Below are 144,179 nucleotides of genomic sequence, written 5' to 3'. Positions count from 1 at the left end.
AGGGTTGAGGAATAAAAAGGTACCTCCCTACCATGAGTCTTTGTCTGCACTATTTTCCTGTAACCATTTGTCTCTCATGGCTGTCACCTTTTCTATTCCAGCTTTTACCTGTAGGTTACCTTGGGGATCTATATAATGGCAACAAGCAGGTCCTACAACCTGACACATACCTCCTTCCTTTGCTGTCAGGTAGTTTAAAACCAAGGTCTGTTGATTGGTGCCAATGATTATCTGGTTCTGGACAATGTTAGAGGTGTTCATGAGTCTTAACACCTCCCATAGCCGATCATCCAAATAGTCAGTTGCCACCACTAGCTTGTCCAACATCTGCATTACCATGAGCCAGGGGGGCTCCCCCATCCTGCCTCTAGTTTTAGACTTAACCTGCTTCATGCCTGAGAAAAAGATAGTAGAGTTAGCCAGTTCAGTCAATTCAGAAAAATTGAGGGGCACAGCGAAATAGGGCATACTGACTGAACTCACAGGACTGTGAATATAGATCCAACAGTCCCTCAATTTTTCAGTGTCATTCAGTCCTTTAGACAGCACCTGATGGTGCCATATTAAAGCATTGTCCCATTCATCATTCAGTGGACGAAACACTGCTGACACGCCCAGGGTCAGAGCCACTGTCAGCAGGAGGATCTTCATCCTGTGGTTCCAAGACTTTCTTGCAGTGAGAAGCATGTATCCAGTTGGATTTTCCTTCAACCTTTACAGCGGTGTGGGTGGTCAACAGTACTTGAAAGGGACCATCGAATCTTGGATCTACTCCTTTTCTCACACACCTCTTTATCACCACCTAGTCTCCAGGCTGCAAGCTGGGAGTTCCTTCTACTGAGTCAGGATCAGGAAGTGAAGCAAACACTTGTTTATGAGTATGTTCAAGCTGTTTTGTGATGGCCTGGACATACCCAGTGAGATTGTCAGTGTTCATCTGTAACTGCTGGGGGGAGTACAACGCAAACCTGGGAGCGCATCCAAACAAAATCTCAAAAGAAGACAGTCCTGATTTTCGGTTGGGAGGGATCCTAACTAGTGTTGAGCGCGAATATTCGAATTGCGAATTTTTTTCTCGAATATCGCAATTTCGAGATTTCGCGAATATTTAGAATATCGCTCTATATATTCGCGAATTCGAATATTAGTTTTTTTTATTTTTATTATTATATTTTTTTCTTTCCCACTTCTCTAAAGTTGTTCTTACCTGTCCTTTGGATTCCTGGCTTCCTGGCTGCTCCAGTCAGTGGCGTTTTCAACTTACTGCTATATTCCATATTAGCTAAATTACAATCTAATCTATATGTGTATTTTACGAAATTTCGCAAATTGCGATGCGAATAACATAACACGAAATAATCGCATGAAGATTTCAATTTAGCACTGCTATATTCCATATTCTAGCCTAATATGGACTATAGCAGGGCTAAGTTAGCACTGCTATATTCCATACTAGGCTAGAATATGGAATATAGCAGTGCTAAGTTGAAATCTTCATGCGATTATTTCGTGTTATATTACTCGCATCGCAATTTCGACTTTTGCAAATGTTCTTAATATTGCTCTAACTTCGTCTTTTAGAATATTACGAATATTCTAAAAGACGAAGTTAGAGCAATATTACGAAATTTCGTAAAATACACATATAGATTGTAATTTAGCTAATATAGTGCTATAATCCCTTTTTTTGCCTCCAAATTTTTTTTGCCTCTTCTGAACTTAAGTTTTGTAAAATATGTACACTGTTAAAAAATATTACTATAGCAGTATATTAGCTTAAATACAATCTATGTGTATTTTACGAAATTTCGTAATATTGCTCTAACTTCGTCTTTTAGAAATTTCGTAATATTGCTCTAACTTTGTCTTTTAGAATATTCGTAATATTCTAAAAGACGAAGTTAGAGCAATATTAAGAACATTTGCAAAAGCCGAAATTGCGATGCGAGTAATATAATACAAAATAATCGCATGAAGATTTCAACTTAGCACTGCTATATTCCATATTCTAGCCTAGTATGGAATATAGCAGTGCTAACTTAGCACAGCTATATTCCATACTAGGCTAGAATATGGAATATAGCAGTGCTAAGTTGAAATCTTCATGCGATTATTTCGTATTATATAACTCGCATCGCAATTTCGGCTTTTGCAAATGTTCTTAATATTGCTCTAACTTCGTCTTTTAGGATATTACGAATATTCTAAAAGACGAAGTTAGAGCAATATTACGAAATTTCGTAAAATACACATAGATTGTATTTAAGCTAATATACTGCTATAGTAATATTTTTTAATAGTGTACATATTTTACAAAACTTAAGTTCAGAAGAGGCAAAAAAAAATTAGAGGCAAAAAAAGGGATTATAGCAGTATATTAGCTAAATTACAATCTATATGTGTATTTTACGAAATTTCGTAATATTGCTCTAACTTCGTCTTTTAGAATATTCGTAAAATTCTAAGAGACGAAGTTAGAGCAAATCACGAAATTTCGTAAAATACACATATTAGCCTAGCCATAGTCAATTAGCATAGGAACGTTGCCTTATACTATCAAGATAAATAATCGCAATACGCGAAAAAAAAAAAAAAATATTCGTATATTATTCGCGATAATTTGAATAATTACGAATATTCGATTTCGACGAATATAACACGAATATTCATTCGAATATTCGCGAAATATCGCGAAATCGAATATGGCACCTCCCGCTCATCACTAATCCTAACAGAATATAGGGCGAGGGACAGGCATTCTGGCTAAAATCTTTGGGTTTCCTGCATGGTTTTCTGGATCTTTAACTTCAATGTGCCGTTGAGGGGTTCAACTCGGCAGCTGCTTTGGGGATGGTCATGTAAAAAGGCTTGAGTGAACCTTAATGCCTGCATGACCCCTCTCATTACTTCTTCTGTAAAATGGGACCCCCTATCTGACTCATTGACTTCAGGAACACCGTACCTGCATATCAGTTCACTGACCAATTTCTTGGCGGTATTCTTGGCATTTGCCTTTGCTACTGGGAAGGCTTCCGGCCATCCTGAAAAGAGATCAACACACAAAAGAATAATCAAATATAAAACAATATATACAAAATATATATAAAGAAAAGTCAATCCTGAGTCCCAACAAGGACAGGTACTTGCGCTGCTGGTCCCGATAAGGTGTGGTAGGTAGTTCACACTGAATGATCAAGGAATAATGGTTTTGGAACCGCGCTGCTCGAGGCTATGTAGTCCGTTTTGCCAGTGGATATAGCAGGGCACCCGCTTCTCTCCTCTTCACCTAAAGGGGATCCAATCCTTCACAGACCGCCTCCTCTACAGGGTCAAGAAGATTTCGCAAGATAGTGAAGTACCCTCTATTACGTTGGTTTAAAAGGTTTTATTGTACTCACAAGAGTTTGCAGAAAACAGGCATAAAACACAAAAGAACCGTCACGTTCCTGCCCGACCCGGGTTTCGCTCGCTGGCTTCCTCAGGGGCGACCATTATTCCTTAACACAAAAGAATAAACTCATACACACCTACCTTAGGTAGCTGTATATAGTCTATCTGCAATCTCTGAAACAGGTAAAATGGCCTTGGGGTGTGCTTGTTTGGAGTCTTCACCACTTGACCTGGATTATTCAATGCACAAATTTTGCACCCTTTTACAAACCGAGCTGCTACTGTGGAAAACCCTGGTGCAATCCAACCAGCATTTACAACACTCACCATAGCACCTTTATACAGATGGGTAGGCCCATGGGTCTCCTGTGCCATAGCAGGATACATTGGACGATGTAAACAAGTCCTTTCTTCTCCAGATTCCTTGTTCATCAACCTTGGCCCCGTGCTTTGCCCAGAGTTCTTTTTCCTCAGGAAGGGCTTGATCAGTCATTTTCTGGAGCATACTTACAGACACGTCTTCAGGCTTCAGGATTTTTACTGGGGTGGGGACAGTCTTTACGGGCTGTAGTGCTGCTTGTTTGGCCACTTTGTCAGTTTGATCGTTACCTTTTGCCTCCACCATGGTGTGCCTGGTGTGTGCCTTGACCTCAGTGATGGCAACTTCCTCTGGTAACAACAGAGAGTTCATAAGTTCTAGTATAAAGTCTTTATTCTTTATAGGCTGGCCTGCAGATGTTAGGAAGTACCTTGCCCGCCAAAAAGGTCCATAGTCATGTGCAATATCAAAAGCATACCTTGAGTCTGTATAGATGTTCACCTTCTTCCCCTTTGCCATTTTACGCGCCACAGTGAGTGGCCTCAACTCCGCCACTTGTGCTGATATATGAGGTGATAGTGGTTAAGCTGTGTCTACCTCGTGCTGTGTGACCACTGCATATCCAGTAAGGGACCGGCCATCTTCTCCCATGAACCTGCTTCCATCTAAAAAATACTCAAAGTCTGGATTAGAAAGAGGCTTATCATGAACGTGTTCAAAACCAGATGTTTCCTGCTGCATTAATTGTACACAATCATGAGGGCCAGGGGCGTACATAGAGCATTTAGCACCCGGGGCGAACCCTTTGTTTGGCACCCCCCCCCCCCCAAAAAAGTTAAGAAAACATGCACAAACTTTTTTCAATGTTTTCAATAATATTTATTACAAATTAAACCCCCTCCCTCCCCACCTTAATTACACCCCCTCCCTTAATAACACCACCCCCTTATATACACCCCCTCCCTCCCTCCCCACCTTAAAACACCCCCCCTTAATTACACACACCCTTAATTACACCCCCTCTCTTCTCCCCTTAATTACACCTCCTCCCTTAACCCCTTAAGGACACAGGGCGTACAGGTACGCCCTTGTGCCCTGGTACTTAAGGACACAGGGCGTACATGTACGCCCTGTGCATTTTCACGCACCGGCCGATCGACCCGTGCCTCAAATCATTGAGCAGGCACTTGGGGCAAATGCGTCGGGGGGTCCGGTGACCCCCCCATGTATGCGATCGCAGAAAACCGCAGGTCAATTCAGACCTGCGGTTTTCTGCGTTTCCGGGTTATTCGGGTCTCTGAAGACCCGATAACCCGGAACAGGATGGTGATGGTGGTGTGATTTCACTCCACCAATCACCATCCAGCGATCCTGAGTGGTGATGGTGACATCACCACTCAGGATCGCTTTCTGATTGGTCAGGGGGCGGTCCGGCGGCAGATTCAAAAGAGGCAGGCGCCCCTCTCCTCCTCCTTTTGTGTTCCAGCGCCGGAGGAGAGAGGAGCTGCCTGCACGTGTCTGCCACCGCTGCCTGCACCCCGATCTGTGCCCCCCAGGACCCGATCTCTGCCCCCAGCACCCCATCAGGTACATAGGGACAGCTAGGGAAAGTTTGGGATAGGCAGGGAAAAAAAAGGGAAAGGTAGTTTTTTTGACTTTTTATTGCATCACCCCAGTTAGGGTGTCTGGGGTCCACAGCACAGCTGTGTGACCCTAGACCCCCCAGGGGTGCTGCCACTTGCCCCCCTCCCCCTGCCACTTGCCCCCCCCCCCCCCCCCACCTTTTTTGGGGTGCTTTTTTTTTTTTTTTTTTTTTTGAGTTCGCTGACTGTGACCGGCACTTAGCGTCCGGCCACTGTTAGCGCATCGCACACCCCACCGCTGATCAACTTCGGACGGTTGATCAGCAGTTTTGAATTTTTTTTCCTCACTTTTTTGCCCTTTTTTTTAGTTAGTTTTATTTATTTTTTTCTGTTAGTTTTAGGGTGAGTTCGTGAACACCCGTGCCCCCTCACACACGCACACCAAATAAAGAGTTACACACACGCACATATACACGCAGACACACACTCCCCTATGGCCCGCCGGACGTTCTCGGCCGAGGAGGCATACGCCCAGCTTGCCTCCGAGTCCGAGAGTCCCAGTGAGGATGAGGATGACCCCACATTCCTGTTGTCATCCGCATCCTCCTCATCATCTAGCGATGATGATGAGCCCCCAAGGCGGCGGAGACGCCGCCAGGCGGAGCAAGGGGACCGCCATGTTAGGGACCCTGTGGCCCACACTAGTACGAGCAGCTCTGGGGCTCGTACTGGTTTCCCGGCCCACCAGTTAAATCCACCGGAGCACCCTGCCGGTGAACTTGTCTGGTGTAGCCCAGAGCGATACGAGCCCGTGATTCCTGATTTTGTAGGCCAATCAGGAATCCAGATTTCCACAGTGGGCTACACTGAATATGACTTTTTTTGTCATTTTTTCAGTGACCCACTGGTAAATCTGATGGTGGAGCAGACGAATCTGTACGCCCAACAGTTCGTCGCTCAACACCCGGGCTCCTTTTTGGCCAGGCCCGGTGGCTGGACGCCGGTCAGTGCAGCCGAAATGAGGACATTTTGGGGCCTCGTGCTGCATATGGGCCTGGTCAAGAAACCCAGTGCCAGGCTGTACTGGAGTGGGGACGTCCTATATCAGACCCCACTTTACAGTACGGTTATGACACGCTCCCGGTTTGAGGCCATCAGGAAATGTCTGCATTATTCCGATAATGCAGCATGTCCACCCCGAGGTGATCCTGCCCATGACCGTCTGTACAAGATACGGCCGGTCATCGATCACTTTGGGGCCAAATTCATGGAGGCCTATGTACCTGGAAGGGAGGTCGTGGTTGATGAGTCTCTCATTGCGTTCAAGGGGAGACTCATTTTCCGCCAGTATGTGCCTTCCAAGCGGGCGAGGTATGGCGTGAAGCTATACAAAATTTGTGAGAGTACCTCAGGGTACACTTACAAATTTCGTGTATACGAGGGGCGAGATTCCCGGATTCAACCCCCAGAATGTCCCCCCACTCTGGGTGTTACCGGGAAACTTGTGTGGGACCTTATGCACCCACTGCTGGATAAGGGTTACCACTTGTATGTGGATAACTTTTATACCAGTATCCCCTTGTTCCAGTCCCTTGCCGCCAGATCCACGTCCGCTTGTGGGACCGTGCGGAAAAATCAACGCGGCCTCCCTGCCCACCCCCTCCAGGTACCTATCCCCAGGGGTGAGACCCGTGCCCTTACCACTGGAAACCTGTTGCTGGTCAGGTATAAGGACAAGAGGGATGTCCTTATGCTGTCCACAATTCATGGTAACGGCATCACCCCTGTCCCTGTGCGAGGTACCGCGGCAACGGTCCTCAAGCCCGATTGTATCGTCGCCTACAATCGGTATATGGGAGGAGTTGATCTCTCGGATCAAGTCCTCAAGCCATATAACGCCATGCGCAAAACCCGGGCATGGTACAAAAAAGTTGCGGTCTACTTGGTACAGGTTGCCATGTACAACTCTTTTGTACTATCCCGAAGCGCTGGCAGCACAGGGACATTCCTCCAGTTCTATGAGGCAGTCCTCAAGGCCCTGATCTTTTCGGACCGGGAAAGAGCAGGCCGGAGTACCTCGGGAACTGTAGGCGCCCGGATCGTCCCTGGCCAACACTTTCCAGGTGTGGTCCCCCATACTGGAAAGAAGGGACGAACCCAAAAAAAGTGCAGAGTGTGTCGCAGGAGGGGGATACGGAAGGACACGACTACTCAGTGCGACACATGCCCCGATCATCCGGGCCTCTGCATTGACGGTTGCTTCAGGGAGTATCACACTTCCATGGAGTACTAAATTTATATCCCAATTTAGCACTGACATCAGATAAAAAAAAATGGTTCTCAGACTTGAGACACCCAAAAAAACTAAAATAATTTATTAAAAGTAGACATAGGTATTGCCGCGTCTGTAATAATCTCCTCTATAAAAATGCCCCATGACCTAACCCCCCAGATTAACACGGTCCAGAAAAAAAAAAAAGGTGCAAAAAAAGGTTTTTTTTGTCACCTTACATAATAAAAAGTTTAATAGCAAGCAATCAAAAAGTCATATAGCCCCCAAATTAGTGCCAATAAAACCGTCATCTCATCCCGCAAAAAATGAGCCCCCACATAAGATAATCAGATAAAAAAAAAAATAGAAAATGACTCTTAGACTTTAGAGATACAAAAATTTTTTTAGGGTATCAAAAAGGATAATATAGTCTAAAACCTAAATAATTGTAAAAAAAAAGTTGACTTATTAGGTATCGCCACGTCCGTAAGAATCTCCTCTATAAAAATACCCCATGACCCAACCCCCCAGATTAACACAGTAAAAAAAAAAAAAAAAATAGGTGCAAAAATTTTTTTTTTTTGTCACCTTACATAACATAAAGTTTAATAGCAAGCGATCAAAAAGTCATATAGCCCCCAAAATAGTGCCAATAAAACCGTCCGCTCATCCCGCAAAAAATGAGCCCCCACATAAGATAATTGGCTAAAAGAAAATAAAAAAAATGACACTTAGACTTTAGAGATACCCAAAAAAAAAAGTTGTATCAAAAAAGATAATATAGTCAAAAACCTAAATAATTGTAAAAAAAAGTAGACTTATTAGATATTGCCGCGTCCGTAAGAATCTCCTCTATAACAATATCCCATGACCTAACTACCCAGATTAACACGGTTAAAAAAAAAACAAAAAAACGGTGCCAAAACCGCTATTTCTGGCACTTTTCCATTTCAGTCCGTTTTTTCCGGTAACAAAACAAGGGTTAACAACCAAACAAAAGTTAAAATTTATTACCCTGATACTGCAGTTTACAGAAATGCCACATTTGTGGTCGTAAACTGCTGTATCCGTAAAAGGGAGGCTGCAAAAGGAAAGGACCGACATGGTTTCTGGAAGGCCGATTTTGATGGCCTTTTTTATTGACACCATATCCCTTTTGAAGCCCCCCTGATGCCCCCCTAGAGTAAAAACTCCCTAAAATTGACCCCATCTAAGAAACTACACCCCTCAAGGTATTCAAAAATGATTATACAAACTTTATTAACCCTTTAGGTGTTCCTCAACAGTTAATGGCAAATGGAGATGAAATATCAGAATTTCAATTTTTGGTAACCTTACCTCACAAAAATGTAATATAGAGCAACCAAAAATTATATTTACCCTAAAAATACTCCCCCAAAAAATGCCACCTTATCCCGTAGTTTCCAAAATGGGGTCACTTTTAGGGAGTTTCGACTCCAGGGGTGCATCAGGGGGGTTGAAACAGGACACGGTGTAAATAAACCGGTCCATAAAAATCAGCCCTCCAAAAACCAAACGGCGCACCTTTCACTCTACGCCCCGCTGTGTGGCCGTACAGTAGTGTACGGCCACATATTGGGTATTTCTGTAAACGGCAGAGTCAGGGTAATAAAGATACAGTCTTGTTTGGCTGTTAACCCTTGCTTTGTTAGTAGAAAACATGGGTTAAAATGGAAAATAAGGCAAAAAAATGAAATTTTCCAATTTCATCCCCATTTGCCAATAACTCTTGTGCAACACCTAAAGGGTTAACGACGAATGTAAAATCAGTTTTGAATACCTTGAGGGGTGTAGTTTCTTAGATGGGGTCACTTTTAGGGAGTTTCTACTCTAGGGGTGCATCAGGGGTCTTCAAATGGGACATGGTGTAAATAAACCAGTCCATAAAAATCAGCCCGCCAAAAACCAAACGGCGCACCTTTCCCTCTACGCCCCGCTGTGTGGCCGTACAGTAGTTTACGGCCACATATTGGGTGTTTCTGTAAACGGCAGAGTCAGGGCAATAAAGATACAGTCTTGTTTGGCTGTTAACCCTTGTTTTGTTAGTGGAAAAAATGGGTTAAAATGGAAAATTAGACAAAAAAATGAAATTTGCAAATTTCATCCCCATTTGCCAATAACTCTTGCGCAACACCTAAAGGGTTAACGACTGAATGTAAAATCAGTTTTGAATACCTTGAGGGGTGTAGTTTCTTAGATGGGGTCACTTTTAGGGAGTTTCTACTCTAGGGGTGCATCAGGGGTCTTCAAATGGGACATGGTGTAAATAAACCAGTCCATAAAAATCAGCCCGCCAAAAACCAAACGGCGCACCTTTCCCTCTACGCCCCGCTGTGTGGCCGTACAGTAGTTTACGGCCACATATTGGGTGTTTCTGTAAACGGCAGAGTCAGGGCAATAAAGATACAGTCTTGTTTGGCTGTTAACCCTTGTTTTGTTAGTGGAAAAAATGGGTTAAAATGGAAAATTAGACAAAAAAATGAAATTTGCAAATTTCATCCCCATTTGCCAATAACTCTTGCGCAACACCTAAAGGGTTAACGACGAATGTAAAATCAGTTTTGAATACCTTGAGGGGTGTAGTTTCTTAGATGGGGTCACTTTTAGGGAGTTTCTACTCTAGGGGTGCATCAGGGGTCTTCAAATGGGACATGGTGTAAATAAACCAGTCCATAAAAATCAGCCCGCCAAAAACCAAACGGCGCACCTTTCCCTCTACGCCCCGCTGTGTGGCCGTACAGTAGTTTACGGCCACATATTGGGTGTTTCTGTAAACGGCAGAGTCAGGGCAATAAAGATACAGTCTTGTTTGGCTGTTAACCCTTGATTTGTTAGTGGAAAAAATGGGTTAAAATGGAAAATTAGACAAAAAAATGAAATTTGCAAATTTCATCCCCATTTGCCAATAACTCTTGCGCAACACCTAAAGGGTTAACGACGAATGTAAAATCAGTTTTGAATACCTTGAGGGGTGTAGTTTCTTAGATGGGGTCACTTTTAGGGAGTTTCTACTCTAGGGGTGCATCAGGGGTCTTCAAATGGGACATGGTGTAAATAAACCAGTCCATAAAAATCAGCCCGCCAAAAACCAAACGGCGCACCTTTCCCTCTACGCCCCGCTGTGTGGCCGTACAGTAGTTTACGGCCACATATTGGGTGTTTCTGTAAACGGCAGAGTCAGGGCAATAAAGATACAGTCTTGTTTGGCTGTTAACCCTTGATTTGTTAGTGGAAAAAATGGGTTAAAATGGAAAATTAGACAAAAAAATGAAATTTGCAAATTTCATCCCCATTTGCCAATAACTCTTGCGCAACACCTAAAGGGTTAACGACGAATGTAAAATCAGTTTTGAATACCTTGAGGGGTGTAGTTTCTTAGATGGGGTCACTTTTAGGGAGTTTCTACTCTAGGGGTGCATCAGGGGTCTTCAAATGGGACATGGTGTAAATAAACCAGTCCATAAAAATCAGCCCTCCAAAAACCAAACGGCGCACCTTTCACTCTATGCCCCACTGTGTGGCCGTACAGTAGTTTACGGCCACATATTGGGTGTTTCTGTAAACGGCAGAGTCAGGGTAATAAAGATACAGTCTTGTTTGGCTGTTAACCCTTGCTTTGTTAGTGGAAAAAATGGGTTAAAATAAAAAATTTGACAAAAAAAAGAAATTCTCAAATTTCATCCCCATTTGCCAATAACTCTTGTGCAACACCTAAAGGGTTAACAACGTATGTAAAATCAGTTTTGAATACCTTGAGGGGTGTAGTTTCTTAGATGGGGTCATTTTTGGGTGGTTTCTATTATGTAAGCCTCGCAAAGTGACTTCAGACCTGAACTGGTCCCTAAAAATGTCGTTTTTGTAAATTGCTGAAAAATTTCAAGATTTGCTTCTAAACTTCTAAGCCTTATAACATCCCCAAAAAATAAAATATCATTCCCAAAACAATTCAAACATAAAGTAGACATATGGGGAATGTAAAGTCATCACAATTTTTGGGGGTATTACTATGTATTACAGAAGTAGAGAAACTGAAACTTTGAAATTTGCTAATTTTTCCAAAAATTTGTTAAATTAGGTATTTTTTGGTGCAAAAAAAAATATTTTTTTGACTTCATTTCACCAGTGTCATGAAGTACAATATGTGACGAAAAAACAATCTCAGAATGGCCTGGATAAGTCAAAGCGTTTTAAAGTTATGAGCACTTAAAGTGACACTGGTCAGATTTGCAAAAAATGGCCTGGTCCTAAGGTGTAAAAAGGCTGTGTCCCTAAGGGGTTAATTACACCCCCCCTTAATTACACCCCCTCCCTCCCCACCTTAATTACACCCCCTCCCTTAATTACACCCCCCCCTTAATTACACACTCCCCCCCTTAATTACACCCCCTCCCTCCCCACCTTACCCCTCCCTTAATTACACACACACCCCTTAATTACACCCCCCCCCCTTAATTACAAACCCCCACTTAATTACGCACACACACACCCCTTAATTACACAATTATTTACTCACATTTTGATGATGCCTCAGGCTCCGTCCGACCGCTGGTAATGGATCCTTCCGCTTCTTTAAAAGATCCGTGAAGGCGGCGCGGCGTCAGCGTCGTGACGTCATGTTGCGCGCCGCCGCAATAATCCTTCCACAGAAGCCGGCGCCTGGCGGAGTCGCGTCGCGGTGCAGCAGTGGATGGAGGGGTGACTCCGTCATGGCACCCCCCTTGTGAGTGGCACCCGGGGCGGGCCGCCCCCCCCTTGGTACGCCACTGATGAGGGCCATGTTCAACAAGTTAAAAGTTCTGATACACCTACCTCCCCCATTTCTGAATCTGTAATCGGTAAAAGAGTAGCAGGATTCAGAGTAGTACAACATTTGAATGATATGTTTGCAGGCATGAGGAGTGCACACTGTAGTTTCAGTTCTCTGGCATGGAGATATGTTTTGGTTGCACTTGAGTGAGAATGATTTGAATGTCATAAAGAGTTTGAACAGTTACAGGGTAGTCCAGAACAATTTCTGAAGCTTTTTCAATCATGGCTTGCACTGCTGCTACTGCCCTGACACAAGAGGGGGTGCCTCTGGCAACAGGATCGAGGCGAGCAGAAAAGTAGGCAATGAGGCGTTGCCGATCTCCGTGTTTCTGAGTCAGTACAGCATACAGCAGTGCTATACCGCTGCATTTCAGAACAAAACAAACAGAAAGGTTTGTCATATTTTGGAATGTCCAGAGCGCGGACAGACAGTATGCACAGTTTCAAAGTATCAAAGTTATTAACAGCTTCTTCTGTAAGATGAAAGGGATCAGAAGACAGTCATAGAGGGGCTGCATTAACATAGATGACAAGACCCACTTGTCAAGTTCTGTGCTCCTTTGGGCACCTGTATCTTTTCCACTGTCTCTTTTCGTTTGGGGGTGAGGTGCCGGGCACTGTGTGACAGGCAGTGTCCAAGAAATATCACCTTGTCTTTATAAAACTGCAGTTTATGCCTAGAAGCTTTACACCCATTTTCTTGGAAAAAACTAGGAGTGACAGAGTGGCGGCTTGACAGCTGGTCTCTGTTTCAGCATACAAAAGTAAGTCATCAACATATTGCAATAAGACCACAGTTCCAGGAGTGAACCAGTTGGCTAGGACAGACTGTAGGGACTGACTGTACATCGTGGGCGAGTTCTGGGCCCCCTGGGGTAAAACAGTCTATGTATACTGATTCCCCTTGAAAGTGAAAGCAAAAAGATACTGACAATCTAGATGCAGACATACACTGAAAAATGCATTTGCCAGGACAATCATAGTGATACCTGTGGATGGAACTTGGGACAGCAGAGTGTGCGGATTGGGCACTATTGGGGTTTGTAGAACTCTGACTTTGTTGACCTCTCAAATATCATGGACCATTTCATATGTGAATGGCTGACCCTTAACAGCCTTCTTCTTTACTGGAAATAGGGGAGTGTTTGTCGGGGACACAGTCTACTCTTGATGAGAACACCTGCTCGGAGAAAATCATCTATTTGGCTGGACACTGCTATTTCCTCAGCGTGACTCAATGAATACTGTTTAACTTGCGGGGGCTGACACCCGGGCTTTAGAGACACCATCATAGGGGACACAGGTAATTTGCCTATGTCTGTCTTTGAGGTGACCCAAAGGCTAACGGGGACCTGACTGAGCAGACTCTTTTCAGATTCTGTCCAATCAGAAAGATTTAATTCAGCCACCGTTATAGAAGCCATCATTGGGCAGAGAACTTCTTCTGGGACTCCAGTCTACGTGACTAGTCCCATCCTTTACCCAAATTTTTGTGATAACAGTACTGTCTTTTTTTTATAACAGTACTGTTTCTCCAGTGAAACCCATGTCTGGGACTTGGTATGGACTGAGTTGATAGGGTTTTAAAAAGTCTCTGTAGTAGTTCAGTTTTTCCTCCCTCTCAGTGGGTGTAAAAAAGACCCCCATTTTGGACCAGTAGCGGGGGTCCAACAAGGTGGAGAGCCAGAAGTCATCCCTCTGCAGGATGGTGACAATTAGACTGTCACTACACAAGCAAGTGAGCATGCATCGGGCCATTTGTGCAAGTGACTCGGAGGGACTCTCTGACTCCATCTCCACTGCATACTGCCACGGTGTGTCTGGGACCTCTGTCTCGTCTTCCTCGTCACCCTGTAGCTCCTCTGGCTGTTCCTGCTCCTCCTCTCCTGTCAGCTGAGTTGAAAAACCACCCATTTCACTACACATTGCCTGTGCTCCAATGCCCCCCCCCCCCTCCTCCACCTCTTCCAGTTCAGACCCACAGGGCTTATGTGGCAGTGAGATCTAGGGGCCACATCTCCTCTCCCCTCACCAGCCATTGTTACCACCATCTGTTCCAGCAGGTGCCACACATCAGCTGCCACTGACTGACATCGAAGTAACACAGGGGTGTACTCCTATCCGCTTGGATCATCAAGAAATCATTGATGGCCTTTCTCTGTTCGTATAGTCGGTCCAACATATGGAGGATGGAATTCCAACAGGTGGAAACATTGCATATCAACCTATGTTGGGGGATGCTGTTCTGCCTCTGCAGCTCAAGGAGGGTGTGTATTGCGTTGTACAAGTAGCTGAAGTGCATGCAAAGTTTCCTGGCCATTTTTGGCATGTCTTGTAGATGGGTGGAAGACTTCAGGAACTGCTTGACAACCAGATTGAACACGTGTGCTATGCAGGGCACATGGCTCAGCCCTCCTTAATGCAGCGCCAACACAATGTTCTTCCCGTTGTCGGTCACCATGGTTCTGATTTTGAGTTGTCAGGGAAAAAGCCAGGATTTTATTTCTTGCCGAAGGACACGGAACAGTTCCTCCGAATCCTCCCCTGTATGACTCCGTTCACCCAGGGAAACTAAGTGCAGAACAGCATGACACCGCCGTTCCCTACACATGTGATATGCTGGAGGGGCACTGTGACTTGTCCCTGCAGTGGAGTCTGAGGACATGGTGGAGGCGGAGGAGGCAGAATCAGACAATGTTGCATGACCAATGGCGTGACAATGTGGAGGCGGAAGCAGTGTGACCTGGCCAAGTTGCTGGTGTGGCCACTAAATAGGCCACTAAAGGCTTTCACCACAAATAAATGCAACAGTGAAGTGCGTATATATTTTTCTTTCTGTACTGAAATAGGCCACTAAATGCTTTCACCACAAATAACTGCAACAGTGAAATACGTATATATTTTTCTTTTTGTACTCAAATAGGCCACTAAACACTTTCACCACATATAGCTGCAGAAGTGAACTAAGAATATATTTTTCTTTTTGTACTGAAATAGGCCACTAAATGCTTTTTCCGCAAATAACTGCAGCAGTGAACTGCATATATAGTTTTCTTTTTGTACTGAAATGCGCCTCTTCAAATACATGTGCAGTGACCAGAATGCGGGTACGCTGAGGCCACTTTAATTCAGTGGCTGGGTCAGGTGGATAATAGTCTGTATTTTGTTTGTGATGCCAATTGCAACGTGCACAGGGTACTATCACAGGGTCCTCCCAAGGTGTTATAACGCATGTCCCAGGTTAGGAATGCCAGAGTGGTGTAATGGCCTATAATGTCTTTATAGGTGGTGGAAATTGTGGCAACGGTGTCTCCTACCTTGGTATGGCTGGACTCCTGGCTCACTTGCAATAAATTGAGTGTAGTGATAGTAGGAGTTATAGAGGAATTTTGCAGCAGAAATTATGTCCAGACCTTTAGATGACGTTCAAACTTTTCTTTACTGAAGATAACTTGTATCCATTCAGTATGCAGCTTTGGTCTTTGGTCCCAGCAGGTTTTGGAAGCTGTAGTTTCTGCAGTTAAGTCCTTTACAGGTACAGCCACAATGAACTTAGTATAGTGGTCTATGATTGTCATAGCATAGACGTACCCAGATCTGCTGGGTTCCAGTTTCATGTGGTTGATTGCCATGATTTCAAGAGGACTTTTACTCACTATTGGATGAAGCGGGGCTCGCTGATCATGTCTTTCCCCTTTAGCCACAGCACAGGTGGGACACTGCCAACACCAAGTTTCAATGTCACTTCTCATGCCAATCCAGTAGAAACGTCGTCTGATGGTGGCTTCTGTTTTTTGGGTTCCAAAGTGACCAGACCATGACCAGTCCATGACCATCTTGGCATCTCTTCGGGGCACCACTATCAGACGGAGGCGGTCACAGGTAACTAAATCAAGCGTTCTCCTGAGGAGTAAGTCTCTTTGTAGAAAGAGTAGTTTCCGTTGGTGAGTCCGCTCTCCATTGTCGGATTCTCTCTGGTATGTGTCCACTGTAAAAATAATCCAACAGTTCTCCAATGGCTCTGCCCTCTGATTGTAGTTTAATCCAGAGCTCTTTCTCAACTGGAGGCGAGCGCTCACAGGTCTGTGGAAAACAAGCGACTTTAGAGGTCGGATGCATAGTGTGTAGGGATGAGCGAACTCGAACTGTATAGTTCGGGTTCGTACCGAATTTTGGGGTGTCCGTGACACGGACCCGAACCCGGACATTTTCGTAAAAGTCCGGGTTCGGGTTCGGTGTTCGTCGCTTTCTTGGCGCTTTTGTGACGCTTTCTTGGCGCTTTTTGAAAGGCTGCAAAGCAGCCAATCAACAAGCGTCATACTACTTGCCCCAAGAGGCCGTCACAGCCATGCCTACTATTGGCATGGCTGTGATTGGCCAGAGCACCATGTGACCCAGCCTCTATTTAAGCTGGAGTCACATAGCGCCGCCCGTCACTCTGCTCTGATTAGCGTAGGGAGAGGTTGCGGATGCGACAGTAGGGCGAGATTAGGCAGATTAACTCCTCCAAAGGACTTCACTTGATTAATCGATCGATCTGCAGCTGTGCATCATTGAGCTGCTGAAATTCAAATGCTCACTCACTGTTTTTAGGCTGCCCAGACCGTTTGTCAGTCACTTTTTTCTGGGGTGATCGGCGGCCATTTTGTGTCTTGTGCGGTGCTGCGACCAAGTGCATCCAAGCTGCGACCAAGTGCATTTAACCCTCAATGGTGTGGTTGTTTTTTGGCTAAAGCCTACATCAGGGTGAAGCTGTCACACCAAGTGCATTTAACCAGCAATAGTCTGTTCATTTTTTTGGCCATATACTAAATCAGGGGCAAGCTGCGCCTGTCACCAAGTGCATTTAACCCTCAATGGTGTGGTTGTTTTTTGGCTAAAGCCTACATCAGGGTGAAGCTGTCACACCAAGTGCATTTAACCAGCAATAGTCTGTTCATTTTTTGGCCATATACTACATCAGGGGCAAGCTGCGCCCGTCACCAAGTGCATTTAACCCTCAGTAGTGTGGTGCGTCAAGCTGTGACACCAAGTGCATTTAACCAGCAATAGTCTGTTCATTTTTTGGCCATATACTAAATCAGGGGCAAGCTGCGCCCGTCACCAAGTGCATTTAACCAGCAATAGTGTGGTTATTTTTTGGCCATATCCCAGTCTAATTCTGTCACTAAATCCATACCGGTCACCCAGCGCCTAAATACTAGGCCTCAAATTTATATCCCGCTAAATCTCTCGTTACCGCTGTCCTGTTGTGGCTGGGAAAGTTATTTAGTGTCCGTCAAAGCACATTTTTTGTTCTGGGTTGAAGTACAATTCCCAATTTAGCAATTTCATAATTTAGTGGTTCCTGCTATATCAGAGCTATTTGAAATCTATCCCTAAAAGGGTATATAATATTCAAGGTGCACATTGGGTCATTCAGAATAACTTCACACACACCCGCTACTGTGTATTTCCAAGTCTAATTCTGTCACTAAACCCATACCTGTCACCCAGCGCCTAAATACTAGGCCTCAAATTTATATCCTGCTAAATCTCTCGTTACCGCTGTCCTGTTGTGGCTGGGAAAGTTATTTAGTGTCCGTCAAAGCACATTTTTTGTTCTGGGTTTAAATACAATTCCCAATTTAGCAATTTCATAATTTAGTGGTTTATGCTATATCAGAGCTATTTGAAATCTATCCCTAAAAGGGTATATAATATTCAAGGTGCACATTGGGTCATTCAGAATAACTTCACACACACCCGCTACTGTGTATTTCTAAGTCTAATTCTGTCACTAAACCCATACCTGTCACCCAGCGCCTAAATACTAGGCCTCAAATTTATATCCTGCTAAATCTCTCGTTAACGCTGTCCTGTTGTGGCTGGGAAAGTTATTTAGTGTCCGTCAAAGCACATTTTTTGTTCTGGGTTTAAATACAATTCCCAATTTAACAATTTCATAATTTAGTGGTTTCTGCTATATCAGAGCTATTTGAAATCTATCCCTAAAAGGGTATATAATATTCAAGGTGCACATTGGGTCATTCAGAATAACTTCACACACACCCGCTACTGTGTATTTCCAAGTCTAATTCTGTCACTAAACCCATACCTGTCACCCAGCGCCTAAATACTAGGCCTCAAATTTATATCCTGCTAAATCTCTCGTTAACGCTGTCCTGTTGTGGCTGGGAAAGTTATTTAGTGTCCGTCAAAGCACATTTTTTGTTCTGGGTTTAAATACAATTCCCAATTTAACAATTTCATAATTTAGTGGTTTCTGCTATATCAGAGCTATTTGAAATCTATCCCTAAAAGGGTATATAATATTCAAGGTGCACATTGGGTCATTCAGAATAACTTCACACACACCCGCTACTGTGTATTTCTAAGTCTAATTCTGTCACTAAACCCATACCTGTCACCCAGCGCCTAAATACTAGGCCTCAAATTTATATCCTGCTAAATCTCTCGTTAACGCTGTCCTGTTGTGGCTAGGAAAGTTATTTAGTGTCCGTCAAAGCACATTTTTTGTTCTGGGTTTAAATACAATTCCCAATTTAACAATTTCATAATTTAGTGGTTTCTGCTATATCAGAGCTATTTGAAATCTATCCCTAAAAGGGTATATAATATTCAAGGTGCACATTGGGTCATTCAGAATAACTTCACACACACCCGCTACTGTGTATTTCCAAGTCTAATTCTGTCACTAAACCCATACCTGTCACCCAGCGCCTAAATACTAGGCCTCAAATTTATATCCTGCTAAATCTCTCGTTAACGCTGTCCTGTTGTGGCTGGGAAAGTTATTTAGTGTCCGTCAAAGCACATTTTTTGTTCTGGGTTTAAATACAATTCCCAATTTAACAATTTCATAATTTAGTGGTTTCTGCTATATCAGAGCTATTTGAAATCTATCCCTAAAAGGGTATATAATATTCAAGGTGCACATTGGGTCATTCAGAATAACTTCACACACACCCGCTACTGTGTATTTCCAAGTCTAATTCTGTCACTAAACCCATACCTGTCACCCAGCGCCTAAATACTAGGCCTCAAATTTATATCCTGCTAAATCTCTCGTTAACGCTGTCCTGTTGTGGCTGGGAAAGTTATTTAGTGTCCGTCAAAGCACATTTTTTGTTCTGGGTTTAAATACAATTCCCAATTTAACAATTTCATAATTTAGTGGTTTCTGCTATATCAGAGCTATTTGAAATCTATCCCTAAAAGGGTATATAATATTCAAGGTGCACATTGGGTCATTCAGAATAACTTCACACACACACGCTTCTGTGCATTTCCAAGTCTAATTCTGTCACTAAATCCATACCGGTCACCCAGCGCCTAAATACTAGGCCTCAAATTTATATCCCGCTGAATTTGAATACAATACATTGGGCCAAATAATATATTTGTTGTTGTGGTGAACCATAACAATGAGAAAAACATCTAGTAAGGGACGCGGACGTGGACATGGTCGTGGTGGTGTTAGTGGACCCTCTGGTGCTGGGAGAGGACGTGGCCGTTCTGCCACATCCACACGTCCTAGTGTACCAACTACCTCAGGTCCCAGTAGCCGCCAGAATTTACAGCGATATATGGTGGGGCCCAATGCCGTTCTAAGGATGGTAAGGCCTGAGCAGGTACAGGCATTAGTCAATTGGGTGGCCGACAGTGGATCCGCACGTTCACATTATCTCCCACCCAGTCTTCTGCAGAAAGCGCACAGATGGCGCCTGAAAACCAACCCCATCAGTCTGTCACATCACCCCCATGCATACCAGGGAAACTGTCTCAGCCTCAAGTTATGCAGCAGTCTCTTATGCTGTTTGAAGACTCCGCTGGCAGGGTTTCCCAAGGGCATCCACCTAGCCCTTCCCCAGCGGTGAAAGACATAGAATGCACTGACGCACAACCACTTATGTTTCCTGATGATGAGGACATGGGAATACCACCTCAGCATGTCTCTGATGATGACGAAACACAGGTGCCAACTGCTGCGTCTTTCTGCAGTGTGCAGACTGAACAGGAGGTCAGGGATCAAGACTGGGTGGAAGACGATGCAGGGGACGATGAGGTCCTAGACCCCACATGGAATGAAGGTCGTGCCACTGACTTTCACAGTTCGGAGGAAGAGGCAGTGGTGAGACCGAGCCAACAGCGTAGCAAAAGAGGGAGCAGTGGGCAAAAGCAGAACACCCGCCGCCAAGAGACTCCGCCTGCTACTGACCGCCGCCATCTGGGACCGAGCACCCCAAAGGCAGCTTCAAGGAGTTCCCTGGCATGGCACTTCTTCAAACAATGTGCTGACGACAAGACCCGAGTGGTTTGCACGCTGTGCCATCAGAGCCTGAAGCGAGGCATTAACGTTCTGAACCTGAGCACAACCTGCATGACCAGGCACCTGCATGCAAAGCATGAACTGCAGTGGAGTAAACACCTTAAAACCAAGGAAGTCACTCAGGCTCCCCCTGCTACCTCTTCTGCTGCTGCCGCCTCGGCCTATTCTGCTGCTGCCGCCTCGGCCTCTTCCTCCGCCTCTGGAGGAACGTTGGCACCTGCCGCCCAGCAAACAGGGGATGTACCACCAACACCACCACCACCACCTCCGTCACCAAGCGTCTCAACCATGTCACACGCCAGCGTTCAGCTCTCCATCTCACAAACATTTGATAGAAAGCGTAAATTCCCACCTAGCCACCCTCGATCCCTGGCCCTGAATGCCAGCATTTCTAAACTACTGGCCTATGAAATGCTGTCATTTAGGCTGGTGGACACAGACAGCTTCAAACAGCTCATGTCGCTTGCTGTCCCACAGTATGTTGTTCCCAGCCGGCACTACTTCTCCAAGAGAGCCGTGCCTTCCCTGCACAACCAAGTATCCGATAAAATCAAGTGTGCACTGCGCAACGCCATCTGTAGCAAGGTCCACCTAACCACAGATACGTGGACCAGTAAGCACGGCCAGGGACGCTATATCTCCCTAACTGCACACTGGGTAAATGTAGTGGCAGCTGGGCCCCAGGCGGAGAGCTGTTTGGCGCACGTCCTTCCGCCGCCAAGGATCGCAGGGCAACATTCTTTGCCTCCTGTTGCCACCTCCTCCTTCTCGGCTTCCTCCTCCTCTTCTTCCACCTGCTCATCCAGTCAGCCACACACCTTCACCACCAACTTCAGCACAGCCCGGGGTAAACGTCAGCAGGCCATTCTGAAACTCATATGTTTGGGGGACAGGCCCCACACCGCACAGGAGTTGTGGCGGGGTATTGAACAACAGACCGACGAGTGGTTGCTGCCGGTGAGCCTCAAGCCCGGCCTGGTGGTGTGTGATAATGGGCGAAATCTCGTTGCAGCTCTGGGACTAGCCAATTTGACGCACATCCCTTGCTTGGCGCATGTGCTGAATTTGGTGGTGCAGAAGTTCATTCACAACTACCCCGACATGTCAGAGCTGCTGCATAAAGTGCGGGCCGTCTGTTCGCGCTTCCGGCGTTCACATCCTGCTGCTGCTCGCCTGTCTGCGCTACAGCGTAACTTCGGCCTTCCCGCTCACCGCCTCATATGCGACGTGCCCACCAGGTGGAACTCCACCTTGCACATGCTGGACAGACTGTGCGAGCAGCAGCAGGCCATAGTGGAGTTTCAGCTGCAGCACGCACGGGTCAGTCGCACTACAGAACAGCACCACTTCACCACCAATGACTGGGCCTCCATGCGAGACCTGTGTGCCCTGTTGCGCTGTTTCGAGTACTCCACCAACATGGCCAGTGGCGATGACACCGTTATCAGCGTTACAATACCACTTCTATGTCTCCTTGAGAAAACACTTAGGGCGATGATGGAAGAGGAGGTGGCCCAGGAGGAGGAGGAGGAGGAGGAGGAAGAGGGGTCATTTTTAGCACTTTCAGGCCAGTCTCTTCGAAGTGACTCAGAGGGAGGTTTTTGGCAACAGCAGAGGCCAGGTACAAATGTGGCCAGCCAGGGCCCACTACTGGAGGACGAGGAGGACGAGGATGAGGAGGAGGTGGAGGAGGATGAGGATGAAGCATGGTCACAGCGGGGTGGCACCCAACGCAGCTCGGGTCCATCACTGGTGCGTGGCTGGGGGGAAAGGCAGGACGATGACGATACGCCTCCCACAGAGGACAGCTTGTCCTTACCCCTGGGCAGCCTGGCACACATGAGCGACTACATGCTGCAGTGCCTGCGCAACGACAGCAGAGTTGCCCACATTTTAACCTGTGCGGACTACTGGGTTGCCACCCTGCTGGATCCACGCTACAAAGACAATGTGCCCACCTTACTTCCTGCACTGGAGCGTGATAGGAAGATGCGCGAGTACAAGCGCACGTTGGTAGACGCGCTACTGAGAGCATTCCCAAATGTCACAGGGGAACAAGTGGAAGCCCAAGGCCAAGGCAGAGGAGGAGCAAGAGGTCGCCAAGGCAGCTGTGTCACGGCCAGCTCCTCTGAGGGCAGGGTTAGCATGGCAGAGATGTGGAAAACTTTTGTCAACACGCCACAGCTAACTGCACCACCACCTGATACGCAACGTGTTAGCAGGAGGCAACATTTCACTAACATGGTGGAACAGTACGTGTGCACACCCCTCCACGTACTGACTGATGGTTCGGCCCCATTCAACTTCTGGGTCTCTAAATTGTCCACGTGGCCAGAGCTAGCCTTTTATGCCTTGGAGGTGCTGGCCTGCCCGGCAGCCAGCGTTTTGTCTGAACGTGTATTCAGCACGGCAGGGGGCGTCATTACAGACAAACGCAGCCGCCTGTCTACAGCCAATGTGGACAAGCTGACGTTCATAAAAATGAACCAGGCATGGATCCCACAGGACCTGTCCGTCCCTTGTCCAGATTAGACATTAACTACCTCCCCATAACCATATATTATTGGACTCCAGGGCACTTCCTCATTCAATCCTATTTTTATTTTCATTTTACCATTATATTGCGAGGCTACCCAAAGTTGAATGAACCTCTCCTCTGCCTGTGTGCTAGGCCTAAATATATGCCAATGGACTGTTGCAGTGGTGGCTGACATGAAGCCTGATTCTCTGCTATGACATGCAGACTAATTCTCTGCTGACATGAAGCCAGATTGTCTGTTACGGGACCTCTCTCCTCTGCCTGGGTGCTGGGCCTAAATTTATGACAATGGACTGTTGCAGTGGTGGCTGACGTGAAGCCTGATTCTCTGCTATGACATGCAGACTGATTCTCTGCTGACATGAAGCCAGATTGTCTGTTACGGGACCTCTCTGCTCTGCCTGTGTGCTAGGCCTAAATATATGCCAATGGACTGTTGCAGTGGTGGGTGACGTGAAGCCTCATTCTCTGCTATGACATGCAGACTGATTCTCTGCTGACATGAAGCCAGATCGTCTGTTACGGGACCTCTCTGCTCTGCCTGTGTGCTAGGCCTAAATATATGCCAATGGACTGTTGCAGTGGTGGGTGACGTGAAGCCTCATTCTCTGCTATGACATGCAGACTGATTCTCTGCTGACATGAAGCCAGATTGTCTGTTACGGGACCTCTCTGCTCTGCCTGTGTGCTAGGCCTAAATATATGCCAATGGACTGTTGCAGTGGTGGGTGACGTGAAGCCTCATTCTCTGCTATGACATGCAGACTGATTCTCTGCTGACATGAAGCCAGATCGTCTGTTACGGGACCTCTCTGCTCTGCCTGTGTGCTAGGCCTAAATATATGCCAATGGACTGTTGCAGTGGTGGGTGACGTGAAGCCTCATTCTCTGCTATGACATGCAGACTGATTCTCTGCTGACATGAAGCCAGATTGTCTGTTACGGGACCTCTCTCCTCTGCCTGTGTGCTAGGCCTAAATATATGCCAATGGACTGTTGCAGTGGTGGCTGACGTGAAGCCTCATTCTCTGCTATGACATGCAGACTAATTCTCTGCTGACATGAAGCCAGATTGTCTGTTACGGGACCTCTCTCCTCTGCCTGGGTGCTGGGCCTAAATTTATGACAATGGACTGTTGCAGTGGTGGCTGACGTGAAGCCTGATTCTCTGCTATGACATGCAGACTGATTCTCTGCTGACATGAAGCCAGATCCTCTGTTACGGGACCTCTCTCCTCTGCCTGGGTGCTGGGCCTAAATTTATGACAATGGACTGTTGCAGTGGTGGCTGACGTGAAGCCTGATTCTCTGCTATGACATGCAGACTGATTCTCTGCTGACATGAAGCCAGATCCTCTGTTACGGGACCTCTCTCCTCTGCCTGGGTGCTGGGCCTAAATTTATGAAAATGGACTCTTACAGTGGTGGGTGACGTGAAGCCTGATTCTCTGCTATGACATGAAGACTGATTCTCTGCTGACATGAAGCCAGATTGTCTGTTACGGGACCTCTCTCCTCTGCCTGGGTGCCGGGGCCTAAATATCTGAGAATGGACTGTTCCAGTGGTGGGTGACGGGAAGCCAGATTCTCTGCTATGGAACCTCTCTCCAATTGATTTTGGTTAATTTTTATTTATTTAATTTTTATTTTAATTAATTTCCCTATCCACATTTGTTTGCAGGGGATTTACCTACATGTTGCTGCCTTTTGCAGCCCTCTAGCCCTTTCCTGGGCTGTTTTACAGCCGTTTTAGTGCCGAAAAGTTCGGGTCCCCATTGACTTCAATGGGGTTCGGGTTCGGGACGAAGTTCGGATCGGGTTCGGATCCCGAACCCGAACATTTCCGGGATGTTCGGCCGAACTTCTCGAACCCGAACATCCAGGTGTTCGCTCAACTCTAATAGTGTGTATGGATGAGCGAACCCGAACTGTATAGTTCGGGTTCGTACCGAATTTTGGGGTATTTGTGACACGGACCCGAACCCGAACATTTACGCAAAAATTTTGGTTCGTTGTTCGGCGATTTCTATGGCGCATTTTTAAAGCCTGCAAAGCAGCCAATCAACAAGCGTCATACTACTTGCCCCAAGAGGCCACCTACTATTGGCATGGCTGTGATTGGCCAGAGCAGCATGTGACCCAGCCTCTATTTAAGCTGGAGTCACATAGCTCCGCACGTCACTCTGCTCTGATTAGTGTGGGGAGAGGATGCAGCTGCTGTTAGGGCGAAATTAGGCAGGTATTAACTCAGCAAAAACACTTAATGAAGTGATCGATCTACAGCTGTGAATCATTCAACTTCTGCTAGTTAATTGCTCACTGTTTTTAGGCTGCCCAGAGCGTTTTTCTGTCACTTTTTTCTGGGGTGATCGGTGGCCATTTTGTGTCTTGTGGTGCACCAGCACAAGCTGCCACCAAGTCCATTTAACCATCAATAGTAGTTTTTATGTTTGCTATATCCTACATCAGGGGCTTGGCTGTGCTTATTGTCACCCCTAGAAACTCAGGATAGAATTTTCTATTTTATCGAGGGGTGAAATTCACTTGCAAAAATAGCAATCCCCTAAATCTGGTGTTCCAGCTGTGGCTAGCCAAGTGTAATACTGTCTGCTGTCTGGCAAAGGATATATTTTTTTCTGGGGTGAAATTCAATTGCCAAAATAGCAATACCCTAAATCTTCCAGCTGTGTCAGGACAAGTTTTATAGTGTCCGTCAAAGCATAGTTTTTGTTCTGGGTTGAAATTCAATTGCCAAAATAGCAATACTCTAAATCAGTGGTTCTGCTGTTGCAGGCCAAGTGTAAATCTGTTCGTAAAAGGGTATATTACACTCAGCGTACATCTCCAAGTGTAAATCTGTCCGTAAAAGGGCATATTACACAAAGTGTTAAATTACAATTGCTGAAAGCATAATCCTTTAAATTTGCACGCACTATTGTGCATCTCATAGTGTATTTCTGTCCGTAAAAGGGTATATTACACTCAAGTGCTGATAGGGTCATCCTCAATAACTTCACACGCTACCGTGCATCTCCAAGTGTATTTCTTTCCGTTAAAGGGTATATTACACTAAGTGTTAAAATACAAGTGCTCAAAGCATAATCCTATATATTTTTTTACACGCTTTATACTAGGCCTACAATTGATATTCCCCTAAATCTGTGGTTACTGCTGTGTCTGTATTAGTGTAATACGGTACATAAATAGATAGCCAGATAGTGTTAGGTGCATGTAAAAAAAGGCCTGAATTTGAATTCAATACATTGGGCCAAATCATTTTTTTCTTATTGTGGTTAACGGTAACAATGAGGAAAACATCTAGTAAGGGACGCGGACATGGTCGTGGTGGTGTTAGTGGACCCTCTGGTGCTGGGAGAGGACGTGGCCGTTCTACCACAGCCACATGTCCTAGTGAACCAACTACCTCAGGTCCCAGTACCCGCCAGAATTTACAGCAATATTTGTTGGGGCCCAATGCCGTTCTAAGGATGGTAAGGCCTGAGCAGGTACAGGCATTAGTCAATTGGGTGTCCGACAGTGGATCCAGCACGTTCACATTATCTCCCACCCAGTCTTCTGCAGAAAGTGCACAGATGGTGCCTGAAAACCAAGCCCATGAGTCTGTCACATCACCCCCATGCATATCAGGGAAACTGTCTGAGCCTCAAGTTATGCAGCAGTCTCTTATGCTGTTTGAAGACTCTGCTGGCAGGGTTTCCCAAGGGCATCCACCTAGCCCTTCACCAGCGGTGGAAGACATAGAATGCACTGACGCACAATCATTTATGTTTCCTGATGATGAGGACATGGGAATACCACCTCAGCACGTCTATGATGATGACGAAACACAGGTGCCAACTGCTGCGTCTTTCTGCAGTGTGCAGACTGAACAGGAAGTCAGGGAGGAAGACTGGGTGGAAGACTATGCAGGGGACGATGAGGTCATAGACCCCACAAGGAATGAAGGTCGTGTCACTGACATTCAGAGTTCAGAGGAAGAGGCAGTGGTGATACCGAGCCAACAGCGTAGCAAAAGAGGGAGCAGGGGCAAAAGCAGAACACCCGCCACCAAGAGAGTTCGCCTGCTACTGGCCACCGCCACCTGGGGCCGAGCACCCCAAAGGCAGCTTCAAGGAGTTCCCTAGCGTGGCAGTTCTTCAAACAATGTGCTGATGACAAGACCCGAGTGGTTTGCACGCTGTGCCATCAGAGCCTGAAGCGAGGCATTAACGTTCTGAACTTTAGTACAACCTGCATGACCAGGCATCTGCATGCAAAGCATGAACTGCAGTGGAGTAAACACCTTAAAAACAAGGAACTCACTCAGGCTCCCCCTGTTACCTCTTCTGCTGCTGCCTCGGGAGGAATGTTGGCACCTGCCGCCCAGCAAACAGAGGATGCACCACCAACATCACCACCTGCGTCACCAAGCATCTCAACCATGTCACACGGCAGCGTTCAACTCTCCATCTCACAAACATTTGAGAGAAAGCGTAAATTCCCACCTAGCCACCCTCGATCCCTGGCCCTGAATGCCAGCATTTCTAAACTACTGGCCTATGAAATGCTGTCATTCAGGCTGTTGGACACAGACAGCTTCAAACAGCTCATGTCGCTTGCTGTCCCACAGTATGTTGTTCCCAGCTGCCACTACTTCTCCAGGAGAGACGTGCCTTCCCTGCACAACCAAGTATCTGATAAAATCAAGTGTGCAATGTGCAACGCCATCTGTGGCAAGGTCCACCTAACCACGGATACGTGCACAAGTAAGCACGGCCAGGGACGCTATACCTCCCTAACTGCACACTGGGTAAATGTAGTGGCGGCTGGGCCCCAGGTGGAGAGTTCTTTGGCGCACGTCCTTCCGCCGCCAAGGATCGCAGGGCAACATTCTTTGCCTCCTGTTGCCTTCTCCTCCTACTCTGCTTCCTCCTCCTCTTCTTCCACCTGCTCAACCAGTTAGCCACACACCTTCACCACCAACTTCAGCACAGCCCGGGGTATACGTCAGCAGGCCATTCTGAAACTCATATGTTTGGGGGACAGGCCCCACACCACGCAGGAGTTGTGGCAGGGTATTAAACAACAGACCGACGAGTGGTTGCTGCCGGTGAGCCTCATGTCCGGCCTGGTGGTGTGCGATAATGGGCGAAATCTCGTCGCAGCTCTGGGACTAGCCAGTTTGACGCACATCCCTTGCCTGGCGCATGTGCTGAATTTGGTGGTGCAGAGGTTCATTCAAAACTACCCCGACATGTCAGAGCTGCTGCATAAAGTGCGGGCCGTCTGTGCGCGCTTCCGGTGTTAACATCCTGCCGCTGCTCGCCTGTCTGCACTACAGCGTAACTTCAGCCTTCCCTCTCACCGCCTCATATGCGACGTGCTCACCAGGTGGAACTCCACCTTGCACATGCTGGACAGACTGTGCGAGCAGCAGCAGGCCATAGTGGAGTTTCAGCTGCAGCACGCACGGGTCAGTCGCACTGTGGAACAGCACCACTTCACCACCAATGACTGGGCCTCCATGCGAGACCTGTGTGCCCTGTTGCGCTGTTTCAAGTACTCCACCAACATGGCCAGTGATGATGACGGCGTTATCAGCGTTACAATACCACTTCTATGTCTCCTTGAGAAAACACTTAGGGCGATGATGGAAGAGGAGGTGGCCCAGGAGGAGGAAGAGGGGTCATTTTTAGCACTTTCAGGCCAGTCTCTTAGAAGTGACTTAGAGGGAGTTTTTTTGCAACAGCAGAGGCCAGGTACAAATGTGGCCAGCCAGGGCCCACTACTGGAGGACGAGGAGGACGAGAATGAGGAGGAGGTGGAGGAGGATGAGGATGAAGCATGTTCACAGCTGGGTGGCACTCAACGCAGCTCAGGCCCATCACTGGTGCGTAGCTGGGGGGAAACGGAGGACGATGGCGATTCGCCTCCCACAGATGACAGCTTGTCCTTACCTCTGGGCAGCCTGGCACACATAAGCGACTACATGCTGCAGTGCCTGCGCAACGACAGCAGAGTTGCCCACATTTTAACATGTGTGGACTACTGGGTTGCCATCCTGCTGGATCCCCGGTACAAAGACAATGTGCCCACCTTACTTCCTGCAGTGGAGCGTGATAGGAAGATGTGTGAGTACAAGCGCACGTTGGTAGATGCGCTACTGAGAGTATTCCCAAATGTCACAGGGGAACAAGTGGAAGCCCAAGGCGAAGGCAGAGAAGGAGCAAGAGGTCGCCAACGCAGCTGTGTCATGGCCAGCTCCTCTGAGGGAAGGGTTAGCATGGCAGAGATGTGGAACAGTTTTGTCACCACGCCACAGCTAACTGCACCACCACCTGATACGGAACGTGTTAGCAGGAGGCAACATTTCACTAACATGGTGGAACAGTACATGTGCACACCCCTCCACGTACTGACAGATGGTTTGGCCCCATTCAACTTCTGGGTGTCCAAATTGTCCACGTGGCCAATGTGGACAAGCTGGCGTTCATAAAAATGAACCAGGCATAGATCCCACAGGACCAGTCCATCCCTTGTGCAGATTAGACATTTATAACTACCTCCCCTTAACCATATAATCTTGTACTCCAGGGCACTTCTTTATTCAATCCTCTTTTTTTTTATTTTACCATTATATTGCGGGGCAACCCAAAGTTGAATGAACCTCTCCTCCGTCTGGGTGCCAGGGGCCTAAATATCGAAAACTGGCCGGTTCCAATGGTGGGTGACATGAAGCTTGATTCTCTGCTATGGGACCTATCTCCTCTGTCTGGGTGTCAGGGGCCTAAATAAGTAAAAGTGGCCTTCTCCATCGATGTGTGACATAAAGCCTGATTCTCTGCTATGCAACCTCTCTCCTCTGTCTGGGTGCTGGAGCCTACATATCTGAAAGTGGCCTGTTCCAGTGGTGGGTGACATGAAGCCTTAATCTCTGCTATGGGACCTCTCTCCTCTGTCTGGGTGCCGGGGCCTAAATATCTGACAGTGGCCTGTTTCAGTGGCGGGTGACATGAAGCCTGATTCTCTGCTATGGGACCTCTCTCCTCTGTCTGGGTGCCGGGGCCTAAATATCTGACAGTGGCCTGTTCCAGTGGTGGGTGACATGAAGCCTGATTCTCTGCTATGGGACCTATCTCCTGTGTCTGGGTGTCAGGGGCCTAAATACGTAAAAGTGGCCATCTCCATCGATGTGTGACATAAAGCCTGATTCTCTGCTATGCAACCTCTCTCCTCTGTCTGGGTGCTGGAGCCTACATATCTGAAAGTGGCCTGTTCCAGTGGTGGGTGACATGAAGCCTTAATCTCTGCTATGGGACCTCTCTCCTCTGTCTGGGTGCCGGGGCCTACATATCTGAAAGTGGCCTATTCCAGTGGTGGGTGACATGAAACCTGATTCTCTGCTATGGGACCTCTGTCTGGGTGCCAGGGCCTATATATCTGACAGTGGCCTGTTCCAGTGGTGGGTGACATGAAGCCTGATTCTCTGCTATGGGACCTATCTCCTCTGTCTGGGTGCCAGGGGCCTAAATAAGTAAAAGTGGCCTTCTCCATCGGTGTGTGACATGAAGCCTGATTCTCTGCTATGCAACCTCTGTCTGGGTGCCGGGGACTACATATCTGAAAGTGGCCTGTTCCAGTGGTGGGTGACATGAAGCCTGATTCTCTGCTATGGGACCTCTCTCCTCTGTCTGGGTGTCAGGGGTCTAAATAAGTAAAAGTGGCCTTCTCCATAGGTGTGTGACATGAAGCCTGATTCTCTGCTATGCGACCTCTCTCCTCTGTCTGGGTGCCAGGGCCTACATATCTGAAAGTGGTCTGTTCCAGTGGTTGGTGACATGAAGCCTTAATCTCTGCTATGGGACCTCTCTCCTCTGTCTGGGTGCCGGGGCCTAAATATCTGACAGTGGCCTGTTCCAATGGTGGGTGACATGAAGCCTGATTATCTGCTATGGGACCTCTCTCCTCTGTCTGGGTGTCGGGGCCTAAATATCTGACAGTAGCCTGTTCCAGTGGTGGGTGACTTGAAGCCTGATTCTCTGCTATGGGAGCTATATCCTCTGTCTGGGTGTCAGGGGCCTAAATAAGTAAAAGTGGCCTTCTCCATCGGTGTGTGACATGAAGCCTGATTCTCTGCTATGCGACCTCTCTCCTCTGTCTGGGTGCCAGGGCCTACGTATCTGAAAGTGGCCTGTTCCAGTGGTGGGTGACATGAAGGCTGATTCTCTGCTATGGGACCTCTCTCCTCTGTCTGGGTGCCAGGGCCTAAATATATGACAGTGGCCTGTTCCAGTGGTGGGTGACATGAAGCCTGATTCTCTGCTATGGGACCTCTCTCCTCTGTCTGGGTGTCAGGGGAGTAAATAAGTAAAAGTGGCCTTCTCCATAGGTGTGTGACATGAAGCCTGATTCTCTGCTATGTGACCTCTAATCTCTGTCTGGGTGCCAGGGCCTACATATCTGAAAGTGGCCTGTTCCAGTGGTGGGTGACATGAAACCTGATTCTCTGCTATGGGACCTCTGTCCTCTCTCTGGGTGCCAGGGCCTAAATATCTGACAGTGGCCTGTTCCAGTGGTGGGTGACATGAAGCCATATTCTCTGCTATGGGACCTCTCTCCTCTGTCTGGGTGCCGGGGCCTAAATATCTGACAGTAGCCTGTTCCAGTGGTGGGTGACTTGAAGCCTGATTCTCTGCTATGGGAGCTATATCCTCTGTCTGGGTGTCAGGGGCCTAAGTAAGTAAAAGTGGCCTTCTCCATCGGTGTGTGACATGAAGCCTGATTCTCTGCTATGCGACCTCTCTCCTCTGTCTGGGTGCCGGGGCCTACATATCTGAAAGTGGCCTATTCCAGTGGTGGGTGACATGAAACCTGATTCTCTGCTATGGGACCTCTGTCTGGGTGCCAGGGCCTATATATCTGACAGTGGCCTGTTCCAGTGGTGGGTGACATGAAGCCTGATTCTCTGCTATGGGACCTCTCTCCTCTGTCTGGGTGTCAGGGGTCTAAATAAGTAAAAGTGGCCTTCTCCATCGGTGTGTGACATGAAGCCTGATTCTCTGCTATGCGACCTCTCTCCTCTGTCTGGGTGCCGGGGACTACATATCTGAAAGTGGCCTGTTCCAGTGGTGGGTGACATGAAGCCTGATTCTCTGCTATGGGACCTCTCTCCTCTGTCTGGGTGTCAGGGGAGTAAATAAGTAAAAGTGGCCTTCTCCATAGGTGTGTGACATGAAGCCTGATTCTCTGCTATGCAACCTCTCTCCTCTGTCTGGGTGCCAGGGCCTACATATCTGAAAGTGGCCTGTTCCAGTGGTTGGTAACATGAAGCCTTAATCTCTGCTATGGGACCTCTCTCCTCTGTCTGGGTGCCAGGGCCTAAATATCTGAAAGTGGCCTGTTCCAGTGGTGGGTGACATGAAGCCTGATTCTCTGCTATGGGACCTCTCTCCTCTGTCTGGGTGCCGGGGCCTAAATATCTGACAGTGGCCTGTTCCACTGGTGGGTGACATGAAGCCTGATTCTCTGCTATGGGACCTCTCTCCTCTGTCTGGGTGTCAAGGGAGTAAATAAGTAAAAGTGGCCTTCTCCATAGGTGTGTGACATGAAGCCTGATTCTCTGCTATGCGTCCTCTCTCCTCTGTCTGGGTGCCAGGGCCTACATATCTGAAAGTGGCCTATTCCAGTGGTGGGTGACATGAAACCTGATTCTCTGCTATGGGACCTCTGTCCTCTCTCTGGGTGCCAGGGCCTAAATATCTGACAGTAGCCTGTTCCAGTGGTGGGTGACATGAAGCCTGATTCTCTGCTATGGGACCTCTCTCCTCTGTCTGGGTGCCGAGGCCTAAATATCTGAAAGTGGCCTGTTTCAGTGGTGGGTGACATGAAGCCTGATTCTATGCTGTGGGACCTCTCTCCTCTGTCTGGGTGCCGGGGCCTAAATATCTGACAGTGTCCTGTTCCAGTGGTGGGTGACATGAAGCCTGATTATCTGCTATGGGACCTCTCTCCTCTGTCTGGGTGCCAGGGCCTAAATATCTGACAGTAGCCTGTTCCAGTGGTGGGTGACTTGAAGCCTGATTCTCTGCTATGGGAGCTATATCCTCTGTCTGGGTGTCAGGGGCCTAAATAAGTAAAAGTGGCCTTCTCCATCGGTGTGTGACATGAAGCCTGATTCTCTGCTATGCGACCTCTCTCCTCTGTCTGGGTGCCGGGGCCACATATCTGAAAGTGGCCTGTTGCAGTGGTGGGTGACATGAAACCTGATTCTCTGCTATGGGACCTCTGTCCTCTCTCTGGGTGCCAGGGCCTAAATATCTGACAGTGGCCTGTTCCAGTGGTGAGTGACATGAAGCCTGATTCTCTGCTATGGGACCTCTCTCCTCTGTCTGGGTGCCTAGGCCTAAATATATGAAAGTGGCCTGTTTCAGTGGTGGGTGACATGAAGCCTGATTCTACACTATGGGACCGCTCTCCTCTATCTGGGTGCTGGGGCCTAAATATCTGACAGTAGCCTGTTCCAATGGTGGGTGACATGAAGCCTTATTCTCTGCTATGGGACCTCTCTCCTCTGTCTGGGTGTCAGGGGCCTAAATAAGTAAAAGTGGCCTTCTCCATCGATGTGTGACATAAAGCCTGATTCTCTGCTATGCAACCTCTCTCCTCTGTCTGGGTGCCGAGGCCTACATATCTGAAAGTGGCCTGTTCCAGTGGTGGGTGACATGAAGCCTGATTCTCTGCTATGGGACCTCTCTCCAATTGATATTGGTTAATTTTAATTTATTTAATTTAATTTTAATTTATTTCCCTATCCACATTTGTTTGCAGGGGATTTACCTACATTTTGCTGCCTTTTGCAGCCTTCTAGCCCTTTCCTGGGCTATTTTACAGCCTTTTGATTGCCAAAAAGTTTGGGTCCCCATTGACTTCAATGGGGTTCGGATCCCGAATCCGAACATTTTCGGGAAGTTCGGCCGAACTTATCGAACCCGAACATCCAGGTGTTCGCTGAACTCTATTAGTGTGTAAGGCCTCCTGCCGGGCAAATCGGGAGTAGAATATTGGCATTTCCACATCTTCCCAGTGCTCGGTAGAAATTGGTTCTTTCTGGGCAGGTAGTCTAGACAAAGCATCGGCATTGATATTAGATTTTCCAGTCTGGTACTTAATGGTGAAGTTGAGGTTTGCCGGTCTAGAGGCCAATCTTTGTTCTAGAGCTCCCAGACGTGCAGTGTTCAAGTGAGCTAGCGGATTATTGTTGGTGTAGACCACGAAAGGTGTGGCAGCTAGGTAGTCCTTGAATTTCTCAGTTACAGCCCAGAAAAGGCTAGAAACTCCAGTTTGAACAAGCATAGGCGATAACTATTTTAATTCCAGCTTGTGTCTGAGATAGTACAGCTCCCAAACCTTTCTTACTTGCGTCAATATAGAGGCAAAATGGTAGGCTGTAGTCAGGGTAACCCAGGACTGGAGGTTCTGTAAGTTTTCCTTTCAATAGTTGGAAAGCAGCTTCTCTCTCTTCATTCCACTCCACTGATATTTTGGAATTCTGTCAGCCTTTAGAGTGACCTTTCACAAGTTCCTGGATAGGTTCCGCAATCTGAGCGAATTGCGGGATAAATCTCTGATAGTAACTTGCAAATCCGAGTAAGCTCTTGACCTCTTTGACTGTTTTGGGGGCTGGCCAGCTATGTACTGCAGCTATCTTGTTGGGGTCTACGCCCTCCGCACTCACAACATTTCCCACATGTGTCACTTACTGAAGTCACAAGTGAAATTTGGAAGGTTTCACTTTCAGTCCATGTTGGGTCAAAGTCTGGAACACTTCCACTAAGTGCTGCAAATGCTCTTAGTAGGTCTTAGAGTAGACGATCACATCATCCAGGTACAGCAACACGGTCTCAAAGTTTTTGTGTCCAAGACACCTTTCCATGAGTCTCTGAAATGTCCCAGGGGCGTTGTATAACCCAAATGGCATGTAGTTGAACTCGAACAGACCCATTGGCGTGGCAAAAGCTTTTTCTTGATCATCGGGTGCCATGGGGACTTGCCAATAGCCACTGGTTAGATCCAGGGTCTTCAATTCGTGGCAGGGGGTACGCATCCTTGTGCGTAATGTTGTTGATCTTACGGTAAGCCACACATAAAAACGGATGGTTCCACCCTTCTTCTTTACCAGGACTAAGGGGGCAGCCCAGGGGCTGTGACTATCCTGGATGACATTAGCTGTCTTCATATCCATATCCATCTTCTTCACCAGCTGGTACATGGCAGGATGGACTGGTCGGTATCTCTCCTTGTTTGGAGGATGAGTGCCGGTTGGAACGGTGTGCTGTATTAGGTGAGTCTGACCATAGTCCAGAGAATGTTTGCTGAAGACTTGATGGTGTTTGACTAAGTCCAGCACACCGCTGATCTGTTCAGCAGAGGTTGTGGTATCACCAATGTGTAGTTCGGCCCACCAGGGCTGTTCTGGCTGGTCTTTGGCTTTCTCCACTGTTTGGAGTGATTGTCGAGCCGCAGCAGTAGGGTAATCCAGGATATCCTGCTAATGGATGTGATATAGGCAGACCACTGGGTAGTGTTTTTTTTCTATTTCACAGCTTTATCACCCATATTGATTAAGCGTATGGGTACCTTTCCTTGGGATGTAAGCCGTGTACCGGGGAGGGCTCCCCAGAATATATATCGAAGTCACAGACAGTAATACCTCAGGCCCTAGTCACCGTCCCTGTCCGAGGGATAGGCCTAACCCGTTGGCGCACACAGCAGAGCCTACAAGTCTTACTATGCCGCTATAGAGGACACACCTAACCGGTGGCAGACACAGCAGAGCCTGCAAGTCAATTACTGCGCTGCAGTTCAGTACAGTAAGGCCTAACACAGCTATAACCCTATCTAACTAGCTAATACAAGGCCTAAGCTAGTCTCTGTTACTTTAGGCGCCAAACAGTAAAGTACAATTTGTAATCAGGTGTACTGACGTGCGTCCGGGATGGCCACCAAGCTCTTAGCAACCGTGCGGCCTTGCATGATGATAAGGCTTTCTGTCCATACATTGGAACTGGTCTTCATCGGACAACCTCTCTTTCAAAGAGAAAGTGTCCATTCACTGCTGGACATCCTCAAGCCAGGATGGAATCAGATTCAGTTCCTCACAGCACAATCCTTCCACCATGTCAGATAAGCTCACACTTCCTGGTTTTCAGAAACAGCTTGCATGAGTCATCATCTGCTTTGCATATGCAGATCCCAGAGTGTGCTGACTGTGCTACAAAACAGTGGCCTCTAGTGCCCGGAATGCCAAATGACAGCTCCAATACAATTTAAACATAAACATTATACAGGCAGAGTTTATCCACAATCTCACAGGGACATGGTGACCACGCTCCTAGCGGCTAGGACAAAGGGCGGATCCTGAGGATGTATTGGTTCCACAAGGGCCTGATAATCCTGACTTTGGATATTGATGCAAGCCTTGCACCATATCAGAGTCTCTGCTCCAGGCTGGAGTTTGATAGGGTGAGCATCCTTGAAGCGGACACGGCAGATTTTGCCCCGTTGATTGCTGAATTTTTGTTGGGTGGCTAGCACTTGAATGGTTTGGTTTATAACCTATTAAGTTGCACGGGGGTGTAGTCAGTAGGGTTCTCTTTAAGGCTTTCAGCACTTCAGGGTAACAGTTGCCGAGTACATTTATCCCCAGGACAACAGGGCAATTGTCATCATCTGGGACATGAATCACGACTATCCCTTGGCATGAGAGCTCAGTATCTTTAATCTGTAAGGTAGGTTCCCAATAACCTAGTATAGGCACTGGTTTGCTATTGGTAGCTATGATGTGGAGCCAAGATTCAGGAGGTTGCATCAGCTGGGCTCCGTTTTGACATGTGTCAAATGCTGTGTGGCGGATGGTAGCTACTTGAGATCCGATATCAATTAAAGCAGGAAACTTCACTCCGTTGATGTCAACTTCAACCACGGCGCGGGCGCCTACATACCTAGGCATAAAGACTGGATCTTTGGGACCTAGTATTCCTCCTCCCGAGGAGCGGTCCTCGACCTCAGGGGATACCCGTTTAACTGACGGCAGACTTTTTTAGTGTGTCCATACCGCTAACAATGCAGGCATTGCTGTTTCCTAATGTCTGACAACCTACTGACTGGCTGGCGCCGATATTCTTGTGGACAGGGTGTAGGGCGGTCTCTGTTCGCAGAAGTCCCTTTCCCCCACCGTGGATTGCTGTTCTACTCGCTCTAGCTGTTTCCATATCCTCTCCATATTCTCAGCTAAGAGGGAGACTTGAGCTGTCAGAGCTGCTACAGCATCTGGAATGGATGCCTGAGCCCCATGCTCAGCTATTTGGCTGTGAGTAGCAGGCCATAGTGTGGGCCCTGCCGTCTTGTTTTCAGGAGGTTCAGCTTGGTGACTTTTCCCTAGGATGCCAATAGCAAGTTCCTTAAAGTCCAAGAAAGGGGTATCTGGGTGCTGAGCTGACAGCATCTTCAGCTGACGTTTAAAGGATTCATCAAGCACACCTTCAATAAACTGTTCCCTAAGGGTTTGATCTTGTCCCTCAGCTTCACAGGAATCAATCTGGATAACAGCCCGCAGGGCTTCCTGCAGACACAGGGCAAAGTCTCTCAAGGTCTCCTTTGACTGCTGTCTCTTTCCAAAGAAGCGCATTTTAAGTTCAGAGGCGGTCCTAGTCTCAAAGGTGGTACTGAGTCGGTCTATGATCTGCTCAGCGGTTTTACGCTCTGGCCGAGGCCAGGACTTGACCTCCCGGAGCACAGCTCCCTGTAACTAACTGGCCAATCAGGATTTCCACTTTCTGATCCTGTGATACTGGATATAGCTTAAACGTGGCAAGCATTTTATCACAGAATTCCCTGAGTGAATGGGGTTCTCCTAAGTAACTTGGGTGCCAGGGTGCCCCAAAATAGTATGGCATGGTAAGAAGCATAATGCAGGTGGCTGGTGCTGCTGCTGGAGGATCACTGCGGTCCAAGTGGGTGCTATGTTCGTTAAATGGCCCTTGATACCCAGTACCAGATTAGAGGAATTAGTACTGGCTACAATGCAATTTAGATGCATGTTGCTATGGGTGACTGCAGCCGAATTGGTGCGTGGCTCCTTTAAGAGTCACTGCAACTGCTCAATTTCAGGGAGTATGGTGCTCTGGCAGACAGATTATAACTCTTCAGTCTTTAGCAAGGTTATTTGCACAGTAGTACTCACTCAGATCCAAGGGCTGGTGCTTCTCCAACATCCAATGCAGAAAAGACTATTTTCCCTTTTTCAAGATGGCTGCCGCTTTACTTCCTGTATGGGCAGCGACTTTCTCTCTCCTCCTGGGAACTTGTATTCTGCACTTTTGTTCCTGCTGCTGTAGGAATGCTTTCTCTGTGGAGGCAGGCTGTCTGGTTCCCTCCCCTGTGCTGGGTGGAGATATCTGGGATGGCCGATTAACCCATGCTCTGCCACTGTCCTGCAGCTGATGCAAACCCACACTCTTCAGCAATAAATACATGCAATAAAAGTCTCTTTTTCTGGAGGTTTGGTGATTACTATAGCCAGAATTATAGGCACAAAGGTAAATTCTGTTAGTGACGCCACTTTAGGCAGTGACCAGGATGCGCGTACGCTGATGCCACTTTAATGCAGTGGCTGGGTCAGGTGGATAATAGTCTGTATTTTGTTTGTGATGCCAATTGCAACGTGCGCAGGGTACCATCACAGGGTCCTCCCAAGGTGTTATAACGCACATCCCAGGTTAGAAATGCCAGAGTGGTGTAATGGCCTATAATGTCTCTATTGGTGGTGGTAATTGTGTCAACGGTGTCTCCTACCTGGGTACGGCTGGACTCCTGGCTCACTTACAATAAATTGAGTGTAGTTATAGTAGGAGTAATAGAGGAATTTTGCAGCAGTCCAGACCTTTAGATGAAGTTCAAACTTTTCTTTACTGAAGATAACTTGTATCCAAACTGTATGCAGCTTTGGTCTTTCGTCCCAGCAGGTTTTGGCAATCATTGGCAGAAATAAATGCTTCTGCTTGAACTGAACCTTTTACTTTGTGGGGACAGACTAGCTGAGGAGGAATGGCTTCTCCTAGGTCTCTGGACTTGACTAACAGTTATATTCTCAGAAGATGCTTTCTCACTGGAAATGGAGGATGTCTGCTTTCTGCTTCTTTTCATCCAGTTGAGCTGCAGGGCTCAGACTGGGAAATTGATCAAGTCTCAGAATGAGACTTGGTCCTTGCTGTCTTCACATTGCAGGGGAAACTAAAAACTGGATCTAACAGTTTTTTTCTCCCTTGCTGCAGGAAGATGGAATCCTCCACTTCTCCTCAGCAGGGGGGCAGAGTAGAACAGGATTGTTCCACTCTGAACAGTCATAACATTAAAACTATCTCTACAAATGATGCTGCCACCTGCTGGTGGACCTGTAAAATTAGAAAGGAAAAAAATTACATTTAACATGGTTTCGATGCACAATTATATCTGATGACAATGTAAAAGCTCTTAAAGAGCAGAAGCGGGGTAGAGGCGTGCAGTAACACAACTCTGGGGTGTTACACATGCGATACCAGCCTACAAAAGCAGACTCTTTAAGACTCTTGTTTCAGAGGTACGGGAGACGTGTGAAGCTGAAAATTCCACAGTGAGACAAGACCTTAACCGCCTCCGGACCGCCTAACGCAGGATCGCGGTCCAGAGGCGGCAGCGCTGCGCAGAGTCACGCATATACGCGTCATCTCGCATATGACGCGGTTAGCTGGCCCGCGCATCGCGGGCCGGCAAAAGTTCGAGGGGGGTCACGTCACCAGCCTGCCAGCCAATGACCATGGCTGGCAGGCTGGCGATTTAAAAAAAAAACGAATCAGAAGCCAGATAACACATCATATTAGTAAATATGATGTGTTAAATGGCTTCCCTGCTCCTCTGCTGGTCCTTTTCGTCGGTTGGTTCAAGCAGAGGAGCAGGCTTCACAGTGAGTAGCACCAAACACTACACATAGCCCCAGATCACCCCCCTGCACCCCAATTAACCCCTTGATCACCCCTTCTTGCCCCTGTCAATCACTAGTGAAAGTGAAAAAAGTGATCTGTGTAAACTGTCACTTTTTTTTCCCACTGGTATTGACCGTTAGGTTTTAGGGATAGTTTAGGCCCCTTGGTTAGGTAGTTTAGCGATCGGTTAGCGCCCAGCCCACCGCACCGCAGTAACTTATTCGCTGATTAGCGTATCGCTAATCAGCTTTTGTACTTTTATAGTATCTGTAAGTAATCAAAACTGATCACAGTCAGATCTATAATTGTATTAGTGTCACCTTAGCTCGCCCTCCACCCAAAACGCAGTGTTTGCCCGATCAGGCCTGATCGTTCACCCACGCCCGCCCCACCGCAGTGACAAAAAATATATATTTTTTGATCACTGCACAATCACTTTACACGCGCTGCAGCGATAAAAAAATCAGTTTTGATATTTTTTATCAACCGCAGCGGCCTCCGGAACTTCGCTAGCCTCCCATTTGTAAGATAGGCTTGCTTTTTTTCTTGGGTAGTCTCAGGGAATACCCTTAAATTTAGTTGCCCAAATGTCAAACAGGGGGTATTCTTCTGAAGAGGCCTACAGGCTTCTGACCCAGTCGGATGAGGAATGGGAACCCTCATCTGACGAATCCAGCGGGTCAGAATATGAACCTGTAGAAAGCAGTGGCACTCTGACCCAAAGTTCGGACGAGGAGGTTGAGGTCCCTGATACCACCAGGCGTACCCGGCCCCGTGTCGCTAGACCACAGGTTGCGCAGGATCCGCTTCAAGGGCAGCAGAGTGGGGCTGGCGCTGTCGGATTACGTGGTGAGGCATACACCAACATCGCAGCCCTCCCTGGACCTAGTACCAGCACTGCCATACAACATGGTGAAGTGGCGAGCACCAGAAGGGCAGTTGAAGCTGGTACGGTGGCACGTGCATAAGTTACCCCGTCGCAACCATCGCATAGACGGGCCCGTAGACCCCCTAGAATCCCTGAGGTGCTGGCAAATCCTGATTGGCAGTCCCCAACTTCAGCTGCACCAGTAGTTCCCCCTTTCACCGCCCAGTCTGGAGTTCGGGTTGAGACAGCTCAGATCGGTTCGGCCTGGGATTTTTTGAGCTGTTCTTGACTGCGGAGCTCTTGGACTTAGTTGTGGCAGAAACAAACCAGTATGCCACACAATTTATATCAGCCAACCCGGGAAGCTGATATGCCCAGCCTTTCCGGTGGAAACCAGTCCAAGTTTCCGAAATTAAAATTTTTCTGGGCCTTCTCCTCAACATGGGTCTAACCAAAAAGCATGAATTACGGTCATATTGGTCCACAAACCCAATTCATCACATGCCCATGTTCTCTGCTGCCAGGTCCAGGGCATGATTTGAGGCCATCCTGCGTTTCCTGCACTTTAGCGACAACACCACCTCCCGTCCCAGAGGCCACCCAGCTTTTGACCGGCTCCACAAAATTCGGCCCCTCATAGACCACTTCAACCAGAAATTTGCAGATTTGTATACCCCAGAGCAAAACATCTGCGTAGACGAGTCCCTAATACATTTTACCGGGCGCCTTGGCTTCAAACAATACATCCCAAGCAAGCGCGCCCGGTATGGGGTCAAATTGTATAAGCTCTGTGAAAGGGCCACAGGCTATACCCACAAATTTCGGATCTATGAGGGAAAAGATCAGACCCTGGAGCCCCTCTGTGTCCACGACTATAACCTTCACATGGGAGGGGTGGACTTCAATGACCAGATGTTATCTCCGTATTTAGTTTCCCGCAGAACCAGACGCTGGTATAAGAAGGTGTCTGTATATTTAATTCAATTGGCTCTGTATAATAGTTTTGTTCTCTACAGTAAGGCTGGGAGAACAGGATCCTTCCTCAAATTTCAGGAAGAGATCATTGAGAACCTCCTGTACCCAGGAGGTTCCGTGGCCCCATCCACCAGTGTAGTTAGCCGTCTACACGAGCGACATTTCCCCAGTGTCGTTCCTGGTACCTCAACCCAACCGTCACCCCGAAAAAGATGTTGTGTCTGTAGCAGGAGTGGAATAAGGCGTGACACCCGCTATTTCTGTCCTGACTGCCCTGACCACCCTGCCCTATGCTTTGAAGAGTGTTTCCGGAAGTACCACACACAGGTACACCTAGCATAGGGATTGCATCTCACCAGGACAGGCACACAGGGCTATTAGGGCCCATTCACACACAGCTGCTGCAAACCTCTCCTTTCACCTGGGACAAAGTGCATAACGCACTTCGCCACATCTTTGGGCGATTTGCGCTTTGCACATTGTCCCATGGGGAAGGAGAGGTGTGTCCTATAAAGGTAAAAAAAAAAAAAAAAACACCAGTAAGCAAAAAAGTTAACGTTCAGTTTCAAAAGTTAAATAAAGTTTATATGTTCTGTTATAAAGTTATTATAAAGTTAATAAAATTTATTGCGTTGCGGCCTGGTTTTTTCTTTTTTCTTTTCTCCGCTGCTGTAAAAGATACGTTTGCCGAGGCATATGAGCTGAGGAGGTGGCGGTGTTCATATGCTTTGGCAAACACTTTGTATATAAAAAAAAATTAAAATCCCGGCAATGATTCATTCATCCACATCAATTGATGTGAATGGAGAAATCGGGTTTGCCAGGGCATACGAGCTAAGTGGGTATGGATGTTGGGAGGAGCTCCTATGTCCTAGCAGACGCCTTTCCCCTCCTTTTTTTTGGGCAGAGATTTTTTCATGCGATGCGAATGAAGAAATCTGTGCCGTTAATTTTTTTCTTTCAGCCCAGAGGCTAAACGGAAAAAAAAAATCTCATTACCTGTATGCTCAATATAAGGAGAATAGCAGAAACTCCTAATGCTGGCCATACATGTAATGATTGCGGAGACCCTCAAATGCCAGGGCAGTACAAACACCCCACAAATGACCGCATTTTGGAAAGAAAACACCCCAAGGTATTCGCTGAGGGGCATATTGAATCCATGAAAGATTTGTGAGAAAAAAAAAAAAAAAACTTATGCCAAAAAAAAATACATTCTATGAACTCGCCAGGCCCCTCATTGAATACCTTGGGGTGTCTTCTTTCCAAAATGGTGTCGCATGTGGGGTATTTATACTGCCCTGTCTTTTTAGGGGGCCTAAAGCGTGAGAAGAAGTCTGGGATCCAAATGTCTAAAAATGCCCTCCTAAAAGGAATTTTGGCACCTTTGCGCATCTAGGCTGCAAAAAAGTGTCACACATGTGGTATCGCCGTACTCAGGAGAAGTTGGGGAATGTGTTTTGGGGTGTTATTTTACATATACCCATGCTGGGTGAGAGAAATATCTTGGCAAAAGACAACATTTCCCATTTTTTTATACAAAGTTGGCATTTGACCAAGATATTTCTCTCACCCAGCATGGGTATATGTAAAATAACACCCCAAAACACATTCCCCAACTTCTCCTGAGTACGGCGATGCCAGATGTGTGACACTTTTTTTCAGCCTAGGTGGGCAAAGGGGCACACATTCTAAAGAGCACCTTTCGGATTTCACCGGTCATTTTTTACAGATTTTGATTTCAAACTACTTCTCACGCATATGGGCCCCTAAAATGCCAGGGCAGTATAACTACCCCACAAGTGACCCCATTTTGGAAAGAAGACACCCCAAGGTATTCAGTAAGGGGCATAACGAGTTCCTAGAATTTTTTATTTTTTGTCACAAGTTAGCGGAAAATTATGATTTTTAAGTTTTTTTTTTTCTTACAAAGTCTCATATTCGACTAACTTGCAACAAAAAATAAAAAATTCTAGGAACTCGCCATGCCCCTCACGGAATACCTTGGGGTGTCTTCTTTCCAAAATGGGGTCACTTGTGGGGTAGTTATACTGCCCTGGCATTTTAGGGGCCCATATGCGTGAGAAGTAATTTGCAATCAAAATGTGTAAAAAATGGCCTGTGAAATCCGAAAGGTGCTCTTTGGAATGTGTGCCCCTTTGCCCACCTTGGCTGCAAAAAAGTGTCACACATTTGGTATCGCCGTACTCAGGAAAAGTTGGGGAATGTGTTTTGGGGTGTCATTTTACATATACCTATGCTGGTGTCACGGCTGAGGATGGGGAAAACCCTCATCCGTGCGATTCCCGATGATGTTGTGGCTGCTCGGCCAGGACAACAGGATTAGGGAGCAGGTCACCTCCTCAAGCATCCCTAACCTGACCCTAACTCCTACCTGCATGGGCCGACCTTGATGGTAGGAGGACCCATGCGCAGGAACCTCGGAGCCCTGACTTACCCTCCGCAGATCCCTGAGCTATGAGCTGGGTAAGACGACCTACTCCTCCAAGGCACGGAGAAGCAGGAGTCTCAATGGCCAAGCTGCTGGGAAAAAGGGGAACCGAAACAGACTAATGGAAATGGCAGGTGAACTAAGGAGTTCCACCAACCTGCCACAGCCTTGCTGACTGGATCCCTGAGCACACACAGAATCCAGAACCATTAGCTGCACAAACCAAACGAACAAAGGTCCCAACAGTACATCACATGGACATCACATACAACATGACATAAAACATAAAGTGACATTCTCTTTATGACCACAGGGGTGGCTCTCACTGGCAGGTAGAATAGACAGGAGGCTGCTCCAGCCAAGCATGACTGAAGCAACCCTCAGACCTGAACCAACAGTGAGGCTTTATAGGCCAAGAAGCCACACCCCACAGTTGGACACACCCAGTGACACACACACACACTGGGAAGGTAGTTAACCCTTCCAGCACCAGAGAAGGGAAACACACATTAAAGGAAAAGTGTCCAACTCACTAACACACACTGTGGCTGTTGCCGCAGGCAACGACATGGGTGGCACTCATGTCCTGGGAGTCAGCCCGAAGGCCGGGACACTACCACCACATGTAACTTTACCAAACGTTGCCACGGGCAGCCACAGTGAAAGGAAGATGTCCGTGCGCAGCAAACATAAAACACAGTGCACACCAGACATACAAAAGTGCATAACACACACGCACACAACTCCAAGGGAACCGCACACATCACTGTTGTCCGCGGCAACCGCACTTGAGGCAAACAACATCATGCCTCAAGCTGCGGTTGAAACAACAACCCAAACCAACTGTATGCGGCTCCCAAGGAGTCACGGCCATAACTGTGGCCGTGACACTCCCACTCCTGAAAAAAGCCCGCCCACCAAAAAATAAAAAACAAGTGAGGGACTCACACAAGGGGATGGAAGAAGGGGACGTCCACTCTCAGACATGTTTCCCAAAAAGTCGCTGTCAGCTGCATCCTCTCCCAGCACAACTAGCCAGTCCGACGAGGCCTGCAGCCCGCACCAGCGACACAGGGGAAAGAACCACTGAGAGATGGACGAGGGTACTCTCCACTCATGTCCCCACTCCAGTCGCTGCCAGCAGACACTCCTAACCGGCACGCAGCCGGACCACTTACGGAGTGCTGCCAGCAAACGACCAGAGATGGGAACATGGAGAGGGACGAGGGATCACCAACACGGACACGGAAGGTACAGTGGCGGGGAATAAGCCACCAACCGTGCCGTTAACGGTGATCCCCCCGGGACGCTCTCCCTCCGGAGAACGCGCATGCAGACCACAAGGGGATGGCACTGCATGCTGCACCCTCTTCCGAAGGTGTGCACCCCACACCAAAAAACACCAGGGTGAGGGGATAAAAATAACAGGGGATGCCAAACGAACACGGTGAGGAAGTGGCGGGGAAAAGCCACTCACCGCGCCTCCAGCGGCAAAACCCCCATAACGCTCTCCCTCCGAAGAGCGCGCATGTACCCCTTCCGCAGACGGCGGTACATGCTTTACCCTCTTTCGAGGGAGTGCCACGTGAGAAGCCTCTGTGGTCATACTGTCACGGCTGGGAATGGGGAAAATCCTCAGCTGTGCGATGCCAGACGATGTTAGGCTACTCGGTCAGGAAAACAGGAGTAGGGAGCAGGTCACCTCCTAACGTGTCCCTAACCTGACCCTAACTCCTAGCTGCATGGGCCGACCTTTAAGGTAGGAGGACCCATGCTCAGGAACCTCGGATCCCTAACTCACCCTCTGTCCGGTCCCTGGGCTAGGAGTCAGGGTAAGACGACCTACTCCTCCTAGGCATGGAGGAGCGGGAGTCTCAATGGCCAAGCTGCTGGGAAAAAGGGGAAAACATACAGCCTTACGGGTATGGCAGGCGAACTAGTAGTTCCACCAACCACAGCCTTGCTGACTGGATCCCTGTGCAAACAGGAATCCAGAACCGTAAGCTGCACAAAATCATAAGGAAGGTCCCAACAGAACATCACATACAACATCACACACAAGAAGACTTAAACATAAAGTGACATTCTCTTTATGACCACAGGGGTGGCTCTCACTGGCAGGTAGAATAGACAGGAGGCTGCTCCAGCCAAGCATGACTGAAGCAACCCTCAGACCTGAACCAACAGTGAGGCTTTATAGGCCAAGAAGCCACACCCCACATTCGGACACACCCAGTGACACACACACTGGGAAGGGAGTTAACCCTTCCAGCACCAAAGAAGGGAAACACACATTAAAGGAAAAGTGTCCAACTCACTAACACACACTGTGGCTGTTGCTGCAGGCAACGACATGGGTGGCACTCGTCCTGGGAGTCAGCCCGAAGGCCGGGACACTACCACCACATGTATACATACCAAACGTTGCCACGGGCAGCCACAGTGAAAGGAAGATGTCCGTGCGCAGCAAACATAAAACACAGTGCACACCAGACATACAAAAGTGCATAACACACACGCACACAACTCCAAGGGAACCGCACACATCACTGTTGTCCGCGGCAACCGCACTTGAGGCAAACAACATCATGCCTCAAGCTGCGGTTGAAACAACAACCCAAACCGCGGGCAACTGTATGCGGCTCCCAAGGAGTCACGGCCATAACCGTGGCCGTGACAGCTGGGTGAGAGAAATATCTTGGTCAAATGCCAACTTTGTATTAAAAAATGGGAAATGTTGTCTTTTGCCAAGATATTTCTCTCACCCAGCATGGGTATATGTAAAATGACACCCCAAAACACATTCCCCAACTTCTCCTGAGTACGGCGATACCACATGTGTGACACTTTTTTGCAGCCAAGGTGGGCAAAGGGGCACACATTCCAAAGAGCACCTTTCGGATTTCACCGGTCATTTTTTACAGATTTTGATTTCAAACTTCTTCTCACGCATCTGGGCCCCTAAAATGCCAGGGCAGTATAACTACGCCACAAGTGACCCCATTTTGGAAAGAAGACCCCCTAAGGTATTTTGTGATGGGCATAGTGAGTTCATGGAAGTTTTTATTTTTTTGTCACAAGTTAGTGGAATATGAGACTTTGTAAGAAAAAAAAAAAAATAATAATAATTTTCCGCTAACTTGTGACAAAAAATAAAAAGTTCTATGAACTCACTATGCCCATTAGCAAATACCATAGGGTGTCTCTACTTTCCGAAATGGGGTCATTTGTGGGTTTTTTCTACTGTCTGGGCATTGTAGAACCTCAGGAAACATGACAGGTGCTCAGAAAGTCAGAGCTGCTTCAAAAAGCGGAAATTCACATTTTTGTACCATAGTTTGTAAACGCTATAACTTTTACCCAAACCATTTTTTTTTTTTTTTGCCCAAACATTTTTTTTTTTATCAAAGACATGTAGAACAATAAATTTAGCGAAAAATTTATATATGGATGTCGTTTTTTTGCAAAATTTTACAACTGAAAGTGAAAAATGTCCTTTTTTTGCAAAAAAATCGTTAAATTTCGATTAATAAAAAAAGTAAAAATGTCAGCAGCAATGAAATACCACCAAATGAAAGCTCTATTAGTGAGAAGAAAAGGAGGTAAAATTCATTTGGGTGGTAAGTTGCATGACCGAGCAATAAACGGTGAAAGTAGTGTAGTGCAGAAGTGTAAAAAGTGGCCTGGTCATTAAGGGTGTTTCAGCTAGGGGGGTTGAAGTGGTTAAAGGGAACCTGTCACCGGGATTTTGTCACCCCATAGCTCTGTGTGCTTTTATTATGTAAAAAAACGATTTGATACATATGCAAATTAACCTGAGATGAGTCCTGTATGTGAGAGGAGTCAGGGACAGGACTCAGCTCAGGTTAATTTGCTATGGGGACTGGGTATTGCGGATGTGCTAGCGGCCATCTAGCAACCCATGTCCTCAGCTCTATACACAAAATACCGGTGACAGGTTCCCTTTAAGTCTATTGCTGACAGAGTGGACTCTCCAGGAAACTGTGACTTTACATGTTACTGCTTCAAAAGAGGCTAACCGCCATATGGAAGATAATAGAGGATGGACAAACAATATTAGGGTGAGAGGGTTGCCGGAAGCAGAGGACAAGGAGGACTTGGAAACTGTTTGGGAGTCCATTTTTAACACTACTCTTGGTGAACCCACTCCACCAGTCATCTCTCTGCATAAGGAGGCGATCCCTGTCATGGGCTCATTCTGTGAGATCGGGAAAAGGATGCCCTAGATTGATCGAACACATAGTGAACATGCATGGGGGCGATGTTGAATGCCTGCAGTTTGTGGCCTTGGAACACGTACCTACTCCACCAGCTGGTGGGGACAGGGATTGCCTCCTTATGCAGAGAGAGGCAGACTGGATCATCCGTACCAACGCAATGGGATTGCTAGGGTTAAATGACCGCAATGAGTTAAGTGTATATTTATAGGAGACAAGTATCTAGATTAGCCTATGTATGGGTTGCTCTTTGTTTCTTGTTTGTCAGGGATGATATTATGTCCGGTATCTGTGTACTTTGTTTCAGCCGCTGATTTAGAGTCTGATTACTGATTAACTCCAGCTTCGGAGACTTATCTGGATAGCTGGAAACTGGTTATAAGGGAGCATACAGGTGACGTGATGAGGTCATAGGCCAGAGGAAGCGCGAGGTGCGCGAAACGGCCGTCGACAGCTGACCACTCAGCACACACACGCCTGCCCCAGCCTGCTGTTACTTTGTATATGTCTTTCAAGGATTAAAGAAACTGTTTGCTACATTTGGGTGAGTGCCGCTATCATTTTCTTCTCCGCATACTCCAGTGTTATTATATGACTGGTAATTACAAATTTACAGTCCTTGTCGGCTGATGTTGCCTTTATCCAAGAGACCCACTTGGATCCTACAGATACCTTTAATTTTGCCCTCAAATACTTCCTTCTGGTCTATTCCACCTTATTAGGTATAAAGAGGGTGGTAGTGGTGATTTTGCTTGACAGACTCTGTTCCCTTACAGGTTGTGTCCTCCATTGTGGACCCTGGAGGTCGATATGTCATTTTGCAGTGTTAGTACCGTGGATACCCTCTTAAAGGGGTTCCCCCATGACTAATGTAAAAAATGAAAATCAGACATCATATAGTACAATTATTAAACTATTTCAGGTCACCTAATATCTCACTCTGAATTATTAGGAATACTCAAATTATCTATCCAAAAAAGTAATACTATGCTCCTTTAAAATCATCACTTTCATTGACCATGATTAAAATAATAATCAAACAGTAATTAGTAGGGATAACAATAGATAGGTACATAGGCGTATATAGGGAAATTGCCAAGGGATTGCTGAAACTGAAAATGGGGGAAGTTTGTTAATGGAGGAACCTGTCACTGTAATAACTAGGGGGGAAATTAGGTACTAACTAGTCTGTGCTGTGGGCCGCCGGATTGCTGAAAGGGGTTAATAAATTATGGGGGACTGCTGAGGGGTTAATAACTATTGTGAAAGGCTCTTCACAGTAGTTATTAACCCCTTTCAGCAGTCTTCCATTCACAGTATTTATTAACCCTTCAGGGGACTGCTGAAAGGGGTTAATAAATACTGTGAAGGGGGGACTGGCTGGCTCCAGTACACCCCCTGGCCTCTCCACAAGTTCTTTTCTTTCCTCCCCCCGTTACCCCCCCCCCCCCCCACACACACACACACCCAATAACAGTGTCATCCACAGATGCCCATAACAGTGTCATCCACAGATGCCTATAACAGTGTGTCATCCACAGGTCCCCCATAACAGTGTGTCATCTACAGATCCCCCATAACAGTGTGTCATCCACAGATACCCATAACAGTGTCATCCACAGATGCCCCATAACAGTGTCATCCACAGATGCCTATAACAGTGTGTCATCCACAGATCCCCCATAACAGTGTGTCATCCACAGATACTCCATTACAGTGTCATCCACTGATGCCCATAACAGTGTCATCCACAGATCCCCCATAACAGTATGTCATCCACAGATCCCCCATAACAGTGTGTCATCCACAGATCTCCCATAACAGTGTGTCATCCACAGGTCCCCCATAACAGTGTGTCATCCACAGGTCCCCCATAACAGTATGTCATCCATAACAGTGTCATCCACTGAGCTCATAACATTGTGACATCCACAGGTCCACCATAACAGTGTGTCATCCACAGATACTCTATAACAGTGTCATCCACAGATACTCTATAACAGTGTCATCCACAGATGCCCATAACAGTGTCATCCACAGATCCCCCATAACAGTGTGTGATCCACAGGTCCCCCATAACAGTGTGTCATCCACAGATACCTCATAACAGTGTCATCCATTGATGCCCATAACATTGTAACATCCACAGATGCCCATAACTGACATCCACAGATGCCCCCATAACAGTGTGTCATCCACAGATCCCCCATAACAGTGCGCCTGAGCACTGAGGAGAGACAAAGGAGGGGAAATAATCCACGGAAGCAAGCAGAGGACGGCACAGCAGACGACTGAATTCTTTTGTAAGCAAATTGTTTTATTATAAATGTAGTTTAATGTCTGTTTTTGTCTTTTATTATTTTCTGGCTTTTGCTTAAAGGGACAGTAAAAAATGTTTGCTTGTTTTTTTAGTTATGTATGATGCTTTTTGATAATAAATGTAAATGTAGTGGTGCTATAATGTGAACCCCAGGCCTCTGTGATGTCTTGCAGGCTGAGCCTGCGCTGTGGCTGCATATGGTTATTAGTGCCCCCCCCCCCATTTTGGACTGTGGTATCTTATGTGTCCTCCCCTATATATTGTTTCTAGAGTCACCACTGTATAGGTGGAATGCTTATAAATAAAATTACAGTACCATAATGTAGAAAAAATGTGGCGGAGAGAGGCTCACAATAGTGAAGAAAAAGGGACTAGATGCATAATAGTATAGTAGATAATATTAATCTACTGTAATGCTGCCTGCCCTTTGTGATAAAAAGCTGTGAGACAACCACTGATATCTGTAATGAATTGTGCCCCCAAACCAACAAATCTACCAATTTATATATATATACATACCAAGTGGTGGAAGTAAAGAATGGCACCTGCCCCTCAACGCATGTTTAGCGTTTTTGCTTGTTCAGGAGGAGAGGCTGAGGGAAATGATGAGGTGTATTTTATGACAGTATAGTTTTTTATTGGGTTTTAAAAATATTCAAATAGAAAAACAATGTATCCATTTATCATCATTACATCAGAACATCACATGGTGACAGACACTCCAGATTCAGTTAGCAATTATGTATAAGAATATAGAAGCGCTCACAAGTTCACTAGTATACTTTAGGTGCCGGAAGTAGGGAATGAAGCGATGCCAGCGCTTGTAATACTTTCCCTCCCGGTCTTCATTCCTGGGGCCGCCACTGCACTGTCCTGACCGCGTACAGTGTCAGGACTTAGTGCACGCACTATGAGCTGATGCTGCATGCAGTCAGGTAACAGAGCAGCACAGGCCAGGAAGACAGCAGAGCGCGACTTCTGCCGGAGGTGGGGAGGAGCTGTGGCGCAGGACAGGTAAGAGATGATTTTTATTTTAATCTGATCTGAGGTTTGATGGGGGTCTCACTATGTGGGCTGATATAAGTTCTGATGGGGTCTCACTATGTGAAATGATATAAGGTCTGATAGGGGTTTGACAATGTGGGCTGATCTGAGGTCTGTTGGCGGTCTCACTATGTGGGTTGATATAAGGTCTGATGGGGTTCTGACGTGAAGGGCTGATGTGATGTCCTGATCAGTGGGTCAGATGGGATGTCCTAATATGGGGGCCTGATCTGATGTCCTGATATTTATAGGGGTCTGATCTGAGGATCTGATATGAGGTCTGAGGAAAAATATTTTTTTCTTATTTTCCACAGGATATTGTGTCATATATTATTGGCCCCTAGCAGTCCTGGACGTGGTCAAATATTTTTGGGCTACCCACCTTTGGAGGATTCCAGCATGGTCATCTCTGTTGGCATATTCTAAATGTATGGAAATTTTAAAATTGTGGATTGCATCTATACATCCTTATTCTTTACTGTGGGGATCTGGAAGCCCTCTGCAGAGATGTCTACTGCTGGGATCTATAGATTTTTCTTGTAATATGTGGCATACTTGCTCATAAATATTTCCCCTTGCATCATCAGAGTCTTCTATGACTTATTTTCTCTTCTATGACTTATTTAGTTTGACATATGACTTTTCTAGACCATGGTTTGACAAGGGATTATTCTGTTTTGCGGATATAGTAGATTATAAAACCTTGGGTATTTTATCTTTTCATACTCAATGTAACACTTTTAACATCCCAGCCAGAGCGCATTATTCTTATCTTCAAATCAAACATTTTCTTGTCACATTATCTAGAACAGGACAGGTCAGTCTTCCCACCCATTTTGAAAGACTTTGTAAAACAATATAATCTATTAGCAATATACAGTACATGATACTTCTCCATCCTCCTTTGGGTGATTTGGTACTTTTTCATATAATGGGTTGTAACTTCTACCCAGACATCTGGAGTCTAATATGGCATTGAGCAGCTGAGATATCGCTATATGTCACATATTGTTAATACCAATATAAAATACAAATTCTTTGGTATCACGCACCTAATTTTTTTTGCATTGCCTAAATCCAGCTCCAGGTATTCCAGATGTTTGTTGGTATTGTGGTGAGTCTGGGGGAATCCTGCTGCATATTTTTTGGCTTTGTCCTCTCATTTGTTCATTTTGGAGGGAGGTGCAGAGACTTATCCATAACATATTGGATATATACTTCCCTCTTAGTAATTTATTTAATGTTTTTCCCACAAAGGTGGGCAAGTCTCCTCTTTGGCTAATTTTACATATTCTTACAGCAGCTAGGTGTCTAATAGCTGATTTTGGAACATATTTGCAGTATGGAATATCTCACTTCCCTCCTTCTTAATAAAGTGGACAAATTTCAGGTTGTTTGGTCACCATGGGACACCTACTCGATCCTACACTCCTTCTGAATATGGCTTTTTGACTCTTAGGGCTCATTCAGACGGCCGTATGCTGTCCTCAAAAATGCGGATCTGTTTTTTGTTTTTTTTATTAGATGCTGTCCCATTCACTTCTATGGGGCCCTTTTCTTCCATTGCATGGCTCAGCAAAAAAATGAAATATGTCCTATACTTGTCAGTGAAAATCAGGACATGGCCCTATTGAATTCTGGTCAGCATTGATCAGCAAAATAACAGAATGCAATCCATTTTTTTTGGGACATGCTGAACTGTCTGCAAAAAAACGGATCCGCATTTTTGCGGACAGCATACGGAAGTCTGAATGAGCCCTTAAGGTGATGATTTGCTGTCTTACCCCTGGCATATCCCTGTTTCTGTTAAGTCATTCTGCGTCTGTCTTTGAGTGTCTCCCTCTCCCATTGTCATGTTTTATTATATTTATGGAAGCTGAGATTGTAGGCTTTGGGGATTTCTCGATTGTAATTTAGCTTCTTAGGCTATGTTCACATCTCCATTGGAGACTCCGTCACAGAAACTCAAAAATTTACTTTTTTCTCCACAATTTTTTTTTTCAAGAATGTAAACCGAAACAGATCCCATTTTAGTCTAAGGAGTCTGTTAGTTTCAGTTCGTGTTAGTTACGTGCTGAATCTAGCACTTCAGTTTTTTTTATTTATTTTACTCCTTATAGGAAAATGGAAAATAATAGCAGTGATGTGAACAAGCCCTTATGGAGATCTTTCATTTGCAACCTGCTCTGGTCTTCATCCAGATTGTCTGTCCTTATTGCCAATTTTCATTATCTCTGTAAAAATTTAAAATTTAAAATCTGTGGTCACATTTGGCATGCCAAAGCCCAATGCTTTACATTCAGATATTGCTGCTAATTTTGGGGGCTGGTCCACCACAAAAAAAAAACTTCCACTACATGTAATACCATGTTTTGTGGTTGTTAGTGAAGGGGTTAAGGGAATGAGTCAAGTACCTTGTGCCCAGTGGTTACTCACCTGCTCAGGCTCCAGTGCAATCTACATAGTAATTCAAGGACAGGGTGTTTTATGTCAAACACTACTCTACTCTGCCCATACCATATATACAGAATAATAGAAGATAATGAAAATTACATCCAGTATACAAGACTAGAGAAGTGGTACTGTGCAGAGTCCATAAATACAGAATAAGTGCAGATACTGAGAATTACACCTAGTATACAGGACAAGAGAAGTGGTACTGTGCAGTGTCCATATATACAGAATAAGAGCAGATACTGAGAATTATACCCAGGATACATGACAGGAGAAGTGGTGCTGTGCAGTGTCCATATATATATATATATATATATATATATACAGTGTGGGGATTTGCTCTGGTAGTTAGGACTAGTGGATGCAGTATAGAGGCAAAGTACACAGTTCTTAAATCAAACAGTGGTGTTTATTCACACATTAGTGTAGAACAAAATGGAGATAAGTTGTATCACAAAACATAGATGGCTTGGTGTTTGTTCACACACAAGGAAAGTCCATAAACAATAAAATTCACCTTTTCTCCTGGGTGTTAATTCACACCCTGTTAGCAGTTCAGCCTCATCAAGTCCATAGGCGGCCTGTTCACCTTTAGAGGGACCTGAGTCCTCCAGCCCAGCTCAAACCTCAAATCCCAGCACAGCCCTCAGTTCACAGCACACAGACTCTTGAGCTCCACTGTCAGAGGGAGGTAAATCCATACACCTGGCAGTGCTGGCTGGTTTTTATGCCTGGCAAAACCCGGCCTGGAACATGGGGAGTAGTCACCCACCCAGCACTTTGACTACTCCCAGTAAGAGCCATCCCGGATCAGCTATGACAGCCATGCTAACTCTCAAGGTGTCAATTAGCAATAGATGCTGCACATAAAATACCGGCTCTTACTTCACCATGGCCAGGAACCTCGGTGACACATACCTTCCATTAACAATGATTCCAGGTACCTTCTTACAACAGAATAAGAGCAGATACAGAGAATTACACCCAGTATGCAGGAAAGGAGAAGTGGTACCGTGCAGTCTCCATATATACAGAATAAGAGCAGATACTGAGAATTACGCCCAGTATACAGGACAGGAGAAGAGGTACTGTGCAGTGTCCATATATACAGAATAAGAGTAAATACTGAGAATTACACCCAGTATACAGGACAGGAGAAGTGGTACTGTGTAGTGTCTGTATATACAGAATAAGAGCAGATACTGAGAATTACACCCAGTATACAGGACAGGAGAAGTGGTACTGTGCAGTCTCCGTATATACAGAATAAGAGTAAATACTGAGAATTACACCCAGTATACAGGGCAAGAGAACTGGTACTGTGCAGTGTCCATATATACAGAAAAGGAGTAAATACTGAGAATTACACCCAGTATACAGGGCAAGAGAAGTGGTACTGTGCAGTGCCCATATATACAGAATAAGAGAAAATACTGAGAATTACACCCAGTATACAGACAGGAGAACTGGTACTGTGCAGTCTCCATATACACAGAATAAGACCTGAACATATGATAATCTCCAGAGATCCTTATTTCCTTTCTGCATATGTGTATGTTTAGGAATTGTTGTACATTATAGAATTTTGGCAGTTTTTCAGCAAAAATGCCACCCCCCGCAGTCCAGTAGAATATCACCTAAGGCAAGGGGCTCCATTCGCCTCATGAATGGTATGCCCCTGAGGACCTTATAGTGTGTGGCTTGTGTAACCCACTGACACTGTGTTCTCCCTGCTAATCTGGACTGTAAGCATGAGCCCCTCAGCATGACTGAGGAGAGTTGTTTCCTGCACCTTGTACTGAACTGTGGCCAGTCTGTGTGGTAAATCCCCAGTGAGTGACAGTAGAAGATGACCACACAAGGCTCCTTTTACGGATTTAATTTCTGTTCCTTTAACAATTTGCGAAGCATCGTTTATGACAATCTGTAGCTACCAGATTGCTGTCTCTAAAATATAGACGGTTATGACAGATCGAAGAAAAGTGTAGAAGCAAACACTTTAAATCTCAGTCCCGGAATGCATATTATCTGCCTATTCACCGGGAAACATCAGCACTTTTCCCACAAAAACTGCAGTAATTCAGCGACTGTCATGAAAAGTCAGGTGTTGGGGAAATGTGTGGTGAGTCTGAGGAGAAGAGCACAGCCTATTCAGTAGTATGAGAGCAGATGGGGGCTTCTTTGTATGTTGCTGATCCCATAACCACCAATGCTGCCCTTCCCCCATGCTTTATTACTGGGTTTGACGTCTATACCATTTTTTGCAATCAAAAGAGTTAGTGATAGTTATTGCCCGGCATCCAAATGTGAACCTATAGCAGCTCGAGCACAAGCCTCCGGTAATTACTAATTACTGTGCAGTATAAAAATACACAGTGCAATTACAGGCGACGCTCTCTCTGAATCTAATGCTAACGAAATTATCTTGCCTCTTCATTAGCGATGCCAATAAAGCAATTTGCCTAATTCTTGTTTTCTTACATATAAGTTTTATTTTACATTTGGCTTCAGTGCATGACAATGAAATTTAGCAGAATGAAGCGTCCCCTCTGCAGGACGCAACAGCTTTATCTTCATAGCTAAATACACAGCCAATATGTTAACCCTTATTGTTCCCACATCCCAAAGACATCATATGCGCTGCTCACAAAAAGTTAGGGATATTTGTCTTTCGGGTGAAATTTATGGAAGGGCATTTAAGTAGAAGCAGCAATGGTGATTTCCTCATCTCAAACAATTTATTGAAACAAAAGCAAACACCAGTGGTGGGTATACCCCCCAAAGATGTCAATGTCTCAAAAACTTGTCATGCAGCCTTGAGCATCAATCTCCTTGTCATCTCCAACATCGTTGACAGCTATCATTTCTGCTCAGCGTGAATCGACTTTAGGCTTATTGCACTCAAAAGTGTGCGCTCCGTGGCTAACCGCATTTGCAGATCCGCAATACACGGGCAACGTTCCGTGTGCATTCCGCAATGGTTCCGCAAATCTGGAGATGCAGAATGGTGCGGAACGGAAGCACGGGACAGAACACTACGGAAGAACTACAGAGTGCTTCCGTGGGGTTTCGTCCCGTACTTCCGTTCCTCAAAAAGATCGAACATGTCCTATCTTTTTGCGGAAAGGCCGGATAGCGGATCCATTAAAGTGAATGGGTCCGCGATCCGCTGTGGCTGCCCCACGGTGGGTGTTCGTGCATTGCGGCCAGCATTTTGCTGGCCGCAGCAGGGCTACGGGGTGCACACGTTCATGTGCAAGAGGCCTCATCCAACGTAGTGAGGATGCCTGTGCCTGGTGGTGTGGACAGGTACCCTTGCAGGTCATCTAGCACGCAGACCGTGATAAATGGTTTCAAATGGTCTGGCGTGACACTTGGGTGCCTCTCACCTCCCTTAAATGTGCCTGGAGTTGTATGGCATTCATCATCCAGTTCTGCAGGGCATTATTCACAATGAAGCAGTCATCAGTGTGGGATGTGGCTAAAGGACGTCCACTTCCATGCCTTTCTGTGACTCTTCCAGTCTCTCTGTATCTCTGTTGCAACCTGCTGATGACACTCTGTGACACGCTAAGCTCAGTGGCCACTTCAATCTGAGAACATCCGGCTTGAAGCCTCACAATGGCGAGGTACAATTGATATTAGGTGTCGTCTTAGTCTCATGATGTCAGACAGAATGTGAACAACATTGTTAGAGAACAGCAAGTTGTGCAAAAAGTCCTGAAACATTGAACAGCTGGACATGTACAACTGGACCTGTAAAGGTTAGAGTGCATTAAAGGAAATTTTACCCACAAGCCAAATATCCCTAACTTGTTGTGATAAGTGTATGTTTACTTTATATATCTGTTACTCTGGGGTCACATAAAATTTCTATCATCCACTTAATGAAAAATACTGTGCATGTACGGCGATGGAAGCTGTGCCAGAATGCATTTCACCGTGCATGCAGCAGGCTGATCGGGAGGATGCAGGAGATGCGCCGGCCCGATCACTGCATGGGTCAGGCAGTCACTGGAAGGAGCCTATACATTTTTTATTTTAGGCCACGGGAATACAGGCCTTAAAAATTAGGCATTCACCTGACATAAAATAAATTTTGATAATGTGGCTCGAGGTGCATTATGCGGTTAATGGATAAATATTTTACTGTAGGCCACTGGCTTACAGGCCGCAAACATTAGGCATTCACAGACCTTACAGGCCTCAAACATTAGGTCAATGGATATAAATTTTACTGCAGGCCAGTACAAATACAGGTCAAATACATATGTTTAAAATAACTAAAAATATAAAATTGGATTAAAAACATGGCAACGAAATCCCCTCTCTTGAAGAAAACCCTAATGATAATAGTTGAAATTCGATAACATGTGGTCGTTACTGGTGTTGAATTCCTCTGAGGCCACAATAATTATTCATTCACCGTACATAAAAGAACAAGTAAGTATGTGGCTGGAGCTAGATTACATGGTCATTGGATATCAATTTTCCAGCAGGCCAGTGTACTACAGGCCCCAAAAATTATGCATTCAGCGTACATAAAAGAACAAGTAAGTATGTGGCTGGAGGTCTATTAGATGATCAATGGATATAAATTTTACTGAAGGCCAGTACAAATACAGGTCAAATACATATGTTTAAAAGAACTAAAGATATAAAATTGGATTAAAAACATGGCTAACGAAATCCACCCTCTTGAAAAAACCCTAATAGTTGAAACACGTGTTGAATTCCTCCGAGGCCCAAAACATTAGGCATTCAACGGACAAAAAAGGCATTTTATGCCGCTGTATTTACCTAAGACAGGGACCAATATTTGTCCCGGGTGGTGGTAGATATTTGTGGGCTGGCATGAGGAAATTCTATTAAACGTGGCCATCACAGGTGTTGAATTCATCCTATATCCATGCCTAATTAATTTTTTAGAAAGGTGAAGTGCACACTGTTATGAGCTAGACGAGTGCGCTTATCGGTCCCTTTCCCCCCTGCTGAGCTGAACGTCCATGACAACAGTTCCATGCCAAATTGTGCCAGCTCTGACACCTAGTAGTCCAGGGGTTCCTCGCTTCTCGGCCGTTAAACAGATGTAGTCAGACACCTGTTGGTCTAGGCGTTCCGTGAGGCTGGATCTGGAGGGCGGCTGTTGATAGGTTGGCTACAAGAATGATCTCATATCTGAAGTGACCAATACATCTTCAAACCGCCCTCTTCTTGCATGCGCTGTTGGATTTGTACCCGCAACAGTTTCTCTGTGAGTGGAAATTTCTCTGCCAGCCCCTGCAAAAGCAGAATGCAGCATTTCGCAAAGCAAGGCCTGGAAGTGCTGCATTCTGACAGCCCTCTGTGATGCTGGTAACATGTCCACCATTTTGTGTTTGTACAGGCGTCTAAGTACGTTGCCACCCAGCACTGGTCCTTGCCCTTTATGCTTTTTATATGGGGGTCCCTCTTCAAACACTGGAGCATGAAGGCCCCCATTTGCACTAAACTGGAAGGGGTGGAGTAGCCTGGCTCCTGCTCCTCCTCCTTCTCCCAGCCACCATCCTCCTCCTCTTCAGACTAATGTTGACTTGTCTCAGATGGAGTAGCCCCCCCCCCTGGGAATTCATCCAGCATTGTGACTTCCTCATCTTCCTGCTCCTGCTCCTCGCCCTGGCTGCGACTGATCAGTTTGGTGATCTTATCAAATGGCTGCAGAAGTCTGCATGCGTCGCGCATGAGCAGCTACTAGCAGTAAAAAAAAAAAAAACTCCCCAGAACCTGTCCTACCGCAGAGTTCGTACAGGTAGTAGTTAACTGCACGTTTCTGCTTGTGCAGTTCCATTGCGTCGGGCAGTCACAAATCAGACGTCTGACGGGAAGGTGGTGTCGCCACTGAGCGTCAGCAAGGCGAGCCGTGGCTGTGTAAGATCTTCTAAAATGGCCAGAGATTTTCCTGGCCTGCTGCAAGATGTCCTGGACCCTGGGATATTTAGCAACGAATCGCTACACAACTAAGTTCAGGACATGTGCCATGCACGGCACGTGTGTCATTTTGCCCTGTTTCAACATGCTCAGCAGATTAGCACCATTGTCGCACACCACTTTACCAACTGTCAAATTGAGCTGGGTTAGCTGCTGATGGGTCTGTGACCGCAAAGCTGAAAGAAGTGCTGGATCAGTGTGGCTCTTGGCCTCCAGGCACAACAACCGCAGCACAGCATGGCAATGTCTCACCTGGCACGTCGAATAGGTTCTGGGGAGCTCGGGGGGTGCAGCGGAAGAGGCGGTAGCAGTGGAAAAGGAGGAGTCCACCGAGGTGGAGATAGATAATGAAGTAGGAGGAGGAGAAGAAGAGGAAGGCCTGCATGCAATCCGTGGTGGTAACACCAAATCCACACAGGTGCCACAGGTTGCATGCTTGACGGCGATAAGAAGGTTCACCCAGTGGGCAGTAAAAGTTATGTACCTTCCCTGCCTGTGTTTGCTAGACCACGTGTCTATGGTCAGATGTATCTTGGCACCGACACTGTGTGCCAGAGATATAGTCACTTGCCGCTGAACGTGGCCATTTAGCTCCGGGATGCCCTTCTAGGAGAAATATTTCCTTCTGGGTACCTAACTTTGGTGTGTGCAATGGCCACACATTTTCTAAAGGCCTCCGAGTCTACCAGTTTATATGGCAGTAGTTGGCAGGCTAGCAGTTCCGAGCCAGCGGTCAGCCATTAGGCAAGAGGGTTATCTGGCGTCATCAGCTTTTTTTGCTTGAACTGTTGGGCCACGGAAGCCTGCCTTTTGCCAGATAAACGCAATGACGGCACTGTGGAAGATGGAGTGGAGGACACTGTGAACTCCCCTCCTCTTCCTTTCTTGTGGTCATCGGTATCTTGTGGGCATCGGCATCGGTGGCTGTGCATCGGTAAGGTCTTGTAATGGATGGGAAAATAATTCCTCTGACTCGAGAGGAGGGGATATAGTGGTGGTGGTGGTGTCTTTGGGGGTGCACACAGCAGCGAGTGAAGAGGGTGCAGATTGAGAGGATGAGGAGGGTGCAGAAGCGGAAGGCTGAGTGAGCACCTTCTGCAACTTCCTACTTAGGCTCCAGACTGGTGCACCTGCCCGACCCCTACCACCCCTGCCGAATGGCCTGCCTCTTTCCCTGCCTGTCATTTTCAAAATGACCCTGTAACAAAAGGCCCTATAGAAGAGCATTATTTGTGGAAGAAGGTATATCACACCCCTGCTTCAATCAGTTTTTTGGGGGGGGCAACTGATATATCACACCAGTAGAAATTATTTTTTCCAATGTCATTTGTCACTATCTGTAGCTGAGGTAAAGCAGCAAAACCGCAAATCAATGCTGCACTACCCAAATGCACTATATAGAAAGTAAATAATTTGTATATAACACCCCTGCTTCAATCACTTTTTTGGGGGAGCAACTGGGATATCAAACCAGTTGAAATTATTTGTTCCAATAGCATTTGTCGCTATGTGTAGCTGAGCTAACGTAGCAAAACCACAAACAAATGCTGCACTACCTAAATGCACTATATAGAAAGTATATTATTGGTATATAACACCCCTGCTTCAATCAGTTTTTTGGGTGGGCAACTGGTATATCACAGCAGTAGAAATTATTTGTTCCAATAGCATTTGTCAGTATGGGCTGCACAATACAAATGCACCATAATATACTTTCCATGTTAGAAAGTATATTATAAGTATATTAAACCCCTCAGTAAGTCACACCTATCGATAGCACACCTATACCAGTCTTTAAAAGGAATTTTGTGGCCCTATTAGCTAGTGTTTGTTGTCCCTAACAGCCTGTCCCTGCTCCACACAGCAGCCTCTCCCTACACTGGCAAAAGACTGAATGTAAATTGGTGGCCAGATCAGGTTTATTTAGAAGGCAGGGGCTATGTCCATGTGCTGAAACGTCTCAATTAACTGTCCCGTACCACCTGATGGATGGGTCATGGGTCAAAGTTCTTCACAATGTAAAAGTATATGGTGCCGGCAGACATTGCCATATGTTCGCCCATTCTGTGAACCTCGAACGAGCAAAGTTCGCCGTGAAACGACCGCCGGGTGAACCGCAAGGCCATCTCTAATTGGTACAACATCAGCAATCCAACAGATCCAAACACACAGCTGTGAGATGGAAAACACAGTCACCATTGTCTGAATACTGTATATGTGCATATTGATTCATTAGCACTGTCATTCTGCTTTTTAACCACAAGATACCGCTGTTTTTTACCACAGCTAACATATTGCAAGTGTTTGAATATTTATAGGAGGTGGGGTTTGGACAGTCTGGAGAAGAACCAGGAAGCTGCAGCTGCCTCCATCTTGACGGCGTCAGGGTGCCCTGGAGTGGCTGGAGTCACAGCAGAGAGCAACTGATCGCTATCCCATACCCAGATCCTGTTCAGAGTATATGCAGATTGGCGCCTAAGAGACTGCGACTAGGCCCCTTAGTAAGTTAGATAGGGACTCTGTGTTATATCAGGCCAAAAGTGTTTGCCACGTTTACTACAAGGACTCCATAACTAAAAGGGACATTGCGCAATTGAGAGCTGACAACTGGCCACAACTTCAATTCAGCTCAGCGCATTGCTCAGGAACAATACTCTGATACAGGTTCCTGGACTAGTTATGGGAATGGAGGTGTTCTAGAGTAGATAAGATTGTAGCTGCTTTGCTGAACCACAGATAACTCGGTACTAAGCACTAGAGTTGAGCGAACACCTGGATGTTCGGGTTCGAGAAGTTCGGCCGAACATCCCGGAAATGTTCGGGTTCGGGATCCGAACCCGATCCGAACTTCGTCCCGAACCCGAACCCCATTGAAGTCAATGGGGACCCGAACTTTTCGGCACTAAAAAGGCTGTAAAACAGCCCAGGAAAGAGCTAGAGGGCTGCAAAAGGCAGCAACATGTAGGTAAATCCCCTGCAAACAAATGTGGATAGGGAAATGAATTAAAATAAAAATTAAATAAATAAAAATTAACCAAAATCAATTGGAGAGAGGTTCCATAGCAGAGAATCTGGCTTCCCGTCACCCACCACTGGAACAGTCCATTCTCAGATATTTAGGCCCCGGCACCCAGGCAGAGGAGAGAGGTCCCGTAACAGAGAATCTGTCTTCATGTCAGCAGAGAATTAGTCTGCATGTCATAGCAGAGAATGAGGCTTCACGTCAGCCACCACTGCAACAGTCCATTGGCATATATTTAGGCCCAGCACACACACAGGCAGAGGAGAGAGGTCCCGTAACAGAGAATCTGGCTTCATGTCAGCAGAGAATCAGTCTGCATGTCATAGCAGAGAATCAGGCTTCACGTCAGCCACCACTGCAACAGTCCATTGTCATAAATTTAGGCCCAGCACCCAGGCAGAGGAGAGAGGTCCCGTAACAGAGAATCTGGCTTCATGTCAGCAGAGAATCAGTCTTCATATCATAGCAGAGAATCAGGCTTCACGTCACCCACCACTGTAAGAGTCAATTTTCATAAATTTAGGCCCAGAACCCAGGCAGAGGAGAAAGGTCCCGTAACAGACAATCTGGCTTCATGTCAGCAGAGAATCAGTCTTCATATCATAGCAGAGAATCAGGCTTCACGTCACCCACCACTGTAAGAGTCAATTTTCATAAATTTAGGCCCAGAACCCAGGCAGAGGAGAAAGGTCCCGTAACAGACAATCTGGCTTCATGTCAGCAGAGAATCAGTCTTCATATCATAGCAGAGAATCAGGCTTCACGTCACCCACCACTGTAAGAGTCAATTTTCATAAATTTAGGCCCAGAACCCAGGCAGAGGAGAAAGGTCCCGTAACAGACAATCTGGCTTCATGTCAGCAGAGAATCAGTCTTCATATCATAGCAGAGAATCAGGCTTCACGTCACCCACCACTGTAAGAGTCAATTTTCATAAATTTAGGCCCAGAACCCAGGCAGAGGAGAAAGGTCCCGTAACAGACAATCTGGCTTCATGTCAGCAGAGAATCAGTCTTCATATCATAGCAGAGAATCAGGCTTCACGTCACCCACCACTGTAAGAGTCAATTTTCATAAATTTAGGCCCAGAACCCAGGCAGAGGAGAAAGGTCCCGTAACAGACAATCTGGCTTCATGTCAGCAGAGAATCAGTCTTCATATCATAGCAGAGAATCAGGCTTCACGTCACCCACCACTGTAAGAGTCAATTTTCATAAATTTAGGCCCAGAACCCAGGCAGAGGAGAAAGGTCCCGTAACAGACAATCTGGCTTCATGTCAGCAGAGAATCAGTCTTCATATCATAGCAGAGAATCAGGCTTCACGTCACCCACCACTGTAAGAGTCAATTTTCATAAATTTAGGCCCAGAACCCAGGTAGAGGAGAAAGGTCCCGTAACAGACAATCTGGCTTCATGACAGCAGAGAATCAGTCTGCATGTCATAGCAGAGAATCAGGCTTCACGTCAGCCACCACTGCAACAGTCCATTGTCATAAATTTAGGCCCAGCACCCAGGCAGAGGAGAGAGGTCCCGTAACAGAGGATCTGGCTTCATGTCAGCAGAGAATCAGTCTGCATGTCATAGCAGAGAATGAGGCTTCACGTCAGCCACCACTGCAACAGTCCATTGGCATATATTTAGGCCCAGCACACACACAGGCAGAGGAGAGAGGTCCCGTAACAGACAATCTGGCTTCATGTCAGCAGAGAATTAGTCTGCATGTCATAGCAGAGAATGAGGCTTCACGTCACCCACCACTGCAACAGTCCATTGGCATATATTCAGGCCCAGCACCCAGGCAGAGGAGAGAGGTCCCGTAACAGAGGATCTGGCTTCATGTCAGCAGAGAATCAGTCTGCATGTCATAGCAGAGAATGAGGCTTCACGTCAGCCACCACTGCAACAGTCCATTGTCATAAATTTAGGCCCAGCACCCAGGCAGAGGAGAGAGGTCCCGTAAAAGAGGATCTGGCTTCATGTCAGCAGAGAATCAGTCTGCATGTCATAGCAGAGAATCAGGCTTCACGTCAGCCACCACTGCAACAGTCCATTGTCATAAATTTAGGCCCAGCACCCAGGCAGAGGAGAGAGGTCCCGTAAAAGAGGATCTGGCTTCATGTCAGCAGAGAATCAGTCTGCATGTCATAGCAGAGAATCAGGCTTCACGTCAGCCACCACTGCAACAGTCCATTGTCATAAATTTAGGCCCAGCACCCAGGCAGAGGAGAGAGGTCCCGTAACAGAGGATCTGGCTTCATGTCAGCAGAGAATCAGTCTGCATGTCATAGCAGAGAATCAGGCTTCATGTCAGCCACCACTGCAACAGTCCATTGGCATATATTTAGGCCTAGCACACAGGCAGAGGAGAGGTTCATTCAACTTTGGGTAGCATCGCAATATAATGGTAAAATGAAAATAAAAATAGGATTGAATGAGGAAGTGCCCTGGAGTCCAATAATATATGGTTATGGGGAGGTAGTTAATGTCTAATCTGGACAAGGGACGGACAGGTCCTGTGGGATCCATGCCTGGTTCATTTTTATGAACGTCAGCTTGTCCACATTGGCTGTAGACAGGCGGCTGCGTTTGTCTGTAATGACGCCCCCTGCCGTGCTGAATACACGTTCAGACAAAACGCTGGCTGCCGGGCAGGCCAGCACCTCCAAGGCATAAAAGGCTAGCTCTGGCCACGTGGACAATTTAGAGACCCAGAAGTTGAATGGGGCCGAACCATCAGTCAGTACGTGGAGGGGTGTGCACACGTACTGTTCCACCATGTTAGTGAAATGTTGCCTCCTGCTAACACGTTGCGTATCAGGTGGTGGTGCAGTTAGCTGTGGCGTGTTGACAAAAGTTTTCCACATCTCTGCCATGCTAACCCTGCCCTCAGAGGAGCTGGCCGTGACACAGCTGCCTTGGCGACCTCTTGCTCCTCCTCAGCCTTGGCCTTGGGCTTCCACTTGTTCCCCTGTGACATTTGGGAATGCTCTCAGTAGCGCGTCTACCAACGTGCGCTTGTACTCGCGCATCTTCCTATCACGCTCCAGTGCAGGAAGTAAGGTGGGCACATTGTCTTTGTAGCGTGGATCCAGCAGGGTGGCAACCCAGTAGTCCGCACAGGTTAAAATGTGGGCAACTCTGCTGTCGTTGCGCAGGCACTGCAGCATGTAGTCGCTCATGTGTGCCAGGCTGCCCAGGGGTAAGGACAAGCTGTCCTCTGTGGGAGGCGTATCGTCATCGTCCTGCCTTTCCCCCCAGCCACGCACCAGTGATGGACCCGAGCTGCGTTGGGTGCCACCCCGCTGTGACCATGCTTCATCCTCATCCTCCTCCACCTCCTCCTCATCCTCGTCCTCCTCGTCCTCCAGTAGTGGGCCCTGGCTGGCCACATTTGTACCTGGCCTCTGCTGTTGCAAAAAACCTCCCTCTGAGTCACTTCGAAGAGACTGGCCTGAAAGTGCTAAAAATGACCCCTCTTCCTCATCCTCCTCCTCCTCCTCCTGGGCCACCTCCTGTTCCATCATCGCCCTAAGTGTTTTCTCAAGGAGACATAGAAGTGGTATTGTAACGCTGATAACGGTGTCATCGCCACTGGCCATGTTGGTGGAGTACTCGAAACAGCGCAACAGGGCACACAGGTCTCGCATGGAGGCCCAGTCATTGGTGGTGAAGTGGTGCTGTTCTGTAGTGCGACTGACCCGTGCGTGCTGCAGCTGAAACTCCACTATGGCCTGCTGCTGCTCGCACAGTCTGTCCAGCATGTGCAAGGTGGAGTTCCACCTGGTGGGCACGTCGCATATGAGGCGGTGAGCGGGAAGGCCGAAGTTACGCTGTAGCGCAGACAGGCGAGCAGCGGCAGGATGTGAACGCCGGAAGCGCGAACAGACGGCCCGCACTTTATGCAGCAGCTCTGACATGTCGGGGTAGTTGTGAATGAACTTCTGCACCACCAAATTCAGCACATGCGCCAAGCAAGGGATGTGCGTCAAATTGGCTAGTCCCAGAGCTGCAACGAGATTTCGCCCATTATCACACACCACCAGGCCGGGCTTGAGGCTCACCGGCAGCAACCACTCGTCGGTCTGTTGTTCAATACCCCGCCACAACTCCTGTGCGGTGTGGGGCCTGTCCCCCAAACATATGAGTTTCAGAATGGCCTGCTGACGTTTACCCCGGGCTGTGCTGAAGTTGGTGGTGAAGGTGTGTGGCTGACTGGATGAGCAGGTGGAAGAAGAGGAGGAGGAAGCCGAGAAGGAGGAGGTGGCAACAGGAGGCAAAGAATGTTGCCCTGCGATCCTTGGCGGCGGCAGGACGTGCGCCAAACAGCTCTCCGCCTGGGGCCCAGCTGCCACTACATTTACCCAGTGTGCAGTTAGGGAGATATAGCGTCCCTGGCCGTGCTTACTGGTCCACGTATCTGTGGTTAGGTGGACCTTGCTACAGATGGCGTTGCGCAGTGCACACTTGATTTTATCGGATACTTGGTTGTGCAGGGAAGGCACGGCTCTCTTGGAGAAGTAGTGCCGGCTGGGAACAACATACTGTGGGACAGCAAGCGACATGAGCTGTTTGAAGCTGTCTGTGTCCACCAGCCTAAATGACAGCATTTCATAGGCCAGTAGTTTAGAAATGCTGGCATTCAGGGCCAGGGATCGAGGGTGGCTAGGTGGGAATTTACGCTTTCTATCAAATGTTTGTGAGATGGAGAGCTGAACGCTGGCGTGTGACATGGTTGAGACGCTTGGTGACGGAGGTGGTGGTGGTGGTGTTGGTGGTACATCCCCTGTTTGCTGGGCGGCAGGTGCCAACGTTCCTCCAGAGGCGGAGGAAGAGGCCGAGGCGGCAGCAGCAGAATAGGCCGAGGCGGCAGCAGCAGAAGAGGTAGCAGGGGGAGCCTGAGTGACTTCCTTGGTTTTAAGGTGTTTACTCCACTGCAGTTCATGCTTTGCATGCAGGTGCCTGGTCATGCAGGTTGTGCTCAGGTTCAGAACGTTAATGCCTCGCTTCAGGCTCTGATGGCACAGCGTGCAAACCACTCGGGTCTTGTCGTCAGCACATTGTTTGAAGAAGTGCCATGCCAGGGAACTCCTTGAAGCTGCCTTTGGGGTGCTCGGTCCCAGATGGCGGCGGTCAGTAGCAGGCGGAGTCTCTTGGCGGCGGGTGTTCTGCTTTTGCCCACTGCTCCCTCTTTTGCTACGCTGTTGGCTCGGTCTCACCACTGCCTCTTCCTCCGAACTGTGAAAGTCAGTGGCACGACCTTCATTCCATGTGGGGTCTAGGACCTCATCGTCCCCTGCATCGTCTTCCACCCAGTCTTGATCCCTGGCCTCCTGTTCAGTCTGCACACTGCAGAAAGACGCAGCAGTTGGCACCTGTGTTTCGTCATCATCAGAGACATGCTGAGGTGGTATTCCCATGTCCTCATCATCAGGAAACATAAGTGGTTGTGCGTCAGTGCATTCTATGTCTTTCACCGCTGGGGAAGGGCTAGGTGGATGCCCTTGGGAAACCCTGCCAGCGGAGTCTTCAAACAGCATAAGAGACTGCTGCATAACTTGAGGCTGAGACAGTTTCCCTGGTATGCATGGGGGTGATGTGACAGACTGATGGGGTTGGTTTTCAGGCGCCATCTGTGCGCTTTCTGCAGAAGACTGGGTGGGAGATAATGTGAACGTGCTGGATCCACTGTCGGCCACCCAATTGACTAATGCCTGTACCTGCTCAGGCCTTACCATCCTTAGAACGGCATTGGGCCCCACCATATATCGCTGTAAATTCTGGCGGCTACTGGGACCTGAGGTAGTTGGTACACTAGGACGTGTGGATGTGGCAGAACGGCCACGTCCTCTCCCAGCACCAGAGGGTCCACTAACACCACCACGACCATGTCCACGTCCGCGTCCCTTACTAGATGTTTTTCTCATTGTTATGGTTCACCACAACAACAAATATATTATTTGGCCCAATGTATTGTATTCAAATTCAGCGGGATATAAATTTGAGGCCTAGTATTTAGGCGCTGGGTCACCGGTATGGATTTAGTGACAGAATTAGACTTGGAAATGCACAGAAGCGTGTGTGTGAAGTTATTCTGAATGACCCAATGTGCACCTTCAATATTATATACCCTTTTTGGGATAGATTTCAAATAGCTCTGATATAGCAGGAACCACTAAATTATGAAATTGCTAAATTGGGAATTGTACTTCAACCCAGAACAAAAAATGTGCTTTGACGGACACTAAATATCTTGCCCAGCAACAACAGTACAGCGGTAACGAGAGATTTAGCGGGATATAAATTTGAGGCCTAGTATTTAGGCGCTGGGTCACCGGTATGGATTTAGTGACAGAATTAGACTTGGAAATGCACAGAAGCGTGTGTGTGAAGTTATTCTGAATGACCCTATGTGCACCTTCAATATTATATACCCTTTTAGGGATAGATTTCAAATAGCTCTGATATAGCAGAAACCACTAAATTATGAAATTGCTAAATTGGGAATTGTACTTCAACCCAGAACAAAAAATGTGCTTTGACGGACACTAAATATCTTGCCCAGCAACAACAGTACAGCGGTAACGAGAGATTTAGAGGGATTTAAATTTGAGGCCTAGTATTTAGGCGCTGGGTGACAGGTATGGGTTTAGTGACAGAATTAGACTTGGAAATACACAGTAGCGGGTGTGTGTGAAGTTATTCTGAATGACCCTATGTGCACCTTCAATATTATATACCCTTTTAGGGATAGATTTCAAATAGCTCTGATATAGCAGAAACCACTAAATTATGAAATTGCTAAATTGGGAATTGTACTTCAACCCAGAACAAAAAATGTGCTTTGACGGACACTAAATATCTTGCCCAGCAACAACAGTACAGCGGTGGGTAACGAGAGATTTAGAGGGATTTAAATTTGAGGCCTAGTATTTAGGCGCTGGGTCACCGGTATGGATTTAGTGACAGAATTAGACTTGGAAATGCACAGAAGCGTGTGTGTGAAGTTATTCTGAATGACCCAATGTGCACCTTCAATATTATATACCCTTTTAGGGATAGATTTCAAATAGCTCTGATATAGCAGAAACCACTAAATTATGAAATTGCTAAATTGGGAATTGTACTTCAACCCAGAACAAAAAATGTGCTTTGACGGACACTAAATATCTTGCCCAGCAACAACAGTACAGCGGTAACGAGAGATTTAGAGGGATTTAAATTTGAGGCCTAGTATTTAGGCGCTGGGTGACAGGTATGGGTTTAGTGACAGAATTAGACTTGGAAATACACAGTAGCGGGTGTGTGTGAAGTTATTCTGAATGACCCTATGTGCACCTTCAATATTATATACCCTTTTAGGGATAGATTTCAAATAGCTCTGATATAGCAGAAACCACTAAATTATGAAATTGCTAAATTGGGAATTGTACTTCAACCCAGAACAAAAAATGTGCTTTGACGGACACTAAATATCTTGCCCAGCAACAACAGTACAGCGGTGGGTAACGAGAGATTTAGAGGGATTTAAATTTGAGGCCTAGTATTTAGGCGCTGGGTCACCGGTATGGATTTAGTGACAGAATTAGACTTGGAAATGCACAGAAGCGTGTGTGTGAAGTTATTCTGAATGACCCAATGTGCACCTTCAATATTATATACCCTTTTAGGGATAGATTTCAAATAGCTCTGATATAGCAGAAACCACTAAATTATGAAATTGCTAAATTGGGAATTGTACTTCAACCCAGAACAAAAAATGTGCTTTGACGGACACTAAATATCTTGCCCAGCAACAACAGTACAGCGGTAACGAGAGATTTAGAGGGATTTAAATTTGAGGCCTAGTATTTAGGCGCTGGGTGACAGGTATGGGTTTAGTGACAGAATTAGACTTGGAAATACACAGTAGCGGGTGTGTGTGAAGTTATTCTGAATGACCCTATGTGCACCTTCAATATTATATACCCTTTTAGGGATAGATTTCAAATAGCTCTGATATAGCAGAAACCACTAAATTATGAAATTGCTAAATTGGGAATTGTACTTCAACCCAGAACAAAAAATGTGCTTTGACGGACACTAAATATCTTGCCCAGCAACAACAGTACAGCGGTGGGTAACGAGAGATTTAGAGGGATTTAAATTTGAGGCCTAGTATTTAGGCGCTGGGTCACCGGTATGGATTTAGTGACAGAATTAGACTTGGAAATGCACAGAAGCGTGTGTGTGAAGTTATTCTGAATGACCCAATGTGCACCTTCAATATTATATACCCTTTTAGGGATAGATTTCAAATAGCTCTGATATAGCAGAAACCACTAAATTATGAAATTGCTAAATTGGGAATTGTACTTCAACCCAGAACAAAAAATGTGCTTTGACGGACACTAAATATCTTGCCCAGCAACAACAGTACAGCGGTAACGAGAGATTTAGAGGGATTTAAATTTGAGGCCTAGTATTTAGGCGCTGGGTGACAGGTATGGGTTTAGTGACAGAATTAGACTTGGAAATACACAGTAGCGGGTGTGTGTGAAGTTATTCTGAATGACCCAATGTGCACCTTCAATATTATATACCCTTTTTGGGATAGATTTCAAATAGCTCTGATATAGCAGGAACCACTAAATTATGAAATTGCTAAATTGGGAATTGTACTTCAACCCAGAACAAAAAATGTGCTTTGACGGACACTAAATATCTTGCCCAGCAACAACAGTACAGCGGTAACGAGAGATTTAGCGGGATATAAATTTGAGGCCTAGTATTTAGGCGCTGGGTCACCGGTATGGATTTAGTGACAGAATTAGACTTGGAAATGCACAGAAGCGTGTGTGTGAAGTTATTCTGAATGACCCTATGTGCACCTTCAATATTATATACCCTTTTAGGGATAGATTTCAAATAGCTCTGATATAGCAGAAACCACTAAATTATGAAATTGCTAAATTGGGAATTGTACTTCAACCCAGAACAAAAAATGTGCTTTGACGGACACTAAATATCTTGCCCAGCAACAACAGTACAGCGGTAACGAGAGATTTAGAGGGATTTAAATTTGAGGCCTAGTATTTAGGCGCTGGGTGACAGGTATGGGTTTAGTGACAGAATTAGACTTGGAAATACACAGTAGCGGGTGTGTGTGAAGTTATTCTGAATGACCCTATGTGCACCTTCAATATTATATACCCTTTTAGGGATAGATTTCAAATAGCTCTGATATAGCAGAAACCACTAAATTATGAAATTGCTAAATTGGGAATTGTACTTCAACCCAGAACAAAAAATGTGCTTTGACGGACACTAAATATCTTGCCCAGCAACAACAGTACAGCGGTGGGTAACGAGAGATTTAGAGGGATTTAAATTTGAGGCCTAGTATTTAGGCGCTGGGTCACCGGTATGGATTTAGTGACAGAATTAGACTTGGAAATGCACAGAAGCGTGTGTGTGAAGTTATTCTGAATGACCCAATGTGCACCTTCAATATTATATACCCTTTTAGGGATAGATTTCAAATAGCTCTGATATAGCAGAAACCACTAAATTATGAAATTGCTAAATTGGGAATTGTACTTCAACCCAGAACAAAAAATGTGCTTTGACGGACACTAAATATCTTGCCCAGCAACAACAGTACAGCGGTAACGAGAGATTTAGAGGGATTTAAATTTGAGGCCTAGTATTTAGGCGCTGGGTGACAGGTATGGGTTTAGTGACAGAATTAGACTTGGAAATACACAGTAGCGGGTGTGTGTGAAGTTATTCTGAATGACCCAATGTGCACCTTCAATATTATATACCCTTTTTGGGATAGATTTCAAATAGCTCTGATATAGCAGGAACCACTAAATTATGAAATTGCTAAATTGGGAATTGTACTTCAACCCAGAACAAAAAATGTGCTTTGACGGACACTAAATATCTTGCCCAGCAACAACAGTACAGCGGTAACGAGAGATTTAGCGGGATATAAATTTGAGGCCTAGTATTTAGGCGCTGGGTCACCGGTATGGATTTAGTGACAGAATTAGACTTGGAAATGCACAGAAGCGTGTGTGTGAAGTTATTCTGAATGACCCTATGTGCACCTTCAATATTATATACCCTTTTAGGGATAGATTTCAAATAGCTCTGATATAGCAGAAACCACTAAATTATGAAATTGCTAAATTGGGAATTGTACTTCAACCCAGAACAAAAAATGTGCTTTGACGGACACTAAATATCTTGCCCAGCAACAACAGTACAGCGGTAACGAGAGATTTAGAGGGATTTAAATTTGAGGCCTAGTATTTAGGCGCTGGGTGACAGGTATGGGTTTAGTGACAGAATTAGACTTGGAAATACACAGTAGCGGGTGTGTGTGAAGTTATTCTGAATGACCCAATGTGCACCTTCAATATTATATACCCTTTTAGGGATAGATTCCAAATAGCTCTGATATAGCAGGAACCACTAAATTATGAAATTGCTAAATTGGGAATTGTACTTCAACCCAGAACAAAAAATGTGCTTTGACGGACACTAAATATCTTGCCCAGCAACAACAGTACAGCGGTAACGAGAGATTTAGAGGGATTTAAATTTGAGGCCTAGTATTTAGGCGCTGGGTGACAGGTATGGGTTTAGTGACAGAATTAGACTTGGAAATACACAGTAGCGGGTGTGTGTGAAGTTATTCTGAATGACCCAATGTGCACCTTCAATATTATATACCCTTTTAGGGATAGATTCCAAATAGCTCTGATATAGCAGGAACCACTAAATTATGAAATTGCTAAATTGGGAATTGTACTTCAACCCAGAACAAAAAATGTGCTTTGACGGACACTAAATATCTTGCCCAGCAACAACAGTACAGCGGTGGGTAACGAGAGATTTAGAGGGATTTAAATTTGAGGCCTAGTATTTAGGCGCTGGGTGACAGGTATGGGTTTAGTGACAGAATTAGACTGGGATATGGCCAAAAAATAAACAGACTATTGCTGGTTAAATGCACTTGGTGTGACAGCTTCACCCTGATGTAGGCTTTAGCCAAAAAACAACCACACCATTGAGGGTTAAATGCACTTGGTGACAGGCGCAGCTTGCCCCTGATTTTGTATATGGCCAAAAAATGAACAGACTATTGCTGGTTAAATGCACTTGGTGTGACAGCTTCACCCTGATGTAGGCTTTAGCCAAAAAACAACCACACCATTGAGGGTTAAATGCACTTGGTGACAGGCGCAGCTTGCCCCTGATTTTGTATATGGCCAAAAAATGAACAGACTATTGCTGGTTAAATGCACTTGGTGTCACAGCTTCACCCTGATGTAGGCTTTAGCCAAAAAACAACCACACCATTGAGGGTTAAATGCACTTGGTGACAGGCGCAGCTTGCCCCTGATTTTGTATATGGCCAAAAAATGAACAGACTATTGCTGGTTAAATGCACTTGGTGTGACAGCTTCACCCTGATGTAGGCTTTAGCCAAAAAACAACCACACCATTGAGGGTTAAATGCACTTGGTCGCAGCTTGTGCTGGCGCACCACAAGACACAAAATGGCCGCCGATCACCCCAGAAAAATGAGACTGACAAACGGTCTGTGCAGCCTAAAAACAGTGAGCAATTGAGGATCAGCAGCTCAATGATCCACAGCTGCAGATCGATCAGTTAATCAAGTCCTTTGGAGGAGTTAATCTGCCTAATCTCGCCCTACTGTCGCAGCCGCAACCTCTCCCTACGCTAATCAGAGCAGAGTGACGGGCGGCGCTATGTGACTCCAGCTTAAATAGAGGCTGGGTCACATGGTGCTCTGGCCAATCACAGCCATGCCAATAGTAGGCATGGCTGTGATGGCCTCTTGGGGCAAGTAGTATGACGCTTGTTGATTGGCTGCTTTGCAGCCTTTCAAAAAGCGCCAAGAAAGCGTCACAAAAGCGCCAAGAAAGCGACGAACACCGAACCCGAACCCGGACTTTTACGAAAATGTCCGGGTTCGGGTCCGTGTCACGGACACCCCAAAATTCGGTACGAACCCGAACTATACAGTTCGAGTTCGCTCATCCCTACTAAGCACTAACTCAATTGTTCGTGTTGTCAACAGGGTAATAACAGGCATGGTGCGGTAGTTTTAGTGTGCCCACCAGTAGGTAAATTATGGCAAACTTACTCTGCATTCACTAGGGGGCATCTCGCTCTGCAGCACAGGGGTTCTCAGCTGTGGCTGAGTATATGTAACTTCATTTTCTTTGCCTCCATATTTGGGATTGTGTTCATTGCTATATCTTTCAGTAAAGAAAGTTCTGTTTTGCACAAGCTGGTGTCGGTGTTGCTTTCCTCGTTCCTGATTTCACTGTATCCTGGAGAGCCCACCCGGGTACACGGCTTACATAGCTCTGCCTCTAGATGCGCCATTCGGTGATCACATTCAGCACGGATTTCTATATCTCTGATTAGGGTAAAAAGTAAAGAAAGACTGAGTCACAGAAATTCAATTATTATTACTTTGCAGACAGTGTGGCGAATGTACCCTGGGAATGTCCGGCTCAGGAGGCTCACACTCAGATACTGATGGGGTTCCATGGTAATTTTCACTTTTGTTTGGGTCTCACGCGGGATTCAGAGACATCAGAGAAGATTTCATCTTCTGGAGTCTGTGGGCTTCTAAATATAAAGGGAAGATGTTAGGTGGAGGGATTTGCCATTCAGGAGTCTGGGAAAGCTAACTGACATTCTGTAATTTTGTTTACACTAGACTTTTAACATGATTCTGTATCTTTCACTCTAGAAATGTATAAATTTAAATTTGCAATGATTATTGCAGATCCTGGGGTATCTACATAGAATTAGCAGATAACTTTGCTCCAACAGTCAAGTAGTGGTGGATTCTTGTTCTGCAATTATAATGCGCCTCCCCCCAGGGCCCTGTCGTGTACCAGTTTTTACTGGAATGCGGAGTGGTGCAGTGCGGCCTATATGTCTCTTTATGTGTCACTGTGCTCCTACCAGGATACAGCGGGACCCCAGGCTTTGGCTCCCTAGCATTAAAAAGGGGAATAATTGAGGGATGAGGGGAAAATAACTTGAGTCTAGACCTTGTTGTGAAGTTCAACGGCAGCTTTACTTGAATAAACTTTCATCCAAACGATTTGCAGGCTTTGTCTTGGTTCCAACAGGCTTTAGCATAAACTAGCAGGCAAATTCAATATTTCTGCTTTCCCTCTTTCTCTCTGCTGTACTGACAGGCTTGCTTAAATGCTTTGCTTTCTTGTTCTGTGCTGCACTAAACTTTGCTTAAGTCTGGTGGTTTCTGTACTTTAGGTCTGTTCTGGTATCCTTGGGTGGGGTGTCTTTGGCTGTTATTCCCCTCCTGACACTCAGCAAATAACTTATTTTCAGTCGAAGAACCATTTCTTTTGACTGCTACTTCATTCAGGTCTTCTCGGCTCCAAACTGGAATAAACTAGAACTCCCACCCCTCCTTCTGGTAGGAAACAGGACTGGCCCACTTCTGCCCAAAGGGGGGATAATATGATGTTGAGCTCTGCCATTTACGCTGCCACCTGAACCAGACACATTACATGAACATAATTGCATAATAATCATAGCATTGCACAATGTAGAGGACCTCGACAGAAATACACAGATGACATTCAGGTTAGCCCATTAGAGACAGTAGTAGGGTGTAGGAATGGTAACACCACTCCGGGGTGTTACACAATCTGCACCTTCATTAAACTATTTGAACATTTTGATTAGATAAGTGAAGTTTTGAAAAATTCAATTTGGCAGCTTTGCCAAAGTTTGACAAGAAATTTGGTTAGTCACCATTTAATTTGTCGCAAATCGCTATGTTAAAACCCCATTCAGCCTATCAATGGGACCATTTTTAACGGCCGCTAGGACAGAAGTGCACCAGCCTAACAACCTTTAAAAGCAGTAATATGCTAGGGCCTTTTGGGTTTAGAAAAAAAAAAAAACACTCACCTCATTCACTTGCACGCACAAAGACAGTCTGCTCCTCTCTTGATTGAAAAAGACCTGTTAAAGAGCGTGATGATGTCACCACGCACTTCTAGCCAGGAGAGTGTGCGGTGACATCATCAAGTTCCTGCGTAAAGGAAGCTTTAGACCAGACAGCCTAAAGATCTCTAAGTTTACAGTGTCTAAACCTTAGAGAGTGTTAGTAAATCTGCCCCAGTGGGTTTAGGGGTTATCTAATATATATTAGGCTGCTGCAGAGCCCCACATAGTTATACAGCACCGCTTAGTACTCCTGAGAATGAGTCACAGAGTGGGACAAAAAAAGAAGGAAAATAAACCTCAGTTAGTCACTGCTGGACCGGAGCAATCAGTCATTAACCATTTTTTCAATTATAGCTGATTTCATGTATCCACATTCAGCTTGGCCAACGTGTATGGTATTCAATGGAGAGAGAGAGCAAAGAAAGCCACTGCCAGACACCTGGTGGTGGCTTATCTCCCAGGAGAATAAAATAATTGGGCAAAAATATTCACTTTGCCCAACACTTCTCTTCCCCTCCGGGGTGGGGGGGCTGGCTTAAGACCATGGGGCACATATACTGTTATTGTAAGGTATCCCCTGCTGTTTATGTCCCCCACCTGTTACTCAAAATGCATCAGATATTTATAATGTGAAATTAACCTCAACAAAGGCTGCAGTGGACACAGCTATGATCCGATAGTCTAAGTTATTATTCACATGTCAGTGATTCCCAGACATGTGTTGTCTGTGTTCTCCATGACATCACACATACCCATTTATTTTAATGTGTGTATTCACACAGACTTTTTTTTAGAACGTTCCGTGGGTCCGTAGTTTTAGCACAGCATCCTGCCCCGTGTTTATGAATCCATCCCTTTCATTACAGTCTATGGATCAATAAAAACAAAGACCCAACACAGACGCCTTCTGTGTTTAATCCATGTTTCACTGATTATTTATAGGAGATACACTGACGAGCAAAAGGGTAACAATTTTTTAAACTTTTGACTTTCAGGCTCCATATCTCACCATTCACTACAGCTTTGAATGTGAGACTATCATCATTTTATAGACAATCATCTTGGCTATCTCATACATGAATTGGACTTGCTACTATTTAGCATATGATTAGTTATGCAGATTCTTCTCATGTAACATGGCATTGTTACTGTTTTGCTCCTAAAATTCTAAATTTTTATTTTTATTATTTTGTAAACATACCTTTGGCTTTTAACACTGCCTGAATCCTTCTGGGCATGCTCTTGATCAGATTCAAGCATGTCTCAACTAAAATCTGTTCCCAGGTCTCTGCTACATGTTCCCAATGTTGGTGCATACTGGTCGACTCACTTGGATGCGAATACAGCTTTTTCTTCAACTCTACCCACAAGTGTTCAATAGGGTTGAGCTCTTCGGACTGTGGGGGCCAATCCAGCACCTCTGCTTCCTTGAACCATTTTTGAAATCTTAACATATGCTTCAGGTGGTTGTCCTGCTGGAACACTATGTCATCCTTTTCATACCCATAGTACTGGAGTGTACAAAGTACTGTAACTTGTCTTGTAGGATACTCACATATGGCTCAGCATTGAGACCACTATTGATCCTGGTTAAGTATCTAACGCCTTTGATTATGAAACCCCATATCATCAGGCTTTCTTCACCGAACTTAACAGTTCCTTCAACTTCTCGATCCGTTAGCCCACTTTTCCCTTCCAGATTCATTTGCATCCATCAGAGCCCAGTCTATTGACTTTCGTCTCATCGCTCCAAATCAACCATTTCTAATCTTCTACTGTCCACTGTTTGTATGTTTTTCAAACTCAAGCCGATTCTTCTTATGAAAATATTGAAGTCGAGGCTTCTTCACCTTTTTTGGGCCACCATTCTAGACTCTCACTATTACGAAGCATACGAGCCACCTCCACTGTAATGTTTGTCGCGCCAGAACTGATAGACCTTGTGATGAACCGACTTGTTGACTTCAGATATTTTGCCTGGACATCCACCTGTTGGCTTTGGAATGGAAGGCGGACTTCATTTTGTATTCTTCCAACTGTCATGGCACTCACATGATGCAGTTTGGCAATTTCCTTGGCCGAGATACTTCTATCGATGAGCTGGATGATGCTGTTTCTTTTTTCTTGGGAAATCTTCATGGCTGCTCCTGGATTCGAACCAGTGACCTTTTGCTTGGGAATCAACCTAATAAAACATTGAGCTATTAGGGAATGTGAGAACAGATAGTAATTTGTAGTATACATAAAGATAAAGATTGTTCCACCACCAGGAGCAAAACAGTAACAATGCAGTTACATGACAAGATTCTGCCTAACTAATCAGATGCTAACTAGTTGCAAGTCCAATATAGACTCACCTAAAGAATTATTAGGAACACCTGTTCTATTTCTCATTAATGCGATTATCTAGTCAACCAATCACATGGCAGTTGCTTCAATGCATGTAGGGTTGTGGTCCTGGTCAAGACAATCTCCTGAACTCCAAACTGAATGTCAGAATGGGAAAGAAAGGTGGGCTACAACAGCAGAAGACCCCACCAGGTACTACTCATCTCCACTACAAATAGGAAAAAGAGGCTACAATTTGCACAAGCTCACCAAGATTGGACTGTTGAAGACTGGAAAAATGTTGCCTGGTCTGAGTCTCGATTTCTGTTGAGACATTCAAATGGTAGAGTCCGAATTTGGCGTAAACAGAATGAGAACATGTATCCATCATGCCTTGTTACCACTGTGCAGGCTGGTGGTGGTGGTGTAATGGTGTGGGGGATGTTTTCTGGGCACACTTTAGGCCCCTTAGTGCCAATTGGCCATCGTTTAAATGCCACGGGCTACCTGAGCATTGTTTCTGAACATGTCCATCCCTTCATGACCACCATGTACCCATCCTCTGATGGCTACTTCCAGCAGGATAATGCACCATGTCACAAAGCTCGAATCATTTCAAACTGGTTTCTTGAACATGAGTCTGACAATGAGTTCACTGTACTAAAATGGCCCCCACAGTCACTAGATCTCAACCCAATAGAGCATCTTTGGGATGTGGTGGAACTGGAGCTTCGTGCCCTGGATGTGCATCCCTCAAATCTCCATCAAATGCAAGATGCTATTCTATCAATATGGGCCAACATTTCTAAAGAATGCTATCAGCACCTTGTTGAATCAATGCCACGTAGAATTAAGGCAGTTCTGAAGGCAAAAGGGGGTCCAACACCGTATTAGTATGGTGTTCCTAATAATTCTTTAGGTGAGTGTATGTATGAGATAGCCAAAATGATTGTCTATAAAATGATGGTAGTCTCATGTTCGAAGCTGTAGTGGATGGTGAGATATGGAGCCTGAAGGTCAAAAGCTCAAAACATTGTTACCCTTTTGCTTGTCAGTGTACTATGAAAATTTATTTTCATCTGTACAGTGTCAGTGAAACACAGATAACACACGGAGAGCAAAAAATTGACACACGGACCAAACACAAATTCTTCACGGAAATCTCACTGATGAATCACTGCCCATCTTATCATCTTATACTGCGTTGTGTAGTCCATTCACTTGAAATGTGTTCAGTTAACCCTAAAATGTCTCAGATTTTTACAGTTTGGACACATTTATATAGTTTATCTGACTTGCAAGTTTTGATCTATGACACAGCTATTGATCTACAATACTCATTGTGACGAGTCCTAGTGTTGATCACGAATATTCGAATTGCGAATTTCTATCGCGAATATCGGCACTTCGAGAATTTGTGAATATTTAGAATATAGTGATATATATTCGTAATTTCAAATATTTGAGATTTTTTTTTAAATCAGTACACATGATCGCTCCCTGCTTCTAGCTTGTGGGCCAATAAGAAGGCTGCAATATCTTTGACTTTAGGAGCAGTGTTGAATACGAATTTTCGTAATGTGAATTTTTAGCGTGAATTTTTAAATTGCCGATTTCCACAATCAAGAAAATAATGACTGGAGACTGGAGATAATGAATTTGTGAATATATGGCAAATATTCACCCAAATATTTGCAAAATATTACAAATTCGAATATTGCCCCTGTCACTCATCACTAGTGACGACCAGAGATTGCAGGTTTTGCTGGGACTTGCAGTACCCACTGTTTGGAAAGCCACTGGCTGTAGATTATTCACAGGGCAGAGCAGCTGCTGTGCTGACTGTGCCCTCGTCAATTAGTGTGTCAGAAAAAATCTCTCCTCTGCTAAACAATCTGTCTGGATTCAGAAGGAAAAAACAAATCAATACAGCCGAGTTTACAGCACTCCATCGATTCCACTGGGTTTTTATGATGATTTTTTTCTCCTCTCACTTTCTTCTTTTAGTCGTATCTGCCAAAAATGATAAATTGAATCCAATATTAACCTGTGCCCTGCTGCAAGAATCTGCACTCTGCCATTCTGCTGCTAGACCAAGAGTTGAAGGCATACAGTCATCTTATCATTCTGAAAAATTGTATATTGGACAATTAATATACACATACGATTCCTATAGATATGAATATCTTTACAACTCCAGTAACCTCTGATCAACATGTTATATATAGAATAAACCTACATAACCAGCAGAGTCACTGTGTACATACATTACATTACCTCTCCTGTACTAATCCTGAGTTACATCCTGTATTACACTCCAGAGCTGCACTCACAATTGTGCTGGTGATAATAACCAGAAGGCTGTTCCAGCAGAAAACAGTGTGCTGGAGTTCACTGGATCTGGCATTGCCGGATTCCCATTGTCTAAAATCGGAACCAGTAGTGATCCGGTTGCTTTCTGGTATAAATGCCGACTTTCAGCTGGGCAAATACTGCTGTACTGCAGCCAACATTTATGCCGTAAAAGCCCACCGGATTAGATATGCTGGAGATGTAACAGTAGCTTTAGATTTATGTTCTGATTCGTCAGAAGAACAGAAAAATAAACATAATTGGATTCGTAATTTTGAGCATCAGTTATGATCTGTTTGCATCAATTTGTGTCACTTTCGTCAGAGATCAGTTATTTTTGACAGGAGAAAAAGTCTTGCAAAAAGTAATTTTTCTTCCGTCAAAAGTAACTGATCTCTGACAAAAGTGACATAAACTGATGCAAACTGGGATGCTTAAAATAACGGATCCTTTTTTTCTGTACTTTTAAAGCATCAAATAGACGAAAAGCTAAACAGTGTTGTGAATTTAGCCTAAGCTTCATCCTCTTTTATACTCCAGAACTGCATTCAATGTACTGCTGGTGGAGTCACTGTGTAAATACATTACATTGCTTATCCTTACTTAACACACGGAGAGCAAAAAATTGACACACGGACCAAACACAAATTCTTCACGGAAATCTTCACTGATGAATCACTGCCCATCTTATCATCTTATACTGCGTTGTGTAGTCCATTCGCTTGACATGTGTTCAGTTAAGCCTAAAATGTCTCAGATTTTTACAGTTTAGACACATTTATATGGTTTATCTGACTACGTTTCATGTAGAAAACAACAAAGTTTCCACTTGCAAGTTTTGATCTATGACACAGAGGGTTTATCTTTACAGCTATTGATCTACAATACTCATTGTGATGAGTCGTAGTGTTGATCACGAATATTCGAATTGCTAATTTTTATCGCGAATATCGGCACTTTGAGAATTCGCTATTATTTAGAATATAGTGATATATATTTGTAATTTCGAATATTTGAGATTTTTTTTAATCAGCACACATGATCCCTCCCTGCTTCTAGCTTGTAGGCCAATGAGAAGGCTGCAATATCTTTGACTTTAGGAGTATTGTTGAATAAGAATTTTCGTAATGCTAATTTTTAGCGCTAATTTTTAAATTGCTGATTTCCACCATCAAAAAAATAATGACTGGAGACTAGATATAACGAATTTGTGAATATATGGCGTATGTGTTTCTATTAACAATAATTTTGTATTGTATCGTATTTGAAGTGAACATTAGAAATTTATGGTCGACCCATATATCCAGTCGTGTTCTAGACTCCTGGTGTATATAATTTCCTGAGCAAAGAAACTTGACAGCAGTGGCCTAATTTAAAGCTCTTAAAAGGTAACTGAGTTTTAGAGCTTCTCACAAATTAACTTTGGATTTTGCTGGGGACAGTGTGAGGATACCTTCCAGCCTACCTCGGTGCTCTGGACTGCTTATATTGACTTCTAGCTTCCCCAGTGAGGTGCTCCTGCATAAAGCAGTTCTGCTATAGCCTGGGGACATGTCCTAATACAGGCAGTATGCTAGTACTATACTGCTGTAGACTTCCTTTCCCATACTTCTAGGCACTTACTATGTACTGGAAGGAAGATTTGGCTACCATACACAGAGCATTAGTCTGAGATGCTGAACACTATGCACTCTGCACTGTTCAAGCCCTGAGCACTGGAGGAGAAGGGGCCTCTGCACTGAGCTCAGAAGCACACTGAACTCTGGAGCCAGCCAGTGAAGAAAGACACACCTACTTCCTTCAGTCTGTCTGTGCCGAGCTGGGGGGGGATTCACATAGTAACAGTGAGTAGAATGCAAAATTGCAGAGATTTCAAAAGTGTTTTTATGGTGGACAACATGAACATTTTTAAAGAGGACCTTTCATGGCTTCAGATAAGTAGCACGTTATGTAGGGCATAAAGCAGGGATCTAATAGCGCTTACTATTTTTCCTGGGTGCCCCTTTGTTTGCCCGCTATTGCCACTGTTAAATTCTCCCGCCTGGTATGCTAATTAATAGCATCGGAACAGGAAGGAGGAGACGCCAGGGTTTCTCAATGGGTGTCTCCTTCTCCCTGTAGCGCGGTCCAATCACAAAGGAGAGCATCACAGCCAGGGAGAAGTTGATTTTTATTTTCTCCCTGGCTGTGACGCTCTCCTTTGTGATTAGACTGCGCTATAGCCAGGGAGAAGGAGACGCCTATTGAGAAACGCTGGCATCTCCTCCTCCCTGTACCATTGCAATTAATTAGCATTTCAGGCGGGAGAATTTAACAGTGGCACAGCGCACGAACGGGGCGGCACCCAGGAAAAATAGCAAGCTCTATTAGATCCCTGCTTTATGCCCTAAAAAAGGGGCTAATGATTTCACATTGTATGGACCCATGAAAGGTTCTTTTTAAAGGGTTTCCCTAGACTTTTGTACATATTTGATTGACACCTGGGATCCTCGTCGATCAGCTGACGGCACTGGTGCTCACAGTTTAGTGCAAATTCTGCACCAAACAGATGCCTTGTAAAGTCTATCCTTCCTTTTTTTTTAAAGAGAGGCCACATAGCCATTTATGTGGCTGCACTTTATAGCCACAACCACACCAAGAAAGAATGCCATTTTCTGTCACAGTCTTAGATTTAAACAACAGCCCCCAATAAAAACAATAGAAGGTCATGGTCATGGGTGGCTTTTTGGCAAATTTCCACTATTAGATTAGATTCAGGTCTATGGTGCAGGCTCTATAAGGATGCTCCAATAGAAAAAACTAGAACAAAATAAAGCTACATTTAGTTATATTTAGTACGGTAGAATGATTGGTGAGTAAAACACTGGTGAAATATGCGGTGTTGCTTGTAACAACAAAATGGCCATTTAGATGTACAAAATACTAATTAATTACATAAAAGTAACAATGAGAGATATTATGCAGCAGTCATAAACATAAGCCCATACATATATGCAGCACTGGATATAGCATCTCCCCCGCATGTATTCTATTATCCCTTCAAATAATACACTATGCTGATGTTCCCTTCCTTACACCGAGAGTGGAGACAGTCAACAAGGATAACAACATTCCTGACTCCCTGCTGTAACCCTGATCTCTACTGTCCATCTAGTGACCGACCCTGTGTGTCCTGATGCATGAGAGAATACTGGCCCAAAAAGTTAAACCACTGTTAATTATTATTATTTTTTAAATCCTGAAGAATATTTGATTTGGAGAATTTCCCTCTTGCTTATACAGTACTTGTGTAACACCCCTTTGGGCAGCCCTTGGTAGGCAGGTTGTATGGTGGTTCTCACCGTACTATGACACAGTGCCTCCATCCAAATCTTGCTTGCAGCTCTATAAGACAGCAGGAGGGTCTTCCTCTTCTGCCAGGGGCCAACTTGGAAAACCCCTGTCCAGCTCAGTACACGCTCACCCCAGGAAGGAGTTAACTGATAAACATAATTATTTGGGAAAGGGTGAACAATGGTGAAGGACATAAAGATAATGTGATAAAAGGAACAAAGCACAGATTGCAATTCTGTCTTCACCCATGGTTAAGGGGGTGGGCTATCTATAATGGTAAACAGTGATGGTGGTCACACACACTCTCCTTAGGATGATAGATAGTATACACTATCTACTCCTAGCACTTAGTTTACTATACCCTACTGTCTAGCAATTAACCCAGTCCGAACGTTGGGGCTCAGTTGCAGAAAATGTTGGCGCATTTCAGGGTTCAACATAGGCCCCTTCATCAGTAAAAAAAAATGCAGGGATCAGTGGAGCTTGCAGCCTGGAGCAAATACTTGAGGCACTTTTGTTATATAGTCTGTTACACTCACTAGTTGTTTTTGGCCTGATTCCATGATATTGACTATGGCTGTTTGAACAGCCACTACAGTTTTTGAAGTCGTTTTTTGAGCCAAGGCCAGAAGTGAATCCACTAGGATGGAGATGTACTTCCTTTATATTTTCCATTCACCTTGAATCCAATCATGGCTTCAGCTCAAAAGACTGCATGTAAAAGAGCCAAAAATGTGTGAAAGGACCCTAACATTAATTTTCTGCAGATTAGCTATGACTTGGAGCTATACTTTAAGAACTGTCTCCTCTCATTCTACAAGCCCTGCAAAGCATGTAAAATGGCAGTCAAATATGCCCAGATAAGATGTATGATTATGGTTAACCCATTAGCTGCCCTAGTTGTAAATGATTCATATTGCTGCTGATAACTCTCTGGTCAGGTAGCTCTTTGCAGCACCCCATCTATGAAATCATCCACAGACTGAACTACATTATATATTTTATTAATATTGATCAGTCTCCATCCAGGCATCTATATAACTCACTGGTACATACAGGGCAGTCTTGCCATGAGGCGAGATGCTCATCTCGCCTCAGGTGGCAGCCGACCTGCCTTTATGTGGTCTACAATAGGCTCCCATGTCCGCGTTCAGCCTTACAGGCTGCAGGCCACTAAGCCTGAAGCCTATGAGGCAGTGGAATAGTGTGAGATTATGGAACAGCTCTCCCTGTATAATGTTTGTGCCTAATTGTATTGAAACTGTCATTTGGCATTCCGGGCACTAGAGGTCACTGTTTTGCAGCTATAGCCAGCACACTCTGGGATTTTAATATGCAAAGCAGATGATGACTCATGCAGTGTGCTGCTGAAGAGAACCAGGACGTGTGAGCTGATCTTACATGGTGGAAAGATTGTTCTGTGAGAGACTGAATCCGGTTCCATCCTGCCTTGCGGATGTGCAGGAGTGAATGGACACGCAGAGGAAGGAGATTGGCTGTTGTCCCTTACTGTATCCGGCTCTTTCAAAGAGAGATTGTTCTAGGAAGAACATTTACAGCGTGTGGGCAGAAGTCAGATTATCAAGCAAGGCTGCATGGTTGCTGAGAGATTGGTGGCCATCCTGGGTAAGCGGCATCCTTGGGCCCAGAACTGACATAGGTCAGTACACCTGGTTACTGATTGTCTTATACTGTGTGGCGCCTGCGAGGCCCCCTCGGACAGGCACGGTAACCGGGGGCCTGGGGTATAACTTAGTCTGTGTATACTTATATTGTTGTGTTATTACTATCATTAAAGTAAAGTTTCTGTTCTTGCATATAAAGCTGTTGTCAGTGTCGCTTTTCTTGTCTGTGACTTTGCTGTATCCTGGGGAGCCCACCCCGGTACACGACTTACAATAGCACAAGAGGTCATAATGGGGAACTACCATGGGAGCAGGAGGGCATTATAGACTCAGGCACTACAGGTGCATTACAGGCTGGAGCACTACAAATGACCATTACATGGTAGAGCACCACAGTTGGCCATTACAGTCTGAATGACTTCAAGGAGGGCATTATAGGGTGATACTACTTTATAGGGCATTACAGGCTGGAGCACTACAAGGATATTACAGGCTGGAGCACTAAAAGAGGGGGCATTACACGCTAGAGCACTAAAAGGGGCATTACAGGTTGGACCGCTAGATGGAGGGCATTATAGGCTGGAGCTACTGTAAGGAATATAAGAGACTGAAGCACTACTGGAGGGCATTACAGGCCAGTGCACTACAAAGGGCATTAAAGGCTGGTGCTCTACATGAGGACATTACAGGATGAGCAATACATGGGGCAGTAAAGGCTGTAACACCAAAGGGAGCATTAGAGACTGGAATACTATGGGAAAAATTATAGGCTGAAGCACTACAGCTGGGCATTATAGGCTAGAGCACTACAGGGGGAATTATAATATGGGGGCACTATAGGGTACATTATAATACAGAGGCACTACATGAGGTATTATAATACAAGGGGCACTACAGAGGGCATTATACATATGGCTTTATAGGGGACAATATACATACTGGCACTACAGGGGGGCTATAACTGCATGTGGAAGTTATAAATACTGGGGTACTATAGGGGCATTATAACTACAGGGGTCATTATAAATATTTTGAGCAATACAGTGGGGATTATAAGTACTGGGGGCAATACCTGGGACTCTAGAAATACTGAGTTCACTACTGGGGCTACTACAGGGGAAATTATACATATTGGGGCACTATATGGGTCTATATGGGGCACTGGGGGCTCTATGGTGGTATGATTGCAACTGGGGGTACATTGAGGGCATTTTTATTTGGCACAATATGGAGAACATTGCTACTGATGGGGGCATTCTTAGGAGGCAATATCACTAAGGCACACTAATACTAATTAGGGAACTCTCTTTGGGAGAGAATTATTAATACTGGTGGGACTTTGGGTTGCACTATTAATATGGGGTAACATGTCTGTATAGCACTATTATTCTGCAGTATAGTGTTTGGGGTCATTGGGAAGCCCAGTGGGCCAGTATAGGGGGTAGCAGCCGTATAACATTGTTGGGGCACCAGGAGGGCGGGGTGATGGAAAAATGAGAGACTTAAGATGTCTGTGTGCCAAACTCTGCAGAGATGAGAGGCTGCTGAATAAAGTCATCGAGGTGGTCTGATCTCTGAATGGGGAAGATGAGGAAAGCGAACGTCTACATCAGAGGAGACATCACAGGATGTAATAGGTATGTGACTCTGTATTCTCCTGTATGTTTTGTAGAACTGTTTGTATGTAATGTCCACCCAAATCTGTTTTTAACAGTAGGTCTGGAGGGAGTGGTTGGATTGAGAAGTGGGTGGGTCAGTGGTGGTCAATATTTAAGAGCTAAAAGTGAGATTAGACTTGGATTATGGCTCATTTACTATGTCCAACTTTTTCAAAAGATGCAATCTATGCCAGGCAACCCCCTGATGTACTTTTATACCTTAATGTTTACACCACATACTAGATATATTATTAAGGTGCACCAGTTCATAAATTTGGTGCAGACACACAAAGCAAAACAAGACTTTTTAAAACTGACATAAAAACAACCTTAAATGATAAATAACTCCAAATGATGTCTATTTAATAGGGAATATCGACAAAACTAAAACTAAAGCAATGCTCTTCTGTGCATTAGAGCAGCTGTCCCCAACCACCGGGCCATGGAAGATTGTTTGCTGGGCCGCGGCAATCAGGGCCATCTTTAGCGTGGTACTAAGGAAGCGCTTCCATTATGGAAGCGCTTCATTAGTATCGGTGGACCAGGAAGCGGTGAAGGATCTTTTTTTTTTTTTTTGCGCTGGGGGCTGAAATAAGGGCTAATGGCTGACATGAGGGCTGGGGGCTGACATAAGTGCTGGGGGATGACATGGGGGACTGATGGCTGACATGAGGGGCTTATGGCTGACATGGGGGGCTTATGGCTGACATGGGGTCTGATGGCTGACATGGGGGGCTGATGGCTGTCTGACATGAGGGCTGATGGCTGACATGAGGGCTGATGGCTGACATAAGGGGAGGGGGCTGACATTGGGGGCTGATGGCTGGCTGACATGGGGGCTGATGGCTGACATGAGGGCTGATGGCTGACATGAGGGCTGGGGGCTAACATGAGGGCTGATGGCTGACATGGGGGGCTGATGGTTGATATGAAGGCTGATGGCTGGCTGACATGGGGGCTGATAAATGGCTAAAGGTTGGGTGTCTGATCTGAGGTCTAATTGTACTGAAGCTCCACTGGACCATGGAAGTTAAGTGGGCGTGTGGACATAAGGCGCAGGATCACAACCAGGTGTTGAATGTCATGAAATTTATTGGAAGACAATGTGTTTTGGGGTTCAGCTGAGCCCTTTTTCAAGTCTGTGAGGCTGCAGATGGAGAGACCACAATCACGGCCGTACGCTGCTGGCACGGGGGGTGTCTGCTTCACATAGTGCATAGTGAAGTAGAAGCCCAACGTGCCGGCAGCATATGGCCGTGATTATGGTCTCTCCCTCTGCAGCCTCACAGACTTGAAAAAGGGGTCCGCTGAACCCCGAAACACGTTGTCTTCCAATAAATTTCATGACATTCAACACCTGGTTGTGATCCTGCGCCTTATGTCCACAAGCCCACTTGACTTCCATGGTTCAGTGGAGCTTCAGTACTATTGTTCACCCGGTTGGCAGTCTGGCCCCCGCCTAAGAAGATTTCGGACTCAATCGGCAGCACCATCAAGTTACTTTTCCCAGTTGGCCTTCATTGTGGTTGTGCCCCAATATTTGTGCAACCTGAACAGGTGAGTTTAATTAAACCCACCTTTGTTTGGAGGACACTGTTTATTTGACATACTCACCCTATGAGCGTCTTTCTCTCCCCGTGGCCACTTTTTGCTGAGGTCTAATTGAAAATTAGGGTCTGATTAGGGCTGTCAGCAGAGATCTGATTAACATTGGGGGTCTGATTGCTGGTCTGATCTGAGGTGTAATGGAAAATATTTTTTTCTTATTGTTCTCCTCTAAAGCCTAGGTGTATTTTATAGGGGGGAAAATACGGTACAGTGCAGCAGAGACGCTAGTCAGTTTATATAGTCGTTATATGGTGTTATATATTTCAATATGCACCTTATGTTTTGTTATGCGTGTGAATCAGTCAGCGCCGACTAGCACCCCCTAAGCTTCGCCCCTTCCCCCCCTCCCCAGGTCCCTGAGAAAATTGTCTTGCATGAAACCGGTCCTTGGTGCAAAAAAGGTTGGGGACCACTGCTTTAGAGTACAGGCTTCAAATCATAGAATTTTCCCTACTTTGGATACACCTTATGTGAGCAGGATAATATAAACCAGAGATCTTAGAAATAGTAAATGACTAAGGCTACTTTCACACTAGCGTTAAAGTTTTCCGTTATTGAGTTCCGTCATAGGGGCTCAATACCTGAAAAAAACACATACATTTTGTTCTAATGTATTCTGAATTGAAAGCAATCTGCTCAGTATGTATCAGGATGTCTTCTGTTCCGTCCCTTCTACGGTATTTGGCAGGAGAAAATAAAGCAGAATACCGCAGCATGCTGCAGTATTTTCTCCGGCCAAAATTCCGGAACACTTACCGGAATGCCGGATATGGCATTCATTTCTATTGAAATGTATTAATGCCGGATCCGGTACCAAGTGTTCAGGAAATTGCCGCATTGACGGATCAGGTTTTATGGTCTGTGCATGCGCAGACCTTTAAAAATGTGAAAAAAAAAAATACCAAATCTTTTTTCCAGATGACATCGGAGAGATGGATCCGGTATGTCAATGCATCCGCATGAACAAATGATCTCCGTTTGCATACGGATTTATGGATCTGGCAGGCAGTTTCGGCAACGGAACTGCCTACCGGATTCTTTTAACGCTAGTGTGAAAGTACCCTAAAAGAGAAAATATTATAAAATTGCAATACTTTTTCGGGGAGCAACAAATTTAATTTACCATGTCTGTTATTGGAAAATGGTGAAAAAAATTATTTGTGGGGTTAAATTAAGGGGAAAAAAATACTATTCTGCCAAGGTTTTGGGGGCTTCTACATCACGGCATTTACTATGCGCTAAAAATGACATAATATCTAGTGTTGGGCGAGGATGTTCGGCCGAACACGAATTTTACTTGAGCATTGCGATGCTCGGCACATTTTGGTGTTCGGCCAAATACTGCGTGTGCTCGAGCGCTATGCTACAGTCTCCTCCCCGCACGTTTGTTGGCTGCTACGCAGCCAATAAACGTGCAGGTAAGTACTGCCATTCACTGTAATGCCATAGCCATGTTTGCTACTAGCATTACTGTGATAGGCTGGCCGGAACGCGTCATCGGGTGCTAGCCGGTCTCCCTAAGATCAGCCATTGTTTTGTTTGAGTAGTCTCCAAGGCATTGCTCCCGGTTAGCCAGAATCCTACTCCACACTGATGAGGGGCAACACCCCGAAACAGCTGTCTGTGGATGGATAACTGGCCATGGTCTTCCCCATCACATCCATAAAGCTTGTAAAAGAGCAGGATCTTGACATAGGGGCCACTTAATATGGTGGATTTGGTGATCTCTGTAATGGGGACACCCCTTTGCTTGGTTTTCCTTCCTTTAAGGGATATCTGGCTTTCACTGTGTTGAAGACCCATAACTGGGGCTCCACAATTATTTTGCTATATAGCACCCGATGACATGTGTTCGGTCCAGTCTTAGGCCTCATGCACAGGGCCGTTGTTTTGGTCCGCATCCGAGCCGCAGTTTTGGCGGCTCAGATGCAGACCCATTCACTTCAATGGGGCCGCAAAAGATGCAGACAGCACTCTGTGTGCTGTCCGCATCCGTTGCTCCGTTCCATGGTCTGCAAAAAATATATAACCTGTCCTATTTTTGTCCGCGCTTTGCGGACAAGAATAGGCAGTTATATTAAAGGCTGTCCGTGCCATTCCGCAAATTGCGGAACGCACACGGATGTCACCCATGTTTTACGGATTCGCGATTTGCGTACCGCAAAACACACAATGGTCGTGTACATGTAGCCTTAGGCCTCATGCACACGACAGTTTTTTTTCACGGCCCGCAAAAACGGGGTCCGTGGGTCCGTGATCCGTGACCGTTTTTTCATCCGTGGGTCTTCCTTCATTTTTGGAGGATCCACGGACATGAAAAAAAAGTCGTTTTGGCGTCCGCCTGGCCGTGCGGAGCCAAACGGATCCGTCCTGAATTACAATGCAAGTCAATGGGGACGGATCCGTTTGATGTTGACACAATATGGTGCCATTTCAAACGGATCCGTCCCCATTGACTTTCAATGTAAAGTCTGGAGTTCTTTTATACCATCGGATTGGAGTTTTCTCCAATCCGATGGTATATTTTAACTTGAAGCGTCCCCATCACCATGGGAACGCCTCTATGTTAGAATATACTGTCGGATATGAGCTACTTCGTGAACCTCAGATCCGACAGTATATTCTAACACAGAGGCGTTCCCATGGTGATGGGGACGCTTCAGGTTAGAATACACTACAAACTTTGTACAAGACTGCCCCCTGCTGCCTGGCAGCACCCGATCTCTTACTGGGGGATATGATAGCACAATTAACCCCTTTAGGTGCGGCACCTAAAGGGGTTAATTGTACTATCATATTCCCCTGTAGGAGATCAGGGCTGCCAGGCAGCAGGGGGCAGCCCCCCCCCCTCCCCAGTTTGAATATCGTTGGTGGCACAGTGTGCCAACCACCATCGGCCCCCCTCCCTCCCTCTATTGTATTAAATCGTTGGTGGCACAGTGTGCCAACCACCATCGCCCCCCCCCCTCCCTCTATAGCAGTAACATTGGTGGCAGTGTGCGGTCTCAACAGTAGAAGATTCATACTTACCGGCTTGCTGCTGCGATGTCTGTGTCCGGCCGGGAGCTCCTCCTACTGGTAAGTGAAAGGTCTGTGCGGCGCATTGCTAAAGAACTGTCACTTACCAGTAGGAGGAGCTCCCGGCCGTTCACAGACATCGCAGCAGCAAGCAGGTAAGTATGAATCTTCTACTGTTGAGACCGCACACTGCCACCAATGTTACTGCTATAGAGGGAGAGGGGGGTGGCGGGGGGGGGCGATGGTGGTTGGCACACTGTGCCACCAACGATTTAATACAATAGAGGGAGGGAGGGGGGCCGATGGTGGTTGGCACACTGTGCCACCAACGATTTAATACAATAGAGGGAGGGAGGGGGGGGCGATGGTGGTTGGCACACTGTGCCACCAACGATATTCAAACTGGGGAGGGGGGGGTCTGCCCCCTGCTGCCTGGCAGCCCTGATCTCTTACAGGGGAATATGATAGTACAATTAACCCCTTTAGGTGCCACACCTGAAGGGGTTAATTGTGCTATCATATCCCCCTGTAAGAGATCGGGTGCTGCCAGGCAGCAGGGGGCAGTCTTGTACAAAGTTTGCAGTGTATTCTAACTAGAAGCGTCCCCATCACCATGGGAACGCTTCTGTGTTAGAATATACTGTCGGATCTGAGTTTTCACGAAGTGAAAACTTAGATCAGAAAAAGCTTTTATGCAGACGGATCTTCGGATCCGTCTGTATGAAAGCAACCTACGGCCACGGATCACGGACACGGATGCCAATCTTGTGTGCATCCGTGTTCTTTCACGGACCCATTGACTTGAATGGGCCCGTGAACCGTTGGCCGTGAAAAAAATAGGACAGGTTATATTTTTTTCACGGCCTCGAAACACGGGTCACGGGCGCGGTGTAAAAACGGTGCACAAGCCGAGTTTTCTACGGCCCCATTGAAAGTCAATGGAGCCGCAGAAAGGAAAAAAATGGAAAACGGCACAACGGCCACGGGTGCACACAACGGTCGTGTGCATGAGGCCTTAGTCAGGGAGAGCTAGGGAGCAGAAGGAATAGATAGTGTAGGGAGTGAAATAGGAATGTTTTAGCTTTTATACTTGTTAGAGACCCAAATGTCCTTTTAAGGACTATTGTGTGTGGCAGCAGTATATATTTTTATTGCAACCTGCACTAAATTGCTAAAACTTGTTAGAAGACCCAAAAGTCCTTTTAAGGACTATAGTTGTATCTAGAAGCAATATATATTTTTTGCGCAACCTGTGCTAAATAGCTTGCAATTGTTTGGCGGCTGCAGACAGCAACATTATCTGCGCTAAATCTCCTGTCTAACGTGTGCGCAGCCTAAAAATATCTGACATCCAGTGTACTTTTTCTGTAGATGGTGTCCGCTGCGGACAGTTACATTACCTGCTCTACATCTCCTGTATAACGTTTGCGTATCCGAAATATCAGTGACATTCAGTCTATTTTTTTTTCTGCTGGTGGCAGCGACATTACCTGCGCTACATCTCCTGTATAACGTTTGCCCATCCTATATATCAGTGACATTAATTCAGTGTAATTTTTTATTAGCCACTGGTGACAGCGACATTACTTGCACTATATCTCCTGTATAATGTGTGCGCATCCCAAAAATATCTGTGACAGTCTGTGTCCTTTATTTGCCCATACACTTACAAAACCTGCGCTACTGTACATGTGACATACTTGCAAGCATATATACCATTTAATATGCTCAAAGTGAGCAGGAAGGGACAGGGAAGTGGCCGTGCTACTGATGGTGCACGTAGAGGCTGTGGCCATGAGCACGGTGAAACTGTGCCTGCTGCCAGAGCACAAGAAACACACTTATCCACAATATCTAGCTTCATGTCCCAGTTTGCAGGGCAGCGCAGGACACTACTCTTGAATTCAGACCAGTGCGACCAGGTGGTCGGTTGGATTGCAGTAGATAATGCTTCCAGTCAGTTAAGCACCACCCTGTTTTCCTCAAAGTCCAGTCTCAGTTGCCAAGAGTCTGGTCAACAGAATCCCCACCTTGATACTCCTTCCACCCACCATGAAGAGTCATGGCAAACAAGTGATCCCATACTCTTTTTCATCACCATTCCTTAATTTAGGCCTCTCACCAAGCCCGCTTGAAGAGGGATATGAGGAGATATTTTGCCCTGGTTCCCAAACTCTGGAGCATCCACAGTCAGAAGAAGATGACGGTGGGGAACGGCAATTAGTGTTTCACGAGGTGGATGATGATAAGACACAGCTGCCAATAAGTAAACCGCAATTAGTGTCTCAAGAGGTTCAGGATGAGGATGAGACCTAGTTGTCAATAACTGAGGTTGTTGTTAGGTCAACAAGTCATGAGGATGACCAGAGTGAGGAAGAGGAGGTGCTGGACGATGAAGTCACTGACCCAACCTGGGAAGGTAGCAAGCCGAGCAAGGACAGCAGAGCAGAGGGGGAGGAATCTGCAGAACCGCAACAGGCTGGAAGAGACAGTGGGGTGGCAAAAGAGAGAAGGCGGGCCATACCAAACAGGCCCACAACTGTTCCCCAGAGAACCCCCTTGTGGCAATCGCCCTTGCCAAGGGGTAGGTGCTCCGCAGTCTGCCGCTTTTTTGAGGGATGTGCAGACATTAAAAGAATTGTCATTTGCAACCTGTGCCGTACCAAAATTAGCAGGAGTGTGAACACTAGCAACCTCACCACCACCAGCATGATCCGCCACATAGCACCAAAGCACCCTAATAGGTGGGCAGAACGCCTGGGTCCACAACCAGTGTCTGCTCATCTTCCCCTGTGTTACATGCTGGCCAATCCACTGTCCAAAACACAGGACCAGATACCTCCCACCATGTACCTGGACCTTCGCAAGCACCATCAGCTAGCACATCCACTTCTGTGTCCCAGTGCAGCGTACTGGGACATGTCTATACCCCAGGCCTTTGAATGAAAGTGCAAATACCCAGCCACCCACCCACAGACCATTGCACTAAATGCGCACCTTTCCAAATTGCTGGCCCTGGAAAAGTTGCCATTTAGGCTTGTGGACACTGAGGCTTTCCGCTGCCTGATGGTGTAAGCTGTCCCGCGGCACTCTGTCTCCAGCCCCAGATATTTTTCACGGTGTACAGTCCCAGCCTTACACCAGCATGTCTGCCATAACGTCACCCGTACCCTGACCAATGCAGTTATTGGGAAGGTCCACTTAACGACTGACACATGGACAAGTGCTTTTGGCCAGGGAAGCTACATTTCCCTGATGGCACACTGGGTGAACGTTGTGGAGGCCGGGAGCAAGTCGTACCCTGGGATAGCACAGGTGCTACCGATGCCAAGGGTTGCAGGCCCTACTTGCATCAGGGTTTCCACCGCCACCTATGTAAGGGACTACAACCGCCCCTTCTCCTCCTCCGTCTGCTCCTCCACTTCCACCTCTGAATTATCATCTTGCATCACCAGTCAGCTATCAGTCAGTGGGTGGAAGCAGTGTAGCAACAGGCCGTGCTTAAACTGATCTGCTTAGGTGACAAACAGCACACCGCCACAGAGCTGTGGCAGGGGATAAAGTCCAGACTGAGCTGTGGCTCTCGCCACTCAACCTACAACAAGGCATGGTTATGTCTGACAATGGCCATAACTTGGTGGTGGCTTAGGAGCTCAGCAAGCTCACACACATACCATGCCTAGCCCACATGTTCAACCTAGTGGTTCAGCGGTTTGTCAAAACCTACCCGAATTTGCCTGAGCTACTGGTGTAGGTGCGTCGCGTGTGTGCTCATTTCCGCAAGTCATCAACAGCTTCCGCCGGTCTGACAACTCTGCAGCAGCACTTGCAATTGCCAGCTCACCACTGTTGTGTGACATGAGTAAGCACTGGAACTCGACATTCCGCATGTTGGCCAGGCTTTGGAGCAGCAGAGGGCAGTAGTGGAATACCAGCTGCAACATGCGGGTGGAGCGCACGGCTGTGACTGAACTTCCACATCATGTGACTGCTGAGACGCGCCGACGTCAAGTGTGGCCGCGTCATATCAGCAGCCACAGGATCGGAGTCAGACAGCAGCCGCACTTGCGCAGAAGTGCCCTGGATGGCAGGTAAATAGCGACAGTCCAGTCTGGATACTGTCGATTTAGCAACCCGTCTAACTGGGGTACAATTGGGGTGTCATGCAAAAACCACTCCTCTGGTCTGCATGACATCATAACTGGACCGCCCCCTAATGGTTAGTCTAATGAAGAATATCCACAGGGAGAACTCAACTCGAGCATGAATTAGAATAAATATGGAGAGGGGAGAGACACACCGGGGGAGCAGACTACTCATTGGTCCAGCAGGGCCATAACCCCAATTATCCCTCTCACACATTCTTGAGGGACATGGCAGTGTATGCCCAATGTCCCACATGGAAGACCAAATAAAAAGGGGTTTATATGACAGGGGACCGGACCACGGGGCTGACCGGGAACAGTAATGGTTAGAGAAAACAACTGAAATTCACTTGTTCATTGAGACCGCGAGGGGCAACCGTATTCAGGTTGAAAGTCCACCAGCACCCGCAATTTCACTGCGGAGGCTCAGATTGGAAGGCAGCAGTATGAGCAAGTCCTCATGGTGAATGAACTCATACGCTGGAACCTAAGCCTTTCTGGCTCTGTCGCAAACCCTAACTTAGGGAGCGGAGAATGAAACAGCCGGTACCTTCCACCGTGAAGGGACCAGCGTCTCCCTGAGACCTAGAAGCAACACACGATCAAAGAAGAAAACAGGAGGACTTAGCTAGAGACGAGCGAGAAGTAGAGGGTCCACAAGCAACCAGTATAGAACTCCAGAAGGAAAATATCAACTGCAAAGTCAGAAGTAAGATGTGGACTCTAAACAGCTAACGAGCTGAATCTGTGGAGAGGTGGGATCCTGACAACAACAAACAGAAAGGAAACACAGAAACACCTGTCAGATAGACTCACGTGCTGCAAGTCTATCCGATCTTCCCAGACCTCTCACTGGGTAGGCAGTGACAGTCACACTTCCTGCCCACCAGAAGGAGCCTCGATGTGAGCCTCTGTGCTGGAACAGAGCGATGATGAATAGGTGAGTGCCTTTTACTCTTCATATTAAGCACTTTCATAGCCATGATTGAAAATGAGCTTGGGATCAGACATTCCATTTACTACATAGGGTCCTGAGGTCACTAAACTAGTATTGACCCAAACTAGTGTCGAACCAGTGGCTAAGCTTTTACCTTGATTGTTTGAAAGGACCAGAAACATTGGTCATTGGATTATTTGCCCCTTTTTGTTGTTTAGAATCTGTTTCTAGAAAGATTATTTTATTTTAGATCTATATAGAATTTGTCAAGTTTTAGAGTAATACTTGTAAAAGCAGAATTGCCGGACCAGATTCATTATAGTTCAGTCAGAAAAGTGTTCAGACAAGCCGGACAAATTGTTTCTTTTCTCCCATCAGATTCTATTTTCTCCTGAGTAGTACAGAAATACAAGAGCAGATCTGTTCCTCCACTGAGTGAGTCATTAGTTCTGTTTTCGGTGTATGTATCTACCTGAACTCACAGTTTCCTTTTCCTCCTTTCTAAGTCTGATAATATTTCTTGCCGTTATCTTATTATTATAATTAATCTTTCTACTCAAACGCATTGTATTTAATGCAAAACAATGCAACGACTAATAAATATTCTATAATTGACTCAGCCACTTCTTTTCACTAATTAAATCATTTCTATCTTTATGTGAATAAAACATACAACTTAGTAATTGTGGCGACAATGCAGAATTTAATTGAATAAGTCTCCGCTTTAATCCCCGATAAACCAAATATAACATAATAAACATCACTTCCCGGCCGTCTAGCGTTCGCCGAGGTCCTCATCATTTTATATGGTGATAGACAATGTATTTTCTTAATAACTCCACCTGCTAAACACATCAAGTGTCTTAATGAAGGCGAGAACTCTGAAATGTGCTCATGAGAGATAGTGCTTTCAAATTAGCAGCACTCCCGTTAGGACAGAGGGAAGTTTTTGCGCAGGATAATTAGTCTACACGTAATTCACAAACCCATCAGCAATAGAGTGTCAGGTTTGATTTCCCGCCTGATCCAGGGCACGGTGCAAAATTCCTCAAGAGTTTGACTATAGGAAAACATCTAACCTCAGGTAAGGTGCAACACAACCTAGGATTCATTGATAGAGTGGCACCAATGATGGACAACTGCGTAGTTGGTAGGAGAAGAATCCACCCAGATTTTCACCTGCCCCCAGCTTTGGTTATGCAAGACAGAAACATGGGGAATAGGTTTTTTAATGAGTATCTGTACAACGGGTAGAGGGAGCAGCCTACTGTAGCACCATCTTCATTGCCTTCATTGCTATTTGAAGAGGAGCAGCACGGTTGTCTCTAGTAGATGTCCAATTAGAGAAGCAGAAGCTATAAAATACATTAGCAGACAACAGTCTTCCATAACGGTATGGCTGGAAGGGAGAAAATGTTACTCCTGATAAGCTCTGCTGGATTACGTTATATGAAAAAATGATGCTGGCAAGGGGTTAATCAGCAGATAACGGGGAGACATCCTTCAGTCATCGCTTTTTACTTTGCACATTCCGGTTCACATCTCATTAGTTTTATATCTATGGCACATAGTTAATTTGTCCTTTCTTTGGGATGACTGTATATAGACGCCGGGTTGGCAGCCGAAATAGCAGATGAGTAATCCTAATCCTTCCCTTTCAGAATACTCTTTTGCCCCACAAAGCTTCTTGCTGCACAGGGATAGAAACTACAAAACCAAGGATTTCTAGCGAATTTATAGACTTCAAAGCTGGAGAGGTAATCACTGTGCAGCAATGTAAATGTGAGGCTGATGCTAATTTGTATATCTTACAGGAGATCTACAGTCATTAGTTTCAGGCCAGAGACAGATGTAGCACTTTATCTGAACCTGTACATGTGTTGGGTGTGATTGCCAGGTCAGGATGGTGACTTCTGCTGGTAAGGACCTTCCACTGCTCATCTTGCTCTTGGCCCTCAGCTTCTCAACCCAAAATGCAGACAGTTGTAGATCAGAATCCGATTACATTAAACCCATGAACCGGCTACATAAGGAGATTTATCCTTTTTTTTCTACTAAACAACACTGATTGCAGCTCCACATTTAATGCTGCATTTCATTTTCCATATTGAAGTCTTTGGGACAAAAATATAACAAATCATTACTGGATGTGGCATGCCATAGCTTTAAGAATACCATTTAGGCTACTTTCACACTTGCATTCGGAGCGGATCCGTCTGGTGTCTGCACAGACGGATCCGCTTCTATAATGCAGACGATGGGATCCGTTCAGAACGGATCCGTCTGCATTATATTTGAGAAAAAATTTGAAGTCTGAAAGTTAGTCAGACGGATCCGTCCAGACTTTACATTGAAAGTCAATGGGGGACGGATCCGTTTGAAATTGAGCCATATTGTGTCACCTTCAAACGGATCTGTCCCCATTGACTTACATTGTAAGTCTGGACGGATCAGTTTGGCTCTGCACTGCCAGACGGACACCGAACGCTGCAAGTAGCGTTCGGGTGTCCGCCTGCTGAGCGGAGAGGAGGCCAAACCGTGCCAGACTGAGGCATTCTGAGCGGATCTGCATCCACTCAGAATGCATTGGGGCCGTACGGATGCGTTCTGGGCCGCTTGTGAGAGCCTTCAAACGGAACTCACAAGCGGAGCCCTGAACGCAAGTGTGAAAGTAGCCTTAAAAAGTTGGTTTTCAGCCAAATGTTTCTTATTTCTAAAGTTAATATAACATCCGGTCACTGCAGTAAATTACCTCAATGCTGAAATGCAAAATAAATTATATAAATGTGGCCCAAAGGTACTTTCCAATAACCTAGACTGTTTATACCGCATTTTGTCCAATTTTTATTTGCCGATCTTGGTACCAAATTTGTCAAGATGGCGTAAACTACAAACTAAATTTCACTTCACTCCAAGCAGAATACACACAGTTCTTTATCCTGTGCCATGGCTAACAGATACAGACGTGGACAAAATTGTTGGTACCCTTTGGTCAATGAAAGAAAAAGTCACAATGGTCACAGAAATAACTTTAATCTGACAAAAGTAATAATAAATTAAAATTCTATAAATGTTAACCAATGAAAGTCAGACATTGTTTTTCAACCATGCTTCAACAGAATTATGTAAAAAAATAAACTCATGAAACAGGCATGGACAAAAATGATGGTACCCCTAGAAAACACAGAACATAATGTGACCAAAGGGACATGTTAATTCAAGGTGTGTCCACTAATTAGCATCACAGGTGTCTACAACCTTGTAATCAGCCATTGGGCCTATATATATGGCTCCAGGTAATCACTGTGTTGTTTGGTGATATGGTGTGTACCACACTCGACATGGACCAGAGGAAGCAAAGGAAAGAGCTGTCTCAAGAGATCAGAAAGAAAATTATAGACAAGCATGTTAAAGGTAAAGGCTATAAGACCATCTCCAAGCAACTAGATGTTCCTGTGAGTACAGTTGCACATATTATTCATAAGTTTAAGATCCATGGGACTGTAGCCAACCTCCCTGGACGTGGCCGCAGGAGGAAAATTGATGACAAATCTAAGAGACGGATAATCCGAATGGTAACAAAAGAGCCTAGAAAGACTTCTAAAGAGATTCAAGGTGAACTTCATGCTCAAGGAACATCAGTGTCAGATCGCACCATCCGTCGTTGTTTGAGCCAAAGTGGACTACATGGGAGACGACCAAGGAGGACACCATTGTTGAAAACGAATCATAAAAAAGCAAGACTGGAATATGCCAAACTACATGTTGACAAGCCACAAAGCTTCTGGGAGAATGTCCTGTGGACAGATGAGACAAAAATCGAAGTTTTTGCCAAGGCACATCAGCTGTATGTTCACAGACGAAAAAATGAAGCATATCAAGAAAAGAACACTGTCCCTACTGTGAAACATGGAGGAGGCTCTGTTATGTTCTGGGGCTGCTTTGCTGCGTCTGGCACAGGGTGTCTTGAATCTGTGCAGGGTACAATGAAATCTCAAGACTATCAAGGAATTCTAGAGAGAAATGTACTAGCCAGTGTCAGAAAGCTTGGTCTCAGTCGCAGGTCATGGGTCTTGCAACAGGACAATGACCCAAAACACACCGCTAAAAACACCCAAGAATGGCTAAGAGGAAAAAATTGGACTATTCTAAAGTGGCCTTCTATGAGCCCTGACCTCAATCCTATTGAGCATCTTTGGAAGGAGCTGAAACATGCAGTCTGGAAAAGGCACCCTTCAAACCGGACACAACTGGAGCAGTTTGCTCATGAGGAGTGGGCCAAAATACCTGCTGAGAGGTGCAGATGTCTCATTGACAGTTACAGGAAGCGTTTGATTGCAGTGATTGCCTCAAAAGGTTGCGCAACAAAATATTAAGTTAGGGGTACCATCATTTTTGTCCATGCCTGTTTCATGAGTTTATTTTTTTACATAATTCTGTTGAAGCATGGTTGAAAAACAATGTCTGACTTTCATTGGTTAACATTTATAGAATTTTAATTTATTATTACTTTTGTCAGATTAAAGTTATTTCTGTGACCATTGTGACTTTTTCTTTCATTGACCAAAGGGTACCAACAATTTTGTCCACGTCTGTATGTATGCTGATAAATAGGTATGAGATCATTATGATCTGTTTTCTGTTCCTTATTGATTCCTGTTTTTATTTTTATTTTTAAGTATTTTTGGCGTCTGTAACCAGCCTATATCAGCCTATGAATACATTTTTTTGTATTAATTAACAGCAAGCTAGGATTTTGAAAATGGTGATAAATGGACACAGAAATTTACAGATAAAAAAAATATTAGCTGCTTACAGTTGCAAGAAAAATAAGGGATCCCTTTGCAACTACCTGGGTTTCTGTTTTGATTAAAAAAAATATGGTCCAATTGTTATCTAATGCTAATGCATTAGGGCAAAACTGATCCGTTTTGGACCACTTGTTAGAGCCCTGAAACAGATCTGGATCCGTTCAGAATGCATCAGTTTGCCTCCATTCCGTCTGACGCTTGCAGCTTTTTGGTGTCCGCCTGACGATGCGGAGGCAAACAGATCCGTCCTGACACACTATGTAAGTCAATGAGGAAGGATCCGTTTTCAGTGACACAATGCAAAACACTTTCAATGGTGTTCAAGACGGATCCATTTTGGCAATGTAAAAGATAATACAAACAGATCTGTTCTGAATGGATGCATGCTGTTGTATTATCGGTGCGGATCATTATTGCACAGAATAAGGCTACAGGCACACGACCGTATGTGTTTTGCGGTCCGCAAATTGCGGATCCGGAAAAAAATAACTGATGATGTTACGTATGGCATCCGTTTTTTTTTGCAGATCCGTTTTTTTTGCGGATCCATTGTAATAATGCCTATCCTTGTCCGCAAACTAGAAAAAAATAGGACATGCACTATTTTTTTTGCGGAGCAACGGAACGGACATACTGATGCGGACAGCACACGGTGTGCTGTCCGTGTTTTTTGCGGACCCATTGAAATGAATGGGTCCACATCCTATCCGCAAAAAAAACGGATCGGACACTGAAACAAAATACGGTCGTTGCATGTAGCCTTACACACAGACATTCATGTCTTTTATTGGGCACATTGAGTAACCATCACAGTGGAGAAAAGTAAGTGCATCTTTGTGTTAATGACTTTTCTAGAGCTTATTGGCAAAATAATTAGGAAAATGTTGCTAGAAGTGTGGATTTCACAGATGATTTGTCTATTAAAATAAAGGCACACAAAGCCTGGTTGCTGACAAATCTTTTCTTCTCCAGAAACATTGGTTTAATCTTCTGAAGATGCCAAATAATAAGCAAAATATGTTGAGAAGGCTATAACAGTCCATAACTTTAATAGCGATCTTTTGTTCGGCATAGGAAAGGTGCACATTGTGAATGCAGACACATGGCTGTATCACTCTTTACATTGATAATTAGTCACTGGACCATGTGAGGAGCGCAGTGATGTCATCATAGGTCCTTTACCCAGGTCCTGAAGAAAGAAGAGGAGATCCGCTATGCGACCAAGTGGATGGCGTGAGTTAAATTTGTTTATTATTTTTAACCCCTCAATGGACATTTTACTAAGCATTCTGTATTAAGAATGCTATTATTTTCCCTTATAACCATGTTATAAGGAAAAATAATAAAGATCGGGTCCCCATCCCGATCATCTCCTTAGCAACCATGCATGAAAATCGCACCGCATCCGCACTTGCTTGCGGATGCTTGCGATTTTCAGGCAGCCCCCTTCACTTCTATGGGGCCTGCGTTGCGTGAAAAACGCACAATATAGGGCATGCTGCGATTTTCACCCAATGCACAAGTGATGCGTGAAAATCACTGCTCATGTGCACAGCCCCATATAAATGAATGGGTCCGGATTTCACAATTGCGGAATGGATGCGGACCACAATTGCTGACGTGTGAATGGAGCTTAAGCCAAGTTGACAGTTTATAAGATTCTGGAGATGCTACATACTATAAAACATATCAGCTATAGAATCTAAAACAAAAGTGCACATTTTTTTCAAAATCAAAATTCTAGTAGCAGTTTAGGCTGAAAAAAGACATTTGTCCATCCAGTTCGGCCTGTTATCCTACAAGTTTATCCAGAGGAAGGCAAAAAAAGCTTGTGAGATTAAAGCCAAATTTCCTCACTTTAGTGGGAAAACAATTCCTTCCCAACTCCAATCAGGCAATCAGAATAAGTTCCTGGATCAACGACCCCTCTCTAGTAGCTATAGCCTATAATATTATTACACTCCAGAAATACATCCAGGCCCCTCTTGAACTCTTTTAGTGAATTCACCATCACCACCTCCTCAGGCCTCATGCACACAACAGTATTTTTTCACGGTCCGCAAAAACGGGGTCCGTAGGTCCGTGATCCATGACCGTTTTTTCGTCCGTGGGTCTTCCTTGAGCCAAACGGATCCGTCCTGAATTACAATGCAAGTCAATGGGGACGGATCCGTTTGATGTTGACACTAATATGGTGCAATTGCAAACAGATCCGTCCCCCATTGACTTTTAATGTAAAGTCAGGAGTCCCTTTATACCATCGGATCGGAGTTTTCTCCAATCCGATGGTATATTTTAACTTGAAGTGTCCCCATCACCATGGGAACGCCTCTATGTTAGAATATACTGTCGGATATGAGTTACATCATGAAACTCAGATCCGACAGTATATTCTAACACAGAGGCGTTCCCATGGTGATGGGGACACTTCAAGTTAAAATATACCATCGGATTGGAGAAAACTCAGATCCGATGGTATAAAGGGACTGTTTATACCCCCCCTGTTTTTAACTCATTGGTGGCCAGTGCGGCCGCCCCCCCTCCCCCTCTGTAGTTAACTCATTGGTGGCCAGTGGGCCCCCCCTCCCTCCCCTGTAGTTAACTCGTTGGTAGCCAGCCCCCCCTCCCTCCCCTGTAGTTAACTCGTTGGTAGCCAGTGGGCCCTCCCCTGTAGTTAACTCGTTGGTGGCCAGCCCCCCCCTCCCTCCCCTGTAGTTAACTCATTTGTAGCCAGTGGGCCCCCCTCCCTCCCCTGTAGTTAACTCGTTGGTGGCCAGCCCCCCTCCCTCCCCTGTAGTTAACTCATTGGTGGCCAGTGGGCCCCCCCTCCCTCCCCTGTAGTTAACTCGTTGGTGGCCAGTGGGCCCTCTCCCCTCCCTCCCCCTCCTAATTAAAATCCCCCCCCCCCTATCATTGGTGGCAGTGGAGAGTACCGATCGGAGTCCCAGTTTAATCGCTGGGGCTCCGATCGTTAACCATGGGAACCGGGACGCTACTGCAGTCCCGGTTGCCATGGTTACTTAGCAATTTGTAGAAGCATCATACTTACCTGCGAGCTGCGATGTCTGTGTCCGGCCGGGAGCTCCTCCTACTGGTAAGTGACAGATCATTAGCCAATGCACGGCATAGACCTGTCACTTACCAGTAGGAGGAGCTCCCGGCCGGTCACAGACATCGCTGCTCGCAGGTAAGTATGATGCTTCTACAAATTGCTAAGTAACCATGGCAACCGGGACTGCAGTAGCGTCCCGGTTCCCATGGTTAACGATCGGAGCCCCAGCGATTAAACTGGGACTCCGATCGGTACTCTCCACTGCCACCAATGATGGGGGGGGGGGGATTTTAATTAGGAGGGGGAGGGAGGGGAGAGGGCCCACTGGCCACCAACGAGTTAACTACAGGGGAGGGAGCCCACTGGCCACCAATGAGTTAACTACAGGCGAGGGAGGGGGGCTGGCCACCAACGAGTTAACTACAGGGGAGGGAGGGGGGGCTGGCCACCAATGAGTTAACTACAGGGGAGGGAGGGGGGGCCCACTGGCTACAAATTAGTTAACTACAGGGGAGGGAGGGGGGGGCTGGCTACCAACGAGTTAACTACAGGGGAGGGAGGGGGGGCCCACTGGCCATCAATGAGTTAACTACAGGGGGGGAGGGGGGGGGGCCGCACTGGCCACCAATGAGTTAAAAACAGGGGGGGGGTCTGCCCCCTGCTGCCTGGCAGCACCTGCCAGGCAGCAGGGGGCAGTCATGTACACAGTTCTTTTAGTATATTCTAACCTGAAGCGTCCCCATCACTATGGGAATGCCTCTGTGTTAGAATATACTGTCGGATCTAAACTTTCACGAAGTGAAAACTCAGCTCTGAAAAAGCTTTTATGCAGACAGATCTTCGGATCCGTCTGTATGAAAGTAACCCACGGCCACGGATCACGGACACGGATGCCAATCTTGTGTGCATCCGTGTTCTTTCACGGACCCATTGACTTGAATGGGTCCGTAAACCGTTGTCCGTCAAAAAAATAGGACAGGATACACGGATCACGGTCTCGGCTGCAAAACGGTGCATTTTCCGATTTTTCCACGGACCCATTGAAAGTCAATGGGTCCGCAAAAAAAAAAAATGGAAAACGGCACAACGGCCACGGATGCACACAACGGTCGTGTGCATGAGGCCTCATCCATTCCAGTTATTACTTTAATTGCCCTCCAATGAGCCCTCTCCAGCTCTGCTATGTCTGCCTTGTTCACAGGAGCCCAGAACTGTACACAGTACTCCATGTGTGGTTTGACTAGTGATTTGTAAAGTGGCAGGACTATGTTCTCATCATGGGCATCTATGCCCCTTTTGATGCAACTAGTGTTGAGCTAACTTGTTTTCAAGATTGGCGTACAAGGTTCAGGTTATCTAAGAACTCCATTATGGTTTTCGCTACCACGGACCATAAGTTATGGTCCGTGGTAGCAGAATCCATAACGGAATACTTAGATAACCCGAATCTTGTACACTGAACTTGAAAACAGAAGTTCGCTCATCCCTAGATGCAACCTATTATCTTATTGGCCTTGGCAGCAGCTGCCCGACACTGGTTTCTACAGCTAAGTTTGTTCTCCATTAAAATTCCTAAGTCCTTTTCCATGTCAGTGTTACCGAGTGTCTTACCATTTGGTATGTACTGATAACATGCATTTTTCGTTCCCATGTGCATAACCTTACATTTATCAGTGTTAAACCTCATCTGCCACTTATCTGCCCAAGCCTCCAATCTATCCAGATCCCTTTGTAGCAGTATACTGTCATCTTCCATGTTAATTACTTTACACAGTTTAGTTTCATCTGCAGAAATATATATTTTACTGTGCAAGCCTCCTACAAGATAATTAATAAATATATTGAAGAGAATAAGGCCCAATACTGACCCCTGTGGTACCCCACTTGTGACAGTGACCCAATCTGAGTGTGTACCGTTAATAACCACCCTCTGTTTTCTATCACTGAGCCAGTTACTTACCCACATACAGACGTTTTCTCCCAGTCCGAGCATTCTCATTTTATATACTAACCTTTTATGTGGTACAGTGTCAAATGCTTTGGAGAAGTCAAGATATACGACATCCTATTACAATTTTTTTTTAGCCCAATATATCTCCATTTAAATCGATATAAAAAGGCTCCATACCATTCAATACCCTTCAAGATTTGCTTCTTGTGGTTTCCATACCCTTTAAGCTTTGCTTTTTGTGGTTTCTCACATTCGCATTCAAACAGATGGGGATTTCTTTCTGAAATACAGGACCGAGGTGAAGACATTTGCACTCGTTTTAGATGCAAATGTAAATCCATACTGAATTTATAGCGGTTAATTGAGCGCAGCTCCCCAAGGCCTAGAGACAGTAAAAGAGCCTGATGGGAAGTGAATGCTGCCCAGTTTGAGAGCCACACACCTCCTTTGTGAAGGTCCAGACTCTCCTTCCATTCTCTGACCAGTATATGGCCAAGTTACAGTACATGCCTACAGCACATCGAGTGCAATCCTCACCCCCTGCCTGGGAACATTGCGGTATCTTTGGAGGTCACAAGTTCAAATCCAGGCAAGCATTTTCTATTTTGTGGTGTGTAATCCTTCAGAGGAAGCGATCTGCCTGTAATTGGGTAATAATGAGTTTAATAATGTCTTAATTGTATCTGTGAAATGCTCTCAGATCAGAGGTTACAAGGAGGTATGCCAGTGAAAAGTCTCCCTAATTAAAACTGCACGGCAACTCTTCCACAATGATCCTGTTATGAGTTTCTAACAATCCTCTTTCCCTCAGATGAAGCGGCACGGCACCATGGGCCCCTGCGGCAACAATTAATTAACTGCTGGTCACTTTTTTTTTTGCTTTCTAAATTAAATTCCTGATTAAATGGGAAATCAGGCACCACCTTGGCCATGTTTATACACCCTGGTATTTTCCAGCCAGCTCATTTCCTATTCACAGCGTCATTTGCATTTAAATTCATCTGCAATTTTTTTGGACAGATTGTCCTGCAAAGTTTGAGTGAGACCTTCGTAAGAGGCGCTGCCCCCATGGCTGCAACGAAGCTTATCGTTCTTCTAGCAGCATAAAATCACTGGATAAAACAGAGACGCCGTGAAATGAGATGCATGAATATTTAATCGTGTGTCTGCCTTGGCTGGCAGCCCAGGGGTATTACCTGATATAATTGTACCAAACTCCTACGGGGAATTTCAATTTTGAACTGTTGTAAACTGAGCACAAGAACAGAAAAAAAGCAGACAAAAAAACATCTATTTCCCATTGAGGCCGCTGCTTGTGGGAGCAAAGAGCTGGCGGGAGATGGTGGAATCTTGTTAAACGGTGTGAAAATGCTTACACAAGGTCACTTCTGAAGTGATTTGTTTTCACAATTAACTCATGGCTGTAGCTCTCCGTCCCTTCTCCTCTCTACGTGATCTGCTCCATTAGCAGATGACCGTCTCTCAGTTTGCTACAGGTTATTGTGCAGCCCGAGGAGACCAGGCCTCATGGTTCTTAACTAGGGATGAGCGAACTCGAACTGTATAGTTCGGGTTCGTACCGAATTTTGGGGTGTCCGTGACACGGACCCGAACCCGGACATTTTCGTAAAAGTCCGGGTTCGGGTTCGGTGTTCGTCGCTTTCTTCGCGCTTTTGTGACGCTTTCTTGGCGCTTTTTGAAAGGCTGCAAAGCAGCCAATCAACAAGCGTCATACTACTTGCCCCAAGAGGCCATCACAGCCATGCCTACTATTGGCATGGCTGTGATTGGCCAGAGCACCATGTGACCCAGCCTCTATTTAAGCTGGAGTCACATAGCGCCGCCCGTCACTCTGCTCTGATTAGCGTAGGGAGAGGTTGCGGCTGCGACAGTAGGGCGAGATTAGGCAGATTAACTCCTCCAAAGGACTTGATTAACTGATCGATCTGCAGCTGTGGATCATTGAGCTGCTGATCCTCAATTGCTCACTGTTTTTAGGCTGCACAGACCGTTTGTCAGTCACATTTTTCTGGGGTGATCGGCGGCCATTTTGTGTCTTGTGGTGCGCCAGCACAAGCTGCGACCAAGTGCATTTAACCCTCAATGGTGTGGTTGTTTTTTGGCTAAAGCCTACATCAGGGTGAAGCTGTCACACCAAGTGCATTTAACCAGCAATAGTCTGTTTATTTTTTGGCCATATCCCAGTCTAATTCTGTCACTAAATCCATACCGGTCACCCAGCGCCTAAATACTAGGCCTCAAATTTATATCCAGCTAAATCTGTCCCTAGTGCTGTAGCTGGGCGAGTTATTTAGTGTCCGTTCAAGCACATTTCTTGTTCTGGGTTGAAATACAATTCCCAATTTAGCAATTTCATAATTTAGTGGTTTCTGCTATATCAGAGCTATTTGAAATCTATCCCTAAAAGGGTATATAATATTCAAGGTGCACATTGGGTCATTCAGAATAACTTCACACACACCCGCTACTGTGTATTTCCAAGTCTAATTCTGGCACTAAACCCATACCTGTCACCCAGCGCCTAAATACTAGGCCTCAAATTTATATCCCGCTAAATCTGTCCTTAGTGCTGTAGCTGGGCGAGTTATTTAGTGTCCGTTCAAGCACATTTCTTGTTCTGGGTTGAAATACAATTCCCAATTTAGTAATTTCATAATTTAGTGGTTTCTGCTATATCAGAGCTATTTGAAATCTATCCCTAAAAGGGTATATAATATTCAAGGTGCACATTGGGTCATTCAGAATAACTTCACACACACCCGCTACTGTGTATTTCCAAGTCTAATTCTGGCACTAAACCCATACCTGTCACCCAGCGCCTAAATACTAGGCCTCAAATTTATATCCCGCTAAATCTGTCCTTAGTGCTGTAGCTGGGCGAGTTATTTAGTGTCCGTTCAAGCACATTTCTTGTTCTGGGTTGAAATACAATTCCCAATTTAGCAATTTCATAATTTAGTGGTTTCTGCTATATCAGAGCTATTTGAAATCTATCCCTAAAAGGGTATATAATATTCAAGGTGCACATTGGGTCATTCAGAATAACTTCACACACACCCGCTACTGTGTATTTCCAAGTCTAATTCTGGCACTAAACCCATACCTGTCACCCAGCGCCTAAATACTAGGCCTCAAATTTATATCCCGCTAAATCTGTCCTTAGTGCTGTAGCTGGGCGAGTTATTTAGTGTCCGTTCAAGCACATTTCTTGTTCTGGGTTGAAATACAATTCCCAATTTAGCAATTTCATAATTTAGTGGTTTCTGCTATATCAGAGCTATTTGAAATCTATCCCTAAAAGGGTATATAATATTCAAGGTGCACATTGGGTCATTCAGAATAACTTCACACACACCCGCTACTGTGTATTTCCAAGTCTAATTCTGGCACTAAACCCATACCTGTCACCCAGCGCCTAAATACTAGGCCTCAAATTTATATCCCGCTAAATCTGTCCTTAGTGCTGTAGCTGGGCGAGTTATTTAGTGTCCGTTCAAGCACATTTCTTGTTCTGGGTTGAAATACAATTCCCAATTTAGCAATTTCATAATTTAGTGGTTTCTGCTATATCAGAGCTATTTGAAATCTATCCCTAAAAGGGTATATAATATTCAAGGTGCACATTGGGTCATTCAGAATAACTTCACACACACCCGCTACTGTGTATTTCCAAGTCTAATTCTGGCACTAAACCCATACCTGTCACCCAGCGCCTAAATACTAGGCCTCAAATTTATATCCCGCTAAATCTGTCCTTAGTGCTGTAGCTGGGCGAGTTATTTAGTGTCCGTTCAAGCACATTTCTTGTTCTGGGTTGAAATACAATTCCCAATTTAGCAATTTCATAATTTAGTGGTTTCTGCTATATCAGAGCTATTTGAAATCTATCCCTAAAAGGGTATATAATATTCAAGGTGCACATTGGGTCATTCAGAATAACTTCACACACACCCGCTACTGTGTATTTCCAAGTCTAATTCTGGAACTAAACCCATACCTGTCACCCAGCGCCTAAATACTAGGCCTCAAATTTATATCCCGCTAAATCTGTCCTTAGTGCTGTAGCTGGGCGAGTTATTTAGTGTCCGTTCAAGCACATTTCTTGTTCTGGGTTGAAATACAATTCCCAATTTAGCAATTTCATAATTTAGTGGTTTCTGCTATATCAGAGCTATTTGAAATCTATCCCTAAAAGGGTATATAATATTCAAGGTGCACATAGGGTCATTCAGAATAACTTCACACACACGCTTCTGTGCATTTCCAAGTCTAATTCTGTCACTAAATCCATACCGGTCACCCAGCGCCTAAATACTAGGCCTCAAATTTATATCCAGCTAAATCTGTCCCTAGTGCTGTAGCTGGGCGAGTTATTTAGTGTCCGTTCAAGCACATTTCTTGTTCTGGGTTGAAATACAATTCCCAATTTAGCAATTTCATAATTTAGTGGTTTCTGCTATATCAGAGCTATTTGAAATCTATCCCTAAAAGGGTATATAATATTCAAGGTGCACATAGGGTCATTCAGAATAACTTCACACACCCGCTACTGTGCATTTCCAAATCTAATTCTGTCACTAAACCCATACCTGTCACCCAGCGCCTAAATACTAGGCCTCAAATTTATATCCCGCTAAATCTCTCGTTACCGCTGTCCTGTTGTGGCTGGGAAAGTTATTTAGTGTCCGTCAAAGCACATTTTTTGTTCTGGGTTGAAATACAATTCCCAATTTAGCAATTTCATAATTTAGTCGTTTCTGCTATATCAGAGCTATTTGAAATCTATCCCTAAAAGGGTAGATCATATTGAAGGTGCACATAGGGTCATTCAGAATAACTTCACACACACGCTTCTGTGCATTTCCAAGTCTAATTCTGTCACTAAATCCATACCGGTCACCCAGCGCCTAAATACTAGGCCTCAAATTTATATCCCGCTGAATTTGAATACAATACATTGGGCCAAATAATATATTTGTTGTTGTGGTGAACCATAACAATGAGAAAAACATCTAGTAAGGGACGCGGACGTGGACATGGTCGTGGTGGTGTTAGTGGACCCTCTGGTGCTGGGAGAGGACGTGGCCGTTCTGCCACATCCACACGTCCTAGTGTACCAACTACCTCAGGTCCCAGTAGCCGCCAGAATTTACAGCGATATATGGTGGGGCCCAATGCAGTTCTAAGGATGGTAAGGCCTGAGCAGGTACAGGCATTAGTCAATTGGGTGGCCGACAGTGGATCCAGCACGTTCACATTATCTCCCACCCAGTCTTCTGCAGAAAGCGCACAGATGGCGCCTGAAAACCAACCCCATCAGTCTGTCACATCACCCCCATGCATACCAGGGAAACTGTCTCAGCCTCAAGTTATGCAGCAGTCTCTTATGCTGTTTGAAGACTCCGCTGGCAGGGTTTCCCAAGGGCATCCACCTAGCCCTTCCCAAGCGGTGAAAGACATAGAATGCACTGACGCACAACCACTTATGTTTCCTGATGATGAGGACATGGGAATACCACCTCAGCATGTCTCTGATGATGACGAAACACAGGTGCCAACTGCTGCGTCTTTCTGCAGTGTGCAGACTGAACAGGAGGTCAGGGATCAAGACTGGGTGGAAGACGATGCAGGGGACGATGAGGTCCTAGACCCCACATGGAATGAAGGTCGTGCCACTGACTTTCACAGTTCGGAGGAAGAGGCAGTGGTGAGACCGAGCCAACAGCGTAGCAAAAGAGGGAGCAGTGGGCAAAAGCAGAACACCCGCCGCCAAGAGACTCCGCCTGCTACTGACCGCCGCCATCTGGGACCGAGCACCCCAAAGGCAGCTTCAAGGAGTTCCCTGGCATGGCACTTCTTCAAACAATGTGCTGACGACAAGACCCGAGTGGTTTGCACGCTGTGCCATCAGAGCCTGAAGCGAGGCATTAACGTTCTGAACCTGAGCACAACCTGCATGACCAGGCACCTGCATGCAAAGCATGAACTGCAGTGGAGTAAACACCTTAAAACCAAGGAAGTCACTCAGGCTCCCCCTGCTACCTCTTCTGCTGCTGCCGCCTCGGCCTATTCTGCTGCTGCCGCCTCGGCCTCTTCCTCCGCCTCTGGAGGAACGTTGGCACCTGCCGCCCAGCAAACAGGGGATGTACCACCAACACCACCACCACCACCTCCGTCACCAAGCGTCTCAACCATGTCACACGCCAGCGTTCAGCTCTCCATCTCACAAACATTTGATAGAAAGCGTAAATTCCCACCTAGCCACCCTCGATCCCTGGCCCTGAATGCCAGCATTTCTAAACTACTGGCCTATGAAATGCTGTCATTTAGGCTGGTGGACACAGACAGCTTCAAACAGCTCATGTCGCTTGCTGTCCCACAGTATGTTGTTCCCAGCCGGCACTACTTCTCCAAGAGAGCCGTGCCTTCCCTGCACAACCAAGTATCCGATAAAATCAAGTGTGCACTGCGCAACGCCATCTGTGGCAAGGTCCACCTAACCACAGATACGTGGACCAGTAAGCACGGCCAGGGACGCTATATCTCCCTAACTGCACACTGGGTAAATGTAGTGGCAGCTGGGCCCCAGGCGGAGAGCTGTTTGGCGCACGTCCTTCCGCCGCCAAGGATCGCAGGGCAACATTCTTTGCCTCCTGTTGCCACCTCCTCCTTCTCGGCTTCCTCCTCCTCTTCTTCCACCTGCTCATCCAGTCAGCCACACACCTTCACCACCAACTTCAGCACAGCCCGGGGTAAACGTCAGCAGGCCATTCTGAAACTCATATGTTTGGGGGACAGGCCCCACACCGCACAGGAGTTGTGGCGGGGTATAGAACAACAGACCGACGAGTGGTTGCTGCCGGTGAGCCTCAAGCCCGGCCTGGTGGTGTGTGATAATGGGCGAAATCTCGTTGCAGCTCTGGGACTAGCCAATTTGACGCACATCCCTTGCTTGGCGCATGTGCTGAATTTGGTGGTGCAGAAGTTCATTCACAACTACCCCGACATGTCAGAGCTGCTGCATAAAGTGCGGGCCGTCTGTTCGCGCTTCCGGCGTTCACATCCTGCTGCTGCTCGCCTGTCTGCGCTACAGCGTAACTTCGGCCTTCCCGCTCACCGCCTCATATGCGACGTGCCCACCAGGTGGAACTCCACCTTGCACATGCTGGACAGACTGTGCGAGCAGCAGCAGGCCATAGTGGAGTTTCAGCTGCAGCACGCACGGGTCAGTCGCACTACAGAACAGCACCACTTCACCACCAATGACTGGGCCTCCATGCGAGACCTGTGTGCCCTGTTGCGCTGTTTCGAGTACTCCACCAACATGGCCAGTGGCGATGACACCGTTATCAGCGTTACAATACCACTTCTATGTCTCCTTGAGAAAACACTTAGGGCGATGATGGAAGAGGAGGTGGCCCAGGAGGAGGAGGAGGAGGAGGAGGAGGAAGAGGGGTCATTTTTAGCACTTTCAGGCCAGTCTCTTCGAAGTGACTCAGAGGGAGGTTTTTGGCAACAGCAGAGGCCAGGTACAAATGTGGCCAGCCAGGGCCCACTACTGGAGGACGAGGATGAGGAGGAGGTGGAGGAGGATGAGGATGAAGCATGGTCACAGCGGGGTGGCACCCAACGCAGCTCGGGTCCATCACTGGTGCGTGGCTGGGGGGAAAGGCAGGACGATGACGATACGCCTCCCACAGAGGACAGCTTGTCCTTATCCCTGGGCAGCCTGGCACACATGAGCGACTACATGCTGCAGTGCCTGCGCAACGACAGCAGAGTTGCCCACATTTTAACCTGTGCGGACTACTGGGTTGCCACCCTGCTGGATCCACGCTACAAAGACAATGTGCCCACCTTACTTCCTGCACTGGAGCGTGATAGGAAGATGCGCGAGTACAAGCGCACGTTGGTAGACGCGCTACTGAGAGCATTCCCAAATGTCACAGGGGAACAAGTGGAAGCCCAAGGCCAAGGCAGAGGAGGAGCAAGAGGTCGCCAAGGCAGCTGTGTCACGGCCAGCTCCTCTGAGGGCAGGGTTAGCATGGCAGAGATGTGGAAAACTTTTGTCAACACGCCACAGCTAACTGCACCACCACCTGATACGCAACGTGTTAGCAGGAGGCAACATTTCACTAACATGGTGGAACAGTACGTGTGCACACCCCTCCACGTACTGACTGATGGTTCGGCCCCATTCAACTTCTGGGTCTCTAAATTGTCCACGTGGCCAGAGCTAGCCTTTTATGCCTTGGAGGTGCTGGCCTGCCCGGCAGCCAGCGTTTTGTCTGAACGTGTATTCAGCACGGCAGGGGGCGTCATTACAGACAAACGCAGCCGCCTGTCTACAGCCAATGTGGACAAGCTGACGTTCATAAAAATGAACCAGGCATGGATCCCACAGGACCTGTCCGTCCCTTGTCCAGATTAGACATTAACTACCTCCCCATAACCATATATTATTGGACTCCAGGGCACTTCCTCATTCAATCCTATTTTTATTTTCATTTTACCATTATATTGCGATGCTACCCAAAGTTGAATGAACCTCTCCTCTGCCTGTGTGCTAGGCCTAAATATATGCCAATGGACTGTTGCAGTGGTGGCTGACATGAAGCCTGATTCTCTGCTATGACATGCAGACTAATTCTCTGCTGACATGAAGCCAGATTGTCTGTTACGGGACCTCCCTCCTCTGCCTGGGTGCTGGGCCTAAATATATGCCAATGGACTGTTGCAGTGGTGGCTGACGTGAAGCCTCATTCTCTGCTATGACATGCAGACTGATTCTCTGCTGACATGAAGCCAGATCGTCTGTTACGGGACCTCTCTGCTCTGCCTGTGTGCTAGGCCTAAATATATGCCAATGGACTGTTGCAGTGGTGGGTGACGTGAAGCCTCATTCTCTGCTATGACATGCAGACTGATTCTCTGCTGTCATGAAGCCAGATTGTCTGTTACGGGACCTCTCTGCTCTGCCTGTGTGCTAGGCCTAAATATATGCCAATGGACTGTTGCAGTGGTGGGTGACGTGAAGCCTCATTCTCTGCTATGACATGCAGACTAATTCTCTGCTGACATGAAGACAGATTCTCTGTTACGGGACCTCCCTCCTCTGCCTGGGTGCTGGGCCTAAATATATGCCAATGGACTGTTGCAGTGGTGGGTGACGTGAAGCCTCATTCTCTGCTATGACATGCAGACTAATTCTCTGCTGACATGAAGCCAGATTGTCTGTTACGGGACCTCTCTCCTCTGCCTGTGTGTGTGCTGGGCCTAAATATATGCCAATGGACTGTTGCAGTGGTGGCTGACGTGAAGCCTCATTCTCTGCTATGACATGCAGACTAATTCTCTGCTGACATGAAGACAGATTCTCTGTTACGGGACCTCCCTCCTCTGCCTGGGTGCTGGGCCTAAATATATGCCAATGGACTGTTGCAGTGGTGGGTGACGTGAAGCCTCATTCTCTGCTATGACATGCAGACTAATTCTCTGCTGACATGAAGCCAGATTGTCTGTTACGGGACCTCTCTCCTCTGCCTGTGTGTGTGCTGGGCCTAAATATATGCCAATGGACTGTTGCAGTGGTGGCTGACGTGAAGCCTCATTCTCTGCTATGACATGCAGACTAATTCTCTGCTGACATGAAGACAGATTCTCTGTTACGGGACCTCCCTCCTCTGCCTGGGTGCTGGGCCTAAATATATGCCAATGGACTGTTGCAGTGGTGGGTGACGTGAAGCCTGATTCTCTGCTATGACATGCAGACTAATTCTCTGCTGACATGAAGCCAGATTGTCTGTTACGGGACCTCTCTCCTCTGCCTGTGTGTGTGCTGGGCCTAAATATATGCCAATGGACTGTTGCAGTGGTGGCTGACGTGAAGCCTCATTCTCTGCTATGACATGCAGACTAATTCTCTGCTGACATGAAGACAGATTCTCTGTTACGGGACCTCTCTCCTCTGCCTGTGTGTGTGCTGGGCCTAAATATATGCCAATGGACTGTTGCAGTGGTGGCTGACGTGAAGCCTCATTCTCTGCTATGACATGCAGACTAATTCTCTGCTGACATGAAGACAGATTCTCTGTTACGGGACCTCCCTCCTCTGCCTGGGTGCTGGGCCTAAATATATGCCAATGGACTGTTGCAGTGGTGGGTGACGTGAAGCCTGATTCTCTGCTATGACATGCAGACTAATTCTCTGCTGACATGAAGACAGATTCTCTGTTACGGGACCTCTCTCCTCTGCCTGTGTGTGTGCTGGGCCTAAATATATGCCAATGGACTGTTGCAGTGGTGGCTGACGTGAAGCCTCATTCTCTGCTATGACATGCAGACTAATTCTCTGCTGACATGAAGACAGATTCTCTGTTACGGGACCTCCCTCCTCTGCCTGGGTGCTGGGCCTAAATATATGCCAATGGACTGTTGCAGTGGTGGCTGACGTGAAGCCTCATTCTCTGCTATGACATGCAGACTGATTCTCTGCTGACATGAAGCCAGATAGTCTGTTACGGGACCTCTCTGCTCTGCCTGTGTGCTAGGCCTAAATATATGCCAATGGACTGTTGCAGTGGTGGCTGACGTGAAGCCTCATTCTCTGCTATGACATGCAGACTGATTCTCTGCTGTCATGAAGCCAGATTGTCTGTTACGGGACCTCTCTGCTCTGCCTGTGTGCTAGGCCTAAATATATGCCAATGGACTGTTGCAGTGGTGGGTGACGTGAAGCCTCATTCTCTGCTATGACATGCAGACTGATTCTCTGCTGTCATGAAGCCAGATTGTCTGTTACGGGACCTCTCTGCTCTGCCTGTGTGCTAGGCCTAAATATATGCCAATGGACTGTTGCAGTGGTGGGTGACGTGAAGCCTCATTCTCTGCTATGACATGCAGACTGATTCTCTGCTGACATGAAGCCAGATTGTCTGTTACGGGACCTCTCTCCTCTGCCTGTGTGTGTGCTGGGCCTAAATATATGCCAATGGACTGTTGCAGTGGTGGCTGACGTGAAGCCTCATTCTCTGCTATGACATGCAGACTAATTCTCTGCTGACATGAAGCCAGATTGTCTGTTACGGGACCTCTCTCCTCTGCCTGGGTGCTGGGCCTAAATTTATGACAATGGACTGTTGCAGTGGTGGCTGACGTGAAGCCTGATTCTCTGCTATGACATGCAGACTGATTCTCTGCTGACATGAAGCCAGATCCTCTGTTACGGGACCTCTCTCCTCTGCCTGTGTGTGTGCTGGGCCTAAATATATGCCAATGGACTGTTGCAGTGGTGGCTGACGTGAAGCCTCATTCTCTGCTATGACATGCAGACTGATTTTCTGCTGACATGAAGCCAGATTCTCTGTTACGGGACCTCTCTCCTCTGCCTGTGTGTGTGCTGGGCCTAAATATATGCCAATGGACTGTTGCAGTGGTGGCTGACGTGAAGCCTCATTCTCTGCTATGACATGCAGACTAATTCTCTGCTGACATGAAGACAGATTCTCTGTTACGGGACCTCCCTCCTCTGCCTGGGTGCTGGGCCTAAATATATGCCAATGGACTGTTGCAGTGGTGGCTGACGTGAAGCCTCATTCTCTGCTATGACATGCAGACTAATTCTCTGCTGACATGAAGACAGATTCTCTGTTACGGGACCTCTCTCCTCTGCCTGGGTGCCGGGGCCTAAATATCTGAGAATGGACTGTTCCAGTGGTGGGTGACAGGAAGCCAGATTCTCTGCTATGGAACCTCTCTCCAATTGATTTTGGTTAATTTTTATTTATTTAATTTTTAATTTAATTCATTTCCCTATCCACATTTGTTTGCAGGGGATTTACCTACATGTTGCTGCCTTTTGCAGCCCTCTAGCTCTTTCCTGGGCTGTTTTACAGCCTTTTTAGTGCCGAAAAGTTCGGGTCCCCATTGACTTCAATGGGGTTCGGGTTCGGGACGAAGTTCGGATCGGGTTCGGATCCCGAACCCGAACATTTCCGGGATGTTCGGCCGAACTTCTCGAACCCGAACATCCAGGTGTTCGCTCAACTCTACTCCTGAATTAAAATTGGGGCAACCAGCTTCAGCTTCCTCTGATCTGTATGCCTACAGAGTCCTTTTGTTATGGCTTTGCACAGGGAGCAAGATTGTTATGCATAATTCTGATGGAACTTCTGATCTTAATAAACTGGACTTGGACTCTAAAGCAGAGGCTCTCCTGTCTTGTTTTGTGTGCTCTGGAGATCGAATGCATACGGAGCAGATAAAAACACATGAATGTTTTTAACTTACTGAAGCTTCTTGATTTAATTGTGAATAGATGTTAAAAGCAAAGTCTGCTGGTGTGTCATCATCGTCTTAATTATGTTTACTGCAGGACCCACAACAACGTAATTCGGTCCATACAGCAAAAGGAGGTCTACAATCACCCATCAATTCCCCCCCCCCCAAAAAAAAGCCTGTTTCACATAAAAAATGTCACCACTATGTAATTTGGTCCATACAGCAAAAAGAGTTCTACAATCACCCATCAATTTTCCCAAACAAAGCCTGTTTCACATTTAAAAAAAATCACTACTAGGTAATTTGGTCCATACAGAAAATGGAGGGCTATAATCAATCCCCCCCCCCCCCTCAAAAAAATGCTTGAAACAAAAAATTTCACCAATGAAAGGAAAATGGAATTCAGTTCATACAGAACAAAGTCTATAATCACCCATCAATTTTCCCCCCAAAAAGCCTGTTTCACATTTAAAAAATTCACCACTACGTAATTTGCTCCATACAGCAAAAAGGGCTTCACCACATATAACTGCACAGCTGAACGGCAAATAGGCCCCTATTTTTTTCCACTTTTCAACTACACAAGCATTTTCAACATATAAGTGCAACGTTGAATGGCGAATATATTTTTTTTTTGCCACTAATACATGGCAAACAGGGAATTAGAATATATAACTGCACCACTAAACGGCAATTAGGCCCAATTTTTTTTTCTATTTTTAGACAGCACAAAAGGCTTTTCAACAGATAAGTGCACTGCAGAACGGCGAATATATATTTTTATTTTGCCACTAATACAGGGCAAACAGGGCTTTAGAATATATCACTGCACCGCTGAATGGCAATTAGGCCCTAATTTTTTTCTACTTTTACACAACACAAAAGGCTTTTCAACAGATAAGTGCAGTGCTAAACGGCGAATATATTTTTATTTTGCCACTAATACAGGGCAAACTGGGCTTTAGAATATATCACTGCACCGCTGAATGGCAATTAGGCCCTAATTTTTTTCTACTTTTACACAACACAAAAGGCTTTTCAACAGATAAGTGCAACGCTGAACAGCGAATATATTTTTATTTCGCCACTAATACACGGCAAACAGGGCTTTAGAATATGTCACTGCACCGCACAAGGAGAAATATATTTTTTTTTCACCACTAGTACACGGCAAAAAGGGCTTCACAACATATAACTGCACCGCACAAGGGCAAATAAGACATACTCTAGAAATTATTCCTTGAAATAAACCCTGTTAATGGCTGTATCAAACAGCACTTGCACACCAATAACAAGAATAGTTTGCTGGAATGACAGAGCTGTATAATGTCAATTTGGATCCCCAGTCAGTGCAGCAAGGTGTAATAGGATTGTTCCTATTACCCAGTTTGTAACCTCCCCTACTGAACCTTGTTCTACACAAATGCTGTGGAATGATTCCTCCCTATACTTTGCCTGAGCTTCTAAATAGTTTTTTCAAGACAATCAAGTCTTTCCTATCACTGTCCCTAGTGCCTGCAGACGTCTCTCCCTGCACTAAGTATGCTGGTAAATGGCAGAATCTAAGATGGCTGCCACTATTTATAAACATCACAAGGCTGGCTGGCTGCTGATTGGCTGCATGCATGGCATTATGGGTAATCCCGCCCTCCCAGAGTTCCTTTCTCCATGTCCTCACACATGCAGCAGCCATTTGGTCAGTAATCCATCAGTTTTGCTAATGCTCCAAAAAAACTGGAGTGGATCCAAAACAGAGATGATACATGAACAGAATATGTGCATGTCTTCTGTGTTTTGTACCCACTCCTGCTTTTGGCTACCAAATTGTATTGTGGAGGGATCAGCAGCATCAGGAGACCACAGAGTGGCAAGATGACAGTGTGGAGGTGGCAGCAGTAGCATGAGGAGGCCACAGAGTGGCAAGGTGACATAGTGTTGAGGTAGCAGCAGCTTCAGGACACCACAGAGTGGCAAGGTGACATAGTGTGGAGGTGGCAGCAGCATAAGGAGGCCACAGAGTGGCAAGGTGACAAAGTGTGGAGGTGGGTGACAATACCAGTACCAGCTGAAGATGGTTGGTAAAAGAAGGAGCTTTGGCATCAGATGTGTGGCATCAGGCGGGTGGCAGCATCAGAATAGTAGCTGAGGCAGGTAGCCAGAAAAAAAACGGTCTTTTTTGTCAATGTGTTGGTGTGGCACCATGGATAATCTAGTCTGATGCATCAGGCATTGGTGGGTGGAAATCCTGGCTGATCCACGCCTGATTCATCTTGACAAAGGTCAGTCTCTCCACATTTTGGGTGGATGCCACACTACTGTCTGGGCACAAATCCAGTTTGGCTATCCAGTAGTCCAGCGGATCTTCAATGACGGCTGGCAGGGGGCAATCCAAGTATGCCACCACCTGCTGGTTCCGGTTCTGCTCGATTTTCATTTGTTGCTGAGAAAGCCAGGATTTGATTTCTTGCTGAAGGACATGGAACAGTTCCTACCCTGTGTGACTCCGTTCGCCCCAGGCAAACCAGGTGTGAGAGTGATGAGAGGGTTCGCAAATGGCTTGCATGCAATACATGCCTCCTACATAATTCTTAGATCTCTACATGAAAATAATGTATTTGCTGTAAATCACGAGAGGGGCATAGCTGGAGACAAATTTACTTCACAAGAAATATAGAGCAGCGGAGTTCAGCCACCTCTATTTGCTTCCCACTGTTTACTGCTCCTGAATAGGGATGAGCGAACTCGAACTGTATAGTTCGGGTTCGTACCGAATTTTGGGGTGTCCGTGACACGGACCCGAACCCGGACATTTTCGTAAAAGTCCGGGTTCGGGTTCGGTGTTCGTCGCTTTCTTCGCGCTTTTGTGACGCTTTCTTGGCGCTTTTTGAAAGGCTGCAAAGCAGCCAATCAACAAGCGTCATACTACTTGCCCCAAGAGGCCATCACAGCCATGCCTACTATTGGCATGGCTGTGATTGGCCAGAGCACCATGTGACCCAGCCTCTATTTAAGCTGGAGTCACATAGCGCCGCCCGTCACTCTGCTCTGATTAGCGTAGGGAGAGGTTGCGGCTGCGACAGTAGGGCGAGATTAGGCAGATTAACTCCTCCAAAGGACTTGATTAACTGATCGATCTGCAGCTGTGGATCATTGAGCTGCTGATCCTCAATTGCTCACTGTTTTTAGGCTGCACAGACCGTTTGTCAGTCTCATTTTTCTGGGGTGATCGGCGGCCATTTTGTGTCTTGTGGTGCGCCAGCACAAGCTGCGACCAAGTGCATTTAACCCTCAATGGTGTGGTTGTTTTTTGGCTAAAGCCTACATCAGGGTGAAGCTGTGACACCAAGTGCATTTAACCAGCAATAGTCTGTTCATTTTTTGGCCATATACAAAATCAGGGGCAAGCTGCGCCTGTCACCAAGTGCATTTAACCCTCAATGGTGTGGTTGTTTTTTGGCTAAAGCCTACATCAGGGTGAAGCTGTCACACCAAGTGCATTTAACCAGCAATAGTCTGTTCATTTTTTGGCCATATACAAAATCAGGGGCAAGCTGCGCCTGTCACCAAGTGCATTTAACCCTCAATGGTGTGGTTGTTTTTTGGCTAAAGCCTACATCAGGGTGAAGCTGTCACACCAAGTGCATTTAACCAGCAATAGTCTGTTCATTTTTTGGCCATATACAAAATCAGGGGCAAGCTGCGCCTGTCACCAAGTGCATTTAACCCTCAATGGTGTGGTTGTTTTTTGGCTAAAGCCTACATCAGGGTGAAGCTGTCACACCAAGTGCATTTAACCAGCAATAGTCTGTTCATTTTTTGGCCATATCCCAGTCTAATTCTGTCACTAAATCCATACCGGTCACCCAGCGCCTAAATACTAGGCCTCAAATTTATATCCAGCTAAATCTGTCCCTAGTGCTGTAGCTGGGCGAGTTATTTAGTGTCCGTTCAAGCACATTTCTTGTTCTGGGTTGAAATACAATTCCCAATTTAGCAATTTCATAATTTAGTGGTTCCTGCTATATCAGAGCTCTTTGAAATCTATCCCAAAAAGGGTATATAATATTGAAGGTGCACATAGGGTCATTCAGAGTAACTTCACACACACCCGCTACTGTGTATTTCCAAGTCTAATTCTGTCACTAAATCCATACCGGTGACCCAGCGCCTAAATACTAGGCCTCAAATTTAATTCCCTCTAAATCTCTCGTTACCCACCGCTGTACTGTTGTTGCTGGGCAAGATATTTAGTGTCCGTCAAAGCACATTTTTTGTTCTGGGTTGAAGTACAATTCCCAATTTAGCAATTTCATAATTTAGTGGTTTCTGCTATATCAGAGCTATTTGAAATCTATCCCAAAAAGGGTATATAATATTGAAGGTGCACATAGGGTCATTCAGAATAACTTCACACACACCCGCTACTGTGTATTTCCAAGTCTAATTCTGTCACTAAACCCATACCTGTCACCCAGCGCCTAAATACTAGGCCTCAAATTTAAATCCCTCTAAATCTCTCGTTACCGTTGTCCTGTTGTAGCTGGGAAAGTTATTTAGTGCCCGTCAAAGCACATTTTTTGTTCTGGGTTGAAGTACAATTCCCAATTTAGCAATTTCATAATTTAGTGGTTCCTGCTATATCAGAGCTATTTGAAATCTATCCCAAAAAGGGTATATAATATTGAAGGTGCACATAGGGTCATTCAGAATAACTTCACACACACCCGCTACTGTGTATTTCCAAGTCTAATTCTGTCACTAAATCCATACCGGTGACCCAGCGCCTAAATACTAGGCCTCAAATTTATATCCAGCTAAATCTGTCCCTAGTGCTGTAGCTGGGCGAGTTATTTAGTGTCCGTTCAAGCACATTTCTTGTTCTGGGTTGAAATACAATTCCCAATTTAGCAATTTCATAATTTAGTGGTTCCTGCTATATCAGAGCTCTTTGAAATCTATCCCAAAAAGGGTATATAATATTGAAGGTGCACATAGGGTCATTCAGAGTAACTTCACACACACCCGCTACTGTGTATTTCCAAGTCTAATTCTGTCACTAAATCCATACCGGTGACCCAGCGCCTAAATACTAGGCCTCAAATTTAATTCCCTCTAAATCTCTCGTTACCCACCGCTGTACTGTTGTTGCTGGGCAAGATATTTAGTGTCCGTCAAAGCACATTTTTTGTTCTGGGTTGAAGTACAATTCCCAATTTAGCAATTTCATAATTTAGTGGTTTCTGCTATATCAGAGCTATTTGAAATCTATCCCAAAAAGGGTATATAATATTGAAGGTGCACATAGGGTCATTCAGAATAACTTCACACACACCCGCTACTGTGTATTTCCAAGTCTAATTCTGTCACTAAACCCATACCTGTCACCCAGCGCCTAAATACTAGGCCTCAAATTTAAATCCCTCTAAATCTCTCGTTACCGTTGTCCTGTTGTAGCTGGGAAAGTTATTTAGTGCCCGTCAAAGCACATTTTTTGTTCTGGGTTGAAGTACAATTCCCAATTTAGCAATTTCATAATTTAGTGGTTCCTGCTATATCAGAGCTATTTGAAATCTATCCCAAAAAGGGTATATAATATTGAAGGTGCACATAGGGTCATTCAGAATAACTTCACACACACCCGCTACTGTGTATTTCCAAGTCTAATTCTGTCACTAAATCCATACCGGTGACCCAGCGCCTAAATACTAGGCCTCAAATTTAATTCCCTCTAAATCTCTCGTTACCCACCGCTGTACTGTTGTTGCTGGGCAAGATATTTAGTGTCCGTCAAAGCACATTTTTTGTTCTGGGTTGAAGTACAATTCCCAATTTAGCAATTTCATAATTTAGTGGTTCCTGCTATATCAGAGCTATTTGAAATCTATCCCAAAAAGGGTATATAATATTGAAGGTGCACATTGGGTCATTCAGAATAACTTCACACACACGCTTCTGTGCATTTCCAAGTCTAATTCTGTCACTAAATCCATACCGGTGACCCAGCGCCTAAATACTAGGCCTCAAATTTATATCCCGCTGAATTTGAATACAATACATTGGGCCAAATAATATATTTGTTGTTGTGGTGAACCATAACAATGAGAAAAACATCTAGTAAGGGACGCGGACGTGGACATGGTCGTGGTGGTGTTAGTGGACCCTCTGGTGCTGGGAGAGGACGTGGCCGTTCTGCCACATCCACACGTCCTAGTGTACCAACTACTTCAGGTCCCAGTAGCCGCCAGAATTTACAGCGATATATGGTGGGGCCCAATGCCGTTCTAAGGATGGTAAGGCCTGAGCAGGTACAGGCATTAGTCAATTGGGTGGCCGACAGTGGATCCAGCACGTTCACATTATCTCCCACCCAGTCTTCTGCAGAAAGCGCACAGATGGCGCCTGAAAACCAACCCCATCAGTCTGTCACATCACCCCCATGCATACCAGGGAAACTGTCTCAGCCTCAAGTTATGCAGCAGTCTCTTATGCTGTTTGAAGACTCCGCTGGCAGGGTTTCCCAAGGGCATCCACCTAGCCCTTCCCCAGCGGTGAAAGACATAGAATGCACTGACGCACAACCACTTATGTTTCCTGATGATGAGGACATGGGAATACCACCTCAGCATGTCTCTGATGATGACGAAACACAGGTGCCAACTGCTGCGTCTTTCTGCAGTGTGCAGACTGAACAGGAGGTCAGGGATCAAGACTGGGTGGAAGACGATGCAGGGGACGATGAGGTCCTAGACCCCACATGGAATGAAGGTCGTGCCACTGACTTTCACAGTTCGGAGGAAGAGGCAGTGGTGAGACCGAGCCAACAGCGTAGCAAAAGAGGGAGCAGTGGGCAAAAGCAGAACACCCGCCGCCAAGAGACTCCGCCTGCTACTGACCGCCGCCATCTGGGACCGAGCACCCCAAAGGCAGCTTCAAGGAGTTCCCTGGCATGGCACTTCTTCAAACAATGTGCTGACGACAAGACCCGAGTGGTTTGCACGCTGTGCCATCAGAGCCTGAAGCGAGGCATTAACGTTCTGAACCTGAGCACAACCTGCATGACCAGGCACCTGCATGCAAAGCATGAACTGCAGTGGAGTAAACACCTTAAAACCAAGGAAGTCACTCAGGCTCCCCCTGCTACCTCTTCTGCTGCTGCCGCCTCGGCCTATTCTGCTGCTGCCGCCTCGGCCTCTTCCTCCGCCTCTGGAGGAACGTTGGCACCTGCCGCCCAGCAAACAGGGGATGTACCACCAACACCACCACCACCACCTCCGTCACCAAGCGTCTCAACCATGTCACACGCCAGCGTTCAGCTCTCCATCTCACAAACATTTGATAGAAAGCGTAAATTCCCACCTAGCCACCCTCGATCCCTGGCCCTGAATGCCAGCATTTCTAAACTACTGGCCTATGAAATGCTGTCATTTAGGCTGGTGGACACAGACAGCTTCAAACAGCTCATGTCGCTTGCTGTCCCACAGTATGTTGTTCCCAGCCGGCACTACTTCTCCAAGAGAGCCGTGCCTTCCCTGCACAACCAAGTATCCGATAAAATCAAGTGTGCACTGCGCAACGCCATCTGTAGCAAGGTCCACCTAACCACAGATACGTGGACCAGTAAGCACGGCCAGGGACGCTATATCTCCCTAACTGCACACTGGGTAAATGTAGTGGCAGCTGGGCCCCAGGCGGAGAGCTGTTTGGCGCACGTCCTTCCGCCGCCAAGGATCGCAGGGCAACATTCTTTGCCTCCTGTTGCCACCTCCTCCTTCTCGGCTTCCTCCTCCTCTTCTTCCACCTGCTCATCCAGTCAGCCACACACCTTCACCACCAACTTCAGCACAGCCCGGGGTAAACGTCAGCAGGCCATTCTGAAACTCATATGTTTGGGGGACAGGCCCCACACCGCACAGGAGTTGTGGCGGGGTATAGAACAACAGACCGACGAGTGGTTGCTGCCGGTGAGCCTCAAGCCCGGCCTGGTGGTGTGTGATAATGGGCGAAATCTCGTTGCAGCTCTGGGACTAGCCAATTTGACGCACATCCCTTGCTTGGCGCATGTGCTGAATTTGGTGGTGCAGAAGTTCATTCACAACTACCCCGACATGTCAGAGCTGCTGCATAAAGTGCGGGCCGTCTGTTCGCGCTTCCGGCGTTCACATCCTGCTGCTGCTCGCCTGTCTGCGCTACAGCGTAACTTCGGCCTTCCCGCTCACCGCCTCATATGCGACGTGCCCACCAGGTGGAACTCCACCTTGCACATGCTGGACAGACTGTGCGAGCAGCAGCAGGCCATAGTGGAGTTTCAGCTGCAGCACGCACGGGTCAGTCGCACTACAGAACAGCACCACTTCACCACCAATGACTGGGCCTCCATGCGAGACCTGTGTGCCCTGTTGCGCTGTTTCGAGTACTCCACCAACATGGCCAGTGGCGATGACACCGTTATCAGCGTTACAATACCACTTCTATGTCTCCTTGAGAAAACACTTAGGGCGATGATGGAACAGGAGGTGGCCCAGGAGGAGGAGGAGGAGGATGAGGAAGAGGGGTCATTTTTAGCACTTTCAGGCCAGTCTCTTCGAAGTGACTCAGAGGGAGGTTTTTTGCAACAGCAGAGGCCAGGTACAAATGTGGCCAGCCAGGGCCCACTACTGGAGGACGAGGAGGACGAGGATGAGGAGGAGGTGGAGGAGGATGAGGATGAAGCATGGTCACAGCGGGGTGGCACCCAACGCAGCTCGGGTCCATCACTGGTGCGTGGCTGGGGGGAAAGGCAGGACGATGACGATACGCCTCCCACAGAGGACAGCTTGTCCTTACCCCTGGGCAGCCTGGCACACATGAGCGACTACATGCTGCAGTGCCTGCGCAACGACAGCAGAGTTGCCCACATTTTAACCTGTGCGGACTACTGGGTTGCCACCCTGCTGGATCCACGCTACAAAGACAATGTGCCCACCTTACTTCCTGCACTGGAGCGTGATAGGAAGATGCGCGAGTACAAGCGCACGTTGGTAGACGCGCTACTGAGAGCATTCCCAAATGTCACAGGGGAACAAGTGGAAGCCCAAGGCCAAGGCAGAGGAGGAGCAAGAGGTCGCCAAGGCAGCTGTGTCACGGCCAGCTCCTCTGAGGGCAGGGTTAGCATGGCAGAGATGTGGAAAACTTTTGTCAACACGCCACAGCTAACTGCACCACCACCTGATACGCAACGTGTTAGCAGGAGGCAACATTTTACTAACATGGTGGAACAGTACGTGTGCACACCCCTCCACGTACTGACTGATGGTTCGGCCCCATTCAACTTCTGGGTCTCTAAATTGTCCACGTGGCCAGAGCTAGCCTTTTATGCCTTGGAGGTGCTGGCCTGCCCGGCAGCCAGCGTTTTGTCTGAACGTGTATTCAGCACGGCAGGGGGCGTCATTACAGACAAACGCAGCCGCCTGTCTACAGCCAATGTGGACAAGCTGACGTTCATAAAAATGAACCAGGCATGGATCCCACAGGACCTGTCCGTCCCTTGTCCAGATTAGACATTAACTACCTCCCCATAACCATATATTATTGGACTCCAGGGCACTTCCTCATTCAATCCTATTTTTATTTTCATTTTACCATTATATTGCGATGCTACCCAAAGTTGAATGAACCTCTCCTCTGCCTGTGTGCTAGGCCTAAATATATGCCAATGGACTGTTGCAGTGGTGGCTGACATGAAGCCTGATTCTCTGCTATGACATGCAGACTAATTCTCTGCTGACATGAAGCCAGATTGTCTGTTACGGGACCTCTCTCCTCTGCCTGGGTGCTGGGCCTAAATTTATGACAATGGACTGTTGCAGTGGTGGCTGACGTGAAGCCTGATTCTCTGCTATGACATGCAGACTGATTCTCTGCTGTCATGAAGCCAGATTGTCTGTTACGGGACCTTTCTCCTCTACCTGGGTTCTGGGCCTAAATTTATGAAAATTGACTCTTACAGTGGTGGGTGACGTGAAGCCTGATTCTCTGCTATGATATGAAGACTGATTCTCTGCTGACATGAAGCCAGATTGTCTGTTACGGGACCTTTCTCCTCTGCCTGGGTTCTGGGCCTAAATTTATGAAAATTGACTCTTACAGTGGTGGGTGACGTGAAGCCTGATTCTCTGCTATGATATGAAGACTGATTCTCTGCTGACATGAAGCCAGATTGTCTGTTACGGGACCTTTCTCCTCTGCCTGGGTTCTGGGCCTAAATTTATGAAAATTGACTCTTACAGTGGTGGGTGACGTGAAGCCTGATTCTCTGCTATGATATGAAGACTGATTCTCTGCTGACATGAAGCCAGATTGTCTGTTACGGGACCTTTCTCCTCTGCCTGGGTTCTGGGCCTAAATTTATGAAAATTGACTCTTACAGTGGTGGGTGACGTGAAGCCTGATTCTCTGCTATGATATGAAGACTGATTCTCTGCTGACATGAAGCCAGATTGTCTGTTACGGGACCTTTCTCCTCTGCCTGGGTTCTGGGCCTAAATTTATGAAAATTGACTCTTACAGTGGTGGGTGACGTGAAGCCTGATTCTCTGCTATGATATGAAGACTGATTCTCTGCTGACATGAAGCCAGATTGTCTGTTACGGGACCTTTCTCCTCTGCCTGGGTTCTGGGCCTAAATTTATGAAAATTGACTCTTACAGTGGTGGGTGACGTGAAGCCTGATTCTCTGCTATGATATGAAGACTGATTCTCTGCTGACATGAAGCCAGATTGTCTGTTACGGGACCTTTCTCCTCTGCCTGGGTTCTGGGCCTAAATTTATGAAAATTGACTCTTACAGTGGTGGGTGACGTGAAGCCTGATTCTCTGCTATGATATGAAGACTGATTCTCTGCTGACATGAAGCCAGATTGTCTGTTACGGGACCTTTCTCCTCTGCCTGGGTTCTGGGCCTAAATTTATGAAAATTGACTCTTACAGTGGTGGGTGACGTGAAGCCTGATTCTCTGCTATGATATGAAGACTGATTCTCTGCTGACATGAAGCCAGATTGTCTGTTACGGGACCTCTCTCCTCTGCCTGGGTGCTGGGCCTAAATATATGCCAATGGACTGTTGCAGTGGTGGCTGACGTGAAGCCTCATTCTCTGCTATGACATGCAGACTGATTCTCTGCTGACATGAAGCCAGATTCTCTGTTACGGGACCTCTCTCCTCTGCCTGTGTGTGTGCTGGGCCTAAATATATGCCAATGGACTGTTGCAGTGGTGGCTGACGTGAAGCCTCATTCTCTGCTATGACATGCAGACTGATTCTCTGCTGACATGAAGCCAGATTCTCTGTTACGGGACCTCTCTCCTCTGCCTGTGTGTGTGCTGGGCCTAAATATATGCCAATGGACTGTTGCAGTGGTGGCTGACGTGAAGCCTCATTCTCTGCTATGACATGCAGACTAATTCTCTGCTGACATGAAGACAGATTCTCTGTTACGGGACCTCCCTCCTCTGCCTGGGTGCTGGGCCTAAATATATGCCAATGGACTGTTGCAGTGGTGGCTGACGTGAAGCCTCATTCTCTGCTATGACATGCAGACTAATTCTCTGCTGACATGAAGACAGATTCTCTGTTACGGGACCTCTCTCCTCTGCCTGGGTGCCGGGGCCTAAATATCTGAGAATGGACTGTTCCAGTGGTGGGTGACGGGAAGCCAGATTCTCTGCTATGGAACCTCTCTCCAATTGATTTTGGTTAATTTTTATTTATTTAATTTTTATTTTAATTCATTTCCCTATCCACATTTGTTTGCAGGGGATTTACCTACATGTTGCTGCCTTTTGCAGCCCTCTAGCTCTTTCCTGGGCTGTTTTACAGCCTTTTTAGTGCCGAAAAGTTCGGGTCCCCATTGACTTCAATGGGGTTCGGGTTCGGGACGAAGTTCGGATCGGGTTCGGATCCCGAACCCGAACATTTCCGGGATGTTCGGCCGAACTTCTCGAACCCGAACATCCAGGTGTTCGCTCAACTCTACTCCTGAATTAAAATTGGGGCAACCAGCTTCAGCTTCCTCTGATCTGTATGCCTACAGAGTCCTTTTGTTATGGCTTTGCACAGGGAGCAAGATTGTTATGCATAATTCTGATGGAACTCCTGATCTTAATAAACTGGACTTGGACTCTAAAGCAGAGGCTCTCCTGTCTTGTCTTGTGTGCTCTGGAGATCGAATGCATACGGAGCAGATAAAAACACATGAATGTTTTTAACTTACTGAAGCTTCTTGATTTAATTGTGAATAGATGTTAATAGCAAAGTCTGCTGGTGTGTCATCATCGTCTTAATTATGTTTACTGCAGGACCCACAACAACGTAATTCGGTCCATACAGCAAAAGGAGGTCTACAATCACCCATCAATTCCCCCCCCCCCCAAAAAAAAGCCTGTTTCACATAAAAAATGTCACCACTATGTAATTTGGTCCATACAGCAAAAAGAGTTCTACAATCACCCATCAATTTTCCCAAACAAAGCCTGTTTCACATTTTAAAAAAAATCACTACTAGGTAATTTGGTCCATACAGAAAATGGAGGGCTATAATCAATTCCTCCCCCCCCCCCCCCAAAAAAAAATGCTTGAAACAAAAAATTTCACCAATGAAAGGAAAATGGAATTCAGTTCATACAGAACAAAGTCTATAATCACCCATCAATTTTCCCCCCAAAAAGCCTGTTTCACATTTAAAAAATTCACCACTACGTAATTTGCTCCATACAGCAAAAAGGGCTTCACCACATATAACTGCACAGCTGAACGGCAAATAGGCCCCTATTTTTTTCCACTTTTCAACTACCCAAGCATTTTCAACATATAAGTGCAACGCTGAATGGCGAATATATATATTTTTTGCCACTAATACATGGCAAACAGGGAATTAGAATATATAACTGCACCACTAAACGGCAATTAGGCCCAAATTTTTTTTCTACTTTTAGACAGCACAAAAGGCTTTTCAACAGATAAGTGCACTGCAGAACGGCGAATATATATTTTTATTTTGCCACTAATACAGGGAAAACAGGGCTTTAGAATATATCACTGCACCGCTGAATGGCAATTAGGCCCTAATTTTTTTCTACTTTTACACAACACAAAAGGCTTTTCAACAGATAAGTGCAACGCTGAACAGCAAATATATTTTTATTTCGCCACTAATACACGGCAAACAGGGCTTTAGAATATGTCACTGCACCGCACAAGGAGAAATATATATTTTTTTCACCACTAGTACACAGCAAAAAGGGCTTCACAACATACAGGTCCTTCTAAAAAAATTAGCATATTGTGATAAAGTTCATTATTTTCTGTAATGTACTGATAAACATTAGACTTTCATATATTTTAGATTCATTACACACCAACTGAAGTAGTTCAAGCCTTTTATTGTTTTAATATTGATGATTTTGGCATACAGCTCATGAAAACCCAAAATTCCTATCTCAAAAAATTAGCATATCATGAAAAGGTTCTCTAAACGAGCTATTAACCTAATCATCTGAATCAACTAGTTAACTCTAAACACCTGCAAAAGATTCCTGAGGCTTTTAAAAACTCCCAGCCTGGTTCATTACTCAAAACCGCAATCATGGGTAAGACTGCCGACCTGACTGCTGTCCAGAAGGCCATCATTGATACCCTCAAGCAAGAGGGTAAGACACAGAAAGAAATTTCTGAACGAATAGGCTGTTCCCAGAGTGCTGTATCAAGGCACCTCAGTGGGAAGTCTGTGTAAAGGAAAAAGTGTGGCAGAAAACGCTGCACAACAGGAAGAGGTGACCGGGCCCTGAGGAAGATTGTGGAGAAGGACCGATTCCAGACCTTGGGGGACCTGCGGAAGCAGTGGACTGAGTCTGGAGTGGAAACATCCAGAGCCACCGTGTACAGGCGTGTGCAGGAAATGGGCTACAGGTGCCGCATTCCCCAGGTCAAGCCACTTTTGAACCAGAAACAGCGGCAGAAGCGCCTGACCCGGGCTACAGAGAAGGAGCACTGGACTGTTGCATGTCATTCGGAAATCAAGGTGCCAGAGTCTGGAGGAAGACTGGGGAGAGGGAAATGCCCAAATGCCTGAAGTCCAGTGTCAAGTACCCACAGTCAGTGATGATCTGGGGTGCCATGTCAGCTGCTGGTGTTGGTCCACTGTGTTTTATCAAGGGCAGGGTCAATGCAGCTAGCTATCAGGAGATTTTGGAGCACTTCATGCTTCCATCTGCTGAAAAGCTTTATGGAGATGAAGATTTCATTTTTCAGCACGACCTGGCACCTGCTCACAGTGTCAAAACCACTGGTAAATTGTTTACTGACCATGGTATTACTGTGCTCATTTGGCCTGCCAACTCTCCTGACCTGAACCGCATAGAGAATCTGTGGAATATTGGGAAGAGAAAGTTGAGAGACGCGAGACCCAACACTCTGGATGAGCTTAAGGCCGCTATCAAAGCATCCTGGGCCTCCATAACATCTCAGCAGTGCCACAGGCTGATTGCCTCCATGCCACACCGCATTGAAGCAGTCATTTCTGCAAAAGGATTCCCGACCAAGTATTGAGTGCATAACTGAACATATTTATTTGAAGGTTGACTTTTTTTGTATTAAAAACACTTTTATTTTATTGGTCGGATGAAATATGCTAATTTTTTGAGATAGGAAATTTGGGTTTTCATGAGCTGTATGCCAAAATCATCAATATTAAAACAATAAAAGGCTTGAACTACTTCAGTTGGTGTGTAATGAATCTAAAATATATGAAAGTCTAATGTTTATCAGTACATTACAGAAAATAATGAACTTTATCACAATATGCAAATTTTTTGAGAAGGACCTGTATAACTGCACCGCACAAGGGCAAACAAGACATACTCTAGAAATTATTCCTTGAAATAAACCCTGTTAATGGCTGTATCAAACAGCACTTGCACACCAATAACAAGAATAGTTTGCTGAAATGACAGAGCTATATAATGGCAATTTGGATCCCCAGTCAGTGCAGCAAGGTGTAATAGGATTGTTCCTATTACCCAGTTTGTAACCTCCCCTACTGAACCTTGTTCTACACAAATGCTGTGGAATGATTCCTCCCTATACTTTGCCTGAGCTTCTAAATAGTTTTTTTCAAGACAATCAAGTCTTTCCTATCACTGTCCCTAGTGCCTGCAGACGTCTCTCCCTGCACTAAGTATGCTGGTAAATGGCAGAATCTAAGATGGCTGCCACTATTTATAAACATCACAAGGCTGGCTGGCTGCTGATTGGCTGCATGCATGGCATTATGGGTAATCCTGCCCTCCCAGAGTTCCTTTCTCCATGTCCTCACACATGCAGCAGCCATTTTAGGAAAAAATATGATTCGTTTCCACGAAGTGCGAGGAAATTAAACTTTGGTGCGAATCAAATTTTTCCTGAAATTTGGATCAACTTCTACTTCGTCAGCTTCGATTCGCTCATATCTACTAAGCACAATGTTTGGTAGTGCTAGGATAGCACCTGTAGGAGCTGTATTGTGGTGCTTGTGGTTGTCATTTGTTGCTGTGTAAAATTAGTGTAGGGACCCACTTGGAAGAGGCTATCTTAATGTGGTGAGTGGGCCTATGCACGTCCAGTACCCCAGAACAGGGATATCGGATTTATGTTATTTAATGTCATGCTACTGTATGTAATCTACACCCACCATGGCCTTGCAGGATTGTCAGGGACAGGGTTAATAACTCTGTTCCACCCCTGTTAGGAGGGGCAGGAGTGGGTACTACTTCCTGATTAGAGGAAGCCCTTTAAGGCCTCAGGATTCAAAGACCAACCGATTTTTGTGAAAGTTACTGCTTTTGCTTCAGAAAAAAAGAAAGAAGAAAGAATCTGCATGGCTGAGCATAAAAGTCAGCAAGTAGAAAACTTCTACCACACGGCACAGTGGTCACTGCACCACATTGGCCACTGCCCCCCAGCCTTGCACCCATCTAAACACCTTGCTCCACAATCAGATTGAGAACGGAAGGAAGAAAGGGTGCCCCCTCCTTGCACTGCCTAGTTCTAGGGAAGAATGGCCTGAGATAGACCACATCATATCATTAGAGCCACTACCACTCCCATCCTGTATTCTGGCTCCTCGTGGGCCACTGGACATTCTGATCAAAATGTGTACAAAGTGCCTCATGTACATCATTTATTATCCTAAGAAGTAACAAACCAATGCATAACATGTGGATGTGCAATCCATCTTATTTTCTCCACAGTTTGTCATGAATGTATTGATACCTTTCATTTTGTGACCTGTTGCATCAGTCTGGAAAAAAAAAGTACTTTTAATCCCTATGTAGATGAGCAGTTAGGTGGATCAAGGGTGGGACCAAGCCACTCTGTGCACCCTTGCTCCTCCTGCTGCCTCTGCCAGCCCCTCGCTCTCCTTCTTGATTGACAAGGTTAGATCCCTGTATAGTCATCTTGTCTGGCCCTGTCAATCAATAAGGAATTTCTGGCACAGGTGCATAGAGTGGCTTGGGCCCACTCTTAGTGCACATTATTTCTAATTTGCATATGGATTAAAAGTACTTTTCATGATCACGATCATATGACTGTTCTGTGATGTGATCAACAGTGAGTGGGGCTGTGACAAGCGCTAATTTATTTTTACAATAAAGAGACTGGCTGTCGGCATTAACAGATGGAATAGCTGTTACTATAGTACAAGAGAAGCGGATCTCATGAATATTTGTCATGATTTATTTAGTGATGGGAGCTGAGACAGCCTTTAATTTATATTTGTATGGGAGTTAGACCTTACCCAGGATCCTTATGGCTAGTGAGTGGTGTATTTTGGCTCCCTACTCAAGAATAGTGAATGGAAATGGGTATGTGGTCCTTAGTGAGTCTCTTTAGAAGAAGCAGACTTGGTAGTTACAAAGTCTGTGATCAGACTAATACATTTTCTTGTTTTTCAACCATTCTGTAGTTGGTTTACTTGTGAGCTTTGGGCCACCGTATTTGTTGCTTCACCAAATGATTCTTCAGCTTGAGGTCATGGGCTGCTGCCCTTACATTCTCCTGTAAAATAGTTCAACCCCATAAGGACCAGGTTAATTCATTTATGCATTTTTATTATTTCCTTCCATTGCTTTTTTTACATTTGCAATTTACATAGCCATATGAGGGCTTTTTGTGGAACTAGTATTTTTTTATTACAGGATTTACCATGCAGGATAAATATTTTTATATTTTATTGGTTCAGACATTTTCAAACATGACGATAGCAATTGTCTTTGTATTGCTTGTTTATTTTTATATGTAAAATTAAGAAAGGGGTGAGTTTTAATTTTATTAATTTTTTATTTTTAAAAACATTATTTTATATTTTTACTGCAGTCTTTAGGTAACTTGAACATGGAATAGTATACTATTGCAGTCTAATCTAGGGTTTTTTCCAGGCTTCCTATTAAGCTCCACCACAGGGCATCCTTTATCTCAATCATTGCAGTCCTGTGTCAGTCAACAACCATCTCATGAGCTTGTTCCATACAGCACATCCTTTCCATAAAGATGTTGTACAGTTACATCACTTTATGATAAGGGGTTAATACACTTTACAAGCCACTGTTCCCACTGTGATTGCCTGTTGCCATGTTGTTTTTTTGGAAAGCAGTGTGTTCATTCATGGTGTCCTTCCATAAACACTATTCTTGTTCAATGCTTTTCTAATAGTGGACACATGAACAGAAGTTTTTGGTTGGTCTTTTGCTGCTACGCCTGGATTCTTTCTCACCTCTTTCAGAATTTCAGGATTTTCCATTGTGCTTTTGTAGTGATCTTAACAGGATATCCACTCTTAGGGCTCTTTCACACGAGCGGATGCCGTGCAGGTAATCCGCTGCGTGAAAGAGTGCCAAACAACGCTCCAGACAGCAGAGACACGGAGCATTAACATGATTGATAATGCTCCATGCCTCTCTGTGACCTTTTTGCTACAAAATCACAGTGACAACTTTATCTCACTGTGATTTTGTAGTAAAAAGGTCACAGAGAGGCACGGAGCATTATCAATCATGTTCATGCTCTGTGTCTCTTTCATGCAGCGCTTTACCTGCATGGCATCCGCTCGTGTGAAAGAGCCCTTAGGATGTAACGTAACGTGAATTCAAAAGATATCAGAATGAATACGCTTACTCAGGCTTTGTGAATAAATATATTTACTAAGTGTGATTAACCCCTTCAGTATCGAGCCACTTTTTTGCCTTAAGGACGATTTTTACAAATCTGACATGCGTCACTTTATGTGGTAATAGCTTTGGAACACTTACTTATCCAAGCCATTCTGAGATTGTTTTTTCGTGACACATTGTACTTCATTACAGTGGTAAATTTGAGTCAACATAGTTCACCTTTATTTATAAAGTAATCAAAAATTTACCAAAAATTTGGAAAAAATTCACAATTTTCAAAATTAGAATTTTTCTACTTTTAAAGCAGTAATTTCTCATGAAATAGTTATTAATCAACATTCCCCATATGTCTTATGTTGGCATCATTTTGTAAATGTCATTTTATATTTTTAGGACGTTAGAAGGCTTAGAAGTTTAGAAGCCATTTTTCAAATGTTTAACAAAATTTCCAAAACCATTTTTTTAAGCACCAATTCATTTATAAGGTGATTTTGAGGAGCTTACGTAATGGAAACCACCCATACATGACCCCATTTTAGAAACTACACCCCTCAATTTATTCAAAACTGATGTTACAAATTTTCTTAACCCTTGTTCCACAAGAATTAAAGGAAAATTGAGGTGAAATTTCAAAATGTCACTTTTTTGGTAGATTTTTAATGTTAATCATTTTTTTCTTGCAAGACAGCAAGGGTTAACAGCAAAATAAACCTCAATATATATTACTCTGAAAACTTCTTCAAAGAAAGAAAGCGGGTGGCACTCATCATCATTGAAGTATAGATATTGCTTTATTGCCACATCAAGCAAAACACACGCGGCACCGCGCATACTGCGTGAAATGGCCGTAGCTGCATCCAGTGTACAGGGAAGTGACTCCTAGCTCCGGTGCCGCGTGTGTGTTTGCTTTATGTGGCAATAAAGCAATATCTATACTTCCACGATGGTGAGTGCCGTCTGCTTTCTTTCTATGAAGAAGTTTAATGTCCTGGACTATTGTTTGTTTGGGCTTGTGCACCACTGAGTTCGTGATACTGAAGGAGAGCTGTGTGGGATCTGCAGTCCCGGGTTGTTGGGGGATAGATGTGGAGTGTGCCGCTCAGAATCCTACTTAAAGTGTAATATATTACTCTGATTCTGCAATTTACAGAAATACCCCCTATGGGCATGTGGCAGTGGTCATAGCAAAAGGAGCACCATATGGATTTTGGAGGCTGATTTTGCTAAAATGGTTTTTAGGCACCATTTTGTATTTGAAGAGACCCTGATGTACCCCTACAATGGGAACCCTAAAAAAATGACCCCATTAAAGAATATATTAAGGGGGTACTGAGCACTTTGATCAGCGTTTTACAGAATTTGGAAACACTTGGCTGTGAAAATTAAAAGTTTCATTTCTTCCAAGAAAATGTTGCTTTAGCCCCAAATTTTTCATTTTCACAAGGGGTAACAGGAGAAAAAGCACCCCATAATTTGTTACCTGTTTTCTCCTGAATATGGCAATACCCCATATGTTGTGGTACACTGCTGTGGGGGCACATGGCAGGACTCCATATGGCTTTTGCAGCACAGATTTTGATGGATTGGTTTACGGGTGCCATTGGTTTTTATTTTTTAAGTGATTGTCTTATGTGGGGGCTCATTGTTTGCGGGATGAGTTGACGTTTCCATTGGTACCATTTTGGGGTACATTAAAAAATTTTATCGCTTGGTATTACACTTTTTCTGAGGCAAGGTGAAAAAAATGTCTGTTTTTGCATAGTTTTATTTAACATTTTTTACAGCATTCACCTGAGGGGGCATATAATGTGATATTTTTTATATAGCAGGTTGTTACGGATGCGGTAATGCCTAATATGTCTATCATTTAGATTTTTGTTTTTACACAGTGAAAGCCTTTTTGAACAGAATAAAATCTTGTTTTTGTGTTGCCATTTTCTGAGAGCCATATATATATTTTTTTTTTTTGGGCGATTGTCTTAGGTAGGGTCTCAGTTTTTTGTGGGGTGAGATGATGGTTTGATTGGTACAATTTTAGGCTAAATATGCTTTTTTGATCACTTGGTATTACACTTTCTGTGAGGCAAGGTGACCAGAAAATGGCTGTTTTGGTACTGTTTTTATTTTATTTTTACGGCGTTCACCTGACAGGGTAGATCATGTGATATATTTATAGAGCCCATCTATATGGACGTGGAGATACCTAATATGTCTACTTTTCTTTTTTTTCCCTTTTATTTTTTACTTTATATTGGGAAAAGGACCCTTTTTTGTTTTTTACTTGAAACTTTACTTTTTTTTTGTAAAACCTTTTTTTATTACTTCTTTTTTAACTTTATTTTTTGTCCCACTCTGGGACTTCAACTTTGGGATCTGATTCCCTTTACAATGCATTACAATACGTCTGTGTTGTAATGCATTGGCTGTAAGTGTAATACGCACTGTAATACACTTACAGGCTTCCTGCCTATGAGATCCAGGGGGCTGGATCTCACAGTCTGACACAGATGGCAGCCACAATGCCTAAGGAAGGCATTGGTCTGCCGTCCTCCAAGTCATTAGGTCCCCATCACAGCAGCGCCGGGACCCGATGGACACCCTGCATCCGGCAGGATACCCCGCGTGCCGCAGTCAGCGCTGACCACAGCAGTGCAAGGGTTAATGCACTGGCATCAGTGTTTTCACCAATGCCGGCTCACACAGCAGTGGTCTGGCTATCAGTGACTGCCGTACCACAGCCACACCCTAGCAGCTACGGCGCTGGGATTTGTGACCCTGTTTTCAGCGCCGTACATGTACAGCGCTGGTATCCTACGGGTTAAATATACGATAACACAAACAAATCACATACAGAATAATAAAAAGTAAATAAACATCACTAGTCTAAATAGGCTGGAGACTCCGTCGATCATGCTATAACCCATGGCTGTCTACCACGTTATAACACATGACCAACACCCCAGGGTGGACAAGAGATATGACAAGTCATACCTACATCCTACCTAGGGTGAAGTCTTCAAATGGAGTTTCCCGAGGGAATGTGTGTCATAGAGTTTTAAAACCGTTAGCCCTTCCTCCATTGTGCAAAACGCATGTCTCTGAGATCACTCAGGAATGTGGTCTTATCAGCACAATGGGGGGTGGGTACGATCTTGAACCCACTTCATTACAAGGGAAACTTATAAATTATTACACAGAGTATTAAACAGAATTAAATGGGAGGACCAATCAGTACTTAAAAATACCCTTACAATACAAAGGGGCAGTACAAACAGTCTTCAGTTTTGTAGATACTTTGTCTAATAATTTATTGTTGTACATCCAGGTCTTTAGAAATGCTTTTGCAGACCTTTTCCAGCTTCATTCTTCTCTGTAACACATCCCCTGAGGTCCTCTGAAAGTTGTGTCCAAATGTCAGCAACCAGGCTTTGTGTTCTTTTATTTAGTGACCAAAATACCTGTGAAGTCCACATATTCTATATGATCTCCCATAACTGAAACACCTTTTGCCAGTTAGCTCTTTCAGAAGTCATTATCAAACAGGATCACTTACATTTTCTCCCTGCACCATGAATGTTTACTCAAGGTGCTGTGGTACAACTGTTTGTGTGTCACTAGTTTAGTTACATTGTGTTTGTCTACAATTGTCACTTAGGTAATTATCGGACCATATTTTATTAGAAATCAATGTAGCCATTTAGGTAATTACAAAGGGTTATTTCACTTATTCTTGTAATTGTATCTTAAAGTGTCTCTGAGTTTTGATAAAACTTTTGGTATGTCAAAGAAACATATTAGAGGGTTTTTTAAGAGATTTTGGTACAGATGACCTATCCTCAGGATAGGTCATCGGAACCTGATCGGTGGGGGTCTGACACCTGGGACACCAACTGTTTGAGAAACCACCGGCGCTCCTGTGAGCCCTGTGGCTTTCTCGCAGCTTACCAAGCTCAGTATCGTACATTGTATAGCATCTGTGCTTTGTATCACGCTCAGCCCCATTCACTTTAATGAATATGTCATCAGTAATGCTGAGCAAAGCGAAGCATCCGAAGTTGAATTCAATCTGAAGTTTAGGGAAAAATTTGATTCGCAACTAATTATATTTTTTCTAAAATGGCTGCTACACGTGTTACAAGCTGAAAGTAAGAAGACCAGGAATGCGAGATAACGCATAATGCCATGCAAACAGCAAATCAGTAGCTAGCCAGGCCCTGTGATGTCACAGCCCTATAAAAGCCTCATCCCGTGTGGTGTCAGCCATTTCAATGTGAGCTGAGCATAGGGAGACACTTGACAAATGCTAGGGACAGTGTTCAAGAAGCCTTTAATTATGGAATATTGGATAGAAAGACTGCAGGGACATTGCAGGGACAGTGTAGGGAAATCGTAGGTAGTGTTTTTACACACTGTAGGTTGAGCATAGGGAGACTGCAGGGACAGTGCAGGCTCTGTCATCTGAAGCTGAAGGGATCCAGAAGAGACGGCCTACTTTAAATCAATCTCTGTATAGAGCACAGATAGATCTCATTAAACAGTGTCCACCTTGTATAATAGTTAAGCAATTTAATTAGGCCTTAATTATCAAATTGGGGTGAATAAGCTGTCTAATACTACTGCTATTGGGGTGTCCACCTTGTTTAATAAATAAGCAATTCTATTACACCTTGATTCCCAAATTGGGGTGCATAAGCTGTCTAATACTACTGTTATTTGGGTGTCAACCTTGTTTAATAGATTAGTAATTCCATTAGGCCTTGATTCTTAAATTGGGGTGAATAAGCTGTGTATGTTTTTATTTAACGCGCTTCGGGACAAATTAATTCAGAATTAAGCAAGTTTCTTTGAAAAATTCAGTGATGCATCCAAATTGAATTTTTGAAAACTTTGCTCATCATTAGTTATCAGGATAAAAATTTCGGGAAACCCCTTTAGTAACATAGATTGTAAGGCTGAAAAAAAGACATTTGTCCATCCAGTTTAGCCTATTTTCCTGCAAGTTGATCCAGAGCAAGGCAAATAAAAAAAAACTGTGAGGGAAAAGCCAATTTTCCTCATTTTAAGGGGAAAAAAAATCCTTCCCGACTCAGAATACAGGCAGTATCCTCCCTTGATCAATGACCCTTCTCCAGAAATCTAGTAAGTATATTCTGTAATATTATTACACTCCAGTAATACATCCAGGCCCCTTTTGAACTCTTTTAGTGAATTTACCATCACCACCACCTCAGGCAGAGAG

Source organism: Bufo gargarizans, chromosome 2, assembly GCF_014858855.1.
Source record: "Bufo gargarizans isolate SCDJY-AF-19 chromosome 2, ASM1485885v1, whole genome shotgun sequence".
Lineage (NCBI taxonomy): Eukaryota > Metazoa > Chordata > Amphibia > Anura > Bufonidae > Bufo > Bufo gargarizans.
Note: the sequence above shows the minus strand (reverse complement) of the source record.